At 36.1% G+C, this 144,179-nt stretch overlaps 3 protein-coding genes, 1 non-coding gene and 1 pseudogene across 9 annotated transcripts in view; 2 read left to right on the forward strand and 3 right to left on the reverse strand.

The window, feature by feature from the left end:
* Positions 1-38,282: 38,282 nt before the first annotated feature.
* Positions 38,283-59,855, forward strand: GYPA (glycophorin A (MNS blood group)). The gene is made up of 7 exons (XM_039876057.1): positions 38,283-38,980; positions 40,519-40,601; positions 51,044-51,148; positions 53,217-53,258; positions 54,722-54,807; positions 56,279-56,357; positions 58,635-59,855. Exons 1-7 carry the CDS (start codon positions 38,889-38,891, stop codon positions 58,640-58,642), a joined length of 495 nt encoding a protein of 164 aa, XP_039731991.1. The 5' UTR covers positions 38,283-38,888; the 3' UTR covers positions 58,643-59,855.
* On the reverse strand, positions 43,664-43,794 carry LOC120613681 (small nucleolar RNA SNORA18). The gene has a single exon (XR_005655755.1). It is a non-coding gene; the product is annotated as a small nucleolar RNA SNORA18 (small nucleolar RNA).
* A 6,154-nt stretch (positions 59,856-66,009) lies between the features above and the next one.
* SMARCA5 (SNF2 related chromatin remodeling ATPase 5) lies at positions 66,010-101,802 on the reverse strand. Its single transcript, XM_039876058.1, is given in 25 exon segments — positions 66,010-67,277; positions 68,019-68,126; positions 70,127-70,339; positions 70,727-70,845; positions 71,438-71,570; positions 72,307-72,429; positions 72,616-72,729; positions 73,045-73,155; positions 73,984-74,103; positions 74,306-74,454; positions 77,414-77,546; positions 78,972-79,124; positions 79,211-79,332; positions 80,918-81,144; positions 82,987-83,096; positions 86,216-86,284; positions 87,611-87,742; positions 87,836-87,900; positions 87,903-87,990; positions 89,604-89,783; positions 90,567-90,667; positions 91,477-91,577; positions 93,478-93,644; positions 98,064-98,138; positions 101,452-101,802. Coding segments are annotated over 25 exon segments (3,153 nt in total). The 5' UTR covers positions 101,626-101,802; the 3' UTR covers positions 66,010-67,211.
* A 13,221-nt stretch (positions 101,803-115,023) lies between these two features.
* The window catches only part of GAB1 (GRB2 associated binding protein 1), a 109,847-nt gene continuing 80,691 nt past the window's right edge, over positions 115,024-144,179 (reverse strand). For 3 of the 6 annotated variants that reach the window (XM_039876059.1, XM_039876064.1, XM_039876060.1), the window contains exons 3-12: positions 140,426-140,651; positions 139,981-140,061; positions 135,986-136,587; positions 134,646-134,731; positions 134,158-134,461; positions 125,682-125,771; positions 123,895-123,988; positions 122,952-123,075; positions 120,831-120,953; positions 115,024-118,783 (exon numbers count right to left, since the gene is read on the reverse strand). In XM_039876059.1, the coding sequence (XP_039731993.1) occupies positions 118,625-118,783; positions 120,831-120,953; positions 122,952-123,075; positions 123,895-123,988; positions 125,682-125,771; positions 134,158-134,461; positions 134,646-134,731; positions 135,986-136,587; positions 139,981-140,061; positions 140,426-140,651 (1,889 nt within the window). In that variant the 3' untranslated portion in view covers positions 115,024-118,624. The remainder of the gene's footprint in view (positions 118,784-120,830; positions 120,954-122,951; positions 123,076-123,894; positions 123,989-125,681; positions 125,772-134,157; positions 134,462-134,645; positions 134,732-135,985; positions 136,588-139,980; positions 140,062-140,425; positions 140,652-144,179) is intronic. The other 3 variants (XM_039876062.1, XM_039876061.1, XM_039876063.1) reach the window with 3 other exon arrangements.
* LOC120613516 (uncharacterized) lies at positions 143,886-144,004 on the forward strand (annotated as a pseudogene).

Consider the following 144,179-nt stretch of genomic DNA (forward strand, 5'->3'; position numbering starts at 1 on the left):
TTGAAAGAGGAGTCAGTCAGAGATTAAAATGCCAGTTTTATGCAATCGCTAGATTAAAAGACATGGCTTAGATATGTAGCCAATTTTTGTTGTTGTTTTGTTTGTTTTTGCTTTATTTATTTATGCTTTAACCATGCCTGCCCATACCACTCTGAACCTACCAGGCTTTGTGAAAATACAGATCCACAATACCTAGTATTGTTGCATTGAATTGTTCAGATAAGGGAAGAAAAGAGAGGAAATCTCCAGTACATCCAGCTTTTTAATAGACTTGCCTTCCCAATTAAGAAATGTTGACTAATAGATGCCATACACCAATCAAAGACAGGAATGGAAAAGGAGAAGCGTGCAGCCTAGTGAGATAAGGTGGCATGGAGAACAACACTCTGTATCCTCTAAAGGAAGTGTCATTTGGATACCCACAATGGCCCATGTGGAAACACACATATGGTGATCTTAGAGCTTCCTCGAGAGTACGCGTTTCATCTACCAAGTAACCGGCATGCCGTGTGTCGTAGGCTTTGCTTCCTTCATGTCGATGCCCATCACCTGAACATGCTTACATCCAATACAGTACTTCTCAAGTCCACGAAACACATCGGCTTGAAAGAACTGTGCTTATAAAACTCTTCTTTCAGACGACCAGTTCCGATATTATAAAAGTGACACGATTTAATTCCTGCTAAATCTTCGTTTATCAGAACAATAACTTTTTTTTTAACAGAAAGGGATTTTTTTTAAGTATTTCGAAAGTTAAGTCTTTTACCTGATTCTTAGAGACTGCTTAATATTCCTTGCAACAAATGCAATATAAAATTGCCATAAAAGGGGGAAGGGTCAGATGAAAATACCTGGGAAATATCAGAACAAATATTGAACGAAAGAAAATCATGGGGAAAATCCAGTCTTCACCTTTCGTAATTAACAGTAAAGCTAATGATGGCTGAAGATGCTCTATTGCTGTATCCATGCAAGAAAACACAAACCAAGCAAAATGTTTTTTCTATGGAATTTATGAATAAACTAAAAGAATTTATAGTGGTGTCCCTTAAATTCCATGAGCAAAATTCCAACCCTGAAAACACATCCTAGCGATCATTATCTCTGAGGCTAACAACATATTCAAGTTCCCCAAATTACTAATAACAATGCTTAGATTACACTTGATAGTTATACCTTTTCTTTTTCTGGCTACGTCCCAAGGCAACCTATGTACACCGCGAAGATTATTTTTGTTAAAAGACTAGAAGAAAGCGCATGCTTGGATGCCTAAATATAATCGAGGAAAAATGCTAGGGTAAATCTCCAAACCAATAAAAATTGTGATTATGGTTGAGAATCCGTTCCTAGGATATTTTCCTGCCTTTTGAATTTCAACACTCGGAAATATAATCCCTGTATTTCAAGCCTGCCATTGTTCATTGATGAAAAAAAAAGATTTCATAAATCTGTGTTTATTAACCACATCGTGTTTAAACAAAAAACTTTCCATATACATAAACACCCAAAGTGTTGTTTTTTGCTGGTAATGGCTGATGTGTGTTGCTCTCACTACCCCTTTTAATACCCCTAGTGAGTATCTCACAGAGCAAATTTATGCTAGTGGGGGTTTTACAGCTGCTAGATCATCTAGTTAATAAATAGGAGTCAAAGGTGATGAGCAAAAGTGTTTTACTTAAACCGTTTTTGAAGAATACTTTGTGTGTAGACTGAGAGGTATTTTCTGGGTGCTTTATCTTGATTTTAATGCAGGCTGCCTGCCGCATGGAGCGTTGGGTAACTGAGGGGCGACTGTAGGCCCAGTTCTGTCATTTGTGGTGGGCGTGCCCTGGGATCAGGACGTGACGCAGGTGCCAGTGCTGCTTCTTCACCGACCTTCTGAAGACTGACCTCGTCTGCATTTTCTCAGCATGCATGCACAAAATTTCAATCTGAGCTCTAGTAATTAAATATTATACCTTGCCCTGGTTTCCAATCAATCAAAAACTCTATTCACTCCCACCAGGTACCCTACATTTGGCTCAGTTCTGAAGGAGATTTGAAAACCCTTTCAAACACAGCCCCTGACTTAAAATCTACAATCAGTTTTGGGGGGAAAATTCATACATAAATGAAATAGAGTGCAATAGAATTGCTATGCTTCTGTGCATACTTTATTGATATTAATATTAATTGCTTAAACTTATCAAGTAGGTTTGATGGGTTTTGTACTAAGTGCCTTACATACCGTATTATTTAATCCTCATACCAACCCTCAAAGATAGGCTTTATTATCATCCCCTTTTATAGGTGAGCAACTGAGATGCCGTACAAACAATTCTGCCTGAAGACATTCCAATAATAAACACAAAGCAAAGACCAGAACCTAAGCTTCCCCAAGTGCTCTGCTCACACCCTCAGCTACTTGGGGATGGGTCCTAGGTAAGCAATAGCAAAAGAGATTTCATGTTTCAGATTCAAGGTCAAAGCTCATCTTCAGCTGGGAGAGGCAAGGTCAGGGCCAGGCCAATGTCAATCTAGGAACAGTTCTGAGCTGTTGGGTTTGAAAGACCTAACTCCTGAGAAGCCAACACTGAGTCTGCCAGAGGAGTGAGTTGGCCCTTGGACGTGTGCAAAGGAGAGAGAGAGGTCAGGAGCAGGCAGGGTCTGACACATCAAGCCTCTCTTCTCAGCTCCCCAGTTGCGGAAGCAACAGGCCAGTGAATCCTGATGTTGTCCGCACAAGAACCTAACAGGCTGAGAGTTCACTCAGCAAATGGAATAGAGGGCTGTTGTAATCCTGCGTGACAGCCATGTGAGACCAAACTATATCTCGACTGTATAGTGGATATAAAATGTATTCTGCAAGAAAAATGTAAAATTAAGGCTTTTCATATATGGTATGATCTCTTTATTATAACCAAAAGTTTTTCAGGTTAGGAAATAGGCAGTCACAAGGCCCAGTAAAGCGAACCATCTTCACAAACTGCTCTAGAGGAAATTGCACCGGTCTGTGAGCCAGTTTCCTTCTTCTTTATCCTCACTGACCTGAGAACATCAAAAACTTTCCTTGTTCTCTTTTATGCTGCATTAGAAGCATTCCGATGGCCAAAGGATTAAATGCTTTTTATGTCGCAATCTCCTCTCTTTTCTCCAAACTTGCCTTTAGAAAACTATAGCCGACTTTTCCAAGTAACATTCTCATCACTCTGAGGCTTTCACTTATTATATAATGCAAAATTAGTAAGATCATTTAGACTAATGCATTTAATCCACTAATCCAAGTTATGCTCCTCTGAGCATGTTTAGGGTTGGAGAAGATATTTGTTCATTGCAAGGGATTATTCCTTGTATCTAGTGCTTGCTTGTAGGCTGTGCTTCAGAGATGCCGAGGCAGGTGGGGTTCCTGGGGTAAGCCTACCTAAATGCTAGAAAGACGTAGTGGGAGCTCCAGAGTCAAAGGTGCTTATCTGTGGGTGGCACTGACAGTGGAAGCCCTTTCATTAGACTCAGCCAGATTTGCCGCTACATTCTGGGAAGCAGTAGAGGAGAAAGAGAGAGTCCCAGCCTAGGACTCAAGGGGCACGCAGGCCATTCCCAGCCTACTGACTCAATATTTGACTGGGGACAAGTGGCTTAACTGTACTCAGATTCCTCAACCCTAAAGTCAGATGAAAATAGCAATTAACGTGTTCTAGTGCCTTAGGCATCCTGTCACTTAAGTTAGTCTATTTCTGACCTAGAGAAGTGAAGTGACTTGTCCAAGGTCGAAAGTTCCTTAATTCCCGGGCAGGGGGCAGTTCTTAGGATTCCTGTCTTGCGGGCTGGTGCTCTGTTCACTGAGCTGCCAGTCCTGGTTGGAGGAAAAGTTTTGAAGCAATTTAAGTGTGTTTTTGCTGAGTATTCAACTCAGCATGTTATGAAAACATAAATCAATGTTTCTTTTTGAGGCAAATGTTAAAAATATATAAATAAGCTGCTTCAGGATTGAAAGTAAGCTTCATAAACTTGAATTTCATCCTTGTTTAGAATCTGACTCAGCCTAGATTTTATTTAAACTCCTGTTTGAGCTCAAAAAAAGTGACTCCCAAATATTAGCCTCTCAACACTTGTGCTTCGCACTGGCCAAAAGGTCCTGGGATTTCAGAGATCCATTCGGCTCCGAATATACAAAAGCTCACATTAAGTTTCCAAAGACCATTTGTCCATTTGTATGTAAACCTTCTTGTAAGTCCGAGTTCATAAATTTCAGCGTGTAGCCATCGATGTATTTCCACTAAATAGGATTGTGAATCTATCTTTCGTATCTTTAAAACCAAGCATATTTTTTTCTTCTTTGCTGATATACGATCTAGTGGGCATCATTTTCCAAGAGTCTAGTGTTGTCTATCTTGACAGTCTGTTGGGAAGATTATTTCTCCTCTTGGTAATTTCTACAAGCCGACAGGCAGCCCCTTGGCCACTCTGCTGTCTATGCTGGCTGCCTTGTCCCTTACCTGGAGGTTGAGTAGACTCTCATCAGCAGCACTCTCAATATACTTAGTCTTTCAGTCCTTGAACCAATGCCTGGCTATATGGTGAATTAATATTGGGCTCATAGGCTCTCACCATTGATCCTGGTCCTTTGGCTCCACACTTCAAGTTTTTCATTTTTTTTCTCTGCAGTGAATATGATTGATTGCATCTACTCCCCACTTCTTCCTCCATGACAGAATCCTAATTGTCTTTAGGTATTCACTGCCATATCACGCAGCCAAGTGTCTTCCAGGAAGCGAACACTTTGCCTCACCTCTGCCACCTCAGTTTCAAGAATGAGATTATTATATTTAAATGCTCCAATTGCTGTGACTGATTCAGAAATAGACATGGACATAAAGCACAAAAGATGCATCAACAAACAAAGCCACTGCATTATAGGCCAACGGATAGCTCAAAAATCAAAAATTAAACACTCGCGTAATGACGAACAATATCTGTGTTGATCAATAGTAACACAATATTCCTCTGGAGAGGCTTTTGTACCTGATGTGAAAGGTCCTAAGAGGACTCTACATAGTGTTCTTAGCCTGTCAGTGAGCTTTGATTGGAATTTAGAGGATTTTTTTTCCTTGAGTAACTCAACTTTGCTCATATAGGCTTTTATCTCTTATCTGTGAAGTGAAGAAAATAAACGGCTGAACTGCTCGGTCATATATGGTATAAGATAAGCAAGAGGGATTGCACTATAGACTCTGATATACCTTCAAGGGTAGAGGTCTTATACCTTAAAATTGCTGGAATATTTCCAGGATATTGGTCCATTAAATTGGGGAGAAAAAGTGGAAAATTTTTTAATTGTAGAAAATTTTTAAAAATAATAAAGAGAGAGAGAGAGTCCCATAGAAAGAGCCCATTTCAAATAAGAATAATGATATTGGTTAGCAAAATTATCGGAGAAGAACAACGATATTTTTATTTTATTTTTTGTTTTGTTGTATGTTTAGTGGAATAACATTTACATGTTAACTACGTAAAATAAAATGCCATTTTTTTTTTTAAATAATATTAGCTGCCCTCTGCCACACACACACACATTATTACTTTGGTTCTCCACCCCTTCAGGTAGTTAGGTTTATCTGTAGAATTTTTTACTTCGGGGAAGAAATGTGACAACAAAAGTCAGAGTGTTCTTTGTGCCTCTTTCTGGCTTTTGAGTTTCAAAACATTCAGGATCTCAGTGAATGGCAGGGACTCATGGTGTGGATAAAATATTTTGGAGAAGACATCATGAGTCAGAGCAAATATCCCTCATCCCTTTTTCCTACCCCACCCTGGGACTCAGACTACTGACAAGCAAAATCCTCAAGTTGAAAGAGAAAACAAACATGACAGATAAGCTATAAGAGAAAGTTGGGTGGTTTTAAAACATAGCTCTAAAATTTTTTTGACACTCCTCTCATTGAGAGGTATGGGTTTATGTCCCCTCATCTTGAATCTGTGCGGCAGAAGTGCCTTGTATGATTCTAAGGCTGGGCCATAAAAGGTAATGCAGCTTCCACCGTATTTCTAGAACATGAGCTCTTGGTGCCAGGAACTGCCATGTAATAATTCTGATTACCCTGAGGCCACCATGCTCTGAGAAAGCCCAGCCACAGAGAGAGGCCACAGCAGGTGCTCCAGTCAGTAGCCCTGGGCTTCCCCTCTTTCCAGCCTGGTTTCAGACATGTGAATGAATAAGCCTTCAGATCATTCCAGCCCATAATCATTGAGTCCTCCAGGGGAGGACCAGATGTCATGGAGCAGAGTCAGTATACCTGCTGTGCCCTGTCTAAGTTCTTGACCCACCAAATTCTACAACAAAAGATTACTTAAGCTCCTAAATTTCAAGCTAATTTATTTAGAAGCAATTGTCATTGGAATAGAGGAGATTCTTTACAGAGGATAAATTTTGCCAATTCATCTGTAGAGTCTGGAGGCAAAGGAGACTTGTGTCCATCTCTAGGGTAGAGCCCAAGAAGATAAAAGTCCCAGTGAAGAAACACTGTAGTACTTCTGGGCATAAAGGGCCAGAGATAGGCTCACAGGGTTGCCCTGTTCTCTGTGACACAGGCTCCCTACAGTGACCCCTATGTATCCCAAAGTAGTCTGGAGGTAAGAGAGAGAACTACAAATCTTTCAGAGCCTGTGAATTGTCCCATAGGTTGTCTGGGTACCTTTGTACTAGATCAGCCCTGAAAAGTTTATACACAACTGTCAAGTAAAGAGGTAGCCCTAAAATCATTGATCAATTTTTGTCATGCCTATAAATGAAGGTGTACAACAGAAAACAAGTTGAATTATAGTAAAATTCGCTCCAAAGTAGCAGAATATACATTCTTCTCAAGTGTCCATCAAACATTTTCATATGTTAGGCCACAAAACAAGTCTCAATAAATTTAAGAGGTTGAAATCATATCAAGTATGTCTTCTTTGACCATAATAATATGAAACTAGAAATCAACTACAAGAGAAAAAACTGGAAAATATGCAAAAATGTGGAGGCTAAGGAACATACCACTAAAAACTGAATGGGTTATCAATGAGATCAAGAAAGAAAACAAAAGATACCTAGAGACAAATGAAAATGAAAACACAATAACTCAAAATCTATGGAACACAGCAAAAATGGCCCTAACGGGGAAATTCATAGCAATACAGGCTTACCTTAAGAAACAAGAAAAATCTCAAATAAACAATCTAAACTTACACTTAGAAGAACTTGAAAAAACAGCAAACAAAAGAGAGTAGAAGAAAAGAAATAATAAAGATCAGAGCAGAAACAAACAAAATAGAGTCTAGAAAAACAATACAAAAAATCAATGAAACCAAGAATTAACTGGTTCTTTGAAAGGATAAACAAAATTGATAAATCTGAGTCAAGAAGAAACAGAAACTTGGAACCAATCAATTACCACCAATGAAATTGAATCAGTAATTAAAAAACTTCCAAAAAACAAAAGTCCTGTACTGGATGGCTTCATAGGTGAATTTTACTAAACATTCAAAGAAGAATTAACACCTATTCTTCTCAAACCATTCTAAAAAATTCAAAGGGAGGGAAGCCTTTCCAACTCTTTTTATGAAGCCACCACTACCCTGATTTCAAAACCAGACAAAGACAGTACAAAAAAAGAAAATTATAGGCCAAAATCCCTGATGAACATTGATGCAAATATCCTCAACAAAATAACAGCAAACTGAATTAGCAATATATATTAAAAATATTATATACCATGATCAAGTTGATTTATTCCTAAGATGCAAGGTTGGTCTATATCCACAAATCAATTAATGCAATATAACACATTAACAAAAAAAGAAAGATAAAAATCATATAATTATATCAATAGATACAGAAAAGCATTTGACAAAATCCAGCATTCATTTATGATAAAAACTCTCAGCAAAGTGGAAATAGAGGGAACATGCCTCAACATAATAAAGGCCATATATGGCAAACCTACAGCTAACATTACACTCAATGGGGAAAGGCTAAAAATGTTTTCCTTAAGATCAGGAACAAGACAAGGATGCCCACTTTCATCATTTCTATTCGACATAGTGTTGGAAGTCCTAGCTACAGCAATCAAACAAGAAAGAGAAACAAAAGCATCCAAATTGGAAAGGAAGAAGTAAAACTGTCATTATTTGCAGATTACATGATACTATATATAGAAAACCCTAAAGATGCCACAAAAAAAAACTATTAGAACTGATCAATTAATTCAGTAATGTAGCAAGATACAAAATTAATATCCAGAAGTCGGTTGCATCTTTATACACCAATGATGAACTATCGGAAAGAGAAATTAAGAAAACAATCCCATTTATAATTGCATCAAAAATAATAAAATATCTAGGAATCAAATTAACCAAAGAGGTAAAAGACCTGTTCTTGGAAAATTATAAGTCATCAAAAAAAGAAATTGAAGAAGATACAATAAATGGAAGCATATACCATGCTCATGGGTAAGAAGAATCAGCATCATTAAAATGGCCATACTACCCAAAGCAATCTATAGATTCAATGCAATCCCTATCAAAACACCAAAGACATTTTTCAGAGAACTGGAACAAATAATCTGAAAATGTGTATGGAACCATAAAAGATCCCAAATAGCCATGGCAATCCTAAGAAAGAAGAACAAAATTGGAGGTATCACACTACCCGATATCAAACTATACTACAAAGCTATAGTAATCAAAACAGCATGGTACTGACATAAAAAAACAGACACATAGATTAATGGAACAGAATAGAGAGGTCAGAAATAAATCCACACCTATATGGTCATTTAATCTACAACAAAGAAAGCAAAAATATACAATGGGGTAGACAGTCTTTTCAACAAATGGTATATTAGGAAAACTGGACAGACACATGCAAAAAAATGAAACTGGACCACCTTCTTACATCATATACAAGAATAAACTCAAAATAAATTAAAGACTTAAACGTAAGGCCCAAAACCATAAAAATTCTAGAAGAAAATATTAGCAGCAAATTCACTGATATTGCTATTAGTAAATTTTTTTCTGATGTAGCTCCTTGAACAAGAGAAACAACAAAATAAATAAATAAACAAATGGGACTACATCAAACTAAAAGTTTTTCACAGCAAAGGAAACCATCAACAAAACAAAAGACAACCTACTGAATGGGAGAAGATATTTGCCTACCATACATCTGACAAGGGGTTAATATCCAAAATTTATAAAGAACTCATACAACTCAACAACAACAAAACAAAACAAAACAAAACAAAACAAAACAAAAACCAAGCAGTCCAATTTAAAAATGGAGAGAACACCTGAATAGATATTTCTCCAAAGAGGACATACAGGTCAATAGATATATGAAAAGGTGGTCAAGGTCACTAATCATCAGAGAAACGCAAATTAAAACTGCAATGAGATATCATCTCACACCTGTCAGATTGGCTATTGTCAATAAATCAAAAACAACAAGTGTTGGTTAAGATGTGGAAAAGGGAAACTTCGTACACCGTTGGTGGGATTGACACTCTGGAAAACAGTCTGGAGGTTCCTCAAAAAATTAAACATAGAACTACCTTTTGACCTAGCAATTGCACTTCTGAGTATTTATCCAAAGAAAACCAAAACACTAGTTCATAAAGATCTATGTATCCCCAAGTTCACAGCAGCGCTATTCTTCACAGCCAAGATACCAAAGCAATCTAAATTCCCATTAATATATGATTGGATAAAGAAATTATAGTACATATACACAAGGAATATTATTAGCTATTAAAAAAATAAAATCTTACCATTTGCAATGACATGGATGGACCTAGAGAGTATTACGCTGAATGAAGTAAGTCAGACGGAGGAAGATAAATACCACATGATTTCATTTATATGCAGAATCTAAGGAACAAAAGAAATAAACAAACTAAACAAAAACAGACTCACAGATACGGAGAACAAACTGGTGCTTGCCAGAGGGGAGGGAGTTGGGGGGATGGGCGAAAAAGGTAAAGGGATGAAGAAGTACAAATTAGTAGTTACAAAAGAGTCCCAGGGATTTAGAGTACAGCAGAGGATATATGGTCAATATTATTGTAATGGTTGTGTATATTGCCGCTGTCACCAGTTGTGGTTTGGTCACCAACATTATGAGCACCCCCATAAAGTCTATTCAGTGATCCAACATTGTCAACTTAAATTTCGAACTCCTTGGCATAAACTTTTATCACCACCTTTCCCTGCTTACACGTGCAGCTCATCTCATAATACTCTTGGTTAAAAACCCCAGTACCGTTAAACAATTTCCACTCCCACACAGACCATATCCTTTCTGACTTCCATGATTTTTCCTGTGCTATGATTTCCCCTGTCTAGAATGTCCTTCCTCCTGTCCCACAGCTGTATTGTGTGCTCCTTGTGCTCCTAATAAAATTTTACTTATCTATCAAGACCCAGCACCAAAATTACCTCAGTTGTGAAAGTTCTGTCATTATGCCCAGGGCAGGCAGAATTAGGCATTCCCTTTCTAGTGCCCCTATAGCATTGACTTCATGCTTCAGTTCTAACACTCCCCACAGAGTGTTGAAATTATTTATTTATATGCCTTTCTTAGAATTCTGAGCTCCTTAAAAGCAATTCATTCATCAAGCGTTGCGTGGGGATCGTTAAAATACTAGCTCCCAGTGAGTCATGCCTCTCCATACCCGTGCCCTCATGTGGTTCTCCCACATTGATTCTAAGCTTGGCTATGCAATTTGTTTGGGGCAATAGAATACTGGTAAATGTGATACATACAGAGGCTTTAAAAATGCATATGAAGTGGAGCTTGCCTTTCCTCTTGAAGCGGTCCAGGATAGCATGCTGGAAACGTGGCTCAGCAAATAGCCAGCACCGGCTGCCAGATTTGCAAGAGAGGCCATTTTGTACTGGCCAGCTTCCAGCTGACTTGCAAACCAACCATATACGAATGATTGAGGCTAACCAGTGACTCTAGAAGAGATGAGCCATCCCAGCTGTGCTCTGTCCAAGTTGCCAACACATGGAATGGTTTTTGTCCTAAGCCCCTAAGTTTTAGGGTTGTTTCTTACAAAGCAAAACTGATAACAGTTAACTAACTGTTTTAAGAAGCAGTTAGAGCATCTTAGTGGCTTAACACAATGAATTTATTTCTCGTTTAAGTCACAGTCTGATGTAGATTGATGGCGATGGAAAGACTGTTCTACCCAGCCATTAAGTCTCCTGTCTCCTTAGGACTCCTCTCTCTCTTCTAGGTTCTTTTAGTCATCTTTGTTTATGTGGTAGATGGTTAAAGAGAGAAAGGAAAGAATCATATATGGGATATATTCACGGGAAGGTCTGAAGGAGGAACATAACACTTCCACCTTCATTTTATTGACCGGAACATGGAAAAGAAAACTGGAGAATGCAGTCTAGCTGTGTGCCCTGAAAAAAAAAAAAAAAAAAAGGAGAACACAACGATTGGAGGGGTTAATGGGCAATGCCGCAGGCAAAAACATTTCATGCCACTCTGTATCTTTCTCAGTACCTAGCGCAATACCTGGCTTAATATAAATACTTCATAAATATTTGTGGGATAAATGAATGAAAGACTCAGGGATGCTGCAGTACCTAATGTAGGATCAGATCTGAGAATTATGCATGAAGGAACATTTGTCTCATCCAGGCTCATCTTCTCCTAAATCTCTGAAGAACTGATTTTGATAGAGCACTTAACCAACTTAAAAACCAAGGCAAGAAACAGAGGCCGATGTTTCACTGTGGCTCACTTCCTGATGCTGATGATAACATGATAGCTTTTTCTTCTCCTGAAATTTGTAAGAATATCAAATTTAAAAGAAAAAATTGAAAGTATATTTTCAGTTAAGTCTCTGCTTCCCCAAGTCTTTATGTATGTGTATACACACATATATATGTACCATTCGTATAAGTTACCAATTAGCAAACAAACTTAAGCACTTTTATGTGAAATATGTAACAACTAATATAATTAGAAAATGTTATACAGTATGAGTTTTCGCTGCTGTAATGCAGACGCTCCAGGCCAGGAACCTGCAGCTGGGATATTTTTTGGATATTCCGAAAAAAGCACCAGGAGGACCAGAGGAAGGAGACATGCCATTTATTACTCACAATGCAGGAAAGCTCCGATGGCTTTCAGTCGGAGCTGCAAAAACCTCACCTAGCCAAGAGTGAGCAACGTTTTACACACACAGAGGGAGGGGTTATCTCACTGGGGGAGCAGCCGATGGGAGCAAAATGTGCTGCTTGGTTACAGGAGCAGATAACATCGAAGGGAGCAGGCGCTTCGGAAAGCCCTTTGCGTACTGCATTCCTTGGCTGCTGGCCCGGCAGACATCAGTCTTATGAGTACGTGGAGGGGCTGTGTTCTGAGTTAACCCACAACTGTGTGATACCGTATAATCACACCAAATTGAAAAATCAAAGACTTGGGTTCTAGTCTTCATTCTGCTATTAATCATTTCAATTTATCTGGCTTTAATGCCTTCAGTTCCCCACCAGCTGTAAAAGTCTAGAATTCTTTAATTCTCTATCATAACATATATATTAGAGTTATCCTTTATTTTTCTCTACCTACTAGTCAAATCAAATAAATATAGGTCAAGCTTCTTTAACCAAACTTCAAGGAATGTCCCTTTTTTGTTTTATTTTACCCGAGAACTGAGAACGTGAGTAAACAGACTGTAAGATGTAATCTCTGAATACCGAGCATTCAGGTAGACAAGATTAATGGGTCCCAGGCAGCATTTAACAGATAATTAGGGCAGCCCTCAGTCAGGGGGTAAGAAATGAGGGGATAATGGGTGGCCTTCCTTTGTTCCCCAATATCATCTTCAATGTTTGCCAATTATGATTCATCAATTTATTTTAAGGTGTGATATTTCCAAAATTCTATTTCAAAGTACATAGAAGAAGGTTTGAATTAATCCTTATCACCCCGGCCCGACAGTATTTTTAGATTATCAAGTCACTAGCAGGGGCTTCAGAGAAAGGGATGGCAAGGAGAAAGGTTGAAGTAAGGAGGAGTGATGGGAACCTGCCTCAGAAGTCAGAGTCCCGAAGGGCCATCGAAGAACAGAAGGAAGATACTGGGCACCAAAGCAATGGTGCCAGGACGCGCATGCTCCTGGCCATGCCAACCTTCAGGGGAAATCAAACAGTAAGGACCACTGCGTCAAGCAGAAGGACCACACAAACCACAGCCAAGCTGACTGGGCAAGCAGAAGGCAGACAATTCTCAGTTGTCTGGGCTGGGAATGAAGCAGCGTGGAACAGAGAACAGAGGGGAAACAGAGAGTGGCACCGAGTGTGAGTGGGGTTGGTTAGACTTACTCATTGATGCACTTGTCCCTTAGTGCGTAGCCTAGGCTTTTTTTTTTTTTTTTTTTTCAGTATTTCCCTTAAATTGTTTTAGGGATTGCTCTCTCGACTTAATTTTAGACTATAGCTGTGATATTAACTTGGCAATTCAGTGAGCAAAAAGTAACCCAAATAATTCAAGGAAAAGAATAATTTACAGCATGGATATGTGATTAGTATACAGTTTTACCTTTGCTTGGCTATCTTGATGTTAGAGACAGCGATCAATCACTCCTAGAAACATCTGTTACTGGGAACTGTTTTGATGATACTAGTATCATCCTGAAATGAGAGTCCATCCCTTGTCTCCTCACTACTCAGTTCCTTTTCAAAAGAACTCTACAGAACAGATTAAATACATTGTTCTTCTATAATTCTCTGGTAACTCTAACGGAGTCAGGGTAAATTTGAAGAGAAAAAATGCAAACCAGCCTGAGGCAGCACTGCCCAATTTGATCAAAACGAAATGCGACCATCGTGGGTTCGAGTTTGGTGGTCCAAAACATTGGAATGTTTCAAAGACATCTAAAATGCAACGGCAGTGTTGTTTTATTTGGTTTGGGGTTTGCTATCCCTTTATGTTAAACAGGAGTTTGGAAAAATTACACAAAAGACTAACTGTCTATTTGGATGCCTACATACGAAATAGCCAGTGTTACTGATAAAGAAAAACATCAAATACACATGCACAAAGCCTCCATTCACCTACCTCATGAGCTTAAAAGAAGCTGAGGATGAATCTCATCCAACCTTTATTTAGCATCCTACCTCACAGCAGCAACTCTCTCTGAGGACCCAGATTCTGAGCCTTAGAACTGCACATAAAACGTTCACCTGCATCCTCCTCAGTTACCCATGAAGTAGCTGTGTTGAATCCTTCGTGCATCAAGGTTAACTCTCCTTGAGGCTGGACCAAGAGTTGAATTAAATGCCACTCAGGCCTTAAGAAAGATGCAGGAACTAAACGCTGTCTTGGAACCCTGGAGAAATATTACACTATGATCAGGTTTGGAGGAACGGAAGTTCAGCTCAGAATCCAGAGCGGCAAATTATACCTTTGCGATTCGCCAAAGCGTCTTCTTCTAATAGACTATTTTAAAACGTTTTATTTTGTTTGTTTAGCCCAGATAGCAAAATGCAGTCTTGTCAGTCAAGACAGACTTCAAACTGCCTGCGCCCGTTAGAAACGTTTCATTAATAACATGTGTTTACCATTGAGAGAACTAGACTTCGTGTGCTAAGATTTTGTTTGTCAGTCATTCATTGGAACCCCACTGTTAATAGCATACAATGGTTTGTGGTCATGCCACAATTTAACCCAGGTTTAAAAATACAAACTAGAGCCCTGGTGGTCTAGAAGGAACAGGGAGCGAGTGAAGGTATTGGCTCAACCTGCTTTGTGGGCTGGTGGCTTGGAATGCTTTACAAACTAATCAAATTTATTGACTATGATCCTGAGGGGGGAAAAAATCACATGCTGGGGTGTGCATCCTGGTTTGACTGCAGTTTGGTGAGGTTCTGAATGTCAGAAGGGAGAAGCAAGGCAACTATTTGGCATTCCTTCCCCCAAAGACAAATTAAAAACAGATATCACAGAATATGAGATTTTTTTTTTCAACAGTCTAATAAGAAAAAGAGATTTTCCTCTATAGATTTAATTCTACTGAATGGTAAGGATAAGTAAACAGAATTCATATTGCTCTGGGATAAATAGGCAATGAAAATTCTATTAATTCAGTAGTTTGAGCAGCAAATGTTCTACATTGAGCCCAGGAAAAAGAATCAGTTTTTCATGTGATATCAGTTGACCTTCACAGGGCTGTCTGAAGATTAGTCGGGATTAAACACTGCTAGTTATATATGCACTTACAGTAAATACATAACCAGAAAATATATATAACCAGAAAATTTTTACCTTTTGCACAGATCTGTGCGTAAAGTGTTCATTTAAAATACAACAAAACACAGCTATCTACAGTAATGGATAGAAAATGCCTGTGTGTTTATTAAGCAACCTCAGTTATGCAGAAGCATACTGAACCATAAATGGTTGCTATATGTTTATAAAATCTCATAGTCATGAAAATAACACCATGATCCCAAACATTTGTGAAATCTTATATCACATGTGCTTTAAAACAATTTTCCAGTTGCTTACAATGTATGCTTTTAAAAATATGTGTATTTCAAAATGAAACAAGAGCACATTTAAAGAAAATTGAATCCATAAAAAAATTATGGTAGGCTGCCCTTAAGTTATCTCTATACACATACCTAGAAGAGAGATTTGGTACTTCAAAACTTTTAATGGTTTGAGTTTGTTTTTCTTTCTTTTTATCACATTGAAAAAAAAAAAAGAAAACATATCCAGAGAGAAGAGTTTACTACTAAAAGATCTATTTTCCAAGTTCCAAGGAGTGAGAAAATGAAGAATGAGAAGCATTATCTGTTAAAGTCATACTTAACATTTTCAGAAGTTAAACTTGATCTTCACTTAGTTCACAAGTATAAATTGTGCATGTGCTATAATACACAGCAACCCTAGGAACAAGGACAGCCATAAAGGCGGATAAAACTACATCTACCTGTGAGGAGCTGATGATTTAGCAAAGTGCAGAAACACCTGATGGTGTTTCTTCAATGTCTGAAAGAGTGATCATTCGATCTCTTATTTATACCCATATATGATTCTTGGAGGTATTTTCTATGACACTTTCCTTTGTTTATTCGTTTTGACTAGGGCTTTCCGTTCAACAAAATTTTCTATAATTAACTATGATGGAAACATAAAAAGGGCACAAATAGCATTTAGGGTATTCCCCTTTCTCCGGGGAATAATACAGACAGCAATAGACAATGAATCTGAGGTCTGCGGAAGGTGAAAGGGCTGAATGATCTTTGACATTCAGACTAAAGGAACAACTTCGAGAAACTGTGCCCTCTGCTTAAACTCTGACCAGACCATAACAGAGCCAGCTTTAATCCTAACTTCTAGCTGGTCCACTATAAAACAGCATTTTGAAGTTGTAAAATGTTTAATAATATGACAAGAATTTATTTTGTTTTATGAGGAAAATAATCATTTCACCAAATCACTTTAGAGCCAAGACTTTTTAAAATATGCCTTATTTATGAGATTTCACATAGTAAATTCCATTTTCCAGGGAATATGCCCATTCATTCATGTTATTGCACAGAGAGCTGTAATCTGCTTTGTTTATTTGTTTTTTCCTACATGAATCTTATGATGGACATAAATCAATTCTAGGCATTAAAATAATACTTTAATACTATAATACTATCTCATGTCCTGATTTTCTTTAACTAAAAATATCATCGATTAGAAAATCTTACGACTGACGGCCTAAAGAATCTTACAGGTAAATTTTGAACTTGAAATAGCACCTTTCACTGCCATCCTCACTGTGCTATAGAAAACTGAAATTCATTTTCTGAGTTATTATTTTCAGAAGACTAACGGTTTCTTGAAGGAGTCTGTGGCTAGTATCAACTTGACAGTAAAAACCACACAGTGCCCTCTCTGTTTCAACCACCTTTGCTAAGATTTTCACACTATTTAAATCTTCGGATGGGAATCCTTTGAAGACAGTACAATTTCAAAAATATCCCCATTCTTCCTATGACTCCTAGGGGCAACTGTTGCTTTTCCAACATGATTATTGGAAAGAGTAATTGGCAAAAAGACGTTAAGTGACATCTGGAAGTTTGATACACAGCCCAACAGTGCTGGGAATCCCAACTCCTATTTATGGAATCACATCGCCGCTTTTTAAATCTTAGTATAGTATTGTTCTTGCTTTTTAGTTTCCCTAATTAAAATTTAAAACTTTTGTTCATCAAAAGACAACATTAAGAGAGTAAAAAAGCAACTCTCTAAGTGGAAAAAGGTATTTAAATATATATATGTCACAAAGGACTATTAGCTAAGGTGTATAAAGAACTCCTACAAATCAATAAGTTAAAACACTTGAACAAGTACTTTATAAAAGAAGACATCCAAATGGCCAATAAACATATGGAAATATTCTCAAATTTATTTTAAAATGCAAATTAAACCACAATGTAATACTGCTAAATACTCACCAGACTAAAACAATAAAGATAAAAATTTCCAAATATTGGCAAAGACATGAAGTAACTCACATCTTTATACACTGCAGGTAGTAGTATGAATTAGATATAACCACTCTCTAAAACTGTTCAGCAGTATCAATAAATTCTTCTTTAGATATATATTTTTTTTAACAAAAAAAAAAAATTCTTGAATTTATCAAAGACAACCAGAATGTTCATAGCAGCACTATCTGTAATAGCCCCAAACCAAACTGGATACTATCCAGATGTCTGTCTATCAGTGGTAGAATATATAAATAAATTGTGGAGTATTTACTCAGTGGAATTTTATACAGCAGTGAGAATGAATGGTCTACAAGTATATGCAACCAAAGGGTAAATCTTGCAAAAAATATTCAGTAAAAGAAGTCCAACACAAAAGAGTACCTACAGTATGACTCTATTTGTATAAATTGCATAAAGGGACGTCACAAAGTTCTGCTGTTAGAAGTCAAGATAGTGGCTCATCTTAGGACTGGAAAGGAACGTGGAGGGTTTCTAGGGTGTTTGTTATGTTTGTTTTTGATCTAGGTGTTAGTTCCACAAGTCTGTTTAGTTAGGAAAAATTTAAGATGTACACTTAAGATAAATATACATTTCGACATATGTATTTTATATGAATAAGAAGTTTTAAAAATAGCTTTGTCTGTTCAGTTCATATCGCTTAGGAAAGCCTTTGTGATATAGCTTTTATATGATCAAATGATCATAAAAGATGAGTTTGATAGCTGACAAAATCAAACATATTGATTTCCAGTTCATTTCTTCTCTAACCAGCTTCCTTCTTTCCTTCCTTCCTTTTCTCCCTCCCTCCTTTCCCCTCCTCCCTTTCCTCTTTTCCTTCCTTCCTTCCTTCCTTCCTTCCTTCTTCCTTCCTTCTTCCTTCCTTCCTTCCTTCCTTCCTTTTTTCCTTCCTTCCGTCCTTCCTTCCCTCCTTCCTTCCTCCCTTTCCTCTATTTTATTTATTTACTTAGTGAAAGAGCACCATTGAACAAATTTTGCTTAATTCTGGGAAATGACACGGTACCAGCTTTCCCGTCTAGATTAGTGTAATTAGCCATTCATATACTAGTTGCTATTTCAAGCCAAGGAGGAAATGAAGGTTAATCCTTGAGATGAGGGATATGACAAAGAAGCAGCAGAGCTGGAATATAACCTTTTCTGCCTGTTTCTACAACCTGATAAGGAAACAAGGAGAACATCCTTGTCTCATAAAGAGCTCTTAACAACTTAACACAGAGAATCCACCAAATTAATGCTTTCTTTCTCAATGGACCTACTTAATCTTCACAAAGATGAGTAATAATTCCTTCCACTAAAAGGCAAGATATGAATATCAGAAAATTAATATGCTTTTTTTTTTCAAGGTAATAACAGAAATAGCAGTAAAATAGTTTGTGCAGAGCACCTACCACATTATCATTATGACCTGACAATCGAGTTCGGGGCGGGGCCCAGGGGTGGAGCTGGGGATGGGGGCCTCGGGCGGGGCGGAGCCAAGGCGGGGCCCATAATCCCAAACAGCCAAGTCCAGTGATCTCATTCACATTTCAGAGAAAGGCATTCATATGTCCTTAATTCCTGGAAGCACAAGACATAATATGAAGACCAGAGTCCGTTTGGCCTGATTCGAGATAAAGAGGAAGAGGATAGAATGATGATTTGTTCTAAAAAGAGATGCACAATGTCATCCACCCATCTGTGGACCCGTCCTTTATAATTCTTGGCATGTTTATACATTTAAGGATTTGACTGGGAGAAGCCAGAAGTTCATGGCTATAAACCACAGTTTGAAAGTTGGACTTCTAAGTAGGCCTTCTCCCATCTTTCTCTATGCGTGCTTTTTATTCATTCATTTAATTTTATCTCTGAGACAGGCTGTTGTCCTTTGGGGAAGTATTAGAGAAAAATGAGATAGGTGGAGTTGTTTTTTTCTTTTCTTCTCAGATGAACTTTTATAGATTCTCCTCTGCCTTGTGACTTGATCATGGCCAAGAAGTTTCTGCATCCATTGGCACACTGATTGGTTTGGTTTAGTACAAATACACAGCTAAAAGCCCTACTGTGCTCCTGTTGGAACAAATCTGTATTAGCCCTCGAACTGGAATCTGAATTACTTTGCGTGCATTGCTTTATATGCCATTTTGAGAGTACAGTGCCCCCTTCTTTTAGAATGTATTTATCAGTACTGTATATGCACATACTCCTAAATTTGTCTCTTTGACTTAGTCGATTGACAGTAATGTCCCCAGGCCATGTCTCCCTCTCTGGTAAGTCCTTAGCTCCCTGGAGCAGAAGTCAGAGCTTTCTATCTTCAGTGAAGCACCTCGTCACTCTCAAGAGTCCAATACACCACAGGTTATTGAACATTTAACTATTTATCTGCACTTGCAGTCACCTACACCCTGGAGGTCTGGTTGTAAATTCCTTTTTCACAGTGGCAATAGTTTTAGCATATGAGTAGCACTTTGAGAAACGTTTATAGAGTTCTTTTGACTAGATTTTATCATTGTCCATTCATTTTACTTGCTCGGTAAAATCAGGTTTTCTTTTTCCAATCTCCAGGTCTCCTGCATCTTCGACACCGAGAAATGTTTTAGTGATTTCGTTTTTAAAAACACTCACCAACCGAACGCATTGAATTGCAATCTCAGGACCTCGGTGAGACAAACGAAATATCCAAGAGTGTCACTGTAATGGGCGTATTGGGATATTGAAAATTTGAAAGAGTACAAGAATACTTCTCCTTTGTGACAGCAAGTGCCCATTGCCATCAAAAGAAGTGACGTTGTTATCTAGAGAACGGTTTATGTCACCATAGGATGGAAAGCCCTCCCTGGCTGCCTTCCTCCCTCTAGCCCTGAGATCTCCCTTTGAGCTTCGCCTCTTCTCTCAGCATCTTGCTTCGAGTAAATCCATGCAAAGAAGTTCTCAGGAACATCTGCACTCTCTCATGCGAGAAGACAAGCAGAGCGGATATCCTGCAGAAGGAAATGCCAGTACACATCAAAACAGCAGGAAAAATCTTTGTCAGGGTATCTGCAGACACTCCTCAGGACTAAGTAAGTCCACAAATAAGCCCCACTCCATGTAGTAAGCTATCGAAGCTCTGTAAAACTTCTGTATTGCTTTTCACATCTCCAAATACCAGCCTCTGGTGTGTTGAAGCAGGGCCTGGATTTCATGGTGCAAGTAAAAAATAAACATTTGCACCAACTTTTCTTTCCAAAAACATCTTCGAATTCCTCATGAATCTTGGACTGTAGTACAGTTGACTAAGAAAGCACTGTGCCTTGCACTTATTAAGTATTTAATAAAAATTTTCTAAAAATCAATGAATCTTGGTATTAGAAGTTTTTCCTTAATGATGCTCTAGCCCAGGCACATAGTACTTTTCATAAAGTGGGCAAACTAAAAGCAAAAACATCTTAGTGGTCATCAACATAAAATCCTAGATACTGCATTTGAAATGCAAGAAAATACTTACTGTAGAAAATATATTGGAGCTATTCAGTAAGAAATCAAAGTATAATCTCTTGATCTTGAGCTTAACTAATTGTACTAAATTAGAGTACTTCAATATTTCTTTTCAGTAAACAACATGAATTTTATTGGAACATCTTCCAGTTAATGTAAAAATAATTAATATTAAAATCTCAATGTATTTTCTGAGCTCTTTGAACATTTATGAAGTACATGATGAATAAAATACATGCTGATTATAAAAATGTTTTAAATATAAAAGACTATAAAGAAGAAAATAAAATAAACTGTAGTCCTGAAACAGAGATAACGTTAATATTTTTATGTCTCCACTTCGTATTTCTCTGCATTTTTTGAATAATTAAGGTCTCTCTATATTCTTTATTTTGCTCAGTTAATATTTTGTCCTCAGCATTGCGCTACTGTGGTTGCCAGTCTCCAAGGTGTCCTACCTCCTGGCCCTCACGCCTCTGCGTAGTCCCCTCCCACATTGTACCGGGATTGGTCTGTGTGGACAATAGCATGTGACAGAAGTGCCGAAATGTCATGTCTGGGATTAGGCTGTATACGACTGTAGCTTTCATATTGAGCTGATTCTCTCTCTCTCATCTCTCTCTCTGCGGAAAGCAAACTGCCATGTTGTTAGCAGCCTTATAACAGGGCCCACATGGTGAGGAACTAAAGCCTCCAGCCAACAGCCAATCAGTCTGCCAACGACCACATGCATGAGCTTGGAAATGACTTCTCCAGCTCCAGTGAGGCCTTGAGAAGACTGTAGACTTGGCCAACAACCTGACCGAAATCTCATGAGGCACCTTGAGCCAGAACCACTAGAAATTTAGATATCTGATGCTTCAAGCATGCAAGCACATTATCTTTTCCTCCATACTTGTTCTCTTTCTGCTCTTTCTCATCTCAGGGGATAGCTCCACCATCCACATAGTCTAGCAATTCAGAAACCTGAGAATCATCTTAGACTATCTCTCTACCTCACCCCTTAGATACAGTCTACCCCTTATCTTTACACCCCCTCTCCTTTTCGGCCCCATTGATACTACCTTACTGCAAACCTTGTTCGTCTTGCTCTATCTTTATTTTTAATCTTTTCTTTTCTTTATTTTTAATCTTTTCTTTAAAGTAGATGGCTCTACTTTACCATCATGAATTTGTTATTCTTGAAAGAATTAATGATAGCTTGATGTTATTCAGCTATAATCACTATTATCTTCTACTTTTATGACTGTTACTGAACAATACAATACTAATATTTTATGCACAAAAGACTATAACTATTTTTATATTTTTAAAAAAAAAAACTGGACCAATTATACCCCTAACTGTGGCAAGGCATAGGCTTAAATGACCATGTCAATGAATCGTCCAAGAGGATTTGGGAATTAAAGATGCAAATCTTGGCAGTGGCAGACGTCTGCCCCAAGGGAGAATCGTTTCTTCTTCCACCTCTCTCAGAGCATTTATTCTAGCTGGGTTTTGTTTTCCTTCCTTTAGGAATCCCCCACCCCACCCCTCCAGGTAGACATCACAATAAATTTGGCACAGGCTACAGGGCTAGGCAGCACCAGAGTACAGTATAGACAACGAGGAAAAATAACACATTGAAGATGATGTGTCGTTTTTTTCCATGTCTTTCAACAATCGCCTACGTGGGAATGTTTTAGTGCTCAGAGGAAGAAAGATGGTAGTTGTTCTAAATAATAAAATAAATTCTTTGTTAATTATTATAAAATTCTTCTTGGGGTAAAAAAAAAATGGATGCTGTCTTAAATTTGTCTTTGGATTATTTTGTAGAATTCTCAGAGCAATTCTGGGTCATCTATTTTATTGGCCGAAGTTATCAAAAAGAACTAAATGTAGATCAAATATAAGTTTAAATGAATTTTACAGATATTTACTGGAATGCAGCATTTTTAGTGTAGCTCCTCTAGCTGACTAGTATATAATAAAATAAAACATATTTTTAAATGATGCCTTCTCCAGAGCTAAAAACAAATATATGTTTTAAGTTCTATGAGCAAAAAGGCAATTTCCACAGCTAAACAGATGCATCTTCTAGGTTGAGGCTGTTTCTACTTAGTATAATGTAACTGTTATATGAAGAGACATTCAAAGAACATATTAAAATAAGATTCTCATTTTATTTGGTTCTTGTTATCTAAGCAGTCATTTTTCACTCTCAGATAAAATTAGCACAGAACATTCTTCAGGACAGACCCTGCATTCCTAACATATTTCCACAAAGGGCCCTTGGTTGGAGGCCCCTATCCTTACAGTAGAGTATTTTTTGGTGAGTATTGTATTAATAATATTATTCAAAGTCACACCTAATTAATTATTGGGTACAGGGTTAAAAGCTTTACATACATTTTTCTCATTTAATCCTTACACTAATGTTGCAAAATATTTATTGTTATCTCCAGCTTCTAGATGAAGAAATTGAAGCTCTTACTTTGAGCAAGTTGACCAAAGTCACAGAGTCAGGGGCAGTGACAGGCAGGGTGAACTCCAAAGCGAGTTCTCTAAATCTTGATGCTGTTTCTTCTCTTGTGGCTCGATGCCTAGTAATTCCATATCAGATTGACTTATGACCGTGATTCTTCTAAGATGTCTTTTAAGACTTTGAACAAGTCACTGCACTTTAGGACCCTGATTTATGAAGAAACATCCCCACAGACTACCAACTTAGATTTAACGAATTCCAATCACTTCCTGCTCACAGAAGAGGTCTGTATATATTCTGTGCTCTTACACATTCAGTTTCTATTTTTAGTGGTCCCTCAGAAGCACACAATACTAATTCTCCTGTAGCACTAAACCCTTGAGTGGCATTGGCTTTTGCCTGAATGGACTTACGACTTAGACCACGTGGTTTAAACGTTTCCTACACACACAGGAACTTTAGGAACAGCCTCCGGCTCCTCGGAAATGTAGCGTCGACCTCAAACAATCAACCTTTTCCAGACGTATTGGTGGTATTTATCTAATTATAGGTGTCAAAAAATGTGTCTTTCAAAATACACTACATTTGAAAATGATTTTCCATTTCTTTAAGAAATTAAGATCATATCCCGTATCAATCACCCACATGGTAGAGAATGTACACTGCCTCTATTTTCCTTCTTTCCTTTCTTCCTCTCGCCCGCTCCCATATATACTTTCTTACCTATTTTTGAAGAGTTTGATGTTCAGAAGAAGAAAGATGGTAGTCATTCCAAATAACAAAGTTAGTTCATTGTTAATTATTATATGATTTTCTTGGGAGGAAATGAATACTCTCTTGAATTTGGCTTTGGATTATCTGATAGAATTCCTATCTCAGGTCAAGATCATCTGTTTTATTGTCCGAAGTTCCCAAAAAGAACTAAGTGCATGTTAAAAATAATCGTAATAATGCCTGATATTTGATTAGCACTTTGTATTTCACAAAACACTTTCACAAATATCAAGTCATTTAATCCAATAACGATTTTCTGTGGAAGGAAACAAATGTGTATGAAACATTTATTACGAGCTAGACATGACGTCAGCGCTTTACATTCAGACTCTCCCTTAATCTTCCCAACAGTCCTTTGAGGCATATATTATCTTCATTTTACAGATAAGGAAATGAAGGTTCGAAGAGGTTAACTATCTTGTCCAGTATGACACCACGTTAGGATTCTAGCTGAGAGCATTGAAATCCACAGCCCAGTGCCTGCCCCATAGTGCTTCTGACACTCCAGTCCAGTCCAGTGGTCGCCGGTGCCATCCCAGAGAACACAGTCCAAGCCATGGGAGCATCTACCATACATCTCATTCTACAGTAACAATTTTCCTCTAGGAGAATTGGTAGAGAGATTTACCCATATTTATCTACATCACTATTATAGCTCTAAATTCTCTTAAGTTTCTTCCCTAAACTTCTCAATTATAGACAAGTGCATAAATTCCCTTCTGGCTTTCCTCCAGATGTTCATGGGAAGGAAAAGCACCTGTGCAGGAATGAGACCTCTTGTCTCCAGGTACATTAAGTTTTTATTCCTCTCTAAAACATGTCTCAAGCCCCTGGGTAACTCGACCATGTAAAGTTCTTATGTGCATCACTGTTCCAATAACTATATTAGATTGGTACTTTGACAGAATCAGACTTATCCAAAAGAAAATTTAGCTCTTCTAGATGTCCTGAAAGGTGACTCGGACTTTTTTCTACTTTGTGGAAGAGGATTGAAATAATAACATGAACTGCCCTGGGACATTCTGCTAATGACCCGGCATAACATAAATGTGTTGTTTTCTTTAATAGAAAGAAGTTCCACTTGACAGATTTCGACAAAGAAGGATGACTAGACGAGTGAGGTATCACAGAAAAGATAAGTGGTACCTGGGTGGGCTGAATGTTAAAATTTCTCAAAAAAGAAAATTTTCTTTCTTAATACTCTCTAAGACAAATTTTACAAACAAAACGTAACGGATTCTATTTTTGTGCCAAATGATAATTTCATATACAAATGCACATATACATATATATGTGTGTGGTTGCGTATATGTACTTTACTATTAAATGAAATCGCCTTTATGATAATAATAGAGCCATAAATCCAAAGCATAATAAAAGGGAAAGAAAATTAATGAGTGTTTGAGATAAGGGTCTGAATCACTTTGTAAATACAAATGTAAACCCAAGTTTCTAGTAGACTTTGCAATACCTAGTCTGTAAAATTTCATAAAAGAGCCAACTTTCACATATAAGATCGCCAATATTAGAATTCCTGGGCAAATATTTCCTTTAAATTAACAGCTATTTTGTGGTAATAGTTTTTAGAACATCATTAACAACCACCTGTAGTTTTGCATTTAACTGAACTTTTCACACAAACCACACAACAGGCTCCCAACAGCATGTTCTCCAATGTATCTCCTAAGATACAGCGGAAAATGTGACTTTTATTTACAACTTAATAAATAACTCAGTGATGTGAAGTGTTTTAAGTACAGCAATGTGCTACTTTAAACAAAGTAGTGAAAATATATAACTGACTGTGTCTAGTTGTTTTCAATTCTTTTAAGGTTTAGATTTCCTTTGCCCGCCTGTCTGATTTAACTTAAAAAAAAAAAACCTCACGGAAAGAGGGAACCTTGGACACTTCAAAGTTAACCAAGATCAAAGTCTAATAAAGTCCACCAAATAAGGAGCAAGGCTGAATGCAAAATGTGCCACATTGATATTGGCTTGAAGTCTCTTAGTTTATGGCTTATACCAAAGCCTTGACCTTGAATTCGTCAGGTATGGAAGCACTGGGAATTCTTACGGAAAAGAACAATTTGCTTAGTTTCTCAGGAAGGCAGATTCAAACATAGACTCATCTACCAGGTAACTCATATATCTATTGGTAATTGAAACACTGAAACTGTGAGTCTTTTTGCCTGTTGCGTCTTTGTCCACAATGTTTAACTCCTGACAAATACACACTTTCCATACGCTGCATTTTGTTTAATTATAGAAATCTCATTTTTAAATATGAATTACAGCTCTTTGAAAGGTGAGCATGCTAAGAACATTGAAATGAGTTATTATATCTTTCTTCCTCTGCTTGACGAACCCTTTGAAGTGAGACGGTTTCTTCGAATGTTTGTAGGATTCCAATCTAGCTTTTGAATCTTCCCTGCTTCTTTATAATTTTAGGATCTGGGGGATTTGGGTTTATGCTGAATTTTAAAAATGCAGAATTATTAACATGCGAAAAGGTAGTGTGGTCTGCTATTCAAAAGATGCGATGGGTGTTCTTGACTGTTCTGCTTCGTTGAAGCCCTCATACACCACACATGTTACCAGTAAAGGCACAACGTTTTTTCCTTGAAATGGTCCATGCTGTTTCATTTGAAACGGTGTGTGCTGCTGCTGGGTGTTCTGTGGTTCTGTCTCAACAACATTACTCAGAACTCACATTCAGCAGGTATCGGCCAATAAGCCCTTTGGTATCAGAGGAGGAAATAAATCACCTTCTCCAGAAACGCCCATCTGTTTTGAATAGTCCCATAGATAGACGGCTGTCTGTTTCAGGAAATATTTAATGTTAGAAAAAACTAGTCCGAACAGTTTGCTCCTTTTTAAGACTAAGCAGCAAGAGGTCTTCCAGTAAATGCTTCAAAACTGCATAACAGGGGAGGGCCAGAAACATCCCTCTGCGACTCAAAATAAAAACAACGGAAAAAAATTACTAATAATCTTTATGACTTTGGTGACCTCTAGTGACCAAAATTGAGAACAAACTTACTGGGATTTTTTTTTGTTTTTTGTTTTTTTTTTCTAGAAAGGAATCTTCCAAAGTCAGAAATTATATATTTGCTTTGATAAGTTTTCTACCCAGTCTTTAAATAAAATACAGTGACTGATTTTTTTATGAGTAAACAGCAATGTATTCTTATGGTAGAATGTTTAATATGTAAAGTATATTATTTGAAAGTAGATTATTTTTGGTTTTGCTTCATGTATGTGTGTACTGGTTCTCAACAAGACACAAAAGTGGATAATCATCCACCAAAGGATCACACAGAGTAGTTCACAGATAGTCACGGGGGTGGGGAGCACAGCATAGGGAATGTAGTCAGCAGTTGTAATGGCTAAGTGGAGAGCCAGGGGGAATGATAGAGTAATTGGGGGGTGGATCGTTTCATAAACTGTATAAATGTCTAACCAATATGCTATATACTTGAAACTAATAATAAAATAAAATGCTTTAAAAAAAGGATCACACAGGACATTTATTTTGCAACTTGTATTTTTTAACAATATATTGTGAATATCTTTTCATGTATTCTACCCCATTATTTTTACCGGCCACTTACTATTTCATTATTGTTTATTCAAACATGTCCCCATTATTGATTATTTAGGTGGTTTTAAATTTTTTTTCTTTTATCTTTGGAGCTAAGCCTTTAAACTCTTCCAGCATCGTGGCATTAAGATAAAGTCTTAGACATAAAATTTCTGGTTCAAAAGTGCAAAACGGAATGGCTTTTGATGCGTAGCATCAAATTGCAGAATAATTCTAAGAGAGAAATGGTCACGTAGACACATGTATAGTGTCATCCACAGGACGCATGTGGCAAGCCGGAAGCTGTGCCGTCTGTGTGCACAGCTACAGGCAAGCATTCCTTGAAGGGCCTGTGGCTGAAGAGGGAACGAAGAAGAACCACGAATGCTGTATGTGAACTGTATAATAGCCCTTGTTCATTAATCCAAGGCTATGCCCCTTGAAAAAAATAAATTTGTAGCGAGTCATCAGGGTCCAAGGAACCATTTTGTAAACACACACAGAAATATGGTTCCCACATCAGCAACAACCACTAACCTCATAAAGTACCCATTCACTAGCTATCAGCTGAAGGTTCTACGTGGAGAGTGTTTGCTGAAGACTTAATTTTATTTTATGGTTTTTGCATTCACAAAGAAAATACACAGTTCTCTTTTTCTTCTGTTTAAAGATAAATAATGCCCAGGTGAAGTTTGCAATATAAGGTTAGCAGGGAGAAGAGAACTTCTGGATATCTGTTTTCACAATTATCAAAGTAATGGTAGCACATTCTGAAATGCTTTCTGAATGTATACATTAAATTTCTTGGCTTTCTGAGTTTACACTGTTAAAGAGATGTACTGTATTCAGCAACTGCTCTGCACACACCCCCTCCCTCCCAGGGGGATGTATTAGAATATTGTGGGACCGTGTCATTTTTAAAAAACACATTCCTATATGCTTTGTTTCTTAATACCAAATACAGAAAGTAAAAATCAGTTGTATTCTGGGTTGATTAAAACTGAGAATGAGTGGAAAGAATGGGTGGCATGAGCTAAAAAGATTGAGAGACGCTGTCTCAGAACAATGTATGTATGCCAAGTCTTTGCTGTAGGAGCATCATTTAGTGAAGTTGAAGCATGTCTTACGAGGTCCAGCCACTCCTTTTTGCTCTCAAGCCACAGTCTCAAGGCCCTACTTGCCTCCCAATAACCACTGTGGCCTTTCCCCAGGATTATATAACAAAGGCAGAAGCAGTACCTCCAGAGAGACAGGGGCTCTCTAGATTGGCTCCTTAACCTTCTCCCAGTACAAAGATACAGATGCTTGGATTAGAAGATCCAGGCTGAATCTGTGCATCCTGGTCCTCGAGTGTGGCATTGATTCAGACTGAATTTCAAGCTACTTCTTTCTGATTATGTGTGCTTTCTACTGTATTAGTTACGATACAGTATGGTTGCCAGCAAAATAAATCAATGCTGGCTTATGGAAGCCAAAAATATTTTTTTTAAATAAGTAAGTAAATAAACAAACAAGCAAGCAAGCAAACAGAGTAGCTCGGGGGACCCAGGAAAAAGGTATTAAAGTGGAGTCTCTCCAGGGCCTGGTTAGGAAGCACCAACTCAACCCTCGTTCTGTGTTCAAGTCCCTCCACTCAAAACGTCATAGGTATCTATCTCTTCAACCCTGCTCACCCAAGGGAAAAGCCCTATATAGAACCAAACTCATTTTTCTTTACTGAATGGTACATGTTATCAAAGTGAGACATTTACTTTGCACTTTAATGTTCTCCCCAGATAAGTAATAATGTCAATTAGGTGTCTTCTTGACAGTCTTGTGTCTTTTTAAGGAATAACTTTTAGATAGTTTCTAAGTTCTAATTTATTACTAGCTATGGCATTTTGAAAAATCATTATAATCTATAAAATTTAAACAGATTAATCCCTAAATAGCTATTGAAGTATTAATTTACAGAAACCTGGTTTTTCTTTCTTAGGACATAGTATTTTCTATTACATTCTTTTAAACCATATCTACTATCAGTCACAATTTTTATTTTTCAGGCAGTGCATTAGAAACACCACCATATGACCTATTTATGAAATCATACCAGTTAATAGAAAGTGAGTCTAGTAACATAGAAATTAACCGAGTATTTGAAAATGCCTTCTTCCATCATTTCTTATTCTGAGAACTTCTGTCCTATACAAACAGACATCAAAACTTTCCAGTAATTTCTTCTTCTTCCCCTCTATGTTCAGGATCCGAGTGGAATGCCCAAATAAAAAGGATGCCGGCCTTCTGTACTGTCACATTCTATGAGGGAATAAAAACAACCCTGGCGATTTGGCTGAACCACATAAATGAGAAACAGATTTGTACAACGTGAGTTTGTTCCAAGCCACAGAAGGCCGGCAGTATCTTTTGGCATATTTTTAAGGCTAAAGGGTAATTGAATCCCTTCTCCGCTAGACAGATAGTTAAAAACCAGCAGGGTTTGTCTGGAAGAGATAGTGCAGGCTCACATCTCACTTATGGGGGTGTCACAGCAGGACTAAAGGGCGTATTAGGTTGTGCTAAACGTCCCCACATGATTAGCCATGCAGAGAGGGGCCTTTAGTCATTTGGAGCCAAACGATCTGCAGTGACTTTATAGAGTGCAGTCACCACACTCTTTACTCCTGTCATGGAGACTTGTAAAGCTGCCTCTCTTGGTCCCTGGCCAGTTCAGCTCAGCCTCAGCGTTTGCTCCGTTCTGTTAATGATCCCCTAATTAGACATATCAAGGCCTGTCCTAATTAAGACTCTTTTGGTTACAAGTACCCCAAACCACTTCAAAATAGCTTCACAGAACGAGAGAATTTAATGGAAGGGCACTGGGCTATCTCATAGACTCCAGGCCTCAGAAAGGGTGGGAACCCAGGCAGTTTAGTAGAACTCGGGAAATTTGTGTTGATATTACCCAAGAACTCCATCATTAATACAGTTTAACTTCTAACTTTCGGTTATCTGTATTTCTCAATAAAATGTTCCCCAGAGGGGAATCAGATGTGCTCGAGTTGTATCAGGTATCTATGTATGAGCTAATGAGCCATGGTCAAAATTAGTGGTCACATAACAAAATATATGTCTACTGTTGGCCCACTTCTGAAGGGGAGGGAGGTACTCCAAGAAAAAGAGTAAATTCGGGGCTAAAATCATCCTTTTGTAAGGCTCCAGCTCCATGCTACAGGAACCTAGAACATAGTTGAGACGACATGGCCTAGGTCACTGTCATGTCTCTCGTTCCCAAGGCTAGACTTAGAGATACTTTGGGGCTAGACCATGCAGCCTTAAGACACTACAAACTGGCCCTTGTCTCCTGTCCATCACTACTTCCATTCTCTCCGTGTAAGGGCTGGTGACTGCCACATCTTTATTTCCGGTCTAGATTCCTCTTCGGAGTACCAAACCAATCATCCATCCTCCTGCTTGACTTTTCCATTAGGGTCTTCCAGACAAATCTAAAATTTAACATATCCAAGTGATACTCATGATCTTCTCTCACAAACCTAGTTTGCCTCCAGAATTTGCTATCTCCATAAATAAGACCATACTATACCCAGCCATGTAAGCTGGAAAGTTTAGAAGCAACCAGTTTCTTTGGGGCAGTTTTTCAGTTTTTAAGGAATTAGAAGACTGTCACTAAAAATGACCCTCGGCTCATTGATATTTAAAACATGATACAAATTCGGCATTTTGGAGAAAAGGGTGGGACTATCAATAGGAAAATCCTGTGAATTAGCATCATAATCATGGGAAAACATAAGAGGTAATAGGGACAGAATCACGTAGAAGGTGACTCTTCTTTTTCCCTGGGGAAATCTGCCTGTTTGTCAGTTTATTCCATGGGGACATTAATGGATTGTAAGCAGAAGGACACTTTCGAAGGGAAAACAACCGTCAGCGTGTTGAGTGGTTAATCAGGGCCGGCGTAACCGATGAGGAACTGAAGGAGCCACAACCTCGAAGCCTGTTGACTCCCACCAGCCACACTTGCTGAGTTCTAGAGTGGCACAGTAGCCTGGGGAGCTAAGTTGGAAAAAAACAGAACAAAACCCCTCAGAGAGAACAGGCCTGCAAAAAACCAAGGCACTAAAGCTGCATTGATGGATAACTAACAGGTTAAGGTCAATGTCCTGAATAAAAAAAAAAAAAAAAAAATTATTAGTCATGCAAAGAGGTAGGGAAACGTGGCAAATCTTCGATATTTTCAAAAATAAAAGCTGATGCTTGTACAACAATATGAATGCACTTAATTATGCCATTCAGGTGTAAACTTAAAAATTATTAAAATGGTAAATTTTACGTTGTGCCTATTTTACCATAATATAAATAAATAAAAGTTGAACTACAGATTTCTAGATATTGGAATCAGCAGACAAGGACATTACAATTACTGATTAGTATGTTCAAGAAATCAGAATAAAAGGTACATAGATCGAATGAAAATAAGTAGAATTTCGACTGTGAATTGGAACCTATGAAATGAATTAAATGTGCATTCTGAATGAAAAATGCAATATCAGAATCAAAGAACTCATGATATAAGTTTAACAGCAGACTAGACACAGCCGTTTAGCGGTAGGATTATTGGAGATCACTAGACAGTATACAAAGAGAAGCAAAAGAGGAAAAAAAGAAATGGGAAAAGACCCATATATGTGAGTAATAACTAAAGAGTCTAATGTCTGCAAAATTGAAACTCCAGAGGGAGAGAGAGAAATATTTGAAAATATTTTTAAAAATAATGGTAAGATATTCCAGAATTGCTAAACTTATCAATGCAGAAATTTAAGAAGCTCAGATCCCAAAGAAAATTACATGCATACAGATGTATCATAATCAAACTCCTGAAAATCTAAGACAAAGAGGAAATCTTTAAGCAGCCAGAGGACAAAACAAAAACAAAAACAAAAAACCACGACCTTCAATGAAGGAACAATTAGTTGGGAAAAGACAGTCTTCAATACAGGTTGCCGAATCAGTTGGATAACCACAGTAATATGAAAGAAAAATCTACTTATCCATGCAAAACCAACCTGGCTGAGTCTCTCAGACTTTATGTCAAGGGAGAAAAATCCAGACACGTAAGAATTCATAATGTGTCATTCAATTTCTATGAAGTTCAAGAACAGACCAGACTAATCAACAGTCTTTGAAATCAGAGTAGTGGTTACCTCGATGCAGAATAGGTATTGACTAGGCAGGGACAAGAGAGAAATTACTGGGAGAGTTAAAAATATTCTATATCTTGATTCGAGTGGGGTTTACACACACACACACACACACACACACACACACACACACGCATGTGTATGTATGTGTATGTGTGCATGTGTATAACTGATTTATCAAATTGCACAGTTAAAATCTCTATGACATCTCAATAAAAAAATGTAAGAAATTACTGTATATTTGTATATTTGTCCTTTACTTATACCTATTTAAATTTGTTTTGCAAACTGAATGCAGAAAGGAGCTAGGCAGAAAGTATAAATGAATATGGCCGATTGTATTGTTCTCAATTATTCATTGCCCTTATTGTAGTGTTTTATATATTCTCACTACGTCCATATGACTTGAATGACTTCTCTTTGGAGGAAGTATACTTCCTTGCCCCACTGGTGTCAGGGTGGCCTGTGATTTGCTTTGGCCAACAGAATGTGAACAAAAATGACATATACCACGTCTGAGCAGAAGCATTAAAAGCCAATGCCTCATGTGGCCATTTTTCTTTTCCTTCTATAAGAACGGCATATTCCAAATGGGGGCTGCCCCATCAGCTTGGATTCTGGAACCTGTAGCCATCACAGACAATGTCGTTTGAGAAGGAAGTCAGCCAATGTTGGTGTAAGACACTGAGAGTTTGAGGTTTTATTAAAGTGCAATGTAAGCTGACGGCTGCAAACATCAGGTGGAAGAATTGGCTTACTCAAGAAAGCCCACCTGTCCCAAGGGACAGCCAGTCTTCAGCTCCAGGGATCTATGTGCAAATGCAAGCTCACGCTTGGCAGGTCTTTGTGTTGTTTAAGAGGAACCAGGTTTTTAATTAAATCCCTCTTGATTTTTAATTTATATATACTTCCTCTTAAATGTGGGCAACTAAATCAATATGTTTTAAAAACACTTAGGGCAAAATTATGGTGATCTTGAACAAGTGTTTCAGTAAGAGTATAAAGAAGGTTGGGGAAACACCTGAAAGGGAAATTTGTCCTATGGTGTCTATTTTTTTCTATTGCGTCTTCCGTTTTCACAGTTTTTCTTCCATTATGCAGATTTGCCACTAGAGGTCACTATAGAGTTCTGCTCCCACACACCCAGTGTTTAATGCCGGATCTACCTTGAGAACCTTACAGGTTTTGAGTAAATTATGCCTGAAACATTGCTGGAGGCAGAAATGACAAAACTGAAACTGTCCTTCGGGCACGTCATGAGAAGGCAGGATTCTTTGGAAAAAACAATAATGCTGGGATAAACAGAAGACAGCAGGAAAAAAGAAAAACCAAATATGAGATGGATAGATGCCATGAAAGGAGCCCTAGGCTTGAGTCTATAGGTGCTGAGCAGGGCTCTGGAGAGAGGACATTGTGGGCATCACTCATCATAGTCTCACCAGGAGTCAGAGCCGACTCAATGACATGTAACGACACCAATGATCAGGCCAGGTAGTATCAACAAATCTGCCTGAAGGAGGCTCCAAACTCATACTTGACCCAAGGTCAGTGCCTGCTCCTCCCATTATAAAGACCTGACTCATCCATCCAGGTGACCAAGAGTGAAGAGGCCCATTCTTTTCCTGTGGCCTCATGTTCACATAGGTGGCTACCTATGTCATCTGGTTGCCAGCAATGATGACAATTTACTGATTGTCACTCAGCCTCTGTAGGGTGTTCTGCAAGATGCTGAAAAGAGAACGGGACCTACAAATACAAGGAAAAGGATCATGCAGGACAACACATGAACCAGTGTGTGTAAGTGCTACAGAAATTCCAAGAATGATTAATGAAGTGATTCTCTAGAAAAGCAAGAGGTCACATGAAGAACAGAGTTCTCAGAGGCCAATCAGTCCAGGCAGAAGAAGGGATGAAAGCTGGATTTTAGGCTGTTTTTCATTTTCTCCTTCCTGCCTTAGTAAAGTCTGAATCTTGGGGTATCCTGAAGCTAAGATGTGGCATTGGATATATACCAAGATCAGCCTCTGCTCCCCCTCCCACGACTGCCTAAGAGAAGTTGCTTTCCTCTACATTATAAAATTCATTTGTCATTTATTGACTTGACAAATATGTATTGTCAACTGTGCCCCAAGCACTCAGTGGTAAATAAGACAGCCACAGGTGCGACGGGCCCTCTTAGACATTATAGTCCAGTGGAGACACAAAGATGTCCTCTGATTGCAGTGCAGTGTGACAAGTCCTATGAGTATAAGTCCCCTGACGAAGACAGGAAGTCAAGGAAGGCTTCCTGGAGGAAGTGCTATTTAATCGAGACCCTAAGCAGAATGGAACTAGGCCATGTAAGAAGAGAATAAGTGTGTTTCAGGCAGAGATAACACAGCCCAAAAGAAAAAAAAATCGAAAAAGAATCAAATAGGGTTTTATTTTGTATATGCAGTTTTGGATCTCGCTGTTTTACATTTACCTTTTTTTACCCTAAGTCTCCATATCAGTGACTATTCTTGAAAACGTGACTCCCAAACTTCATTGGGAGTCCAATGACTAATTTATTTACCTTCTTTCAAAAGGAAATAGCATTTTTAAGGCTCATGTGAATCACTCTCCCCTTATCAATATAAAATCATGTGAAATCTTTCTTAATTAATTATATTAATATCCACAAAATCTCCTTCGTTTGACTACCTGTTGAGAGCAATTTCTGCGACCTAACCTGATATTCACTCACAAGGTATAAAATATTGGTCTACGAAATACTGGTTAAATGTAACTATTTGTAAATTTCGCTGCAATTGTTTTGAATGAATTGCCTTCGGTTTTGAATGAATTGCCTCCGGGATTCTGGGGCCTTAAGATTCTTGCATCATCCTCAGAGTCCCCCTCTGTGTCCTTCAGTTTTAATCTCTCCCAAGTCTGCATCTCAGCTCCCCCATCTCTGCCTCCACCATCCCTCAAGCACCGGTCCCCTATTCCCCCCCCCCATTTCTGCAAGCCCTTGAAGATATTAGCTATATTTATATACATCTTTTCCCCACTAAATGACATTTTTTTCTGTGGCCCAGTTTCCTGACATCCCACACATCCCTTCGTACACTTTTTTTTTTTAAACCATATTTTTGGGTACAAAATTAGATATATTTGACAAATTGCTGACTTAGCAAATTGGTTTTCTTTCACAAACACCTTTCACAAACAACTCCTATACGAAGTAAGACAATTTAGGTGGAGAACCCAGTCACCTTCTTTTGAGCTGTTTCACATCTAACTCATGTCGTTTTCTGTTTTGTCTCCCTTTGAAACCGGTCTTCCTCAGAACGTCATAGCCCTCATGTCATCCCACTTTCCGACAAGGGTTTTCGTTTGTTTTTGTTTTTGAGTGTTCATATTTATTGTCTTGGCATTAACTCATTTTAGAGAGAAACGACTCTCCGGTTCTGCAGCTGTGTGGGCAGCTCTCAGTTTAAACTCTATATTCTGAATTAGAGATTTCTCGTGTCTCACGTATTCTTCCATTGCTGTATGACTTGTCATGAGTTTGAGAGTTTTTTCAAACCTCAGAGTACTCAAATAGTCATTAAAGTTCTCAGTTACATTTATTTCACATGTAAGAAGTCACTTCCATTCTGGCACCCAGGGATCTTCACATTAAACATGAAAGGTTTTTAACCCCAGAGCAGCCACAGCAGCCTGGCTCAGGTCCTGGCCTCAGGCCTTCACAGTTGAGCTCTTGTATGTCTAGTTACCAGGCTGCTACCTTGCAGCGCCCACTTAATTAATGCAAAGTAAATTTAACATGTAGCTGCCAGTTTCTTGAAATGAAGATTTTACTTAACACTTTCACACTCCCAATTAAACAGATGTCCATATATCTTTATTGACAGGTGTTTAACAACTTTGCATAATTCAAAATGCCACCCAGGCCTATCAACTGCGAAGGCCTCGGGAAGGTGGGCCTGAAAGATAGCGGGCAGGCTGGGGCGCAGACTGTCACTTGCAGTCCGCCCTGGTGGCTTTCTTGCACTGACTTGTGAGCCAGCTCATGATTTCAGGATGTACGAAAAAGTAATAATTGGAGTACTATTGTTAGGTAAGTGGAATTTTTTTTTTTTTAGCTTGATACTGTTGTATGGGACATGAGATTATAGATTAAAATATAAACTACCCCCATTTCTTTAGTTCTACCTTACTTAAATGAATAAATAAATGAGCAGTATATCAGATCCCAGTCTGCTAGATGGATTTTACTGGGACTCAGCTGCCAAGGTAGAGGAAATGGCAGCAGAGAGCTGGTGATCGTGGCTGGGTCACAGCTTTCCAGTATTGCTAAAATGAAAAGGATTTTATCAAATAGTATGAGAACTATTTCTGGATGAATAAATTTGTTGCTTTGTTTGTGTTTAAATGAAGTTAACTTCTAAATTAAAGAGTCATAAATGAGGGTGATGGTGGATATACCGTCCTTGGTTTGTAAAAAAAATTTCCAGAAAATTATAATTTCTTCCTTCTCCTGTCGGAAAGGTACAAGCCACAAGCATGAACTCTGAAACCATGGAGGATATGTCTGTCTCTCTGTGGGTCCATTACTGAGGTGTGAGACAGGAAAAAGAAAAAATAACTCTGTTGGTTGAGGTGTTATGTGGTTTAGGGATCTAAATCTAAACCAATTCATAAATAAAAAATAATAATAATGTAGAGATATTCTTAAGTTGTATTAAATTACCATTATTTTTGGTCTCTTCCTAAGGATGCTATGGTAAACATCTTCTCAAAATGCAGTGTTTATGTGTTAGAAATTCTAGTGCCCAGCACATAAATAAGAAGAGGCAGTCATTTGAAACGTATTTAGCCCATCAGATATTCAGATATTTGCTATAACTCACATCAGAGCCAAGTGCCAGGGACCTCCTGGGTGCTCTGTAGATGACGGAGAAGAGATCCAGTGTTTGCCAAGATACCTTAGGGCATTAGGGCGTAAAATAGTGCACCAGCATGAGGGACAAAGAAAACTGGGTTCAACTCTGGTTCCACCTGTGACAGGCTGGGGAACAACAAAATCAAGTGACTTACCTCTCTTTGCCTCAATGTCCTCATCCACGAAATGTAGACAATCTTGGTCCCTGCCTCATGGTAATGAGGATGAAACAAAGTAATTAATGTAATGTACTCACTCCAGTGCCTGGCACGTGGTAAAGTATTAAATAAGTATTTAACTCTAATGATAATTATAGACTAGGGAACAAACTTGCGTATGCAATGGTGATTTCTGAAAAGGCGGGAAGAAGAGAAAAATTGCAAAAAACCAGAAGACCGAAAAGCCTCTCTAACTTTTTTCAAGTAGCAAACTATGAAAACATTTAGCTTGAAGAAAAAATAAAAAACAGAGTAGGTGGTGCAATGTTTAACTATATTCAAATATTTGTAGAGTTTTACACAGAAGAGAGAAGAGGTATTCTTTGTATTGCCTCAGGGGCAGACTGTGGTTACTCAATCAAAATAGACACATTATCCTTTGGGGGAGCGGGGAGGAACAAGAGCTGGAAAATCTTTGTGCATCTTCGAGCTGCACAAAATTTGGAAAGAATTCCTGGAAAAGAAATAAATTCTTCACGTCTACACCGGCTCAAGCAGGTAGTGGATTAAGGCCTTAAATGACACTTCATGAGGAGGTCATCGAGGACTTATGACTCTGAAGGCTCCCCTGGCATTCGTGGCCAATGCTGTCGTCATCTTTGCATCTTCTGAAGCCCTTCAAAGAAACTCTCTTGATGTGACGACTTTATAGAGTCACAGAAATGTATGGAAACAAGGTTGCTCCCCTTTATTCATTAGCTGAAGAGGGGAAGAAGATGAGGAAGAGTATGAAGAACATTAAATATTGTTGGCTATGGCAAAAAGAAGGGATCGTTTTGCTTTCTCCAGTAATCTTAAGGCTAAAGCCACTATCTCTAATTTCAGATGTCATCTGCCATATGGAAAGTAAGTTTTTTGTAAATAATTTGATACCCGGTCATTCACTCATCTGTTCATTCAGGACTTCTGTCAGGTTCTGAACACCGAGGCCAGCACAGTGAAGCTAACCAGTGTCCGTGGATGGGACATTCAGTTTCTGTAAGGGCGGGAGGGAGCCCAGACAGTTAGCAAAACGAGTCAATTATTAAAGTAACTGATAGTGAAAAATAAGACAAAGAGAATCAAACCAGGTAAAGTGATTATCATAACCTAGGGGCTGTTTTAGGAAAGGGTAGCAGGACGTTTTTCTCTAGGAAGTGACATTTATGCTGAGAGTCGAGCAATGAGAAGAAGCCAGCCTTGCAAATTCTAGGGGAAGGACATCGAAGAGGGGAAAGACAGGGGCAAAAGTTCTGAAACAGGAGAGAAATTAGTGCTTAAGGAATAGCCAAAATTTTTATTTGAAAAATCGGATTCTGAAAGTAAGAATTTAAGAATATAGTATTCTATCACTTCAACTAAGAAATTATGTCAAAAACCAATACCTTCTAAAGTTTCCTGATTTTAATTTGAAAAATCATGCAAAATTTTCATTTTAGGTCATAATATATTTATTTAATTGGAATATTCAAATGGACAGGTATTATTGTGTCTATTTTATTCATCAATGTCTCCCCAGAATCTAGCACAGTTCCTGACATGCAGTGGGATATTCATGGAATCGGCAAGGAAGAAAGGAAGGGAGAGAGGGAGGAAGAGGAAAAAAAGAATATTTTTTCATTTGATTAGGCAAAATGAGAAATCTTTGTAGGTAGAGCGTTACACTACCTACTAAGATGTAGGTAGTGCATCTTACTATATACACCTGCAGGCTCACTAGCTTGAAATGCACACACTTAGAATGACACAAAGAAACAAGGCATCTACTTTTTCTCCAGTGACCCAAAAAAGGAATCTTTCTGTCCATTTAAGTTACAGAAAGAGTTCTGAGCTGGGTTTCAGGGACCACAAGACTATATACATTTCTTAAAAGTAAAACTTGGGTCTTCATTTCTGTATCCCACACATTGCTAGGCGCATAGTAGGCACCCAAGAAATAATAGTTACGGAGATGACAACCAGAACTTTGCTGCCAACTATTTAACTGTGCAAAACCAATTAGCACCCCCGTGGGCCTCAGTTTCCTGTGCCTATTAAATAAAACACAGAATAGATGATATCTAAAATCCCTTTCATCTCTAAACTTCAATGAGCCCTCAAAGGTCAGCCTAAAATGAGCTAGAAACTAATTCTCAAACCTATAAATCTCTTGAGCTCAGTGTGAAATTGGGTTTTTGGAAAGCAATGGACACTCCACTATGAATTACTTTGAAGGAATCCTAAGGGACAGAAAAGAATGGACGGTATCTCAAAATTAGCTTACACTAACTCTAAATAGTGAAATTGAATTTAACATACTTGTGATAAATTTATTTTTACTTTGGTTTCTAGAGGATTATTGAAAACATCTATGAACCTATTTAGGAAGCACATTTTAAGCAATTTCCCCCAACTTGTCTTTATAGGTTGTATTTCTACAACAACTGTGGAATCCTCGGATACTACCCAAAGCTCTCAGTGAGTGCGAGCTCTAAAAATGAAACACTGGGTACGTTATTAACCAAAGCAAATGAGTAATAGATTTCCAGCCATTATTATCAGATCCATATATTTAATAAGTACCTATTTGTTTGGTTTTTATGATAAATGAACTAAATTAAAACTAAAGCTAAAATACTGAAAAAAAAATCTCAGGGTTATCTCTGGGCACGGGGATTGCAGGTAACTTTTTTTTCTGCTTTTTAATATTTTCTAAATTTTCTGCAAAGAGAATCATAACTTGTAATCAGAAAAAGTTTAAAAAATTTTTACTAGTAAACTGAACAAACACAATCCGTTTTCTAAGACGTCATTATCATTAAGCAATGCTGACAAATGTGAACAGAGGAAAACCAAGATAGCATTAATTTCATCATGGCTTATTACTACTCAAACAAAATGGGTTACAACATATGTTGAAACATATTTCAGGGATCTGGTAGAGAAAGAGCAATAATTGACTGTGAACATATGAAATAACCCATCATTCATAATTAGCCCATTTTCTGTTTTTGTATAGCTTGTTTCTGTTATGATACCCACGTTTCCAACGACCACACTGCAATAGCTAAGAGTATCAGAAAAGTGGTCCCATATAGAAATTCAGGACATTTCATTCACTGAGAGACTTCTATCACATCGTGGAAGTCGGGCAGTGCTCTGGGCTATCCCTGTCTCAAAAAGTAAATGACTCCCAGAATTGTAAGCCCCGACTCATAAGACATCGGAGCTCTTCTCTCAGTCCCCTAGCATCGTGCCAAGCCCCACTGCACAGTGCAGGAGAGGTCTGAGCCTCAGTACATGAAGAGCCCAGTCTCTTTTGAGAGTTTAGATCATTTTCCAATTCAGCAATTTGCTCTGAAGACCCAAAGTCAAAGGTCTGGCTTTCTCTCCGAGGTGTGTATAAGCCTACAGAGGTGTTCTTATATTTAATCATTTAATTAGGTAGAACAAGAGAAACAAACTTGCTTGACTCAGGGAAGAGAAGCTTAGATTCCTGGGAGTACCTGGGGGGAAGAAGTCAAGTTAAAGGTTTTCTGCTGAACTGTATTTCTTCCAATCCAATTTGAAAATGAGACCTCCTTATAGGTAACATTAAGCCTGTGTATTCTTAACTTCCTGTGATCTTAACTTGTTAATAGTCCTCAACCGTTTCCAAACAGGTAGCAATGACAGGTCTTCCATGTTACCTTTGTACCACCTATGTATGACCTTAGCTACTGGGAATCCAATGATACAAAAAACTTATCCAGTGAGAGAAAATGAGTTCTCTACTTTGCAAAAACCACGTGTGAAGAGAAAAGAAGGTTGGACTTATATTGTATTTGTTTAATAGGGTCAAGGCATATCTTTTAAGTTTCCACATATTTATTAAAGAAAAACGAGAATTTGATGCTATTAATAGTTCTTATCGAATACGTTCCACATACCGGGCACTATGCCAAGTCCTTTGCATAGATTATTTCATTTTATTCTGACAAGAACAATATGGAGTAGGTATAATGTCCATTGTACAGACAAAGAACAGAAGTTCAAAAAGGCCTAAAAACTTGCCTAAAATCAGCGAGCAGCGAAGCTGAGTGCAAAGCAAGGGGATTTGTCTGTTGCTCATCCTTAAGCAATGCGTTTTACTTCCTTCCCCAAGAGAGGAAAACAGTTCATTTCCTACTTTGCTCTCCAGAAATCAGTACTGTTGACATTTTGGGGCAAATCTTCCAGATTTTTTTCTCGATATGTTTATAAATAGATACTTAAAAATTGCTCTATAGTATTCTGAATCCTGTCTTTTCCTCACTCAAAGAGCATCTTTTTCCGTGTTAGTAAACACACTTGTAAAACATGTTAATGGCTTCACAATATTACATCGGATGCATAAACCATGGTTTACTTAGCCCGTGCCATGCTTTTGAATATTTAGGTTGTTCTTACTTTATACTCTTTTTAACAATGCCATGATGGACATCCTTGTAGACTCATCTTTCCATGTCAGAGTATGCACATTATAAAGGTTTTGATGAATATTGCCAAATTTACTTCTCCATCATAAATTTTGAGAGTATCTGCTTCAGCACCCTCTTGCCAAATTGTGTGCCAAAAGTCTTTTTTATTTTTGCCAATAGGACAAGTGAAAGATACAGTATATTTATGTTTTAATTTTTTTATTTCCTTGATTACCAGTGAAGGTCATTTCTCTATGTTATTTTTTTTTTAACAGCTTTACTGAGATGTAATTCGCATGCAATAGAATTCACTCATCTCAAGTGGAGGATTCAAGGCAGGAATTAGGGTGAAGCAAGTGAGGAACTCGCCTCAGGCCCAAAATTTAAGAGGCAACACAAACCTTAGTCATGAAAATAGATATTATATTGTAATGCAATACTTTAAAAATTCTAAATTAATTTCAAAAAGACCGACGTGAATAAAATATTAAAAATCTAAATATAGCTGGGATCCATCAGAATCAGGATTAGGGCGACAGGCGTGAAGTGAGGCGAGCCAGCGCCAGGTCTGGTTCTGGATTCTGGTGGGGAGTCGGGGAAGGAAAACTCATCTTAATCCACTCAGCAGCTGAGCCGAGTGGCAACTAGGATTCAGTCTCTTTTTTTTCTTTCCTACAAAAAGTACAAATGTTTTATTATGTGTACCATAGGCACAATTATTTTAAAAAATTTTTATTTAAGGAAGTTGCCATGTTGTGATTCCTTCCACTGTCTTAGTTCTTCCTGAGTCTTCGTCCCTTTTAAAAATAAGTTTTGCTTAATCCAGTTGTCACGTCAGACCACAGTTCTTTTAGTTAGGTTTCTTTGATCTCCACTTGAATACGGACATACTTCAAAAACTCCCCATCTGTAGTCGCTGGTACCCAACTCCTTCCGTTTATTTGAGGGACATGATTAGGATCCCAGTAAGTGGATCTGCCTAGTTCTCAATTTCAGACACCCTCTGAACATGATTAAGTTCAAATCATATCCACTCCTAAGCTATCACACCCTGGAATAGTACAGGATCACTGGTCTACATCAATATCTAAAATTTAAAAAAATTAACTATTACATCTTTCATAGTTTTGGCAGCTGTCATGTAGTTCCTTCCCACAGATTTAACACATAGTTCTGTGAGTGAAGGAAGGCACGTATTTAATCTATGAGGCATTTCCAGCAATGTAGGTCTACAGAAAAAGCCCCATCGGGATAGACCCCAACGGATTTGGTCTTTTTAAAGGGTGGCCATTGTTTAGGGAGTAGTCTTTTGGAGGACCCTGACAACAACTTGCTGTTTGCTGTAGCCCCTCCTCCTCAGTGGGCCCTGAACCCCATTTGTTGTTCCCCTAGTTCTGTGAGACCACCAAAATCTCTGATAAGCTTGACAGTCTCTCAGGCCCCACGTGCAAAATAGACAAATGAAAGCTAGTGGCCGATGTCACGCTCACCTCTCCACATTCCCATTCCCCTCCTCGCCCCAAGCACCCTTGTCCTGGTAGCCTCTGAAACCCTCGCTAGAGGCTTCAGATTTGCTCTGCTTTTCTACTTGTTCTGAACAGGAAGCTTGGTTTGCAAAAAGCTAGTCTGCCCTGGCTGGAAGCCAGAAATCTTATCTCTTCAGATGAGTTGTAGAATCCTTTGGAAAAGTTATCCAGCATACAGCGTCAAAATATTCCCAGTGTTACTTGGTTAGAATAGAATTAAATGAATAAGATTAGCTCGCAGAAAATAAAACATTTTATAGTAGTAAATCTTTGAATAGGGAATATTTCATATTTTTTCATTGAGTCGTATCATCTTTAATGTCTTCCAAAGAGTTTGAAACAAATCCTGAAAAAAATTACTGTAGTAAATGTCAGATAAATTTATTATATTTTATTTTTTAAGAGGGATTTTACATATCTCGTTATCTTAATTAAAACGTGTTTCATTATATTTTAAAACTGTTTATTGGTGGCCTAAGACAGATCTATTGTTTTATGTATAATCATTTTATAAGCGACATCATTAACCTTTATTTTAATACAATAGTTGGTCTTTCTTTCAGTTTCCAAATTAGGCAATCATATTCCCTACAAAAATGATCATTTTGTTTCTTTGCTTGAAATAAATATTTATAGCCACTCCTTTACTTATCATATTGCATTTGTGAGAACTTATAAAACAATATTATATAATGATCATGATCACAGTCATTCCTGTCTTGAGTCTGTCTATATTAGTGTCACACCATTAATTATGATGTCTGCTGTTTTCAGTAAATAATCCTTATCATGTTAAGAAATTTCCCACTGGTCCTGAACTAAGGGATTTAATCAAGAAAAAATATTGAATTCTATAAAATACTTTTTCTGCATCACAGTTGAAACTTTGGATGTTGACTGCTATAGCTTAATGATTTGAAAATAAATTTCCTAACAGTTACGAGAGATGATATCTGTTATACCAATTCTAACAGGAACGCTTCTTAAACTTTTGGGTTTTTTTTTCTTTAGGAATGCCTGTTAATCTTATTAGTTTCTCTTGATATCATTGTGTTTTTATTCTTCAATATGTCGAAGGGAAGATTTATATCAATGAGTACTGTAATATTTCATTGTTTCTATCCTGGTATAAATCACTTGGCTATCATAGAATATTCTTTTAGTATTGTGCTGCATTTACTATTTTGTTTTAAGATCTTTATATCTATATTTGTTACACATAAAAGTTTTCTGCAATTTATTTGTGTATACAGATGAGCCTCTGCTATCGAAAACCTAAATAAATTTTTGCCCATTTTATTCAAAAATAATTTATTAATCACTACTATATGCGAGTTGTAAGTATGGAAGATATTTAGAAGTAGCTGTCTATTCCAATTGCACTAGAAGAGGGTTTTTTTATTAACAAGAATAGGTGAAAGAATATGATAAATTGTTTTATCGTATTTCTTTTCTCCAAATTTTCATTTTGAAAAATTTTAAGCACATGGAAAAAAAATCAAAGAAAACTTAAACAAATTTTCAAATAGTATCTTCCTTGATTTAATAGTTGTGAATAATTTGCCATATTTGCTTTATCTATTAGTATATAAATACATATACTTTTCTTGTATCATTTGACAGTAAAGTACAGACATCATGACACTAAAGATTTTAACATGCATCTTCTAATAAAAAGGACGATTTCCTAAATAACCACAATTATTTTTAACATCTAGCAATATTAATAATAATCTCATATAATAAAAATTTGCCTCTTGGTACAGATCTCAGAAACATCTTGTCAAGCAATTCAGCGATGTCACTTAAAAATGAGTGTATGGGAATGTGGGGAACACATGACAAAGTTTTCCCTCGTTGATTTATTACCCAAAAGAAGTATACGTCAATCACTTGTGATTGCAAGGCAGATATTTTTCAGATTTTTTCAGTGTTTATTTGTTGTTTTCTTGATCTATCACAATTGGAGAAAACTATTAAATTTTCTTGCTGCTATTCTGCTAATTTCTTCTTTGGGTTTATATTTCCTGTTGCTACATTATTGGCATATAATGGTCCATATTTACTTAAGAATCATTGTGTAACATATCCTTTAACAATATAAATTAGTCTTCTATGTCTTTTTAAATGCCTTTTCCTTTAATTCTACTTTGTCTAATATCAGAGTTATAGTTTCTGTTTTTGTTTATTTTAATCTGTTTAATATTCTTTTGCATTTTTTTTACACGTTTTACATTCTTATGTTTTATTTGAGTTCCTTGTGATCTAGTATATACTTGCTGGGTTTTTATGTTTTCTTGTTTATTTTTACTCAATCTAGAGTCCTTTGTCTTTAATACAGAAATTTAATCCATATGCATATCTGAATTCACGACTGACTTTTAGTATCTTTTTTATTATCTCTATCCCATACTTTATTAAATGATTTTTTATTTCTAATCTTTTGATGCTATAGTTTATTTACCCTTATCCTCTTATACGTTTTAAAGGTGGATAGGACACTTGTAATTATCCATTGGCTAACTTTACGTTTTTAAAAACATACTCTCTCAGAACTCCCAAACGATTTTAATGGTTTAACACACATAGAAACTTTAACTGTTTTTATGGACCCAATACAAGCTGAATAAGATTTTTCTGGGCTGGAGCCAATTAGCCAACAGCTCATAGGTGCCTGGAATGGATCTCAGATACATCATGGACTCTTGACTCCCCCAGCTCTCTGGAGACCAGGTACTCAGATAGGGTATATAACCAGGTGTATCAACCTCAAGATATAGTCAAGTCTCATTAAGACATAGTGAATTACACTGCAACTCATTGTGCAAAGAGACGGACACATAAACTCATATGTATGAAATAAAATTTCGCAAAAGAAAAACCGTCTTTACCATGTGTGGTGCAGTTCGATGTACTCTCTTCTATTTCACACAATTTAATTTTTTAATGTCAGCGACGACCCAGTGAACTGATTTCATGCCCTTTAAGGCAGGAATTAATTCTCTTGACTGCATTGTGGAATCATCTGAGGGGCTCTAAAAAGTACGATGATTGAGTTCCACAACCAGAGATTCTAATTGCACGAACGCAGGGGCCAGGAACCTATAGCCTGTGGGCCAAACTCAGGCCACTGTCTGGTTTTGTACAGCTTGCAAGTTAAGAACGGTTTTTACAGTTTTAAGTGCTTTTTAAAAAATCGAAAGAAAAATATTTTGCAACATGTAAATATTATATGAGATTAAAACTTTAATGTCCATAATTCATTCTTAAAACACAGTTATACTCATTCATTTATGTTTTGGTTTACCTATTGTCTATGGCTGCTTTTGCTCGTAGACAGAGTAAAAGGGTTGTAAGAGAGACTGACCATGTGGCCCACAAAGCCAAAAATATTTATTCTTTATCCCTTTACAGAAAAAGTTTACCAACTCTTGCACTAAGGGATCCCAACCTGCAATTCAAAAACTCATTTGTAGACTGAGGATTTTCAAGCTAAGTTTCTGTGGAGTTCCTTAAAGCTGCCCTCAGTAGGCTGTGGACTTGGGGTTTGAGAGTCCAGGCCTGTAACCCCATTTTCCACCAGAGCTGTTCCACCATGTTTCACACACCAAGGAGCCTTCTCTTGAAAGTGCCTACAGTGAAACCCACTGGAGGAGGAAAAGAAGTTTTCTCAGTCAAAACTACAAGAAATACCAACATCGAATGTGGCAAATTGTATATGTTGTTATTTCTCAAGCAAACCAGGCTCATAGCGAATTGTTTTCTGAAGCTGTTCTAGTTCTAGATAAAGGTGACATAAGAATCTCGTGTTGGACACCCGGCGCGCTAACTGCACTCATTAACAGGCTGTGCCTTTCTTTAAGAGCTATTGACTGGAGAGTTCAAACAAAACATTCACAGCACTACTAGGCTCAAATGTTATCATGCCAAGTACTTAACCCTTTAGAAATTTCAGTTGCTCTAAATCTTAATTGGCTACTTTGGCTTACTAAAACCCTTCCAAAATGGAAAAAAAAAAAAATGAGTGACAACAGACAGATGGACATCTGGCTATATTATTACACCTTGACACAGACTGAATTTGTCAAGCCTTTTGTTCAAGAGCAAAACTAAATAATTCCTTTAAAATATTGCTTCATGGCAATAGACTTCTCCAAACATCATTCAGAATAGGCAAGCTCCCCATTTGTATGTTCGTTCCATATAAAACAGCAAGGTTTAGCAGAAAAAGCATTGATTAAAAATCAGTGGATGTAAGTTTTTGTTCCAGTTTTACCACAAATAAGCTGGGCAGAACTTCCACATAGAAATTTATCGATCTGTTTTCATGGTCATCGCAATGGTGAAACACTCTAACACTTAGAATATTTAGTTTTCTGACCTGGAAACTATTTAAGGCATTTAGTATGCCAGCTGTACTCTGGTAAGAGTTTGTTTTTGGAAGATAAGACTTCTATCGACTGTAAGTCAGGAAGGAACTGAAACCAAGCCAGCAGCTGTATAAGCTGACTTTATCATTTCATGACAGGAGCTCAGCTACTGGAAGTTTCAGCTTCGAGCAAACCTAAAGGGTATTTGTCCACCATTGCATTTCACCGTTATTCTTTCTTATAACATTCCACGTTAGAAGTGGCGACTGTTGGGGAAAGCCAGGTGGTTTTGCGGATAGAGCATAGAAGAGAATGTTAGGAGGCTGGACCTCCATTCCCAGTTGTATCTACTGTGTTCTGGACACATAGGTCTCCCCACTTTCTTGGTTCAATGGGAACAGTGGCAGGGGTCCTCTAATGCTCCCTCCCCAACACACAGACATCTCAGGCCGGTAGAGTTCTCCTGAGCAACTGTGAGGTCAGGGCAGTGAGAATAAGAGACAAAAGAGGTGAATGTTCTGGAACAATTCAGGTGTTATGCAAGTGTAAATTGTGAGATGATAAAACCATGTAAATTTGGAATATTTCTGACTTGGGACTGTGGAAAGCATTTTGTGTGCAGGGCGTAGTGTAGCCTTGTAAGGGTTTGCTTTTGCAAGATAAGACTTTCATCAAATGCAAGGCAGGAGGGAACAAAACCAAGCAAATTTGGAATATTTCTGACTTTGAATATTTAACATTAGAATATTCATTCATTCATTCATTCTACCCTTCTAAAACCTAAAATTATGGGATTCAGTTCAGGTAGCAAATATGTACTTTACACAAAGCACTGAAGCAAATGTCATTTCAGTGTCTGGAGACTGAAAAAAATGTTTTAATTAAGAGTGTGAGGCCTGGCTAAATCCATTCTCCTATTTTATTTTACGCTAATTTGCCACTGGATCTTTAAACCCTTGTCAGTCAGAGCAGTTTGCCAGCCTTTGCCCGCTCGTTGCCCCCTCGTCTCCACGTGAACGCGCACACCCTCTCCTGTCTCCGTATTTTAGCCCCTGCTTTTTCTCTACCTTCATTCTTTCCCTTCCACATTTCCACCTAAAACTCAACCCACCCTTCAAGATTCAGCCCATGCTCCATGGCAAGGTCTTCAAAGTGAGCTTTTCAGAGCCCAGTAACACCAGGGAAACGTGTAGTGTTGGCCCAAAGCCCATCTGTTGCTACGAAGCCAGATGCTGGACCTATCTTTCAGAATACTTCAAGGTTAATATGCCACTCTTGCAGAAAGAGGCTGCATTTTTCAGGTAAAGTCTGGATGTGCTCTTGTTGGAGGAGGGGAAGAGAGTAAGAAAATGACCCTCATGTTGATATTTCTAGAGCAGAAAATAATTCTCTTAGTGTCTCTAGCAAGAGGACACTGAGGGCTAAGAAATACAAGCAGTACAATAAATTGGTGTGAAATGATTATCAAAACAAAGACTGTATAATTATTATTAAAATTCTAGAGCTTGGGATGTGTGAGAGTCTCAAGAAATTTAATTGTCTTTTTTGTGTTTGGTGCATCCCGATGTTCACCAATTAATAAGTTACAACAGCAAAGAAACCTTGCTGATGAGATCTCAACCAGGCAGAGAACTGGGAGAGGGGAATAATATTGGAGTCAGCAGAATGAGATCTGTCCTTACCAGCTGTGTTAATCTGGGTTAATTATTTAATATTTATGTAAAGTAAAGAAGTTGGATTAGACATTCCAAGTGACCCTGTAATGTAAAATGGAAAAGTACATTCTGAATTAAATAGGACAATATTTAAATTGACCTTTAATCTGAAAACACCGCAAACAGACTTGTTAAAAGCTGATTCAGCTACAGAAATCTAGAGGCCTGGAGTACAAGAGAAAAAGGGGAAAAAAAGAAAGAGAGAAAAAGAAAAAGCAGGCAAGACACTCTTCTTATAATCCAGTCCCTAAGAGGGTTAGGCAAACTTGTTGTTTAACGGTTGCAAATTTACTTGGTTGCTTTCTACCTAATTGATCCAACTGAAGAGTCTACTGTAAAAAGCTCTGTTTAAATTAAATCCACTTAGTCACAGAAAATTTGCAACTTTGCATAACTAAGTACGTCCACAGATGTCTATTAGCTGATTAGGGCCTGAGGATCCTGGGAGAGCCAGATAGACGTGCAGGCTGCTCTATCAAGTGCAGCGTTACCACATTCTTGGTGGGCACTGGGAGTACATACTGTGGAGCTCTCGTTTCCTTACCTTGAGATCTGAAAGTAGCTGAAGCATCTGAGGATGTATAAAGAAAGAAAAGAAGTATGAGTGAGGAAACTTAGAATCGATTCTCCTTCTATCAGGGTAGAAAAAATTTGAATTTAAGAGTGTCTCTGTTAGTTTTAATTTTTACCGAGAAAGTCGGATTGTATCTGGGAGATGAGAGAGGGAGGCACGGAACATGTTCTCAAGACAATGTCCCCAAGTTATGTAAAATGCCAGGCAGAGGCAGCCTCAGGAGTGGCCGCTGGGGAAGATGTGGGACAAGTTTGTCTTTTGTGATATGCTCTGTGGCCTACTCAGTCACCTCCTTCTTGATTCTGTCTCACCTTCTGTTTTATACAGATGAGGCGACCGCACAGAGCAAAACACCAGCCATTCACACTGCTGAAAATGAACTGGAAGAAGAGTTAACTACTAGAAGCCAAGTCCACACAGAACGGGGAACAGGTTTGTCCATATATTAAAATAGCTGCTCTGGAGTTATTGGTATGATGCAACTCTATTTAATAGGACCTGTCCCTTTGATGAAACTGTGACAAAGACTGAGAAATAGGAACTAAGGAGACACAGTCCCTATTGCAGAAGAATTCTCACCTCTGGAATATCTCACAGAAATTATACTGTAGATTAAAGAAATTAAAGCAGTTTAGTAAAGTACAGAAAGGGTGAATGTGACCGTGAAATCGTGGGCCAGATACTGGGAGCCGAAAGTGCAGGGGCGAGGAGGGCCTGCAGGGGCGGTGAATCCAAGTGGGGCTCGGCTGTCCCAGGGGCTGAGCCTGAGTGAATCTCCCCAAACGGGGCCCACAATACTGATCTCACAGTGTTTCTCTAAAGACGAGCTAAGAAGATGTATGTAAAATTGCTTGGCTGGGAGCCTGACACATCGCAAGTGCCTAATAAATGAGAACTGTAAACCTAGCTGAGAGCGGAGATAAAGGTGGTCAGGCGGCAGTCACTCCTTGGTTATTTCTCTAGGGAGAAAATGACTTTATAAGAGCAAGCGGAAGTAAAACGAAAGAGGTTCTCTTGTAGGTGGGGTTTTAGCTGGATACTCCAGAATTTAGAATAAAGCCTCGAAGAAGACTTAGAGTGGCTACAGGATCATTAGCTAATAGAAACATTGAGAAAATGCAGTGAAATACATGGAAACGACACATTTTAAAAGAGGCCAAGGGAGGAAAATAGGACTAGTGCTTGGAACTAATGATTAGGCTTCTGGGTCCAATTAAACAATTTCATTTTCAAAGTGATTTCGAGGTGAAGCCAACATGATGGTGTCAATCCAGAAAGTATTTAAGGCCCAACTACAGACACACGCACAGTTTTATATGCCATAAATCCTACAAATAATGGCTAGCATGGTAGGGCATCATGCTAAGAGTTTTCATGCATTATCTGATTTGATTCTCATAGGAACCCAAAGAGATAGAAATTATCATCTTCACTTGCCCAAGAGAATACTAAAATGCAGAGAAATTAAGTAGCTTGTCCAAGGCCGCCCAACTAGGAAGAGGCTAAAACTCCATCTGTCCTATTCCAGAGCTCACACACCAACCACAGCTATCAACAGCCACAACGAAGAGGAAGACAAGCCCAAATCAACCTTTATAAATAACTGCTACGGAATGACCAAACACAACCGAGTCCTTGACTATGTGACACATGATCGTGCAATGTGTTATTTGTAATAATTAAATTCAAGAAAATCGTGTGGCTGTAGCAGTAAGAGGTTTTCAGGACATAAAATGGCATTTGGAGAGAGAAGAAAAAAGAAACGTAAAATGCAGACTGATGGGGGAGGTTGGCTCTGGCAGAGCATTAAGGTTGCTGCAGTAGAAACTTCGGGTAAAGAATTTAGGGGGACTGTTGATGACAGCTCAGATGAGACACAAGAAGGATTTGGATTCAGCAGGTGGCGGTAGCATAAACCTGGAAATTGATAGCAACACAGTCTCTTTGGGGTTGGCCTGAAGTTGATTTTGGGTGTTGGCTCAATGTGTCTCCTTTCTGCTTACCATTTCTACATTTTAAAAAAAAATGTACTGTCTATAGCCATGCGGCCCCAACGTGTCTGATCTCGTTTGATCTTGGAAGCTAAGCAGGGTCAGGCCTGGTTGGTACTTGTATGGGAGACCACCTTGGAATACCAGGTGCTGTAGGCATTAAAAAAAAAAAATGTACTGCTTCTTGTAGAAGTCAATAGGGGTTTCTTCCAATATTTTCTCATACTCTTCCCTTCAGTTAATGAGATGGTTTGCTAATTTCTGACCATGAAAACTTGTTGGGTAGTTGAAAGTAGGTATCAGAATATCTAGTGTTAATTCTGTGTTAATTACTGGTGTTGATTCTGACATATTACCTCATCAATTTTACTAGTTAACTGTTAAAAGTTGAGCAATAGCTCCTTAAACACAGTTAAGAAAAAGAAACCCACTGTGTAATCGAATTCAAAATGGTATTTTTTAGACATGACCTATGTATTCTGACTTATTTTGAAATTTCATCTTTTTAGGAACAAGAGGGCAGCAATTTGCCCACACTTTCTCACAACCAGGTATGTTAATATTTGGCATGGAATGACAATCATTTCATTATAAATTATGCCTAAAAAGTGTCGATTTTAAAGACAAAACAGTATGTTAATAACTTTAGTCACACAACTTTGTAAAGGCAAAAAAAATACTCTTTTTAGTTGAAACAGGCATTTCTTTTCTTGAACATTTTGGAAATAGCAGTACATAACTTGATGATAATTTTTTTTGTTAGATTTTTTTTAGCTTTCTAACCAATCATGGTTACTTAAGAAAAGTCTGTTAAGAGTTTTTAAAACATTTGAACTTCTCTTATCCCTCCTGTAAAGAATGTAAGAAACTTAAAATCATCTAATTATTTGCTATCACTTCAAAAATAAATATAGACCATTCACGTCTCAATCCTAATTCATTTTTGGCCCTATGCTACCACTTGGGGGCTCTCTTCCCAGCCCTTTATAACTGGGTACCTCGCTTTCCCCTTTAGGAGCTGCTGTAGACCTGACTTGAGTTCATATATGTGCCTATTTCTGCATTTCTAAGCTTTCCTTCACACTTGGCCTGTATCCATACTACTTCACACAAGAAAAAAACAATAGATTGTAGAACCGAATCACTAGCTCATAAATTAAAGCTACGTGGACAGGAAGGCTAGGCAATACCAATGAGAGAAAAAGTTATTTTGAGTTTTTATCAATAACGAGATTTTTAAATATAAATTAGCCAAATAAATAAGCCGTTTTACCTGTATGTCTTGCCTTCAATTTTATTCATTTGGAAGCATTACAAATACTATGAATATGCAACAGCACCTCTAACTTAAAGTTTGTTTTATTCTCAACACGTAAAAGATTTGAAAAATACTTTTAGTGATTATACTACAGTATATGCATAGGGATACTGTGGAAGGAAGAGAAGCTTAGAACATAGGTGACCTGAATTATGGTTATAATTACTTCTAACTAGTTGTCTCACCTACGATAGGTAACTTAAACTCATTAGACTTCTCATTTGTAAACTGCTTATACCAGTTTCCTTCCAAACTTCTGATTCTATGAGCTGCCCAATACCGTTTTGTACATCAAGACAATATTTTCTCTCATCACTTTGAAACTATGAAGGACTCTATGGTTTTTCCCATATTGGGGTAACCTAGCTGTCATCCAAAATTAAGCCTGTGAGGCTCTGTAAAGAACACTGAACTTGGAGATGGAACCCTCAGATCTTGGTTCTGTCAGTTGTGTGACCTTGAACCAAAAATTTTACTACTCAGAGTTTCAGTTTGTCACATGGTTACCGTGAAAACCTCATTTTTAAAAAGATAAAATATAGTAAAGTATATTATTAATATAATAAAAGTAGATTAATTTCTTTCTATAAAAAGGCAAAGTGATATTACTCTGATTTTACCTGTTTTATTTTTCAATTGACATGTGGTAGTTTATTTCACACTTTTGTAATTTTCTGCTCTCTTTTTCTCCCAAAGTAATAATAGTCATTATTTTTGGTGTGATGGCTGGTATCATTGGAACTATACTCCTTGTTTCTTATGGCATTGGCCGCCTGCAAAAGGTGAGAATCCAGTTTTTAATTTTACTGTAAATACTGGTGTGAACATCACGAGGAGGGTTTATTCCTTTGGGTTCAATTAAATTCAGAGAAACAAAATTGCATAAAACTTCACCTTTTTCAACTGAACACAGAGACGTCACTGAGTTACTCAAGCAGAAATTTTCTTTGTGCATTTACCCTATAAAGGAATCCCCAAATATAAACCTATCCCTATTTCCCAATGAAAGAGCCTCCAAAGCTTTCATCTAACTTGATTTAACATCTTTTGATGTCTATAGATGAAATAGTCAATAATGATAATGTTTAGTTTATTTAATCTGAGTATGAAAAATATTTAAAATAACATGATATATTTACATATATATAAATCACTTTTTTCATTCTCGTATTTCCTGAAACAAATATTTCAAACTTCGCCCATGAATTTTCCAGCACGAGTGATTTTTTTCATCACTAAAGCTCATTTTAAGTCCATAGGACAGGGCTTCCCCGAAGCATATAACTTGACTATAACCTTCCATTTAACGTGTTTCAGACATAACATTTGTGCATGTATTTATAACGCTGTAATTGGAACTGTAATCTGAGATCATGGAGAGTGCAATCTCAAAAGAGCAGGACAGTTGAGTTTTTTATTCCTCTTCTTCTTGATCTCTCTTTGTGATCTCCATGTCACTATGTAGATATTCTTTTAAAAAGGCCCGTTTAGAGAAGTAACAACATTAAAATGGTGGGGCTATAACCAGATTGATGGCAACTCTACATTAAATTCCTTTTCTTTTTCTTTTTTTTCTATCTCCATTAGGTGACTTACATAATCATCTAAACCTACAATCAATTATTATTACTCTATATAAATGGATCTTCTCTAAATAATACTTTCTTACTAAAAGTAAAGTAATGAAAAGCATTTGCTCTAATTCGAGTGATTCTGTAAGGACTTGAATGAAAGATGATTTCTCTTGTCTGTAGTATAAATATTGAGGAAAAATTATCTCCTTTTGTTTGGACATATATGACAAACTGAGATGTCTTCTCTCTTGATGGATAATCTAAAGTCTGAAAAAGTCGATGAAATACTTAGTTGACAAAATTCAGAGAAAATCTTCCATATGGATGTAAAAGAATTTGGTCATGGTCCATATGACTAAGAGATATTACTTCTTTTTGAAAAACATTTCCATGTTAGCTTTTATGATAGTAGGGAAATATGACAGAGTCAATGTTTGGGGTAGTAATTCATCTATGGAAATGACAAATACTATTTAGAAATACAAATACAAGTTTATATCAAGTTTGTAATTATCTATGAAACAATGACTTCTCTCAAAAAAAGAACTCCACAAAGTGAATTTTAACCGATGAGAACCAACTTTAGCTAAAAAAATTTTTCAGTCTGAGGCATTTTTCTATATAGTGTCTTAAGTTAATAAAATTGCGACATTAATATTTTTCTGGGTTTTGTTTATAGAAAACTTTACTTCAGGAACAACCTCCATTTTCAAACGATGAAGGCCCTCCTTTAAGTTCTGTAGAAACAGGAAATCCAGGTCGGTGTCAATATCCTTATTGCCTTTTGTCTTTTGGGAAGGGAAATAAATGATTGAGTTTCTTCTTTCTGAGCTGGGAGGGCTGTGCTCAATTAAGATTCATTTATATTCTATTTTATCAATGCTATCTCTGTAACATTTTTTTAAAAAAATGTCTGCAGCATAATGAATTCTCTCAGGCATAAAGTATCCTTAACAAAAAAAACGGGAGACCAATAACTGCAAGTAAAGCAAAAACTAAGTTCTTTTGTGTACTTATTTTCCAAACTGCAAAGTTGTTTAAAGGAGACCCTACAATAGGTATAATTTAATAGCCCCAGATCTGGACCACACCTGGATTTGAATCTATAATCCCACACTTGTAACCTTGGGCAAGGTACTCATATGGAGATAATGATAGCTGACATGGAGAGACTTCAATCTGGACATAATGATAGTGTCAGTCTCATAGAGTTTCATGAGGATTAAATGAGCTACGAATATACATCTAAAACAGTTCTTGGTCCTAGTGAGTGCTGGAGGCTATTAACTAGTATCTACAGTGCAGGCTCCATTCCTAAATGACTTCCTCCGAACAACTGGCTGGTCACCTGGCCCCTTGTTTTCATTTCCATTTCCAGCTGCTAAGTAAATGCACAACATGCGAAGGACTGCCTGTATATTTTGTTTGTCGGAAACAGTATTGACTCAGGCAATGTTTTTTAAAAAGAAAGTTCAGCCTTAAAAAGTGGCAGATTTTTACATTAAAAAACATCCAGATGTTTGTACTCCCTTATGGCAAAAAATAAAAAATAAAAAAAATAACCTGTAATCTTGAACAATGCTGGGGCCTCTGAGAGAGGTCCATAAGAGCTGATAAATGCTTATTGTGGGCTGGGCACTGCACTCACATTAAATATATCAATATGAGTCTCTGTCCTCTAGAAGTCGAGTGTCTAGTGGGGAAAGAGAGCGGGGTCATTGCAGTGATGTGTTTTAAAGCGGCAGAGGAGACAGCCTCTAAAAGAGACTGGAGCAGGTAGAAAAGGGTTCTGGAGACGGAATCACCTGAGACAGTGTTTAAAGGAGAATCGGATATTCTCAGGGCAAGGCATTTGGGCAGCATGACCAAAGGCGTGGAAGAAGACAGAGCGTGGTGTGCCCAAGGAGTCATGTACATCTCCACATCAATAAGCTTAACGCTTTGGTTCTCTCCTCCTGTCTCAAATATATGTCAAGGCAGTGGAAAGTCAGATGAACCAAATTTTAGGCTTTTTTAATTTCATCACATGTGACCAAATGAAGTTATTAAATGTGACTTAATAAGTTAGTGAAATGGGTTTTAAAATCTGATCCCACCTGACAAGAAACGTTAGAAAACACGTAAGATTATTTAAAAATGGTTTCAGTTCTATACTTATGGAATACTGCTCTGAAGTCATTTTATAAACCAAAGGCAATGAGAGGTTAGAGTGATGGCGCCATCTCACCAAGAACTGGAGATGTTAGGGTATAATGCATGAACTGCTTTAACCTTCTTGAACTTGCACATGATTTATTTTGGGTGGGTAATGATAATAAGTGAATCTGCATCAGCTGCCCATGGTAGTGGCCACATGTGACTCCCCAATCCACTTCTCATGGGATAATGCTTGGGATGCACAGTTCTTATGATAATCCAAAAGAAAGAAAACTGTGGGAAAGCTCTTTTCCACAAGAGCGAAGACTCTTCTCATCCCTTTCACACACTCTCCCACACTAACTTCAATCCAACCTTCCAACTGAAAAAGATGGAACCTTGGATTTGATGGAGGAGACCAGTCCAGTCTCCTGCCACTTCCACATCCTAGAACCAGAGAGGAATTCAATAGAGAGTTTCTGTACAGACTTCTTGTTCACGTCCAAGAAAAAAAAGTTATTCCCGAGAGAGATTACAGACTAGAGAGCTTGCCTTAACTTCGAAACACGCACATATATAATTCAACTCACTCACCACTACATTCTGCCCCTACACAAGTTGTTTGTCAGTTTCTATTCTGTGTAGAAAGCAGGAACAAGGCAATTATGTTTGTTTCTTACTAGAAGCTTTTAGAGCAGATTTGCTAAGAAATTCTATATCTCTACACATAACTCTGATAGTCTGAATGAAAATTCATTTCCTAACAATTATATGCAAGGACAACTCTGTAAGAATGTAAAATTCTGAAATGTATTTTATTCATTAATTTCCCATTGTATTTAAATATAACTATGTCTCATACTATTGTTTTATTTTTTTTCTCTATAATCCTTCTACAGAAATGTAATCAATGAGAATTTGCTCATCAAGCCAAATTTTGGAAGAACTAAAAGACACAAGACTTCAGTCAAGTGAAAAATTAACATGTAAATTGGACACACAAATCAATTGTATACCTTCCTAAATTGTACAACTTCAGGATGAAAATTTCATCATGATGAGTCCAGTGACTCAATGACGGAAAATGTCTCTACTCGTTAATATATCAAAATAAAGAACAAATATTTCCTTTCATGCTTGCTTTTCTGTGTTAGGATAATTTTTAGAATTGATTTGGAATTCTGATCCAAAACTTCAGTAGGCATCAGCTGTAGCTCTTTAAGACTGATTTATTCTATGCTATTATATTTTAATGATCATGCTATTAAATGAAAGGCTTTTCATGGGATAGAGGAAATTTAAGTTCTCTTCTCATACTAAACTTCTGAGTCTATTTCCATTGTTTTAAATCACTTTAGGAGACTCTGAAATCCTATCATTTCCTTCATTGCTGAACAAGCAAAATATGGCATTAGATTAATGATAGTGATATTTGTCATACTAATAAAGTTTGTACTTAGAAATGCCTTGCATACATACATACATACATACATACACATATGTACATATTCATAGATATATAAAATACACTCATATTCATCCTTGAATGCATAAATCAATAGAAAAATTTTTCGCTTTAAAAAAAGTGAGGTGTTACATATGTATAAATGGCTCATTTGAAATAATTTGTCTGACAGCAGAGCATTAACTCCTTCAGGCCACTGACTGATGCTTTGTGTTCCACTGGAAGAGTTACTTAGGTAAATGCTCAGAGGATCCTGAGAAAGAAAAACAATCAATGACTTTCCCTTGCAAAAGAAACTTAACTCTGTAAGTGCAACATGTCAGGATGTGCAAACTTGACATGCAGGTGAATGTTTGAATAGTTGACCATTGAATTCTTTTTTAGTGTTCTCATTTAAATTCTTTAATCCATCTAGTTCTGGTTTCTTTTATTAATGAAGCTTTGGAAATTGGTTTAAATAATCTAAAAGAAATTTCTAGATATGAGACTAAGGCTTCGTGACTATATAGCTTTCATTCATTTATATTCAAACTTAAAAAGCAGTATAAAAAAAGAAGTACCTTCTTGTGATATTCTGTTTCCACATTAATACAAATTTATATTCTTTCCCTTGTGTGATAATTAAATGAATAATATTGTGTACATATTTGGGCCTGGCGACTTAAATTTATTTTTTAATAAATTAAAACATTTAAATCTTAACCTACTTGTATATTCAGAGTGTTCTTATACTGAATCGACTATTTAAAATAAAGAATAAAAACAGCACGTTTCTGTTGGTGTATATATTTTTAAAGTAGTTTTAATAGTATTATTGGGTTAATTTAAGAAAATGAATGACCCAAGCACCAAGGCAATTTTAAATGTACTTTTTTCAGTAAAAATAAATTGTTGAATCAAAAGAGAACAAGAGGCTAACCTTATCTCTAACGATTTACAAAGCAAAGATAGTAAGAGATTGTGCCATCTAGATCAGAGCAAGAGAATTCAGAGAATAATTAAAGAATTGCTTTAACCTCCTCGAACTTTTGCAGTTAATTTATTTGTACTTCTCTCTATGGACTTTTCACATTTAAATTTAATGTTTATGGGAAGAAATGACCTTTACTCTTTTCATATTTTTATTATTAAATCCGCGTAAGATTACAATAAAGAAATCTTACTAATGAAGCCATCATGACCCCTATATATAGTCTGTACTGAATTTCTTAAAATTGGGACTGGAGTAGGGGATGGGAATGAGGCTGATTAGCAAATTTTATATTTCAGGCCTTGGGTGTTTGCTCGTGGAAGTATGAGCGAAAGGTCTAAACCTGAGAGGCATTGTGAAGGGAGAATAGAGGGAGCCAAGAAGTGACATGGTGAAAGGGGGCTTTTAGTGATGTTGATTGAATAACTGAGTAAGAGCCTCTGGTTTATTCTAAGCACTTATCTTATCAAATAAGAGCCAAATGTCATTTGGCAAAAATCAACACAAAATTCTACCCAATATCATGCACAGGCCTGTGTCATTTGTATTGCCTAACAGTGACCAGAATAGCAATGGGGTCCACCCAGCTTTTGACAGAGGAACAATAGAAGAACCAATTCCATAGAATAAATTGTCAAGGACACAGGGGGCCTATCTTAACGTTTTCTTTGTTGTAGCCTATGGGTCTTGTTCACTCAATATAATCATTATATTGATAAAATTATTAATGTAGCAAAAACATCTCTTAATGAAAATAGATAAGGCATCCCCAAAGGGCAGGCAGGGAAGGCTCTAGGGAGGCACTAAATAACAAACTAAGAACGCTTCAATCTCCCACGCCTACCTTCTCCTCTGTCCCCGTGTGAACAGGGGTGCTTGTCACAATTGTCAGACTTGACAGATCCCACAGTCTTGAGGAGACAAAGACAAAACACGAAAAAAATCACGTCAAACAGTCCCATGCCACGACTTTGACCCTAGGAAGTGTGGAGAGATAAAATCAGTTGGAATTCTGTTCATATTTCTGTTTTTGGAAGAACTTTTCAAAGTGCAAAGCCAAGTGCATAGAGAACAATGGACGCTTCTACATCCTGGGCAGGAGTCTTCATGGTTCTTGCCCATCAGATTCTCTCACTGCTATGGACAAATGACTGATGTGTGTTTCTGCTGAATCCTCCAAATCTCCAAGTTTTCTAAGTCTGTACCCCAAGTGGTTAGTACTAATTCTCAGAATTATCATGAGAAATGAAACCCAATACTATTTCTGATTTAAAATACAGTAGAAGCATCATCTATGAGTGTGCCACCATTGGCCATGTGACCTTCTATAGTAAAAGAAAACAAGTCAATATGAATTATACACCAGAATATCACTTTGGGTACTAGACTTTGAAAGTCCCTCATTTCTTCAGGATGAGTAATCTATTTACTAAAAAAATAAAACCTTGAGAGAGTGATGCCATCACCTATTTCAATAACTTGTATAGTATTTCACAATTTTACTAGCAAATTCTAGGAAAAACCTATATTAGGCATGTAATATATTGGCTGCTTTTGACAAAATCTGGAAAATGTCACCATTATGTCTTTATGATTTTTTCATTCTTCTGAAACATTTGCAATCATTAGCTTTGCATCTAAAAAGAGAAAGCGTAGATGCCAAAATCATGAGCACACTTTAGCACACAGATCTCATCTGATCTGACTTTTCCCTTATGGTCAACATGACATCAGACTTACATATTTTCTTTCAGGTTCATTGATGTGTGCTTATGTAATAGTGGTCTTGGTTCAAACTTGAGGTGACTCACTTGCAACATTGCGAAAGTGTCCCTAGGTACAGGAGCAGATGGATATGTTCTCAGATGTAACCCAGAACATTAGGAATATATGGCCACTTGGCTCATTTGCCCTCCCTACTTTACAGGTTCAACATCCTGATATGTGATGCTTGTTCTTTTGTTAACAATCTGGTGTATGGCCAGTAGTATACTACAACTACCTGAGGGAGTAACAGGGAATAACAAACAGGAAATATTGCTGCTCCCCATGGGCTATGTGTCTGGTCGATGAGATATGTTGAGGCCAGTTTCATGGAACCTATTTAATGGTGATTCTTAAAATCAGAAGTTTATGGTTTAGTCAAGGAGAAACTGATGGACCATTCGCTTTTTAATAATAAGACTAGAGTTTAAAAGTTAATACCAAATGTCTCATGTCATCTTCTAGGATAGAGCACAGCCAGAGACTCAAGTTAGAATATTTGACAGTGTGGATACTGATGCTCGATAAGCCCACCTCCTGTGGTGAAGCAGCCAGGATCTGATAGCCTGTCCTCTGCTGCGCTCTTTCAGGTACACGTCCAACTCACATTTTAACAATACCCTCAGTTCCCTGCTCCATACCACTACTCATGCTTTGTAAACTGCCTCAAAGCAGATTTTACTTCTAAAATGGCAACTGAAAGAGAGTGGTATATCTATACAATTTATATCAAGAGAAAATGCAAACAGAGTATTTGGAAAAAGGAGCTTAGACTATCATCAGCCCATACACCCTCCTTTGCCGGGGGCCAAACCTCGAAATGAAGAACAGCCAATTCTGAGTTCCTGGCTTTATCTCAAGACACAAGTGCTGGTAAATACAGGGGCACTAGTATTCAACATATCACCCTGAAACGTTCTAAAAAATCCACCTTCACTCCGGACTTGCTCCCAGGTAGCAAGGCTCATAGAAATTGTAAGTATGGATCCTCAAAGCAGCAAGCACCATGTGCATTTTGGGAAGTGCATTTGGTGTCTTATTCCTGAGCTGCATCATATCACTGTCTTCCTTTCTATCAGACTTAATGTCTGTATCTCAGATGAGAAAAATGATCCATCTGTAAGCAATGTTAACAGCAACTAAACAGTAACTCCCTTATACAGTTATGCAGAAGTCTAAACTATCTGCTGAAGTTTGAAGGGCTTTCTCTGCCAAGTTTAAAATTTGAGAGTAAGAAAGAGCAAGTCACGGTCAAAAGTTCTGTAACATTTATTCTATTTAAAAGGAAACAACCAACAGGCATATTGAGATGTACTGACAGGGTGCATCAGAACGTCTGAAGAATTACCTGAGTGCTTAGGACATAAATTACAGAGCCCCACCCACAGAGATTCTGATCCCATAGATTGTAGCATGATCTGAGAATTTGTTTTTAACAAGCTCCCAGGTGCTGTCACTGCTGCTGGTCCTCAGATCACATATTGGAGGAACTCTTGGGATGTAGTGACTTAAATGATACTATAGCAGGTCTTCGAATAACGTCGTTTCATTTGTTTTAACACTGATGGGATGTTTTTACCAATTAGCCCATGGTAAATTGGGTTCATTATGTCACAGACTTAAACGAGGACTTACACTATATTAAAACTCACTAGAGAAACCCCTGGTAAACTATCTGCATATCCAAAATTCAAGATAAAAACATTTTCTTTGAAATACTATCGGTCTGCCTCATAAAAAAGAAAAAAAATTCACGTTATCCTGAAGTTACATAAATCTGAAGATACCTGCTAAACAGCTATTAAGGTTTCATTTTATTTTGCTTTGACAAAATGTGTTTAAAACAGTGCTTTTCACATTTTTGTGTGCATATGACTCACCTTTGGGGACCTTATTAAATGCTGATTCAAATTCAGCAAGTCTGGCATAAGGCCTTAGATTCTGCATTTGTAACAAGCACCCAGGGGGAGGGTTTTAGGGCATATAGCTAAAGGCCCAGAGATTACTGTGGTATATCAATTTTCAAAATACATCAGACTCAGGGTGACATTTCTCAAGTGAAACTTGCAGTGCTGAGTGATGCCTGAGACATAAGCAGAAAACGAAGTGGTTTCAGGAAAGACTAAGAGAGGTGCAGATGGTGAGGACATCGGGACGCTTCTGCGGTAGTTTCACCAGGTCAGTGACTGCCTAATCGTGAGCAGACTCTCAACCTTGGCTGCACAAAAAGGAACGTGTGGCCTATGCACTAGCATTTTGAATAAATATACACTGAAAATAGGTTACACCATTTTTCAGAGCTGTTCCTTCCTAAAAATAGCCATAGGAATCAGGACAACTGTGCTCTACGTCTGAAAGCAAGTGTAGTATTCTGCACCTGATTCAACTTTTTCTTCCTTTTTCATCTTGAGACTGTCCGCTGAATTAATATTCTCACAGAAACACTGAAGAGGAAATGGTGTTGTGTTAAGGGCTGCAGGGCATCTCAGAAATGGGACTTATAATTTTCCTTTAAAGTGTTGCTACACGTGAACCTATCTACCACTCAAAAGATGTGCAGGTCTGTTAAAAAAAAAATACATATGATGTTTTAAAAATCACATAAATATTATAAAGTATAAATTCTATTTGAGAAAAATATTTGAAACCTATCACCAAATTGGTAGGGTAATTGGTGTTGTTAAATACGAAAATAGTAACCAGTTTATTACTTTTTGCTATCATCCATCACACTTAAGATACCAAGTATCCCCCAAGACCAACGTTTAGAGGTCCTTATAAATGCAACTTTCCTAAATTAGGACTGTTTTGTTCAGATTTCCTAATACAACCGTTAACTCGTAATGAGCATGTGTAAACTCTGCTATAAAACCAAGCACACTTCAAGTCTACTATATGAATGCGAAGTGTCCTAAATTATAAAAGTTTGCTATTGGAAAAATCTCCACTTTTTTCTCTCCAAGGTTTTTATGTAAATATTTAAGTAATGTGGAAGTTGAAAGTAATGATTACATTTTATTAGTTCTACCTTGACCTCAATAGAATATAATCTTCCTAAGAACATTCAAAGCCTCATTCGATTATGAAACATTCTGGATAACAGACTACTGTAATCTGCTCACATGTGTGAATGTCCAGGCTCTTCTGGGTTGGACTCAGGCACCATCCCATGATTAAAGCAGGCTTCCTCTCCTCAGCTAGAAATTGAGGAAATCGAATGGAAATTCAGTTCCAATTTTTAGTCTATCTTCTCCAACATAATTCTTTTTTACAACAGTTGGTTTGAGCCATTTTTCCTTCTGTTAACAGTGTAAATAAAAACTTGGCTTTACTTCGTTCTCAATAAACATGCAGTGGCCGAGGGGCTTAATTGATCTGTGAAATGTTGTCTCATGCATTGGCTGAACTGAAATGCTAAATTTGATGTTTCTTTCATGCCTTTTAAAAGTGTTTCCCTTTGTTTCTTTTACATTTGAGTCTTCACACTCTCAAGGGCTGGCAATATACTTCATTTTGCATTTCCACTCTCTACCTCTTTCAACTCCCCCACCTCCCATACAGTATTAGGCTGCTTTTCTTCCTCTTGAAAACATTACTTTTTTGGGGGTGACCTCTGTTTTCTTCAGCCTTATATTTTTCCAATTATTTCTTCCAAAATAAGGTCGCCACTCTGAACGATAGCTTTCATGGGAAAAAACAAACAAACAAACAAACAAAAAAAACCCTTTCCTCAAAATTTGCATAACATTAGATCCATGACTTATTTTAAGAATCCAAGGTAGTAAAGAAATCAATTTGGGGGGAGTACAAAATAAATCCAAATTACTTTACAATTTGTAATAAACTTTGTTTTGACATTGACAGCAACAATTCCACATTTTGGAAAAGTGAGCATTATTAGCATTACTATAGAAATCATCACTATAAATAAAAATCTCAATTATGTGTGGGCAGATAAACACAACCGATAAAAATTTTAGGGAAAGAAATCTAAGGAAAAAAAAACACCATCCCAAGGAAAAAAGTGAAAATCAAATGACAAAAGAAAATTAAAGAAATGGAAAGAAAAGACCACTTAAGGATTATAAAAGTTATATTTATTCACGATGCTACATTTATTGCATTCCCTTAGAAAAATGGAGAACTGTTTCTGTACCCAATTTGCACATATAAAACTTTATACAAATTATGTGTAGCACATAAAGGCCTCTGGTACAGCGAAGATCCTGCCACTGCAATCTGGGTAATCCTGCTCCAGGGTCTCCAGTTTATCAAGTCTGTCCACAGAAAATAAAAACTGGAATAAAAGTCTCGCTGCTCACATTTAAAAATTATTTTAAAATATAATAAAATAAAATTTTCAATTACTCTAAAACTCAAAAACGGTAAACTGGAAGGGGATACATTTTGTTACCAATTTCTCGTGAACAGTATGACAAATTCACACATTATTTTGGTTGGATCTTTTTAAAAAACAACAAAACAAAAAATCACCTTAGTTTTGACATTATCTTTCTAAATTGTGGCTGCTTCGGAAGGTAATTTGTCAAAATTTTTACCAAACAATTAAAAAAAATAATATTCCTCTTACAAAATGGTACAATAACACCTTAAGGAACCAGAAAGTACTAAATGTCTTTGGCTATACAACTAAAAGGCCATTCTTCCAACAGAATAGGGCATATTCACCTCAGAACCAACTTTATAGAAACAGTGTAACAGAAATATGCATAGAACTTAATGATAATTTATCTTGCCTTTCCCCCCCATTCTACCCATATAAGCAAGGAGAATGCAATTTACATAATCTTTCCAGATGAGACTCAATAGCACTACGAAGATGATACCCAAATTTCTGCAAAGGCAAAGTGAATTAAAACAATCACACAACTAAGTGAAAACTGAAGGGACAAATGTCATTTGCAATTTTTTTTCTTATTTGCTTGTTTTTAAGCCTTACGAATGTAGAAATTATAGCTAATAAACAATAACCACAATCTTCACATATGGAACTACAATAGAAAAATAAATCAAATGAAACATTTATTAATAAATGAAGCCTATTTTATTATTTCAAGTGTTAATGATAAAAAAATTTCAGCACAGCTGTTGCATTTAAAAAAGTGAAACTACATACTATGTTTCTAGCTCAGTAAACAGATGAACCTGATGTCTTTGAATGACATAACAATTGAGCATTGTACAGTACATCTTATGAAGACCCGTAAATTAAAGAACTACTGGTTTAAAGTTAGTGATTATGAAACAAATATGTATTCATAGTTTCAGCTTCTTTTTTCTTCCTCGACCATCAGGTGCTCCATCCATTTTACGTTTCTGTGTCTATAAACAAACAGAAGGATTCCTTTTCATCAGAAAACTAACATTAACATCAAGTACACTGACAGACATAAGACAGCATTTAAGTGCTATGTGCTACATATTACAGGTATTACATTTTCTTATCCAGAATAATTTTATCAATTCATATTACTAACACTATGAAAAATTTTAATGCTAATAATGAAATAAATCACAATTAGCAGAAGTAAATCTGTATACCTAATAAATGTGTAACATGCCCTCTTACCAAAAGAAAGTCGTAATAAGAAGTTCTTTGTGGTTACAAAAACACCAGATATTATCCAGAAACATTCATTTATTCATGATTTTACAAATTAAAGAATAAGATGGCTTTTTTATCTTAAAACTTTTGCTTTTACATTGCTAAATTATTATTAGGACAATAAATCAAAGCCAGAAGTTAATCGTAAAAGTTGTAAAGCCACTGTTTTCCTAATAATACTTTAAATATTCTAAAATTATAACTTGTATTCCCGTAAGGTCAAATGTAGGCCCTTGGCACTCACAAGACACACTTCCCCAGATTTTCACAAATCCTCACATTATGGACTATCATCATAAATGTGATTTTCCCCATACAATGCAATCAAGTTTAATTTATACTTTAAGTGGCCCCAAGCTACATTATTTTAAAAAAGAAAACAAAAACCTAACATGTCAATGATGGTCAAGTCATGTTCAAATTCTTAAGAAAATATTTACATATTTGTGAATACTTACTGAAGGCTTTGGTCCTCTTTTCTTTTTCTCTGCCTTCTCCTTTTCTTCTAGTTCCATGTTTTCTCTTTCAATCAAGGTTATTAAAGTGTTACACCTCCTCTGGAGCTCCTGAGTTGTAAACATAAATTTACAGGGTAAACCTGTATTTTCTACCTATAAGTTTTCATGATTACAATTTTAAAACAAAGGTATGTTTTAATAATGTACTACAAAATCACTTACACACCCCCAACAGATAAAATTTTAAAAAGCAAAAGGAACTGATTTTCATATACAATCCATGCTCTGAGGATAAAACATGTATTTGTAAATATCTTTATTTCATTAAGCCATACCATTGTGTTTTCTTCATAATCTTTCTTTCACTTAAGAATTAAACCAGTGAAAATCAACATCTCATAATACATGCAACACTGCTACTTGGTGGCTATGCCTGAAAACTGTCATTTATATCCAAATTTAAGAATAGTAATAGCTTGTATATGAGGGTCAAAATCAACTAGAACTAACATTAATAAGAGGTGTACATAATCTTTCCCTTAAAAGCATTATCAGTAGAATTATGATTACACAACGTACCAGGTTACCTTTCCTAATTCTGAAAAACGGCCATGGCAGTCTATGTTGAGTTCCACCTCATCCCTCTCTAGTAATCTAAACCTCCAGAAAACTGATAGCACAGTGCAGCAGTAGTAGATAACCCTGAAGAAAACACGGCTGACTACTGGCTACCCTCCTCACTTGTTTTTTTTCTTGTAATAACTGATACTACTAAACAATCGCAACAAAATTATTAAAAACACTACTTGACAGAACACACCATACAAGGTTTAGAAATATATGACTAGTCTACAGAGATAGAAGGTGGTATACTGTATTTCCCTTAAGAGGCACACTGAGACACACACGCCAGAATGTGTTACAGATGTGCTGAAGTATGAAACCTCCTGGCTCTTAGGCAAGGATTATGCTTCAATTATTTATCACAAAGGGCCATTCATCCATGTTATCATTTTTTATGTGTGCCTTAACCGGAACCATGTTAGGAAGTAACACATACTTTTAGACCATGGTATGGTACTGGTAAATCAGTGTGACATTCTGCATCTTTATTTCACTTAGTGCAAACTCATTCTTATTGATATAAGTTATTTCTGCTTAAAAACACATCAGGTAGGGCTTTCAGCAAGTCATTCTGTCTTTCCTTTAACTACATATTTATAGTGTATTTGTAGTCCGACATTTCCTAAACTAGGGTTTCAGAACAGTAGCCCCGCTGGGTGTTTACTGGAAAAGGAAAAATCCTTCAGTGGCCAAACATAAAAAAAGACTGCACACTGTCCTGCATCCTGAAGAGTGATGATGTCTTTTAAATACACTGAAGGAAACCCTATTATAAGGATGATTAAACTGTGTTAACCCAAGATATCCCAAATTTGAGACTACAGAACTTTTGGGATATTATCATCACCCTGCAGAACACAAAATAAGATTAAAAGGTCAGGTAAGATATGTAAGGAAAAGACCAATTTGCCAAAGCTAAACTTTTCTGATTTCTAATTTTAGGTTATTAGAAACAATTTCCAACAGAAACAGCCAAATATTGAGAATAAAAAAGAAAACCCAGCATTTAAATCAGTACGAATAGGGTGTTTTACTACATTATGCTATCTACAAATAATCCGGACTCAGCATTATTATGGGCAGATGTTAGTTACAAAACCAAAGTCTGAACAGGGAAAATTTTAAATAGTAATCATCACATTCAGAAGGTGAAACTGATGGTGACAGTTCCTCCTGACAACATGATTAAACTAGACCTACTACATACATAGTGATGTTAAAGGTTATGTGATATTAAAGGATGGGCGTAATAAAGTTAAGTTACCTATGATATTAGGTTTTTAAGTGTGGATGTGGACTGTTTTCTAAGGAACTGATTTAACATACGATACTAACAATATCATAACAAAAATTTTCTTCAAAGATATAATGGAACCACAATCTTCTCTTAGTAATAAGTTACTTTAGTTAAGAACATTAAAGAATATACATACTTACTCCAAACCATCTGCTGCTACATTACACACAGAGGCCCAAACACTCACCATTGCAGTTCTGGACTTAAGAAACCAGTCAAATCTGAATTGAGGAGAGTTGCGAATACACTGTCGCAATTCATCATAAACATTTTCTTTGTCGAATCCAAGCTTGTGAAGCATACAGATCAGAAAACGGTCCTCTTCCTCAGTATAGTTTTTTCCTTTGTTAGTACCATATGATATCCTCAGTTGATGAAAAGGTGCTTTGTACCGTCCAATCTAAAAATCAGATATTTTATCATACAAAATATAAATCCTATATAATCTGTATTTCAAACTCAACTTTAGTAAATTTAGCTATATTTATTTTGAATCAGAATTTTCTACCCATAGCCTCTCAACTGCATTATATCACCTATGTCCTGAAAGAATTTTTTGGTCTTTATTCTAAAGAAACACAGACCCAGACTTTCTGATACTATGTGGAAAAAGCTATCTTAGTGTCTCTAACCCAGTTATATCAACCGAAATACTGAGAAAAATTTTGATAATACCTATAACATTTGAATTTCTTTGAAGAAAACTTCAATCATTCTTTTCTTTTTTAAGTTATTTTAACGCTCGTATTATTTTATTAACTACCATATTTATTAATATGCAAAGTACCTTCGTATCAAGTGCTTTTTTGATACTAATTCTTCTTTGAATTCTTGCCTCTCCCCTTTCAATCTGAGCCATAATCTTCTCTATGTCCTGGAGCTCATTGCATCTTTCCCAGAACACAGCTGTAAAAGAGTAAAAAGTTGGACAGATGGGATGGGTGGAGGAAGGGAGAGAAATATAAAAAAACTTGTCATATTTTATTTGGTGAGAATTAAGATGTTTCCAGATCTCCCACATCTAATACTACAAAGTAAATAGGTCACTTATAATTTGTTTCCTTAACTGTAAAAAAAAAAAAGAGAGAGAGATGAACTAGGTAATTTCTCTTCCAACTCTTAAATTTCTGCTATTCTGTGATTCTAAGCAGACTCATCACAATACAACTACACATATTCACTTGACAATCCAACTGACTCCAGGAAACTGGCACGTCATACTTGAAATGTCATGGATAGAGGCTAAATAATAAAAATGAAAGCACAATTATTCAATAACCTATTTATAATTTCTTGCCTATAGCTACTCAGGGTAAAAAAATTAAACAAGTATGCCTCTTAGCTCAGTTTTTAAGAAACAGGACAAAACAAGGCACTAAACTGTGGCAAAATTTAGCTTATCAAAACGTCAATTCAGAGTAAGAAAATCTGAACTTTCTGGCAGCTCTCCAAAAGCCTGAGAACATTCTTATACCTATTAAAGTAAGAAAAGAATTACCTGAGTATTCAATGACTTCTTCTGGAGTTTTTCCTTCCACTTCTCTTGCTATATTTTCAATATCATCACGACCCCACTTCTCATTAGCTTTGATAAACTGGTTAAAATCTCTCTTATTCCAATTGGTAAATCCCTTCAAATCAATAGAAACAATATTTAAACACAGAATAATCAACTTAGAAAAGATACTGTTACACTTTACCAATGCTTCTATTACAGAAAATAATTTTTGACTGCTCGTTTATTTTTTAATTACATTCACTTAAAATGGTAACTTTTCATGTACATAAATACATATGTTTACATCATACACTGCTTATTTACCCAATTAAATCTGAGGGGAAGAGACTTAAGGAATGCTTCAAGAAAAGGTGACATTTTTGCTGAGCTTTGAAAGATTAGTAGGAGTTTGATAGAAAGAATGAACATTGGTTAAAGAGTGGGAAAATGGAAGGAAAAGATGAAGCTTTAATTATAGGTTAAGGCCAGACTCTGAAAAGCCTTTATTGAATCCTAAAGAATAGGTTACACAAAAAAAAAATACCAAGCAGAGATGTATAACTGAGAATTACGACTCAGAAGAAATGCGGACGAATCAAAGTAAAGGAAAGGAAAGATGGGAACACTAAAAGGCGATCAATAGGACACCCACTCTACCAAGGCTGGTGGTGCAAATCTAATCTTCTCAACTACCTTAACTAGTGACAGTCCAAACGTAGCATTTACCCATATGCCCATGTTTTACCATCTACAATTATTTCATTTTGAAAGCAAAAACCTATACTTCTTTGTATTCCCCAACACAACCTGACACAGTGCCTTACAAAATAAATTATTAAATTTTGTGTTGATGGAAGGCTACACTTTACCTGTGTTAGAAGCTTCTCTTTTTCTTCTAACTCTTCATCATTAAGGGGTTCCGCTTCATCAATTTTAAGCTGTTCTTCTTTTTGTGCCTGTGCTGCATTTGGTAGGTCAGGATTTCGAGGCACCTAAAAAAATATTTTGCTATGTCACTGTAAATTTTAGAAAATACGTGGTAGATTAAATTTTTAACCAACTAAATGACTTATCGCAAATTTAATCCAACAGGACAGAAAACAAACCAGTATCTTGCATTTATTTATTAAGTTAAAAACAAACCAGATTAGTTATAAACGAAGTGTTATTTCTAGTACCTTGTACCCAATAGTTTTTCTGTAATACAGAATTTCTTTTTCCAATAATTCAAATAAACGCGGAGGAAAGAACTGAAAATCCTGAACATTGGGTTGTTTTGGAGGTCGAGGAGCCTAAGAAAAATAAAAAATAGTATTGTCCATAAAAAAGAAACTATTTTGCTTTAAATCTATGTCTAATCATCTTTATTTCATAAACCATGACAGACAATTAATTCTCCAACTGAAAGTATCTTTCAATAAAACTGAAATAACAATCAAAATTTTAAATGCATAGATTCAAAATTAACTTTCAGAAAACTTAATTAAAAACTGAATGAGGTACATTATAAATCACACAATATGTAATTCTCAGTTTTTACTGTAAGAATATAAGAAAAATAACTTACATTTTCAGTATCTCCTGAAATTTTTGTGCTGTCAACTCACCTTGGGTGCTTTAGGTTCACTGACACGAAGAGCTTCCCTGAAATAGGCATCGACGGCATAGTTGGCTTTTCTTTCTCGTTTAGGTGGTTCGATCCACTCTGTGAATGCAATCTAGCATGTGGGAAAGAATTCAAGTCACCAACTGTTACTACACACAGCTGCAATCTTACATGGATGCAATTCACATCATTAAGACTGTTTTAAATGGAAAAATGATAAAAAAAATCCTGGACTATAAGCTCTGTGAGGACTGGGGCTATGCTATTTAAGTACTGTAATTAACACACAGGACAGTGTCTAGTGAATAGTACAGACAGTGAGTAAATATTTCTTGACCAAATTATAATTCTGCTGGGTAAAAAAAAATGCTATAGAATATATGCTACAACCCAAATTAAGAGAAAAATGTAAATATATATTTAGCCTAGAAAAATATTCAAAGGATATACATGTCTAAATGTTAACAAGGCAAACACTAAGTGGAATTATTTTTTCTTCTACCCTGGAGATATTTTCTAATTTCTCTATATAATCCCAAGTACTGCTTACAAAGTTAAGAATTTTTTCTCTTTATTACCAGCCAACTGTGCAGTTAAAAAAAATTTGAGTAAGGTTGTGACAATTTTTTGCCAATAATTTTTATTTTCAAATATCTGTAATTACTATATTTGCCTCCCACAAAATATTTCACTATCATATTTTTTATAATGTTATAGTGAATAGTATACAGTAAGCTTCATTACATAAACCTTTAAAATATTTTGGAGCTTACAAACTGAAAATTTGGCCTTAAATTTAACATAAAAATGAAAATAATTTAGATGTGAATAAAGAGAAATGACTGTTGAGACAAACTTACAAGGCACTACACCTAACATTTAAAATTCCAAGTTTCAAGTAAAAAAAAAAGCCTTCAACTAACCAAAATCTCTAAATTACCTTTTGTTTTTCTCTATAATCTTCTCCCTCAAAGTTATAAACACTCGACTCTGTGTCCATTGTGAAGTTTCTAAGTGAGCTTTCACCCATCTTGGAGAGCTTTTCATTCATCTCTGCTGTCTGGGGAACAAAAAAAAGTACCTATTAGATTAAGAATTAAAAAAGCATGAGAACTATAGCCAAATGAATTACGCTTTACAGGATACAAAAGTTTCTTTTCATGGAAATAGGATTATCTATAATATATATAACAAATATTTCCTTGGTAGTGGTTTAAAATATTTTATAGGTTAAAAATACTATCATCTGATTTACATCTCACCTTCTTTGCACCTCTTTCCAAAATACCATCAATATCCTCATCGGTAATCTCACTTTCTTTTGAAGCAAAAACATGTGTTGCCCCATGTCTAATCATTTGAAGCATTTCATCTTTGCCAATTTTGTTCAGATTCTGATCCACAAGTCTTCCTGAAAAAAGAGTATGTTATATGTTAACTGAATAAACTTTATTTTATTGGAAACTTGGCATTTTAAATGTTAGATTTAACGCCATGTCAATTTGCCTCAAACATCCATCAGCTGCTTATTCACGTCTGATAATTTTCATTTTTATGTAAAATTTAAAGCCAAATTTTTAGTTGGTAAGCTTTCAAATATTTCTAAACCTTGTTATGTGTTATGTAATATAGTCTGTTGTACACTGTCTCAATACAATACATATGGGGCAAATAACAGTAATTTGGGTTATGTTAAAATCAAAATTATTAATTTTTTTTTTAAGTATCAACAGGTGAGAGCATTAACACAAGAAGTTTCTGGTAAGCAGAAATATTAATACTAATACTCTCAAATCAGCCTTTTTTATTTAGAAAGGTGAAGTACAAAAAACCCTTCATAATGCCAGATTTTATGTAAGGACTGAAATATACAGTATCGATTTCTGAAAACTTCTTAATCTTAAGAACTGAAACTGTTGAAAGCTTATTTTGATCACAGAAAAAAAAAAAAATCAACATCCAAAAAGTAATTAAGATGTTCAACTGGCAGGAATTTTGCCAACTCTATAACCTGTGTTTTCGAAAATAGAGTCATCAAAACAAAATACTGCACAGAATTGTTTTCACTCTCAAAGGCCATTCACATATACTTATATAAAGCTTCCACTTTTGTATTTCGACCAACTTGTAATGAACTGATAAAGACTCATGTAGTTTTCTATAACTTCAACAGCTACTTGTGTCATGGTTTTGAATGCCTAATAGAACACTCAACCAAATTTCTGTGACTTTTAAAGTTAAGATACACAGTAGCCCTTCCTTACATGAGAGGATACATTCCAAGATCCCATTACTGAACCCTACATATGCCATATTTTTTCCTATACAAACATACCTATGATAAAGTTTAATTTATAAATAAGGTGCAGTAAAAGACTAGCTACAATAGCTAATAAAAAAAGAGAACAATCAGTTATGTGAACGTGGTCTCTCTCTGATAACTAAAACAGCTAAGTGACTAACGGACAGGTAGTATTTATAGCGTGGATACACCAAAGAAATGAATCACGTCATAGGTGGAACAAAGTGAGAGATGCTATGAGATGTAATCATCTGTATCGTGAACAGCATGCCACTGACAAGTTATGAATTGTTTATTTCTGGAATTTTCCATTTAATATTTTCAGACTGAAGTTAAAAGTGGTAACTGTAACCATGGAAAAAGCAAAACTGTGGATAAGGGGGGACTACTGTATCAACATTTTTCTTTGGACTGAAAGCTACTTCACTGCTATCAAAATGTCCTTAGGTTTACGGAGATTACTTCTCTGTTGAACATGGAGGGAGCTTTTCATAGAGTGCTTCTGCGTGTTCTTATATTTTTAATTATTTCTCATTCCGTTAAGACTGTAACACAGAAATATGCATCCAAGGTTTGCAGTTTGACTACTGTATCTATAAATAGGATTAACAAAGCTACTAGAAAATTTGCTCCATTAAAAAAAAAAGTTGAAAAACAGATTTCTAAGTTGACTATAAAGGAATATTTTTTTAATCTTTAAAAAACGTGTTTCATAGATAAGAATAATTGAGAACAAGAACCATGTGGCAGTTGTTTTCTAAATGCATGGATGAATGAATGCAAGGGGGAAAAAACCAGCTAGTCATTACATAACCCATGAGACATCTCATTGTAAGTCCCCAGAAACTTTCCTACCTAAATACTTCACCCTAATAGTTTATATAGTTCTTGATCTCAAGTTACTTTCTAACTGTATTAACAGTAGACAAATGACTTGCTTCTACCTCTGATTCCAACATCAAGCTGGCATGAAGAATAAAAGAGATGATGAGTATAAAGCACATAGCACACTGCTTGGCACAAAGCAAGCACTCAATGTTAAGCTATTAACAAAAACAACTAACAATAAGCAATCATTTACTGCCCTCAAGTATTCAGACATGTGGTTAACACTATGGCTGGCATTATAGGACACCACAGAAGTGTACATTCCCTTACTTACATGGAAATTAGAGATGGTAGGCAAAACCAAGACATGTACGGGAAATAATCAGCGAACAATGATAACAGTATATCTCCCAGCTTTATAGACAGATAAAAAGTAGATGTTCATGATACAATATGAGAAGAAAAGGAACTAATGTGTGCTTGAAGTTATTGAGGATTTTTTTTTTCCCCCTTTCGGCATTTTGAATCCATCACCAACTATACTGTAAGCTTCATGAAAACATAAATATCTTCCTTAAAATCTGATTTGAAGTGAGAACTTGAAGTTCCTTTCAATTAATCCAAAATAAAATCCCATTTCCATTCTCCAATCCTAATTACACCAATATTTATTCTATGTCTCCTGTTTCCTAAATTATAAACTCGTTGAAAGTAAGAACACGTTAGTTTCATTCACCACTGAATTCTCAGCACTACGAATAATGTCTTGCATCTGCTGGGTGCTCAATACACAGCTGCAGACCAGATAAAAAATATAATCAGTCTCCTTGAGTTTCTTTTATATTTCTTCAGTATCCTTCAGAGTAATCAATAGAGTGCTTAGTACACGTAAATCATAATAAAGTTCTATTTAATATGCATCATGCTGAATGCTAGGTATTTTATGTACATTATCCTCTTTAATTCTTAAAAATCCTAAATTGCAGTTACCTTTATTCCCATTTAATAAATGAAAAAAACAGGCTCAGACGGTAAAAAGAATTGCTAACTGCAGTCACTGTTCAAGCTTCCTGAGCTCAAACCCATCCTTGTAAACAAAACTAAAAGCTTACTATCTCTCTAGAATACAAATATTGTTGGCTGTTAGCTTGATTCAAAAGACATAAAGCTTCTCCTTAAAATCCAAGAAAAAAACATGCATCAGTCTAAATTGGTAAATTTTTAAGGCTTGAAGGCTCACCTTGTTGGATGACTATTGAATCCAGTCTGAGTTTCATCTCAGCACGTTCCACTATTCTTTCTTCTACAGTGTTATCAGTTATAAAGCGGAACACTCTGACCGTCTTGGTTTGTCCAATTCTATGTGCTCGGTCCTAGGAGAATTACCATATTATTTTGAATAAAGTTAAAAATTTACATAAATAACATCTGAATGTGTATAATGAGAAACAAAATGTAAATATTCTCAAGTACAAGACTTTTAAAACTATGTAACAAAACAACTATACCATCTGTTTTTAAACAGATTCATAGTATGTTAATATTTCTTAAATTCTCAATTTCAATCAAATTAGTCATCTCACAAAGAAATCTTTTAGGAGGTATGGAACACATCATGGCTGCTGAATCTGTGAGAAACTATCAAATTAATTTTACTAGATTATGTAAAATATACGTGTTATATCTCTAGACACGAAAAAATTAGTTTTTAAGTCTGATAATTTTTTTTAAATTTTTTCTTAGGTTCAAATTCAAAATGTTTTTCTACCTAAATCAAATCTAAATTTTCATTGTTATTAGGAAAGTGACACAAATAAATGAACTTCACAAACAATATAACAATCCCAGTCTTTTAAGTATTACCAATTAATTACATACAAGTAGTCAAATTAATTTGAATTCTATTTTCTGTTTAACAAGTTTGCAAATCACATTCCTGCAAAACATGCCTATTTCTAATTGACCAACTTTCCCTAGCCACCCTTACAAAACGTACAGGATGAAAAGTGACCAACACCAGAATTGCAGTAGTTGGTTTTATGGCCACTAATACCATGGGTCAAGTCATTAGCAGTATCAAACTTAAGAATTTTTAAGTTTTCATATTAATCTACAGATCATAAATTTTCTTAAAAAAAAAATCTTTCTGATCTGGTCAAGGTACTTCCCACTCACAGGTGTAAATTTCAAGTATCTAATGTGGCAGGCAGGTTAGCATCTAACCAAATCCGTTTCCCTACCATCAGTCACGATTTCTTATTCAGTTATGCTATGTGATTAGTTCTGGACAATGAATGTGGGGCACTTTCAGCTCTGACCCATAAAAAAATTTCATAGGTAATCTTCAGGTCTCTCTAATCCTCCTGATGTCACCAGAATGCAGAAGATAGAGAACTCCAAGGTCCTAAGATATGGCAAAGCTGTAAGCTGCAACTACAGATGGTCCCAGACGTACGATAGTTTGACTTGGGATTTTTCGACTTTATGATGGTGCAAAGCAATATTCACTTAGTAGAAATAGGCTACGCTAAACTATAATACTGGGTTGGTTAAATGCATTTTCGACTTAGGATATTTTAAATCTATGATAAGGTTACATCCCGAGAACGTAACCCCACTTAAGTCAAAGAGCATCTATACTGATTTAGATGGAAGACCACCTGCAAATACTGACCTTGAACTACTAGGTCAGAGAAAAACAAAATCCTACTGGGTTAAGTCACTGACATTTGTAGACTGTTTCTTTGCTTGCTCTAATTAAAAAAATCTGTAAGCACAAAATATATGTTATCTCTTACCATAGCCTGGAGATCTACTTGGGGATTCCAATCTGAATCATACAAAATAACTACATCAGCAGTAGCAAGATTGATGCCAAGACCACCAGCACGTGTGCTTAACATGAACACAAACTTCGTGCTATTTGGTTCGTTATACGCATTGATGGACTCCTACAGACATATAAAATAAAACAAATGTCAGACAATTATTTTATCCGGTGTATTTTTTTCATCTCCCCTCCCTGGGTTTTACTCACTTGTCTCTCATCATGGGGTGTCTGCCCATCCAACCTACAGTACTCGTAATTTCTCCACATGCAATAATCTTCCAAAATGTCCAATACCCTTGTCATCTGACTGAAGATTAGTACTCGTGAACCTGTTGGTAAATATAATAATAGCAGGTTATTGTAAGGTTCAAAAGTAAAAAAAATAATCCTTTAAAAATTTAAGGCGAACCGAAACTAACACTAATCGATTGCTCCTTAATTCCAAGTTACCTAGTTGGATACGAGAAAAAACTATAAATTATCATCTAGTCAGTCGTTCCTTACATTTTTCCCACGATGGTACAAATAGAACAGGGTAATATTTCTATGCGACACTAAGTTAGAAAAGAGTGTCTGAGTCTGATTTGGGAGGTCTTGCCATCCCAAGGCTGAGAAAATCATCATCTTTTTATCACAGATACGTTTAAAAATAACCTACCATTGCAACTCTTCCACATGCAGGGACCTGCCGCACATGCCCCAACACTCACCCAATAACCTGGTCTTAATCTAGTCTAATAGGTCTTCTGAAGACCCAGTCCTGAGCAAAGGACTTAAGTGTGTGCCTCACATCTTCACTGATCATCCTGCACTCATCTGCCATGATTCAAATTATGCAACTGCTTTGTTTCTCAGCCAACTGCACAATGCCTTCAGTAGAATTTATGAAGACAAAGGGATTATTTTTAAAATAATGGTTATGAAATTATCTTGTCTTAGAAGCTAGGCTCTTAATTTGCTTTTGTCCCACCTTCTGTAGCCCCAAAAGCATAAGGACATTCAATAGTCTCGATTTTGCCTGCAGAGTTTATTACAGCTTTCATTATTATCTGAGTATGCCTACCAAGTTCTTGCCACACCTATCAATTCAATTCCTTTACTTAGCTTTCAAGGAAAGCATTTTAGAAAATTTATTTCTATAAAAAGGTATTTAAAAAAAAAACCAATTCACTAACAATTTTTACAACGTTTTTGATAGGGGATTCATCTACTGGTATAATTGTCATTCCTATCAAAATATAATGAGAAACACAAATGGAGAAATTGAAACCTGACTATATACTTCATATTACAGAATAATTTATGTATGAAATGCCTTGATGTCTGGGATTTGCTTCAAAATAATCTTGGAGGAGGCAAGCAGGTACACTATAGATAAAAACAAGTTTTGATCTGGCTTCATGCTAAGTTTGCTCAAAATTCGTGTTATTTAATTACACCTATACACACACCAGACAGACTCGTTTTCATATAAAAAGTCAACATGTTGCAAGTAAAACTGCTTTGGATCTAAGCACATAATATTTAATAAAATAATTAAAAAACACCACCACAAACACAACACCACTGTGTACCGAAAGATCTGAGGCCTGTGTATGGGTTGAAGAGCATTCCTGGCACTTTATAACAAGTTGGTATTTCTGGGAAAGCATATAAAAAATGAGAACTTTCCTCCCAAATCCAGGGAGTAAGGTTGCCTCAAATACTGATCACTTTCTTAAAGTTTTAAGGCCTAAAATTGGAGGTTGGGGCGAGGGGGAGGTGAAGCTTAAATAATGGGTAGAAGTTAGAAATACCTCACACTTCACCTTTAGGAAATGCTAGAGTTGTCTTTTCAAAGTGAAGTACTGTTTAACACTGCAATTTTTAAAAAGTTTTCTTAATTTTTCAATTTGATACTAGTAACCCAGATACCTTGTTCCTTTAATTTAGGAAGTAGCTTGTCTAACACCACCATTTTGCCACTATTGGTAACTAGATGCATATCTGTTGTATAAGGTGGACCAGGTTCAGCTCCATCGAAGAGATATGGGTGATTACAGCACTTCCTCAACTGCATCAAGATGTTCAACAACCTCATTTTGTCCATCTTTCCTGCAGAGTTTAGTATATCTATATCCTTCATTAATATCCGAGTATACCTATTGAGAAGAAAAATAAATTAAGAGGGCTCAAATGTTTCCTATCCAGTCCCTGTCACTTTACATGCTCAATCCCCTTCCCCATCTCAAACCCAAAATACCTGTAAGAAACAACCCATTAACTCCTAAAGTGTGGTTAGGAATTTACCATACATAATTTCTTTCTTTTTTCTGTTTTTCTTTATGGCCTACAGTGTTCTAATGTTTACATTTAAGCTTTAGGCCTTGAGGCCCAAAATAGTATAAATTCGTCTCCTTGGCATGAATTAAACACAACAGTACGATACCACATTTTAAAGTAATTAAGCACAACTTAAATCATAAGTTTTAAACATAATTTTAAACATAATTTCTCAAAAGAAGAGTGTCACTACTTAGTTACTATTCAATGTAGCTAGTATAGTGTTTGGGTAAAAACACTCATCTGAGGAGGAAGAATCATGAGAGGTAAGGCATGATGATGAGAATAACATGAACACAACATGACTTAAATATAAGTAAAAATTCAAAGGGGAGTGGGGGTTATAGGAGCAATGAAGCTACAGCCACAGGCTAGATTCTAAAAAGCCTTGAAAACACACTAAAAATTTAGATATTGCCCTGCAGGAAAGAGCAATCTGTCTAAATAACAAAGTTTTAGAACTCTGAATCCTCTGAACAAAGTAATTTAAATAAGCTAAGCAAACTATGCTTAACAACTCCAATTATGGGATACAAAATATTTTTCAAGGCAGACCTTCCATCACAATTGATATAAAGTTTATCAGTATTTTTAACTAAAAAAGATCTGTCTTCTCTTAGCACTGACTCCTGTCTTAGTTCTGTATTTTAGAGCCATACAAGATAAGCCTAGCATCTTTGCTACCCTATAAAAGCCTTTCAAAGGTTTTGAGGACATTTAGGATGTTCTACCTTCTATTCTATGGTGGTTTCTCTTTCCCTGAAACACACCCATTTCCTGACATTACATTCTTTCAGTACGCTTCCCAACAACTCCAGTCCCTTGCAAATACTTTATCAACATTAAGTACAGAATTGGATCTACTTGAGATGTGGCATAAGCAATAAAGAACAGGATGGCTATTTATTTCCTGCTTTTAAACACGACATTTAAATTAATAATGTGCTAAGATTCCAGTATCTTTTTCTGCAGCTACTTGACATTGTTGGTTCATGCTGAGATTTCTATTGCCAAAACAAATAAACAAAACCCCTAAGTCATAGGTTTCCAGCCTTTTGGATTTCCTATACCAATAAAACTTAGGAAGGGGAAAAAAAAAAAGAAGAAAATTACAAGTCTTTCAAAGTTATTTTGTCCTATATAGGTATTTAAAAATAGCTACCTTGTATTATCACCATCATTTCCCAAAAGAACATTTTATCCTAAAATAAAACATAAATGTAACTTTATGGGATAAAAGCAAGCACTGAATTTTTCTATCTGTATAGTCTCCAACTTTATCAGACTAGCCGCAATCTATTATCTAGAATTTATGACCTACCAAATTAATCATGTGCCACGTCTATGCAACCAAAGCTTCCTTAAAACAAACAAACAAACAAACAAACAAACAAAACACCTCAAGCAGAGGGCTTTATATTGTATCCCTGTTTATTTAAATCCCAAGTTTAATTTTTGGATTCATAAAATTCCCATCCTGATTCTAATATCTAATAATTTCAAGACTTTGTATCAAATTTGATTAGCAAGCTCTATGTTATATGACCAGAAAACTCTTCAGGCTGAGTTCAATCCAGCAAACAGCAATTCCTGGAAGACACAAATTAGGAAAACAAAATACAAATGAAAGTTAGTTAAGAATCAGTAGTGATAGCACATACCACTCCCTTTGCATTTTGCTGAGACCCACATAGATTTTCACTTCCTTTTTCGGAGGCAAACTCTTTTCAACATCAGCCTTAATTCGACGAAGTAAGAATGGACGCAAAACCTTAAAAGACAAGGAAAAAAAAGGAGATGACCTTTTCTACAACTTAAGTATTTAATTTCAGGATCTCAAACCTGTCTACTACATACATAGAAAAGAAATTTATCTGCTTGAATATCAAGTGATTTTTAGGACTTCTCCTTTCCAAATATGTAATTCATTAGAGAGTTTCTCAAAGGTAATACAAGATCATTATTTATTCAATATACATGAATATATCTTGCTATACTGACATAAAAGACTAAAAATAGTATATTTTTACGATATTTTCAACATTCACTGCTTTTCAGTTTTAAAACTAGTTACTTGCATATAGGATTATCTAACATTACTTAAGAAACAGCAAGGTTCACATGAAGATGTCTTTATGATTAAAAAAATTTTAAGTTTATCATCCTTTTTAAAGTATATAAATCATGAGTATGCAGTTCAATAAATTTTAATCAAGTAAACATACCTGTATAACCATTATCTCAATAAGCAGAATACCCTAGAAATCCTTTTTGTACCCTTCACAATAACTATCCCCCCTTTAATCCCAGAGGGTAAGCAATATTCTTACTTATTAGCATCATAGATTAGTTTTGCCTATTATTTTTTAACTTTATATACAGACTGATATCTAGTTCATTTTATTCAATGTTACGTTCGTAGACATTTCCATGGTGTACATAGCAATTCATTTTCATAAAATAAACTGTAAAATGTAAAACTACAGATACCTTATTTTTATTTGTATCTTCCTTTCTTCTATTTATACTGGCTTATAAATACACTATTATTACAAAACAAATTAAAAACGATGAGAAAACTAATCAGCAACACTTCTTTAATACCATGTAAGGAAGCTGGTATAGCTCTAGTCGACAGCCAGCACCAACTGCCAGACACGTAAAGACCTTCAGCCCTGCTAGCTCTCTTCTAGAATTGTCAAGGCAAATGCAGCTAATCCAGGTAAAACCAGCAAAACACTCCACTCAGCCAACCCATAAATGTGGAGTTATTAAAACATATGCTATTAAGTTTTTTTTTTGGAGAGGGGGAAGAGGCATGGCGGGGGCTATTTTGCAGCAATAGATAACTGATACATCGAGTAAGAATTATCGCGTTCCTAAGTATATCCATGCTGATTCTGAATAGCCTTTCATTGCAAGACCACAGAAAGTATCATAGACATTTCGGAGTAAAGACAAAGAAAGTAGAAATGTCGCTACCAGACCTCTTCTCCTGGATTTGATAAGCATCTCCATACTACTCTCTGAACAAAATAAACAGAGATGCTAAAATTGGTTGATTTGGTTGTGTGAGTTCTCTCAGTTTGTTTTACCTACACATACCTATTATGTTAGTAAAGCAAAGTGTACATATATACTCCACAATCCTTCAAATAAGTAAATCTAAACTGAGTGCTACATGCTTGAATGCCATCTAATTTGAAACAAAGGTGCCTAGGGGATTATCACCTTCAAAAAGTTAATAAAATAAATTCTACTACACAAGAATTTTAAAGTACATAATTAATTTATATAGAAAGAAATATCTGACCATTCTTATATCTCATTTTTCCCCCATTCAAATATCCACTATGAGCCAAGCGTTGTGCTAGGGACGCAAAGATAAATATAAGTTGTATACCTGAAACTAATAACATTGTATGTTAACTATATTTTAATTTAAAAAGATAAATGTAAGACGTATTTCTAGCCTTTGTGTTTACAATGCAGCAGAGAAAACACCTGTAAATGAATCATTTCCATACACTGCATGAAGGCCTATAATGTTAGTTCTAAAATTACTCAAGATGGAATGAATATACAGGAGTCCCTCAACTGTCCTAAAAAAACTTAATAGCATATGTTTTAATAACTCCACATTTATGGGTTGGCTGAGTGGAGTGTTTTGCTGGTTTTACCTTAGTCTTGGTATTCAGTAGAGAAAGTGACTTCACCAGTAAGTCTTAGAGGTTAAGTATCAATAAAGTAGGCAGAAAACATGATACTGAGATGTAGCAAAAAAGATATGCGAAAACATGATACTGAGATGTAGCAAGAAAGATATGCGAAGACTGGAATCTGCACACTGTTTACAGAAAACTGACAGTGGAGTCAGCAACTGTAGCAAATTAAAGCTTGACATAAGTGAAATGATTAGAGAAATGTTAGAGTTAGATCAAGCAGGGGACGGGGGGATCTGCCCTCCCACGGAACATCTGTAATGCCTATGGCATCTCTGGTCGTCACAAATGGGGGCATCCAGTGCGTAGAAGTGTCGGGATGCTGTAAACAGAAAAACCCCCAAAGAATTATTCAGACTGAAATGTCAATAAAAGTTGAGAAATACTCAGTTAGGTCCTAAAAGGCCTTATATGCCTCACTTACAAGGTCTGGCTTTATCCTGCTGGCCAGGAATTCTTAATCTGAGGGTCTGTTAGACAAATTTCTCTACCAACCAACCTTTACTTGTGAATCTTCATAGGAAGGAAAAAAAAGCTACAGTCACAGCAAAAACTTAGCAACTCTGCTCACAATGTACTATTAGCATTTGCTTACAGTCATTGGATTTAACAACAGATGAAGCGTTAGCCTTTCGGAATGGAATCTGTTAGAGTCTTGGATGGAATGTAAATGAAATAAGCTTTGAACACCTGTGTTAATCCTATGCAACTCTTCCGTCCCCCACTATACTTTTTTTTAACCCTGAGAGATTACTATCCCCCCTCATTAAATCAAGATTGCAAGGTAGGGCGAGGGTGAAGTGGGTAAAGGGGATCAAATATATGGCAGCTGAAGGAAACTGGACTTTGGATGGTAATCACACAATAAAATACATAGATGTCATATTATAATGTACACTTGAAAATTATATAATTGTATTAACCAATGTTACCCCAATAAACTTAATTAAAAAAAAAAAAAAAAGATTGCATCCTAGGTTAAAGTTAAAACTGCCATACATCACTCCCTCCTTGGCATTATAAGATCAAACAGTTAAGTGTCAGGATTCAAACAGATCTGATTCTAAAAGCCACTGTGCTTGTTTTGTTAACAAAAAGTAATCTACAAATTTAAAAAAATCTCTATCATTATTTCCATTAGAAATATACCCTATTCCAAAATACTTACCATATGAAGCCTCTCAACTAGCTTTTGATCCCCAAGGCAATTGTTTGTATCAAACCAAGAATCAAAGTCCTACATTAACGAATGAAAAATATATTAAGATCAGAGATAATATTAACTATGAACACCCTATTATGCTAGAATTCTCTAGAATTCTTTAAAATTTGAGTTGTGAACAACAAAAATCATTTAGTTTAATCCATTTTTCACATGTGTATCATTGTAAGCAATTAATTTTATAACTAGTTTGAGAATATTACTTATTTTTCTCAAAAACATCAAGATGGCAATTTTCAGTGAAAACAGTAGAAAACAGGTTTTATAGAAATAAAAAAAGCTTAAAAATTAAAATCACTTTATAGTTTATCTAAGACCACTCAGACTACTCAAATATAAGGGTTTTCAAAGCAATGCCAATTTCCACTAAACTTACTAAAAGTGAAATTGAAATTACTAGTATTTAATTAGTATTTGGATTGGATTTGAACAAGAATAGTTTTCCTTGCCTCTTGACCATATTATATATGTATTTGCTTTGTTAGTAAACGTAATCTTAGAATTCATTGTGTTAACTGAAACAAAGCTTTAACATAGTAGTAAACAAACAAAAGTGTAACTAGAGTAAGAAGTTATCTCAAAAACAAAATATCAAAATACATAAATGTAAAACTAAAGCTTTCTGAGACTGATTATATGATCCTTAACATATCAAACCCAAATTAACACCTAAGAACTTGGTTGAATAAATGTAGTAATGTAGAGCTCTTCAAAGACACACAAAGTCTCTCTCTCCCCCTCTCCTTCCCCACTTCCCTTCCTCTCTCTAATAGCAGAGACTGTGACATACATTTTCAGTTCCAAGGTACGACTAACAGTTCAAACAGTTAATTAAGCATTTCTATCACTGCAAATAATTTATAGAGGTGAAGATTAGGTTCTATGTTTGTTGGACCATAAAAAATGGCTAGATAGATTTGGTCAAATTTGAAGGCCATCATGGGGAGAGGTTATCTTTGGGGTCTAAAACACAGGTTATGTGAAATACACAAATTCACGTGGGAAAAACCCTGAGCAGCACCTAGGAACATCAGCAGTCTACCTAGAGCCACTGAAACAAACTCAGGCCAACATGATTATCAAACAGGAATGCAAATCTATGATATTCCAAAGACAGGAAACAATGATTTACAAAATGAGATTAAATTTAAAAGGCAAAAACTCTCGATGCATAAATAACTTAGGTTACACCAGGCTAACTATGCAAAAGCATGAAAAATCAGTCATTATCTTAAGCAGTGCTGAAAAGCAGGCCAGGCCAATTCCATTACAAAAATGTATAGCATTAAATAAACACATTATTATTATTAGTCCAACCAAAGAACAATTAGAAATACTTACATCAGCTGAATTAAAGACATCTGGTAACAAAAAATTAAGAAGTGACCAGAGCTCATGCAAATTGTTTTGAAGAGGTGTTCCAGTTAATAATAGTCGATTTGTAGTCTTGAATTCTCTCACTATTTCTGACAACTGAAAGAACCAAATTCATCATTAGTATATTCTGAATGTTTCTGAAATTCTAAATAAAGTACAAATAATGTTCACATTTAAATATCAAATTACCTTAGATTTTTCATTTTTGATCCTGTGAGCTTCATCGATAACTAAGTATCTCCAATTAAATTTTTGAAAACAGACTTCTCTTTAATAAGCATTTCATAAGATGTTACACATACATCCCACTCTCCTGGTAATAAAACATCTCTGACAAAAGCAGCCTATGTAGCAAGAGAAAAAATACATTATGCAAAACATAAACTATACATTAAATCTGTATCTGATACATAATAGGTGGGGATATTAAAAAGGGCTGAATTTAGCAATATTATGGCAAGCATCTAGAACCAGCTTTCCTATCACTAAAGTAACTTCATTTAAGTGTCAGAACCATTTAGTAAAAAAATAATCGAAAAATTAATCAGTGTAAAATTCAACGAACTAACTTAGAATGTTTTTCTTCTTCCATTCCACTAGGTCCTGAAATTCTCAGGAGACAGGTATGGGCAAAGGAGAGGGCAGTTTCTGACATAATGTAAGAGAACTGAAGGATAGTTTGCAGTAAGCATTTTCATGCCTTTCATGTTTATGGATGTATTAAGGCACTACTATTATTATTCTCATTTTTCAGATGAGGAAAATGAAACAAACAGTTTGGTTAAACAACTGGGCTGTAAAACATAAAAAGGAACTTGGTAACTTAACATATACTCAAAGCTATCAATAAAGGAAGAAAAAATCTACAATCGGCACTGAGCGCTGAATGTAGGGAAAACAAAATTAAGCACATATTTCAATATAGTTTGAGTAAATTTTTAAATCTGAGCTTTATATTCTTAATATTCTTTTCCACTTCTTCTTCTAAAAAGATATGTCAATTGATGAACATTTTATTTCGATAGTTATCATACCAACTTACCAAATTACTATGAATGAATTCATCTTGAACCCATTTCTCATTTGCCTCAAGAATACTTGCTGGCAGAATTCTGCTTGTGGCTGCAGTGTTTACCGCGAGATAACTCACAGATTATAGTCCTAACCTTACTCCCAAAGTTTGCCATGAAATATCTCGCTTTTATTATTTTCACATCACTCTAGTATATCAAGTCTTTGTAAATAAATGACATCATTCTATTTTTAGCATTGTTTTCAGTAGTGGTATTTCCATTTACAAAATATAGTAATTCTTGATCAATGAAAATGTCAAATATCAGAAAATGTAGCATTCCTACACATATTAACAATGCTAACAGTTGTTAGCCAAAAATTCATTTGATGAATCCAATTTATGTTTCTGTTACATTAGAATTAGAAATAAGTTGTTTAGAAATAACTCCAAGAACAGTTTTTATATTTTATTGACACATTGAAAACCAGTCAGATTTGCTTCAGCCTCAAGGAACGTATTTATGTAAAATTAAATTAATCCTGGTAGTGAGCTGTATTTTTTTTTGAAATGGGTTAAAAACTGTTCTGTGACTATTATCATTACATACATCGATCTAAAAATCTGGTTCCTTAAATTACCAACCACCTCGCACATGTGACTTCTTTTAAAAACAAGAAAATGCTTGTAGAATGAGAACACAGCCTCTGACTTTATATACAGCCACTCCCAAAAGCAGAGAAACAACTATAGCTCTCTACAGTCTACAACTCCTCTTCCCTAGTATGATTGGTAACTACCAAGATAACATTACATTTGTAAATTAATATTTGTAAAGACCAAGTTTATTATAGGACTCCTGTTCTTTTATTCCTCCTTTAGCTATGCCCACACCACCAAACCTAAATTCAAATTATTTTAATACCAAAAATACTAGACACTTACTCTTTGTTCTTTATCTCCTATCAAACAAACAGATCTAAGTGTTGGTACCCATCTCTTGAATTCACTCATCCAGTTGTGTAATGTAGACTTAGGAACCAAAACCATATGAGGACCAGGAATGTTTCTATAGTGTTTCATGTACCCAAGAAGAGAAATTGTTTGAAGAGTCTTTCCCAGGCCCTGAAAGATTTCAGAATAACCACAAAACAATGAAAAACAAATATAAAGCAGACTTCCATATTCATACTTCCTGTCATATACAGGAACACTTGAAAGAAAAGCTGTGTTTCTAACAGCTAACAAATGGCAAGAACTTGATATGTGTCAAGTTTATGAGTACTATGTCATTTAATCTTACAAGTTTATGAAGGAGGTACAATCTTACCAACCCCCATAAGGCCCAGAACTTTAAATGACTTTTCCAAGGTCACTCAGCAGAGCTAGATTTGAAATCCATTTCTTCTGACTCCATTCCATACTTTCTCCAAGCAATTAAGTGTTTTAACACTAGAGCTATATGGAAACATTTTTCAACATTTACTACGTAACTTGTTAAGTATAAAACAAGAGATTAAAACATCTTCTGAGACAACTGTACAAACTAACATCCTAGAAAAAATATAATAAATATTATGATAAATTAAAGTCAATGATCTCTCCTGTTTTTTATAGAAATGAGAATAACCAAATCATTGTATTATAAAAGTCAACCAAAAGCATGTTTCTCCAAATATATTTTTTAAATGTATTGCTTTTACAGATAATTCCTTAGAATTGAAATACAGATCTCGCTTATGAAGCTAAAGTATAGCTCCTTATGCCAGTTTGACAATTAGTTTGTTAACAGTTCTAGATTGTAATCAGCAAAAGTATATGTTATCTCGTCTAAACTTTTACAAATTTAATGGTATAAAATATTTTAAATTACAAAATATGACCTTTTAAACAACTACAAACACATACCATTTCATCTGCAAGGATACCATTGATGCCATTCTCATATAAAGAAATGAGCCAATTTAATCCTCGGACCTGATAATCTCTTAATTTACCCCATTTTACATCTAAGAACAAAAGAAAAAACACATGTACATTTTAAAGACAAGAAACACAGGTAGGCTGTACCTTTCATCTGATACTCAGAGGCTTAACTTGGGGCTACACATGTTTACTCTGACTACTTTCTTTACTAGGTGTAAGAATGGGAATTTTGTAAGTCACTAAAGATAATTAAATAACAAATCCAAATAGCATGTGCTGCATTGACCTTCATAATTTTTTTTCTCACAACCACTGAGATCATAAACTAACTAGTTTATGATCACACAAACTAGTTACCAAGTGAGAAAGAGGAAAAAGGTCAGGGCAAAAAAATGGTAGGCTTCAGTAAAGACAAATGGAAATTTCTGTGCCACCAAATAATCAAGATTATATATAGGTAAAACTTAAACCTGGTTACCTATATTTTCTTTTGGAAAAACATCAGTAAAAAATACATTTCAGAAAAAAAAATTAAAGAAAATCGATATAAAATCAGGAGATGAATAAGCAAAAGTTTTCACAAAGTGCCTTTTTTTACACATTGGTTTTCGTATCTGGGGCAAATATAAGGAAAAAACTATTCCTAGTTTTACCTATAAATTCAGACAATAAACACAATGGCATTTTATATCCCTTTGAAATATAGCACCACTATCTCTAATATACCATAATTTCCATTAAAAAATCTGCAGTTTATTTTATAATCAATAAATTTCAAAAGATTACTAAAAATTTCCTTTATAAGTTATAACCAAGACAAATCTAAAACAATAACCAAAGGATATCTCGAAAGGGGATTTTTCTAAAAGTCAAGTAAGTATGTACAACATACATGATGGAGAGTCTTCAAATCGAGTGCAAACGTTGGTTGCTTTGGAGCTTTCTGTTAACAGTTCTTCATCCTCCTCTTGCTCTGTTCTACGGTGTCGGTAGCTGTCAAGGTTAAAATAAAATCAAGTGATGAGTTTTGGCTTTAACTTTAACCACCTGCTACTATTTTGAAGTAATAATCAAGTTGGCTAAGTAGAACCTCACAATGGTAATTTTTAACAGCAATCTAAATTAAAACTAAAAAAGTAAAGAGTAGATATTATTAGTATATTTAAACCTGAAATGTTTTAGATGGTTTTCTAAAACATATTTAGAATAGTACCTTAAATTAACTAGAACCTGATAACTTTAAATATGATATTTTCAAGGAAATACATAGCCATAAAAATCTCATAATTTGTATTTCAAAGTTAACTTTTTAAGTATTTTTGCTGGGGAAAAAAAAGTTCCAGAAATCACTTTTTTAAAACGATAATTTTCACCAAAAGCTGCAGAATATACAGAACAGACACTTAGGAGCTTAAGCAATGACTCTGAACCAGAGATTCATCAGAATTACTCAAAGTTTTTTAAATACATAAGCCCAGACTCTATATGCCAAGAGAGTCAGATACATCTCCTTAAACACTAATTTTCTGAAGTTTTAATACTGCCAAATTTCTTAATCTTTACAGGGTTCAGGTTAGTAAAACTATTTAACCCCCCAATTCTGAGGCATCCAATTTTATGCCTTTATACTTTCAATAAATGTTTTCATCTAAATTAGAAAATTTAATAATAAATTAGCAGATTATGCCACTCTTGAGATCTCTAAATTTAATTTATAGCTTCATTCCCAGCAAAGGTAAAGAAGAAATCCATTCCAAGACTTCTTTTCTGCAGTAACACTAATAAGGAGATCGAGCTGAACAATTTATATTTACTACAGAATACCTTTTTCATCTTATAGGATCTCAACAGAAGTGTTTTTCATGACATTCTATACTGACTACTCATTACAATACCCCCTATAATAGTTCACATTTCCAGAGGATGACACTTATGCCATTTAAAAAGCTGCACAAACTTCTCAAGACTGAAACAATTTAAATATATCTGAAGTTCAAAACTCTCTCTTAAGAAGTTTCTTAAGTATTAAAGCAATAGTACCTTGGTAACATACAATAGATAAGGAAAAAGATATACGGAATGAGTGGAATACCCAAATAAAATTGGCATTATGCTTATGCTTTCTGATTATAAGCCCTTTGAGACAGAGATCATACTTGTAGTAAATTTAACATCGTTGATAACAGTGTAATTTTTTTTAGACAACCTTGAGTATTTTCATTACTGATCACATTTCATTTGTCATGAGATTGCCCTAAATCTATTATTACGAATTAAACAACTTAGTTACCCAACTAGCACAAAAATTCTAAAAAAGAATTTATAAATTCAACATTTAAGAGTTATTTTACACATTCTGAACAACCACTTAAAGGTGACATACAACTTAACACTTCAATTTACATAAAGACAACTAAGTAACAAACAAAAATTTAAACAAATTGCTGTGTCATAAATCAGCGCCACATTCCACTCAGTAGCATAGACCTAAGATAAATGTTAACACCCTCAATGCAGGTATGTACTGTGGGAGACTGGAGCATACCTCAAGCCAGGGCTAAATTCAAGCTTGGATTATTCTAATTACTTCTATGTAATGTTAACAAGGCCACTCAACCTCTGCATTTGTTTCCTCTCAAAAGAATGGCCTGACATCTGAATTCCCTACTCAATATAGTTGTTGCAGTCCACAAACTATAAAATGCTATAGAAGATAGAACATTAAGCATATTTTTATTTACTTATACCTTTATGACTACATCCTGCCCAAACCAACTGGGTCAAATAAATAACAGCACTAAAAAAATTTTTTTTAATGAAATAATTTTATGATTCTAATAAAGATTATGAAAACTAAATTTGGTTCAACTATGAAGTATAAACTATTACTCACTCGCCAACTGATAGCAAGTTCTGTTTCTCATCCTTTTTTATTCGTGGGCGCCCTGGTTTCATCTTCAAAGGTGAGGTTGGAGTCTTCTGAGCAGCTGGCTGGATGAAATGTGCAAAAAGCTCTGTCTGCTTCAATAAATACTCAAATCTATTTGCTCGATCAGTTTGCTGCAAAAAATTTTAAGACCCATTTTATCGGAATGTTGACATAACTACAGAAATCAAAGTTTTAATATGCCTCCATACAACTGAACGCAGGAGTAAAAAGGAACAAACTATCGATACATGCAACAATTTAGATGTTTCAGAAACATTATGCTACATAAAAGAAGCCAATCACAAAAAGACTACATACGGTATGATTCTACTTATATGAAATTCTACAAGTGATAGAAAGCAGATCTGAAGTGGCAAAGGGCAGGAGCAAACTTTTTGGGGATGATGGAACTGTTCTATGTCATAACTGTGGTGGTAATGGTGGTTAAATAACTGCATGTATGTGCCAAAACTCATTAAATTACAAACTTAAAATTGTTGTATATAAATTATACTTTATAATAGAGTTAAAAATATATATATACAAAAAAGACATGCACAATACAAGCAAATTGAGAAATGGGGGAAAATGCATTGGTCATTGTTAGGTTGTGTCAAATTTTAAAAAGGTATCAAGCTCGAAAAACATTTATGAAGTTTATGAATTATTCATTAACTCAATGCAGTTCTTAACAATATTTCTTCCTTTCATATCTAACATCATCTTCAATGTTTAGTCTTATAATCACACCAAGAGAATTTAAGAATTTGAACTAAAATTTAAGATCCCTGAGATCAAGTTTTTTCTTAAAAATAAACAAGGAAATCTAAAGCCTTTACAAAACAGACTTTTTACAGACACACTAGTAGTTTGGTTTAAAAAAGAAGAAATAAGACAAGAGCTCAACGAACAGAGAAACCAGTTATTCAACATCTCTGCCTATAAATGTTTAAAACGTCGGCTTTAGAATTAGACATTTTATCTAGTAAAACAAATACCAGAGGTATCCAAACATCACACTGATATAAAAAGCTATGTATTTTTAAAGAAAAACACAATTTTAAAAAATCACACCAATATAAAAACTGAAGACCAATTTGCTATTAGAAAGGCACATGGTAACATTATTTCATTAGGTCAAAAGTGACTCATGGAAGCAGCCCAACGTACGCCATTAACAGGCTGTTAGCATGGTTCTCCCCAGTAATGAGCTACAGATCAGTTACAGTTGTCTGTTTTTGCATATTATAAACTATTTTAATGTATTAAACTAAGATGCATACATGTGTATGTATGTGTGTATGTACGTGTAAGTTACATTTCTTAATTCATATACGAAAAAAAAAGCCAAGAACATGCAACTAGACATTGGGGCCGAAAAAAACTACTCGGTTATTGGAATTGTTTGGGATCAAGATAAATATACTCTGGAAATAAATGCAGATAGGTCAGAGTCTAGACGTTTTAAGATAACAGCTATTTTACATTATTCAAATCATTCAATAAGTATTCTTCACTTCTCTCACAACATTATCTTCTCAAATAGCTGTTCAATTCACAAATACTTTTGTGTTTATCAGAAAAGGCACTCTATGAAGTTTTCATTATAGTACAATATTAAAAATAAACATAATAAGTAAATTATGTAAGATGTCAGAAGGCGATCAATGCTCAAAGGTAAAATAAAGCAAGGGAAGATGGGAAGTGGGAGTGGCACTGAAATTTTAACCAAGATAATCAGACAATCCTAACAGAAGTGATGTTTCTACAAAAAAACGGGAGGGGTCCCTCTTCTCAGATCTTATTAGCACACCTCTCTAATGCTCAAAAACCTTTAATGGCTCTAGATGTCTTGAGGTAATATTTTTTCAAAGTGTGACTGATGACCCATCAGATCAAAAATATCCAAGGATCCTTATAGTATCTTCCATATGGTCAAGTTTGAGAACTACTGTCTTAAGAAATTAAGTATAAATTTCACTAGGTATTCTACACAAGAGTGAATGATTTAAAAATTCTCTCCCACTACTCATTCTTTCAAGTATCGGTAGGGTTCCAAAGTAGTTGCAAAGAACCAAGGAATTCAGAACATTTACAGAATAAACTTTCAGAGTAGTATTGCAGCAAAGGTTAAGGGGAAAAACAGGTGAAGATCTTGTTGCTTGAGAGAATGAGATAGTTACAATAAAAATGTCTTGAAGTATTGAAGAAAACAGGTGAAGGGAGAAAAACAGATTCTAAAGAGCAGAAACAATAAGATCAGGAACCTGAAAGAAATGAATTAAAAAAATCAACAGGTAGGACAAGTTGCTTTCTCTGGGGCAGGAGGAAATGACACAGGACAGCAGAGGCCACGTATGCTTGGAAATAGAGAGGAAATAAAGTGAAGTCAGGCCTGCAATTCTTTGTGGAGGAAGACTGAAAAGGACGGTGCTGGCAGAAATGGAAGAGAAAGTTTAAATCAGAGTAGTAAAGTTTTAGAATGGCTAAGAGGGATTGCTGAGTAATAAATATTGAAAGAGAGTAAAAACTCACAAATTTATTCAGGTACAATCAGCACAATTATTTCATTTTCTCAAATAGTACTCAGCATCCTGGGCTGAAGAACAAAGAGTGGGATAGGTTTCGAGATTCACCTATAAAGGAACTAGCAGATGATAGGGGATCTTGCTTAGAAGAAAACTGTTAAGTGAAGATCATGTTGCTGAAAAAAGAAATAAAACCAGATTGAAAAACTTGAAAAAAATGAGGAAAGATTTGCAATAAGGCCACCATGAATATGAAAAGCACTGTTTTAAAAAAAAGAAAACCTCTGAAAACCTCCAATATATAATCAGATTTATGTCATAAATATTACTGTGCAAAAAATATGGAGATTTCTGGAAGAGTCCAGATCAGAAGAAAGGAGGCAAATAAAAGAAATCAACAAAATAATTCATGCACAATAGAAGAATACTAAAGTAGGATGATGGGGAAAAGATAAGAGAAATATTTATGAGATTAATAAACTTGCAAGACTACTAAAACTTATGAGGTACTGTAGACAGCTTGCGTATATCTTAAGAGGAACTTTCATTCATTGAGATGACACTAAGTAGATATGTGGGAGATAATGAATTCAGTTTTGGATATTACTAAACAGAGGTACAAAGGGACTTAAACGTCCAAAAAGCAAATGAAAATATAATAGTTGGAAGCATCTGGGTTACAGACAAATATTCAGAAGTATTCAGTTTGAAGACAGCAGATATAAACCAATAAGGATCAAAATGTCTCAGAATATGCAGAAAATAACGAAGGACAAGGGAATAATCAAGTAAAGAGGATTTCCTCAAGAAAAAAGGGGTCTTTCAAGGCAAGTAAAAATTTTTCAAGAGTGGTCAACAATGTCAAACTCAAGTGAGATCAAGGAGAATGAAACTAAAATTAAGCCACAGAACTGGTGATTAGACTCGCTAGCAGTGTTTACAGCAGAACCAAAATTGTGAAGGGTAAAAGGAATGAATGAAAAAGAAGAGCTGGCGAATATGTTTTTCTTTAAATAAGTTTGACAGCAGATAAAGGAGATGGGACAGTTATAGATACACATATAAAATGTACTAGAAATCATATATAATAAATCATTTTCATTTTACATAGTTACATGTATTATGCACACTATATAAGTGTACATAAAATAAGTATATGGGGAGTTTTAGTATTCTTAAGCTATTATGAAATTCTAAACTATTTAATAATCTTGAAGAGAATGTCAAAGGACAAGGAGAAAGTAAGTTTCAAAAAAAAACATGTTTGTTAAAGTCTACTATGTGTCAAATATTGGTCTGAGAGCTGAAGACAAAAAGATTAAGATAGCGTTCCTACCCTTTAAGGAGCATGCCATATTGTGCTGTGTGGTGGTGCTGTTATTTAACACATATTTTTTCAACTTTTTAAAATTTCAAAATGAGTTTAATCCATATAAAGCACTTACAACAGGGCTTGGTACACAGTAAGCACTCACTGTTAGCTGTTATTATTACTGAATCTGAATTTAAATTTAAAGCTCTTTTTAAGTACAAGTTAAGGCATGGTACAAAAAAGTTTCCTTGAAGATATGAAATGTGAGTTGGATCTTTAAGGATTCAAGTATAACATCATGTTCTCTTTTGTAAAAATCCCATGCATACTGTAAGAATGCTATGGGCAAGGAGCATATGTTTCTTTCTTTGTAACCAGGAGTATACATGTTAGACATGCAGAATAAGCACATTGTGAGCAACTACTTCTCTAGTCTTTAATTCATCTCACTAATGCTAGATCTTGAAACAAAGGAGATATTAACATAATCCATAACATTACATAACGCTATGTGAATTATGTGAATTCAATACTTCTGTATTTGCTTGTCATAGCCAAATAATATATAAAATGTACAGTATCCCATGTTACACATATTTCTATTGGATATCTGTGCCTCAATTATAAAAATTAAACATAGAAGTTTGGTACATTTGATCATCTAACAAAAAGTTATCATTATAGACTCTATTCATATACCCAGAACATACCATTTTTTCTTCATAGGTAGGATCTGGTTCTTGGATTTCTTTTTGCTTTCCAGGAGATGCATCATCAAATACTTCCTGGTAAAAGGGAAACATCATGGATTGTTCTTCAGAAATAGTCAACACACCATAATTTGACAGATTTCTGCCCAAAACACATTCCAATATATTCTCATCCCAAACTTCCTAGATATTTAAATGGCTATCATCTAACCTCATAGGAAACTTTGATGAAATGAAATACCAAAATGATAGACCCTAATTAACCCAAATATGTGAACTGTATGGCTACTGCCAAGATTAAAACTAAGATTATCTACCTAAAGATTATCATCCTAAAACAATTACTTTCAATTTGTTTCTTTTTCTAATCAGTGAAAACTATGAAATCAAATAGTATAAAATGTGAATAAAATGTTCCCTTTTAATCATAAAACTGCAGTATTTACTGTGCCACTACACAAATATATACCTGGAAAATATTATTATTAGTCACCCTGATTTCCACCTTCTGGAATATTACAAAAAAATTATCAAGTAGCCTAAGTTGAACACAATCATTCCTAAATTAGTAACAATGTGCCATTCTTGCAAATTTATGTACCTGGACATTAAAAATACCACAAAACACACACATGCAAGCAAACAGCAATAACTTCTACACTACAAAGGTCCAATCACCCGTTTAAAAAAACAACATAAGAACAGTTAGTAAAAACATAATTTTCATTAATGATATACAAATCTGTGTTTGGTAATACATACTATAATAAAGCTATCAGTGATTAAAAAGTTAGAGGGAGGAGCTGGTATAGTACTAGAATTAAGATGTCAAATCATCTAAATTCAAGTCTGGCTTCACTGCTAAGACCTTTAGGCAACTGTGTAACCTTAAAATCATCACAAATCTCTGGCCTCCACAAGTAAAACTGACAAAAGTCACCTACCTAGCATACTTCACCAAATGGTAGTATAATACCATAAAAATCAAATATGCCTTAAAAAAAAAAAAAAAAATGAAGTGTGCTTTCCAAAATCAGTCATTGTTTCTTTCACAGTTTAAAAAAAAAAGACTCCAGGACTTGAGTTCATACAATTATTGTTATAGAGCATGCTTATCTATCAGTAGTCTATTGGCATATACTGTACCTATCAGACTGATCAATAGTGAGAGATGAGGATGAAGCCAGGCTCCATCCACATTGCCAAAAAGATCATTAACAACCACAAAGAAAACAAGACTGCTCCCTGACCTATAAGTACTAAGCAAAAAGGAAAAATTAACTGAATACGTAGGGAAAGTTGGCTAATATTTCTGGGAAGGTGAGCTCTGTCAGAAAAAATCATGAATGCAAGGTTTCATGTATTTCCTGATTTTGGAAAAAGCTACCTTAAATTCTACTTTCAAACAAGCAAACAGCATTAATATTTTTTTCCAACTGTAAAACAAATTGTCAGATACTATTATGCATGTATGCTCAAACCTAGTTTTTAACCAGTAAACCTCAATGATTTCTGACTTCAGTTAAGAAAAATTAAAAAGACTAAAGGTACATTTATTTTAAAAGACACAAAAAAATCACGCTATGTGAAAATAAAAACTAAAACTAGTCAGTGACAAGCGACTGATGAAGTTACTGACAGTCCTATACTGAAAATGTAAAAATAACTAAGTCTTCAATAAATTTGTTAACCATCTTTTTTGGAAGATTATGACAGGGCAAGATATGTTGGAAAAGGGTCAGTTTTGGAGCCAGAACACTCAATTTCCTCAGCTGGCAAATAAAAATATCACTGATTTCATATGGTACTTGTTATCACATCGATATTCATACTTAAACTAAAATTTAAAAATAGCAACTGAAGGCCAAAATATTTAGTTAGGCTTTACTCTGCTTTCTGATATTTAAGTAGGATCGCTAACAAGACATTGGCTGTTACTACTAAATTTGAATGACAGACCCTTTTGAGAAGCTAATGAAAAACTGAGAACATCACTTTGCTGCACATTTAGACACAATTTCAGTGTAACAGATTTTCAAACTCCCTTAAACCATGGAGCACGAATCCAAGTTAAAGTTCTCTGGTAATCCAAAAGAACCATTTAAAACCTTAAGGAAAAAAACCATGTAACAATAGGTAGGAATTCGAAACAAATCTCAAATTACTGAAAACTACAGAATATCAATGCCCTATTCCACTAAAACCTTCCTCGCCACTTACGGTTCTTTAAAAAACATTATAACAACATACTGCTACTTCACCCTAGATCAGACCTTTGGTGACCAAACAGAACTACTGCGCCAAATGCTTCCCTGGTAAACTGCGCTACCATTTCCTTATTGTGTTAACTCCGCATAAAGGTTCATTTTCTAAAGCAGTGTCTTGACTCTGTCTATCCGAGAATGAAAAAAAATCCCAGAAATCGCTGGGCTGCGACTATAAAATATCTCAAAACAGATCTAAGGCCAGGAATAAAATTTAGAAGCAGCAAGCAATCACTTCCTTCCCATACATCGCAAAACCTTAGAGCACGCCCAAGAGACCCGCCTGGCAGCTCCCCAATCTTTCTAACTCCCGAGTACTGTCACCACCCCCTGACCAACCCCGGCACCAAAGGCAGGCTCGGCGTCGAGCGGTACCAATTTTTAGAAAAAGGCCAAGGCCCCAAAAGAGGAACTGCGCTGGACTGAAAGCCAACCAACCACCCCTGACTTACTAATTCATTCAGCAACCCATCCATCCCCCTCCTCCAAATTATATGGGGGTCCAAGACAGCTGCTGCTTCCTTCCCTATGGAACAGTGCCTGGGAGGGGCCTCCTCTCCCTTCACTCGAGCAGCTGCGCCCCGTTTATCCCCACTGCGCACTCGGCCATCCAGCTCTCGCCATTGTTTTCTGCACAGACCAGACACCGCCCCCGCAAGGACCGGGATGAAGAGAAGGGGAACCAAGTCCTAGGACGCTCTGCTTTAAATGCTTTCTCCACCCAATCGTCTGTCTCTCACTCCTAGGGGGCATCTCCCACGCCTTTCTCTTAAGTTTAGTGGAAACTACAACCTTGATTCAGAGAGAGAAGAGGGAATTATGGGAGTCTAGGAAAAAAATCGGGTAGGTTTCTCTTGGCCTCAGTAATCAAGAACATCTGTTTATTAAGAGCGCTCAAAGATCTGGCAAGATTCGCTAAAAATGTTAAGTGCCAGAAACCCATAGTCAGCCTGGGCAGGTTAAAGCACAGGACACAAGAATGAGAACATCCTTCCAGGTCCAGGGGGCCTGCGGCCAATTTGAGAGGTGAAGTACGGCTCTGCGTCCCATCACTGAAATGCAGGCGGGGGAGGCAGCTCCTTCTCCCCACTGCGCCCCCTCTCCGTGCCAAAAGCCACCCTTACCTCCATCTCGGAGTCCGCGGGAACAGCGCCCGCCGCAGAGGAGGCCGCCTGGGCCGCGATGCCCTCGGGGCCGCCTTTGTTGTTGTTGCTCCCGCTGCTGGCGGCCGAGGCTGCGGGCTTGGAAGGCGCGCTCTCGGGAGGCGGGGGTGGCGGAGGCTCGGCCGCGGACGACATGTTCCGTCTGCGTCACCCGCAGCTGCCAGAGGCCAGGCGCGGCAGGGATGAGGCCTAGGCCTGGGTGGCTACGTCGCAATGAGCTGATGGACGAACAAGAGGGCCCCCCAATGCCCCCTGCGCAGCGGATGTGCGACGAGCCTGGACCGGGCCCAGCAACCTCCCCCTCTCGACGTCCTCCTCTTCCGCGGGGCTCGGGTTCGACCGGTGCTTACCTCACGGCGGGAATCACGTCGACGAGTGGGCGGGGCCACCCGGGTCACCGAGGTCAGGAAAGGCGGGCTGATTTACTGGAGGGCGGAGGGTCAGGGGAAGGGGAAAAGAAACCGAAAGGAAGACCGACGCGAGGAAATAGCTTCGCCGCCTCGTCTACCTCTGGTCGACAGCCTCTACCTCGCCAGCATCCAGGACAACTACCTACGCCACCGACTTTCAACCCTCGCGAGATTGATAGTTGGCTAATTGACAAGGTTCCGAGTGCGCATGCGCATTCTCCACGCCTTAGCCTAAGCCACGCCCCCTCAGGATGTCCCGCGGGCTCTATTGCGACGAGTGCGCGGGGTCTTGATGGAGAGCTTAGACCCTTAAGTTTGGGCTTCGGCGCCCGTGGCACGACGCGAGCTCAATCTCATACGCGTTCGTAACGGCTCTGTCTTCAGCCGCGGTGTCTTCTTGGCCTGGCCGGGGTGGGCGTCGTTCGCTGAAAACTTGCCCAGGTTTTGCGCCGCCTACTGAAATTTGGAGGACTGTGGTAGCCTTAACACTTCTACCGCTTCTGAACAGGCGTGACGCCACAGCGTTGACGACGTTATGGTTATTTCGAGTGACGTCTCAGTTTTTTGTTATCAAAGTAGAAGTGCCCATCAGTGTGATTTAAAAAAAAAAATTCACATGTTAGTTATAGCAATAATTTCTGAATACCGTACAGAGTTAGAAGATATTTCCTCTAAATTTATATGCTAAAAATTGTGTGCACGCTACCATGTAAAGTGAGAAAAATGAATGATATATAAGGAAGAGAGGCTGTAGGTTGTATCTTTTCCTTAATCATCAAATGTTAAAATGTACATTCCCCTTAAAGTGTTAACAGATAATCAGCCCCAATTAGTTGCATAATCTTAGGCTTTCTTCAACACGGACTTAGCCTTGAGCATCCATCTACTACAGAATTGAAGTATATTGTATTTAATGTGATTACAGATCTGCATACTACAGTAAATTATCAGCCCTGCACAGGTTTTTATTAATCTTTGTATTCCCATGTTCAGTATTCTATCACTGTTAAACAGGAGGCACACTTTTCGAGAGTTAAGGTTTGAGCTAACCAGTTGATTATGTAGAATTTCAAACAAAAAGGATCTCCTTTGAATACATAGCCTAAAAAATTTTTAATCAAATGATAATTTTTAATTGAGGTAATTTTGAATTAATGGGCTGTCTTCCATCCCATTAGAAATGCTATTTCTGAGGGCATAAAGAATATGAAAAGATAAATACTTAAGTGATGATCATCATAGTCTTCGCATTATAATTACAGAAATCTAGGAACAGGCTGAATCCAACATGGAAAGTATGATTTTAAAATTATTGACACCCACAAAATGAAAAACTATTAATGTAGAACGATGTTCATTATGTAGTGTTAACTGAAAGGAATTTTAATAGTTCAAAAAGATGGATAAAAGTTTGGGAGAATATTCATAAAAGTATTGAAAGTGATTGTTACTGGTGTATATTTCCTAATTCTTTTATGCTTGTTACATATATTTTTAAATGAATTTGTATGTTATTGAGAGTTTTATTTTTAATATTAAAAAATGTACTTTCACCCAGAAAAAGATTGTGCGGAAGGATAAAAAAGTAGTGTGTAGGTGGTATCTGATACATAGACGTTCAACAAATACTTGTCAAATAAATATTTAATATGCACATTGTTAAGTAGAAAGAATATAGCATTTATTTGTGTTCAGAATGTTTCTTTACTCTGTTTTACAATGATATGTAGATCTCTTGAGTCCTAGTTTGGAATCCTTAAAGTTATACTTAAGTATATAAGCGCAAAATTCTTAAGTATGACTAGTATATAAAGAAAGCAATAAATAGCAAGAAAAACAATAAATAAAATTGCCTCCAAAATGGCAATTGTCTTTTAACATGTGCATTTTTACTGTGAGTTTCTCTTATAAAAGCTGTATAAGACTCTTAATGGGGAAAACTATTGAGGAAAGATACTAGAAGAAAGGAAGAAGAGGAGACATGTTTGAATTCACTAAACTAATATCAGGGACAGAGAAACAGATTTGGAGCATGGCCTAGAGCAGAGAGGAAGTGGAGAGGGGCTACAGAAAAGACTGAATGCCTGGAAACTGAGCTATAGGGAATTAGTTGAGCTAGGCAAACATAGTACTTACATGGTGGCCAAATCACAAAACCTGCTTTTCTTCAAAGACTAATAAGCTAAAACCGACAGCTAGTTCTGGAATCGATATCATAATATAGGATTAATACAGTAAGAGAGTAGGCTGGGGAGTTAGGCAAGCCTAGTTTACAGAGCAGGCTTCAGAACTGAGTACCTGCGCAAATGCAGATAAGTTATGTAACTATTTAAAATCAGTTTTCTCACCTTTTTATTATTACAGGTATACCTTGGAGGTAGCGTGGATTCAGTTCCAGATGACCGCAATAAAGTGAATACCACAATAAAGTGAGTCACGTGACTTTTTGAGTTTCCCTATGCACATTAAAGTTATATTTACACTATACTGTAGTCTATTAAGTGTGCAATAAATGGCATTATATCTAAAAATAATGTACATACCTTAATTAAAATTTTTTATTGCTAAAATAATGCTAACCATCTTCTAAGCCTTCAGCAAGTTATAATCTTTTTGCTTGTGGAGGGTCTTACCTCGATGTTGATGGCCGCTGACTGATGAAAGTGGTGGTTGCTGAAGGTTGGATGGCTCTGGCAATATCTTAAAATAAGACAACAATGAAGTTTGCCTTATCAACTGAGTCTTCCTTTCTCTAAAGAGTTCTCTGTCACATGCAATGCTGTTTGATAGCATTTTACTCACAGTTAAACTTCCAAAATTGTAGTCAATCCTCTCAAATCCCGCTGCTGCTTTACGAGCTAAGTTTATTTACCATAACAAATATAATAATGAAAAAGTTTGAAATATTGTGAGAATTACCAAAATGTGACACAGAGACACAAAGTGAGCAAATACTGTTAGAAAAATGGCACCAATAGACTTGCTCGACACAGGGTTGCCACAAACCCTCAGTTTGTTAAAAATGCAGTATCTGTAGAGAGCAATCAAGGGAAATGCAATGAAACAGGGCATAGCCGTGTGTTATCCCAGCCTCAGAGTGCCTTCGTTCAAAATGATTGAAATTAAGAAGGTGGAAAAGATATACCTCAAATGTTATTCAGAAGAAAGCAGGAGTGGCTATATCATTATCAGATAAAGTATACTTCAAAGCAAAGAAAATGACAAAGAGGAACATTATGTCAATTCACCAAGAAAACATAATTCAAAATGTGTAGGCACCAAACAACAGAGCAAAATATGTGAAGACTGAAATGAGAAAAAAAAAAAATCCACAATTATAGGTGAAAACTACAACATTTCTCAGTAATTGATAGAACAACTAGGTAGAAAACCAGCAAGGATATAGAAGAACTCAACACTAACAACGACCAACAGATTCTAATTGGCGTTTACAGAACACTCCACAAAACAATAGGATACTCTTTTAAAGAATCCACCAAAAATATACCAAGATAGACCATGAAACAAACCTCAACAAATTTAAAAGAATTGAAATCACACAGTGTGTGGGGCCTTCAGCCACGGTGGAATCAAGCTAGAAATTACTAACCAAAAGTTGCAAGGAATGTCTCCAAACTAAGGACACACTTTTAAATAATGAATGGGTCAAAGAGGAGGTCTCAAGACAAAGAGTACACTGAATTCAATGAAAATACAGTATATCAAAATATATGGAACACGGCTAACTCTAACTCGGGATTGAGAAGGAAATTGTAGCACTGAATGCTTATATTTAAAAGGCGGGGGGAGGGGGAAGAGTCTCCAATCCAAGCTTCCATCTTAGAAACCCAGGAAAAGAACAAAATAAACCCAAAATAAGCAGAAAGAAGGAATTAAGGTAAGAGCAGAGATCAACGAAATTGAAAACAGAAAAACATAGAAAAAGTAAAATGAAAGCGAGAACTGCTATTTGAAATGGCAAAACGGACAAACTTCTGAGAAAACTGACAAACAAAGAAGACACAAATAACCAGTACAGCAATGAAACAGGACCTATCAGTGCAGACCCTGAAAACGCTGAAAGGATAAGGGAATACTAAAAACAACAATTTGACAAAAATGAAATAGACCACACACGCGACCATAACTCAGATAATATAAAATAGATAATTTGAATAGCGCTACGACTACTTAGGAAATTAAATTCATAACTTAAAACTCCCCAGTGGAGAAGAGGGGAAAATGGTGAGCCATGGGAGAGCGAGAGGAAGTGACCACTGAATGAGAAGGAGTGACTAGGAGTCACTAGAATATAGTGACAAGAAGGGTGTTATATGATGCTCCCAGATGGCTAGGGTTTGGGGATGATGAGGAAGAACTTGTCTGAAGCAGTGTTAAAGAGGAAGGGCCTGGGGTGTGACAGGAAATAGTTCCACTTGAAAGAGTTGGGGAGATGGTACCCTCAGGGGAGGCCACATTGCATCAAAGCAAATTGGGTGTAAAGTTGAGATGAAGTTTTTCAGAGAGTCAGAGGAAAGTCTTGGGAAAGGGAAAGGCGGGGGAAGGGGGAGACTGTGAGCTAATGGGATGATCCTTTTGGATTTAGAGAAGCGAAGATGATAGATGACAGGATTTCAGGTTAAGTTTGGGGTGACTGGGGATATGAGGAGCCATCAGGTGCAGTGGCTGCTACTGTGGCTGGAGTGGTGTTGGTGTTGGGCAAGGTGCAGTCCTGAGAACAATTCCTTCCTCCTATTCTAAGTCTTTATCATTTCAGCTCAGAAGGCTTTTGTCTTTACAACTGTGAAAGGAAAATGATTGAATGTTTATAGCAGCATCCATGATAGTCAAAGGGTAGAAATGATCCAAATGTCCATCAACTGACAATTAAAATGTGGCACATCCCTACAATGGAATATTATTCTGCTATAAAAAGGAATGAAGTGCTGATAAAAGCTACAGCATGGATGAACTTTGTACATATTAAACTAAGTGAGAGAAGAAGGTTACAAAAGACCACATGATGTATGATTCCCTTTATATTTAATGTCTAGAAAAGGTAAATCTATAGAAACGAAAGTAGACGAGTGGTTGCCTAGGGCTGAGAGTAGAGTTGGGGTTATCAGTAATGACTGCTAATGAGTACAGGATTTCTTTTTGGGGTGATGAAAATATTCTAAAATATGTTGTGATAATAGTCGCTCAACTCTGAAGATACTAAAAACCATTGAGTTGTACACTTTAAGTGGGGAAATTGTATGGTATGTGAATTATATGTAAATAGAAAAGAAAGACAATAACTCCTGTTCTGATCAAACGAAATATGGATGTAAGAATTCTTTGGAGACCGAAAAGCACCAAGCATGTATGAGATCAATGAGACAAGTGTGGCGACACCTTCTTTGAGAACTTAAAGAAAAGGGCTAATATTTGGGGGCTGGTCACATCCAAATAATTAAAGGTGTGGTGACAGACCACATGACTTCAAGGAACTTTTGCAATTGTATTTCCATGAAAGAATACTCACATACATTTATTCCACTTTTTGTAAGGATTTGCCTTGCAGGTTCAGTTTTATGCACAAGAGGGCGCTGTCACTAAATAACAAAGGTTCATAGCTGCTGGAAATATGCAAATATAACCTCAAGAAAAAAAAAGTACTCTCAAAAATAACTGAATTTACAAGTCCCATTAATATATATAAATTGATATATAAAAATTTGCTTATGAATGCACAATATCTGGAAGGACAAACAACATGGACATGGGTGAGAGGGATACTTTTTATTGTATATTATACATATGCTTTTTATGTTTTGAGCTATGTGATTTTTGTTGTTTATTCAAAATGTTATATAGAAAAAGTACCTTGTAAGGAAAATGATTTTGTGTTATTTAGACTAATATATGAATTTGATTAAAAAGATGTGGAGAATATATGCAAAATACAAAGAGATGACTTAATTAACAATCCTTTAAAATGTTTTTTAAATGATTGTTAATTCATATAGCTTTTAAAAAAATTATTTTAATGAACTCAAGGATTTTCTCATGTATTACTTATTCTTACCATTCTGTTCTCTTTCCCTTCTCCCCCCTTCCCTCCCTCCCTTCTTGCTGCCTTCCTTTTTTCCCCTTATCTTTCTAGGTATAGGAAAGGTCATTTAATTGTTTAATTATTTTTTAATTTTCTACTATCATACTCTTCAATAGAAAGGTTGAATGAATATTCCAATAAGTACTCACCACCTTGACAACAGTTATTAATATTTTGCTTTATTTTTTTAAACCTGTTTCTGTATATGTGTGTTGTGATGATTTATTTCAGATTTTTTTGATTTTTTTTTTCAGATGCTCTAACTCTACATATTTCAGCATGCATCTATTTGGTGAAAGGTATTCAACTATATTGCCATAATACTGTTATTACGCCTGAGAAAATTAAGAATAATTCAATGTAATTTATTATCTATTATCTAGTCCATTTAAAATTTTCTATTTGTGCCTAAAATGTCTTATATAGTTCCCCCTCTCCCCTTACACATAGTGTTGTGGTTATGTCTCTTTATTCTCTTCTGTTCTAGAACATTCCTTCTTTTTTTATTTTTTAATGACTGACTTTTTATAGAGACTGGGCAAGTTGTCTTATATGGATTGTTCTGTATTTTGTCCAATTGCTTCCTAATATTATCATTTAAATTATTCTTCTGTCCTCTGGAAGTTAGATTCAGGTTAAAATTTTTTGACAATAGTTTATTTTTAACATTTTTATATGAAATAAAACATATAAAAGTGTACGAGACAAAAATACACAGCACAATGAATTATTACAAAAGAAACACGCTTTTATAACCTTTATAACACAACTTTATAAGGAGAATTAATAGAACATTACCTGTACCCCAGAAATCCCTCATGTACCCCTTCATCACTATTTACTCCTCCCTCCCCATCCAACGTGCTTGCTATTCTTGCTTTTATGAAAATTGATTTCTTGCTTTATTATTTTACCATGTAAGCATGCATTAAATGCCATGATTTAGTTTTCTTTGTTTTTGAACTTTATGAGTAAAACCATACGTTAAGCATTCTTTCGTGTCTAGCTTCTTTTAGTCAACATTGTGAGAACATCTGTGTTCAGGTGAATAGCTATAGTTTTTTCATTTACATACTTAATTGTAAGAGTATACATTATCTTCTATTGTTAATAGGCATTTGGGTTATTCTGCATGTTTGGTTTTCATAAATAATGCTACCATAAATATTCTTGTGTATGTGTTTTCATAAACATGAGCATCCATATCAGTTTGGCCTGTACTTGGGACTATAACTATTGGGCCATAGAGTATGCATGTGTGCAACTTCCGCAAAAAATGACAATCTTTCAAAGTAGTTGTAACAGTTTGAACTCCCACCACCATTGTATGAGAATAACTGTTACTATACATCCTTGTCAATACTTGGTATTGGGAGTCTTTTAAATTTTAAGCATTCTGGTGGATGTACAGTAAGATGACATTGTGGTTTTAATTTGCATTTCCTCATTACTAGGAAGATTGAACCATTTTATATGTTTGAGACTTTTAATGTGCTTTTGTGAAAATTCTGTTCATTTCTGTCTTCCGGCTCTAAATATATTTAGGTTATAAACCCTTTGTCAGTTACATGGGTTGTAAGTATAACCCACAGTGCGTTTTGCCTTTGACTCTCTTAATGGTGTCTATTGATGAGCAGATGTTCTTAATCTTAATGTAATTGAATCTATCAATACTTTTTTGACTAATTCTTTTGTCTTCTTTAAGAAATCTTCTCTTACTCCAAATCATGATAAAGTTATCCTGTTGTTAACTTTGTTATAGTTTTGCTTTCACAATGTCAATCACAGGTTACTGAGATTGATATTCATTTGTGAAGTGAGCTAGAAGTCAATGTTCTTTTATTTATATGGATTTCCAGTTTGTCCACAATTTATTAAAAATAATATTATTTTTCCACTGCTCTGTAGAGCTGCCTTGTCATAAATCAAGTGTTTATACGTGTGCTGTTCTGTTTCTGTTCTTTCGTGAGTTTCATTGATGTATTTTTAGTTCCTTGTACCAATATTACACTGCATTAATTGCTGTCTTTATAACAAATCACAAATTTTGTGTGGTACATCTTTGATAGCTTTTTTTCAAGAGTATTTGCCTATTCCTGGTCCTTCACGCTTCTATAAATATTTAAGAATCAGTTTCTACAGTTTATTAAAAAATAAAAATATCCTGAGATTTTAAATAAGATTGCATTGAAGTTAATGATAAATTTGGGGAAAAGCCTGATTTCTTTATAGTACTGACTTACTCAATGCACGCACACTGCATATTCCTCCCTTCATTTTGGTTTTATTTATTCTTAACAATGTTTTACAAAAGAGGTTGTGCACATTCTATCCTAAATGTATTACTGAGTATTTGGTATTATTGATACTGTCACAATCTCCATCTTTTAAAAACATTTCATATTTGATTTTTTTGTTGTGGGTACAGAAAAATACAATTAACTTTTCACTGGCTGCGTCCCTCAGTACAATAATGAATACAAGTGGTAATAGTAGACATAATAGTTTTATTTTAGGTTTCCAAGAGAAAGTTGTCTATATTTCACCATTAAGTGAAGTTTGTTGATAGACCTTTAAAATAGATCTTCTTTGTAACAAACTTTCCTTTTTACTTCATCTTGCTGAGTTTTGCCTTTTAAATTATGCACAGATGTTGACATTTACCACCAATTTTCAGCACCAGTTGAGATGATCATGTAATTTTTTCCCTTTTTTTTTTTGATTTAGCATATTACCTTGCACTCCTAAACTTGTATAAGATTGGCATTATTTCTTAAATGTTTGGTAGAATTCACTAATTTTATCTGAGCCCAAAGTTTTCTTTGTGAAAATGTGTTTATAAAATTCATTTTAATTGATATGGGACGATTCAAATTTCCTTTTATTTTTTGTTTGTTTTTTTCCTAACAATTTGTTCATTTGATATAATTTTCAAATTTATTGGCCTAAGATTGTCCATATCTTTTTCCTAATTTTAATCTCTACAATATCTGTGGTGATATCCTGCTATGTTAATTCTGATACATGCAAACATAGAATTATACTACATTTAGTTATATAGCTTTAATTTTTACACAGCAGATCTTGAAAAATGATTCATGACATCACATATTCTTTTATCGCAACATTTAGAACTTTTTTTATGTAGTGAAACATGTTTTTCAAATAAAATCTTAGTTATCTTCTAATGTAGAAAGAGAACAAGTGAAGATTCCCTAATTAAAGCAAAATGGAGACTGGATCTCCCAAATACTTGGTCTCTCTTTTGTTTTAGAGGTCTCTCCTGCTTGAAAATTATTGTTCTGTGTTATAAATGACTACATACACATGTATGTACGATCTAACTAACCCTCCATTGTTAGATACGCTTCTAGCTCCTTGGAGATCAATTTTTGTGCACACCTTTGATTAATGCTTTAGGGCTAATTCCTTGAAATGCAATTGCTGGGTTCAAAGTTAAGTACAGTTTCAAGACTTTGAAATTGTATCGATCGAGTGCTGTTTAAAAAAGTCGTACCGCTGCTGCCAGTGGTAGGATATGACAGGGTTCTAGAACCCCCACACCTGTACCGTTAGATATTATCACCGAGTATTTTAAATATTTAAAAGAATTTTATGCAGTCTTTAAAGATGACAATTAGGATCTTTAACACCTGGGAAAATATGACAGTAGTCGAAGCAAAAGGCAGACTACAACTGCACATTCAATCAAAGATAGGGAAGTGACAGTCTTGTGGGCATTTTTCCTCTTTGTCCCCCAATTTTTTTCATTACAGTTTTATAATATGAGTAAAGAAAAAAATTATTCCAGAACGCAAGAGGATTGGCCTGAGTTAATTTTGAACAGATTTAAGCCACTCTAATCATTTTAAACAAAAAGAAATTTAAGATAGGAAAGTGCTTTACAATCTCTGATGTGAAAGGCCTTTAGAAATGATTTTCAGGACAATGCCACAGAACTGCCAGACAAGGGAACAGTCAGGAATCCGAATTCAGGAAACCACCACCCCAATGGCTGAATCCAGGATCCTGTGCTCCTAGTACCACGAGGTGCAGAACACACCACCTCATCTCTCAACACTCGACTCTGTCTTTGTGATAACTGGCCTCTGAGGTGCTCCCAGTGACCCTTCCTGGTTATTCGTGTCCTTGTGTGTCTGCTTCCACAACGAATCAGGAATGGACTATATGACCCATCGATTAGAACTCACCAGACAGGACGTGTGTGGCTTCTAAGCGTAGGTCCTAAGAGGCATTGTAGCCTCTACCGGGCCTCTGGGATCACTAGCTTTGGGGGAAGCCAGATACCACGCTGTGAGGATATTTGAGCAGCTCTGTGAAGAAACCCACGTGAGAGGCTCACAGGCTTCCTGCCCGTCTACGGCCATGTGAGGGAACCGCAGTGGAAACAGACCCTTCGGTCCCAAGATGAGCAGTCTCAGTTGATTTGACTGTCATTTTGTTAGGGTTCTGAGCCAGGGCTGCCCTGCCAAGACACTTCTGAATATCTGACCATGGAAACTGTGAGAATAGCTGACTCTTTTTTTTTTTTAAAGCTGTTACATTTTGTTATATAGCATAACTAGTACAATATTTATAATCTTCCACCCAATACACAGCTCTCCATAGTCTGCCTCTTTTCTTCTCCTTTTTACACTCCTCTTTTCATAAAACAACTAAACTAATAGCAAACTAATAAATAAATAGTTAATATTATTCTTTCCTTTTTTACTCTTGCCAGTCCTCCAAAGTCCAGCTCAATCTTCATCTCTATGAAGCTTTTCTTGACTAGGATACTTTGGCAGTTTTTCCTTTGGTAGTTCATCATTGGTACCTTGGAAGTAATTATTTACTGTCCCATATCATTTGTCATTATTTCACACATACTAATTTGTGAGGATAAAGATAATGTAAGTTTCTTCTGTTTCTCACAGCACGTAGAGTAATGCCACACATGTAGAATCTACTTCAGTGAAATCAGTTCATTTTTAATAGGCCATCATCCACTCAAATAAAAACCTGAGAAAACAGTACTTTCTTCTTAATCTGAATTCTAGAATTATTTCTTTGTCCAACGATTGGAATAAGCAACCTCCAGACTCATCGTTTTTACAGTTGATGAAAAAATACTTTTAGAGGTATATAGGATATGTTTTACATACAAAAGGGAAATTTAAAACAGAAATAATTAAATAATACAACCCAAGTGGTAGCAAATGAAATTCTATTCTCTGTAGCATATTATGCCCCATCCAGCAAGAACCCAATAACCTTTCTGTTCCTCTTAGCATGCTGTTCCCCTCATCAGAGATGCCAATTTAATGGTTCCCGAAAGACAAAAGAGTTATGGCCACCGGAAGTGGAAACACGTTTTATTGTTAGTATATGGCTTCAGAAAGTCATCAACACTTTAATTTTAGAAGAGAAAAAAATTTTGGCATAGAGACTGCCAATACATTCAAATTAAACCTTAAAAATATTGCTTGGTATAAGTGTAAGAGGCATTCAGATTAATGAATTAATACCTGTATCAGTCAGGTTTCTTCAGAGAAACAGATCAATAAGATTGATCCATCTATCCATCCACCCACCCATCCATCCATCCATCCATTGGAGAGATTTATTTTAAGGAATTGGCTCATACAGTTGTGGAGGTTGGCGAGTTTGCAGTTTGTAGGCAGGATTCTACATTACAGCCTGAAGGCAGAATTCTTTCTTCTGTGAGAAACCTCAGTTTTTACTCTTAAGGCCTTCAGCCTTGATTGGATGAGGCCTCTCTACATTGTGGAGGATGATCTGCTTTACTCAAAGTTGATGAAGTATAAATGTTAATCACATCTACAGAAAGCTCCACAGCAGCATCTAGACCAGTGTTGGAACTACCACACGGGCACTGTCGCCCAGGCACTACGGCCTCACTAAGTTGATACATTAACCATCAAAATTCCTTATTTGAGAAAGTGGGTTATTTTGAGGGATTTGATTTCTTTTCTGTACCACTATGTATCTTATAGGTTGAGTATTCAAAATGTTCTGAGCATCATTTGTCACAAAATCAGAGACACGTTATACTGAGAGTTAATCACCAACGTAATCCTTAGTAGTAGTAATAAAATCTTGTCTAATGAAGTATAGGAATACATCTTAGAAACTTGATTTTCTATAGGTGTTCACTTATTTTATTAAGAAAATTTTTTGTAACCTTAAAATGGGGATTCTAAGGGAGGAGCGTTACCCATCACAACAGTTAATAAAATGCCTCCCCTCACTGACTCAGCTTTTAAACACGCAATAACACATTCACAAAACTGCCAAGTTATTCTCCATAAAACTCCAAACAAAACTATAATTCAAAAGGTGTTTATCAGAGAAAGAAGGTTCTTTTTCCAAAGAAGTTATATGTAAATATCCAGAAATTTCACCATTTACAGGATGACAGGAAGACAGATGAGGAGAGAATGATCCCAGAGAAGATAACCTTGCTCTCCCCAAACTTCCCAAATATGATTTAATGAGTCAGAGCTATAAAACTCTGGACCGGGTAGGTCAAAGGCGTGACTTAGAGTAATTCTTGGGGTTTTATGATGTACTAAAGGTGTTTGAAAACTCTCGTAGAAATGAAAAAGCCCAGCTGCTTATTTTCCATCATGTTTTATCTATAAAAAATATATTTTCTGATGGTAAAGGTTGCATGTGTATCCTTATTTGTTGACCTTTTTACTCAACAAAAAGGCTGGTAGCACTGGCTAGAGGGGAGGAAAAACAAGGACACAGGCACATGGCAACAGTCTTAGAAGCTTTTCCTATTTAGTTAGAGAGTGACTATTGTCTATTAGCATAGTTTAGTGGCATCTTTGTTGCAGAAAATGAGTGACCCTAGAGAAGGAGGACTGGAACGTATAGTTAATGACAGGATTGGATTTTTGATTTAAAGACTCTAAGACGGGTTGAAAATATAAATTTATATGTCTTTACTGGTTCACAACCTCAGTGTCCAAATTGACTATTTAAGGTCTGGAAAGCAAATTGTTTGAAAAGTTTTATTTGGCAGCAGAAAATATCTACAATTAGATCTTTACAAAAGAAGATGTGAAAAAGGGGCGAAATAAATTATACATAAGATTTTGCTGTTGAAATTTGGGGTAATTATCAACAATTGATTTGGGATACAAGAGCTCACACAAAGCCATGTGTTTTTATGTAAAGGAAGCAGAAGCTAAATTGTTGAAACTCATAATAGACATTATACTGAACCTAAAAAAAGATAAGTCTATGTAAGAGAAGACAAACTAAATTATTTCAAGCTGTAGTAATACATAAACATATTTAGTTAGACTAAAATCAATTATCTCCACAACCTGACAATTGATTTTTCATCTTAGCAAGTCCATGATGTCTACAATATTCATCTAACCATGGCTTTTTATCTCATAGTTTTCAGTATTTTAAATTATATACAGAGTAACATGTATCAGATGTATTGACAATAATTCTTATCCAGGGATATGTCTCTTTCTCTGCGTATCCACTTGATTTGGTCATATATATAATCTCTGTCATGGACCTAATTACTTATCTTAAGATGGAGGAAAAGACCTATCAGAATGACCCAATAATAAGAATATGAGGCAGCGGGGTGGAGGTGTGTGTGGTGGTGGTGGTGGCGTCTATTGTTCTAAAATTCCAAAGACTTTGCATTTATTCAAAATACTAATACCAGTATTTTTAATGGGCCAAATAAAGAGGCACTAAAAGTATTTGGGAGGATTTTAACATTTAACAAAATATAAAAAAATGCAGATTTCACTAAAGGGAGAAAGCAGATGACCTCCCACTAGCAGAAAAACACTGGTGTTCACTTTCCAGTTCAAATGCATTTACGAAGATTGTGACCCCCATTAATTAAATATAAAGAGTCCAGGAGAAATTATGACTTACGACCTTAATGTATAAGTATAGCAGTATTTCTATATCAAATTAAATTTAGTCTATGATTAGATATAGTGCTATATATACACATACACACTCATAGTACCTTTATGGACTTCTCTAAAATGCTCATAGTAGCTTATATGGTACTGGTAGAAATAAAGATGAAAATGTATAGAGTGTATATAAAAACCACCTTTTATAGCTTACTGATACCCTCTGTGGGTTAAATAGCTTATATTATTCAAGTGTGAATTTTGATTTTTGAACACAGAACTGTACTTTGGTATTCAAACCTTCATAAAATTTTACAGCTTTTCAAATAAGGAATAAAAAGTAGAGATCAAATAGGTAGGAGAAAAAGGCTTCTGATTTGTAACATAACTGTCACGTGGTTAACCAGTGGTTTTTCAACTCAGGGCTGGCCAAAACTCAGCTTCGTGGAGGTGATTAGGGAATATTTCTACACATCAGAGTGCTGCAGACATTCAAAAATGGTGAGGAGAAATTATACTAGAAGTTTCAAGATTGTTTTAGACTCTTCTAATAGGCAGCTTTAAAAAAGATTTCTATTTTTTGAATTAACAATATATTCATTGTGTTTGTTCTAAATCTCAAAATATGTTCATCTTCCATGTAACACAATTTAGTATTCTCACATACCAACTGTGCTGTATGTTTTGAATGTTTAGGCCGTTTCAATGATTTTAGATTTTATTTTGTGTTTTCATTATAAAACAGCTTGTGCACGCGAAACTCAAACAATCTTTTTTATTTAAAAATCCACCTCAAAATTCACTTCTGGGTTTTAGTTTTTGTTTAAAAAGAAGCAAACATTTAAAAGCATCAAGCGTTACTAGTCTACAAGTCATTTTGTTATGAATGTTTTTCGTTTGCTAATTGGGGAAATAAACCCATTACACTGATTAGGCACAGTACTATGGCCAAGAGGCCAGAAGTCAGGGCACATGTGTGTACTCAGGCAACAGTTAGAGGTCTGAATGGAGGGAGTCATGCCTCAGCTGTGGGCACTCCTATCTTTGTGCCCCTCCAAAACTATTAATAAATCTCAAATCAACACATCAAGGATTGTATGTCACTTAGTTACGCAAACGAACAAACAATTATACCTGCTTTCTAAATTATGTAGCAAAGCCAAGACAGAAAAATATAATTGTAGCCTCACTAAAATTTGTGGTCTCGATATCCCCATGTCACAGCAGAGACTGTATGTCGTTTAAACAAACAAACACACAACTATATCTGCTTTCTAAAATATATAGCAAAGCCAAGACAGATAAATGTAATTGTAGCCTCACTAAAATTTGTGGTCTCAATATCCATGTCACAGGACCATGTTATAGGTGACTTCAGAAATCTGGTTTCAGAAATCTGGTTGGCAGAGATCCATGATGGTAAGATTTCACATTATAGCAAGGCTCCAATATTTCTTGAATTGGGGCAGTGAATATAAATCACAGTACAAAATCCTTAATTCTTTTACAGGAAAAGCAACAGGTGCTACATATGTGAATCATTTATATAACATCTATTTTTTTAAAAAAATGCAGATATAAAATATTAATTGCATAAGGATTTAAATATAAGGCCAAGGAGAATATTAAGTGAAATTAAAAAAATCACAGAAAGGGCACTATGGTGTCAAACATAGAATTTCCTTCTTAGAGTAATAAATCTGACTTACTGTCTAATTAAAAATCACAGTATGTTGCTATAACTAACAGTGAATGTTAACTGTTTCATTAATTCCAAATTGGAAACCAAATATTAGACTAACATGAACACAACTAAAGTTCACTGTCTAAACCTGATCAGTGTATTAGCACATCAGTGCTGGGTACGTACCTGATTAGTTAAATAAACTACATTTTGCAAATAATGTCAAGTTTAATAACATGTTAACACGTGTGAGAGCACATCATCACCTCATGCCATCAGTGATTTACAGGCTTGATTGTGTAATTATTCTGCCTTTCCAAGGTACAAGATCCTACCCTGAAGAATCTTTACTCAATGAACTGAGAACACTGTAATTAACAAAATATAACAAAGTTCCAACACTGAGAACTAACTGTACGTGAACCAGAGAACTATGTCTGAATACCAGTACATACATTATCCTTAGCATTCTTGAAGGCAACGAATGAGTCCAACTATACTCTGTAGTTTAACGATTACCACCTGAAGTTTCAGGAAGACAGGTAAATTGTGAACCTACTTCTCATCTTAATGTTAGACTGTGATTTAAAGAGCAATTTCCAAACCTAAAAGTAGCTTAGTTAACTTAGTATTGTTATATAGAGTAGTGTGAGGAAAACGAGAACTCCTAAAGGAATTATGGTAAGGTACACATCTGGGAATACCCCAACCAACGTTTTAAATGAAAAAGTGCATAAATACAGTAATACTAGAAGTGTGTTAACTATGAAACAAAATGTTTTTTCTGAGAGTTAAACACTACTACTTCCCCACATTATTTACATGTTACAAATCATTCGGATACCACAAAGCACCATTGACAGCCTCGACTGCTTGATTATGTCTGAAAGGCCCTTTGACTTCAACTCTACTCAGTTGAGGGTCTACCTAGAGTAGAAATGTCAAGTCATCTTCGGTCAAACGGCATTTATCTTTGCGATTCAGTTCTCTCCTATTCAGACACAGTGGAGGAATATTTTCATTTCACACTCTTGGTTGGTGTTTCAGATTCTGTGGACTGTCTCCCATCTGTCCACGCCTCCCGGGTGCTCTTCAGAGCTAGGGTCTTCTGTTGGTCAACCACAACATAATCCACTCTCTCATCTGCTACACTGCTTCCTGAGCCACTGCTCTTTTGCTAAAAAAGAAGCAAATAAAAAATTCAGTCTTAAAACACAGACACACGTGTACTATGCATAACTCTTGAAATTCTATTGGGTCATGAAAAAAATAACATAACCTCGATTTAACAATATCATCTCTCTCCTAACTGTACACTGTTTTTCCTTAAATTTAAAATTATTATATATAAGAATTCAAACTAATGCTCCTACCACAGATGAAATTCTTATAAAGCAGGAATAGCAGATACTTGGTTCATATTAAGACACACTCAACTTGCTTCTCCCTTTAGCCTTTAGCTGAGGCTTAACTTTGTCAAGTCCTGAGAACACGTAGCTTACTTTCAGAGCTAAGAAATGTTTTTTGAAAAGCAGTATTTCAAGAATGGCAAGTTACATAGGTTGACAGGCCCTCTTACTCCTGAAATACGACTAGATACTAGCTAACTTAAAACAAATATAATCATCAGCGCATGCTGGGCTCACTAGAAAGTAAGGGACATACCCAAGGTGAGAGGGGTTAGAAGGAGCAGGGAGCTGCTACGCGGTAAAGGCAGCGCCGTTGGCAGAACCAATGTCAATCTCAGCACTGAGCCGGGAGGCCCTGGGGTGGGGAGGGCGTGCTGGACCCGAGACTGCTCTGTTAAGTGAGGGACCCCTGAAGGGCACGAAAGTGGTTCTAGGGTGGCGGCACTGCCTGCTTCCTAGCAGAAGCAAATGCAAATCCTTTCTGAAGAAAATTTACGTCTGCAGGATTCCCACAGACAAAGTGAATTCGTAATAAAAATGTATATAACATACAGGCAACAAGCCATCAAGAGTGTGAGTTAGCTAAAACAATAAGTGCTGATTCAGACCTCCAAGGAGTTGAGATGTTGAAATTATTGCATGAACTGTATAAAATATATATGTGTAAAAATGTTTAACAAAATTAAAAAATAAAACTAAGTAAAAGGTAAAATAAGAAAAGAATAAGAAGCTATTCAAATCAGCTAAGCGTACTTTTTAAAAAAAAAACAAGCAGAACTTCATTTTAGAAATAAAATTAAATTAAAAAATAGAACGAGAAGTTCTAACTAATGTCTAATCAGAAACCTCAAAGAAGAGAATAAAAAGAATAGTGGAAAAGCAATATTCAGAAAGATAATGATGGACTTGTCCAGAATTGATAGAAAATCCAAATCCAGAAATAAAAACAGTACGACTTCTACTAAGCAGGATAAATAAAAAGAAATCTATGCCTAGAAGTCTAGACACATTATAGTAAGCCTCAGAATACCAAAGATACAGAAAAGATACCATCGACCAGACAGAAAAGACAGATTACCTATAAAGTAATTACAATGAGATTGACAACAAACTTTTCAACAGGAATAATGTGAGCCAGATGATAGCAAACAGTGCCATGAAGTGCTGAGAGAATGAGAGAAACTTACTGTCAATCAAGAATTGTGAACTCAGACTCTTTTCCAAGAATGAAGGCAAAATAGACATTCCAGTTAAGCAAAGCTGCAAGAATTTACCATTAACATACCTCCACTGAAGGAACTTTTGAAGGATGTACTTTAGAAGGGAAAAAAAGGCTTAGAGAAGGAAGGTCTGAGATACAAGAAGGAATAATAAAAAGAGAAGTTGGCAAACATACAAGAAATGTAAATAAACATTGTATAATAAGAATTCTAATACTACTACTGTCTAATTCGGGTTTAACTATAAGAAAAAATGAAAATTTTGGACAAAAATAGCACAAAAGACAGAAGGGGAGTAATTTGAGCTAACACTGGAAAGACAGTGAAGAGGATGATTAACTTTAAAAGTGAAGTAAGCATTTCAATGGTAACCACTAAAAGAATAGAAAGTGTATAACTTCCAAAACATCAGAAAGGAAAAAAAATAATTTATTAGTCTTCATAACTTTGTTACTTGAGATTTATGAAACAGCATTAGGTAATAGACTTTACTAAATTTAAATTAAACATATTCATAAAATTCCCCCAAAGGAGATAGAATTCTTCAGGGTTAAAATGTGAGCTAATTGTTTTTCTGGAATGAGGTTTCACTTACCTTACGTGGTGGTGTAGACTTCCCAGAATCTAAATCTAGATCTAGGTATTCCACTTGTTTGTCTCCTTTGGGCTTGATCATCGGGCTGCTTCCTCCATCAAGACTGTTACTGCCAAAAAGATTCTGAAAGTAAAAATACAACAAAATCAACTGCCAAACATTCATGAGACATATTGCGTATCTCCCTTGTCATCTACTAAAGCCTAAATATTTATTTCAAGGGGATATAACTTAAAGAAATGTCTGCTTAGAAAACTAAATAACCTTTTAGGATTGGGAAAAATAAGTAATGTTTAAAGCACTGATTAAAACTTCATTTAGAGCAAGCAAAACTAGTTTCAAAAGTCAAACTTCGTTCAAACTGAGACTGGGTCACCAAGTCACAGTTAGTTATGACAGCTCAGCCTGAACATTACGAAAATGACATCTGCACTCGATTACATTTTTAGACGACAGGATCCTTACTCTTCTTGCTTTAAAATTCAATATTTTAAAAAGTTCCATATTTTATTTAAAGACCTTTGTACTGCAATTAGTTTAGAACAAGTATGCTAACTAAGGTATGAATAATGACTCTTTTGGCAAGTATATTTTGTCTCGGCGATCTGGAATTTTTACCACTTAATTTCCTCTGTCTCCTATTGTCCTTACTCCTTCTGTCCTAATAATAATTGTATAATAGAAGAAAGACCCTCTTAAAAAATATAAAGAAAAATGGAAGAGAATGAACAGCAATTTTTGCTCAGGTCAAGTAGAGTAAACTCAGGGAAAAGACAATTGCTAGCAAAATGGTGTTTATTCCCTCATTGGTAAGTAGGGCTGCTGATAACCCCATTTTCGTGAATTAGAAAAAACATGCTCTTTCCTCTGGCGACACAGCTCCGTGCCAGGGTTCCCGGCTCGCTGGACGGAACCTGGTCTGGACTGCAAGTTCTCACGCATGTAGTGTGAGTGCACTACCTACTGTATGCAGAATGTTTATGTAATAAACGACCTACACAACTAAATGTGATGGCCCTATGTAGGCACAGACTTTTTACCCAATTAATCAACGACTACTAATAAAACATTAAAAAAATATTGACGATAACATGTAGGGCATAAAAAATGAATGCAAGTTTTGGTGTTCACTTAGTACAAGCAGCCATTCCCCTGCTGCCTTTCTTTTGAAGAGACTGAATTTTTTTCTCCAAATGACTCCATATTTTATTCTCACGTGAAAAATCAAGCAGGTGCGTCTATGAAAAATTTTTTGTATTTGAATGTGATCAGTAAAAGAACGCATAGCTGGAATTCCCCTCATTGGAAACGCCTAGAAGTGTTCGCAGTATTGCAAGGCTATGAAAGGAACCCACGAGTTCATGAGGTTCACATTAAATCTCAATAACTTGGTCCTGAAGAGAATTTCTCAGAATTGCTAGTTAAACTGTTTTCGAATTGTTACTAGAACTGGTAATTTTTTCTTCTCTAAGTATTATTAAAATTTATGTCCCTACAAGGAAGTCTATTTGATTTTGATCTAATCTCAACTGGGAACAGCCTGTCTCACTGTTCTAGCTAGTGTTTTCTCAAAACAGTTTAGAAAAACCCTAAGATTCTAGGAGTTATGATGAGTCTTCTGTGAAGTAAACAACAAAAAAACCCCAACAAAAACAGAGTAGTGCTTTGTTTTTCTAATATTCTATTAAAATATGTAAAATTATTGAACATATTTTTGTTTTTGTTATGTAAGAATATTTGTCCATACTAATGACGTACTGTCACTCGAATTTCAGAAGTCACATTAAGGGTTCACTTCATGAATGCCTGACTTTGGGTCTTTGTATAAATAAAGAGGAAGCATTCAGTATAAGGTATTTTCTTGGATAGTTTCAAAAAATCAAGTACATCTTAAAAGAAATAAAACTGGAAAACTTTTATGACTTTTAACTAATCTATATCTATTGTATAGATATTGATATGAAACTTTGATCCTTCATTGGTTTCAGATGCTCTGATATAATTTTTAAAAAGTATTTAGAAAAGGTGTCTTTTATTCTTTTTTCCTCAAGTAGATAAAGAACGATGTAAGGGTAAGATTGACAGACTGGAAGAAAGAGAGAAGATAAAGGATTTACATACCGAGTCTTCACTCGACAGGTTTGGGTTCATGGGAACGTAATTTTCTTCACTGTCATGTGAGTCACTGCTGGACGTCGTGCTGTGCACTGAGTCCGGCCGGGGCGACAAGGGGAACCTGGAGGAGCTGATTATAGAAATGATCATGGCAAACATGGAGCCTGGCAAAAATTTCTGAAATCTCTTCCAAAATAAAGAGGAGTGACGGTTTACATTCTTTCAGAAATACTCATTTAAGTTTACAATCATTTATAGTACACATTATTATAATACAATTTATTGTACACATTCAAATGCACAACCAATATTTATAGATGTACTGAAAAAGTATATTTTTGGGCATCAAATTACGTACATAGAACAAAAAAAAGTATTGCTAGTGATTTGGGGGATAAGTAGAAAGTCACAGATATAAAATAAAGATTTAAGAATTCCTAATGAAAAAATCTAGCTATATCTACACATGAAACGTGAACACATAATTCAACACAGGTTTGTAACTTCATGTTAATTTTTCTATATACATTTACATAAATCTTGAGTACATAATCCCCACAAGAAACTATCATGTTTTCCAGATCAGTAGTTCTTAGAAATTTCTAGCCTCACGAACCCTCTTAAAAATTATTGAGAACCCCCAGGACCTTTTGTTTATATGGCTTATATCTATTGATATTTACTGTATTACAAATAGTAGAAAAAAATTTTAAACACAAGAGTATACAAATACAACGATATCATCAAATACTATGTGTCTCTGGAAAATTCCAGTGCACACTTATGAGAGAAGAAAAAAGCAAATGGCATTCGTATCTTAATGAAAAAAGTTTTGACTTCAAGAACTCCAAAAAAGGGGGGCTCCCCACACCATCCTTTGGGAACGACTGTTCTAAATACTTTCCATTATAATGAACAACCAAGCAACATATTTGAAACAAAGACTTACTCTCGAGCAAAACTCCTGGTGATGGGAGATCTAACTGGGGCTTGTAATTCTTCCCATTCTGGCAAAGGTTTTATTTCTAAAGGTGCTGGCTTGGCTGAAATAAAAGAGAGAAAAAGAGATTTTAGTACATAGAAATTTGGAAAGCAAACAAGATCCTCTCTATCTCCATTGATATGTTATAGCCAGAACACACTTAAGACCAGCTAGTTTCACAGATAAAACGAACTTCATGGATATTATGTGATTTGCCCAAGGTCTAAATAATTAGACCTAAAAAAACCCACGCAGCTAAATAATTAGTGGCACAAGCTAAATGAGATAATGTTTCATGATTACTGACTTAAAGCCTAAAGCTCTATTACGTGTTGCTTCATAATTTAACCTTTTACAGGTATAAACTAAATATTTTATGAATACAAGCTAAATGAGAATAAGAAAGTAATGAGACCCAATTCCTTTACAGTTACTTGATTGATACTTTTCATTATTTCCTTTTTTTTAACTAATTTTATCTTAAAATATGGAGATTTAATCTTCTATGTAAAAATGTTCCAATTTTTTAATATTGAAGCATCAGTTTTACAACTATACATAGAAAATAATGTATAGAAAGTATTAAGTACAAAATTTTGCTACAACCAAAAACCAAAAAAAAAAAAGAATTAATGACCAAATCTAAATCAATTTATGCCCAGTCTGGAAACAAATAAAGCAATAATGACATCTTTAGACTCAAATTAAGCTTTGAGACAAGGCCATAATTAAATAATTACCTCGAATTTCTATCTTAATTTAATCAACATTATCCTTTACCAAATTAAGTTAAAATAAATTCTAATGTTCTTATTAGCTTTATAAGTGGTCTTTGCTTATCTACTTCATTATTATAGGAGACAATTACTATGAAAGTACACACCACAGGGCTCTGAGCCTTTCCTTAACATCAAGACTGAAACATTTTTCGGAAATTAATGAAATGAGCAAAGAATATTATTTGTTAATATTAATTATATTTTAGGAGACTATTTAAACATACTAGGTAAATGTTTTAGTTACATTTCATTCTGCCACTCTAAAAAATCTTTTTCATTTTTCCAGTTTCCTTCTTCCAGTCTTTGTCCATATATGTGTACTTTTAATCAACTATGCTGTAATTACCATCAAACTATAAAATAGTTGGTCATTTTAAAGGACTATGGTAATTCACTAGGGCTTACAACTAAGTATTTTTGTCAACTCAAATATAAAAACTCAAAGTGACTTTCTAAAGACAAGACTGATTTAAGTTCACGTTAAAATAATTTTGCTCATCTATACACATTAAATGGACATGTACAGAATATTGTGCTGACTGAAAGTGTTTCTTTATGTTTAGAGTCTAGCTGTCAAATTCTAACTCATGGCATAAAATAATTAATCCATGGAAATTAGTTTGAATTCTCCCAGAACATAATACGTACATTATATATAAATATAGGAGACAACTAAAATTCACAGGCAGCTCACAAGCTTAATGAAAACAATACACTAATGTCTATAGGGTTAAAAGAATAATGCAGAAGGACACGACTGAATATCACATATCAAATATTTAACATGCTGCTGTGAATGGCATAACAAGTAGACTCGCTGTGTATTATGGGAAGCATTCACTTTAGAAATAACGTGCCGGGAAACTTTATTTACAACAGCAAGACTATTTAAGGCTCTTCTGTACTTTTTAAGAAAAAACATCACAAAATAAATTTCCCAAAGCCCCATCCAGCATGCGGTGCTAAAGTACATACCCTTTCTTCTTGTAGCAAAGTCACCTATGGTTTGTGAATCAGTTCGCTCTAAACCATGGGGTTTGGGTCTTAAAATTTTAGGACTTTGACCTAATTGGTAAAAAGAAGACTCTCTTAATGTTATTTTTTAATTGGAAAAGTGGATTCTGTAAAAAAAGCAACAGAGCCTCGAGCAGAAATGTTACATCTCAAAAGCATAAACAAAAGTTTGTTTGCGGAGACCATTTCAATTTTGCTACGTATCATACATGCTTAGTACACGGGAAAGGAGGAAGCTGCATGCAACGATGTGATAAGCAAAGTGTTATAAAAGATGGTAGGGTTTTAGTGGGATCATCCGCTTGGTTAGTTCTTATCTCGATTTGGAGGACACAGGGAAAACACATGCTATGTTAGTTCTTCCAACATGCCTTAGAAAACTGGATCAAATAAAAAAAAAATTAATTCCTCAATCAGACTGCAAGTGCATCTTTTCTTTGAAGTTTGGTGTCTCATAAGAAGGTATCAAGATCTACCTCCTTTCTTAATATTACTTTCTTAATTTAGTGGAGGTATTTTAAAAACCTTAATCTGCCTATTCCTTCACCTCATGACCAGAACGCTTCCAGAGAAAGAGGTGGATGCTACAGTGCTCACTAATCCAGAATCAAAATGAGGAATGTTTGTTTCCTCTGGATACCTACTCAGTGGCTGTCTGGTGACATCATTTTCACAGATTAGATGTCTAGATTCTGGAACTGCTTGTTACCTAGCTTCAATTTAAGTATTTGAAAGCATAAATTCATTTGTCATCATTTTCTCTTTATTTAATCTCTGGCACATACAAATACTGCTGAAAAACCTCATGAAAAGTAGTGGTGAACACCCAGCAGTGGGCCTTGTACTTTTTCCCATAGGAAGCCTGATGCCAGAGCAGTAACATCATTTGAATAAGTAATTTAAGTTACTCTAATCTCGATGGCACCAAATTTTCTTTTTTCTTGGCAGTTACAAAGCCGTGTTGACATCGATTAGATGGCAAAATAAGAATTTGCTGATATCTAGCATCTTACCTACCGAAATCTAAGTTTCTTAAAATGTGATTACCTAGATTATAAAATATGAAAATTCTCTAATTAACCCATTTTCTACATTAGGCAATCAATATATTGAGTTAATTCAGAAATGAGGCAGCCCTACTTTAAAATGTGAGTGCTAAAACTTTGGGACGTGATCCTTCCCCTAATATTGACCTATCCAGGGCCCAGGCTGTCAGGACACTTTTGTCAAACAAAGGAGGATGTCAGCTTTTAAACTCCCCCAAATAGTGTACTTCCCTTCAAAAAAAGTTAAGAGGCAGAGGGCAAGCTTTACTGTAGAAAAGTACATTTATTTTAGAGCTGTAAGGCCTCCCCACCCACCCCCCGCCCAAATCCATCTTCTTCATTTTATGGATGAGACACCCCTGGAGAACAAAAGAGGTTAGGTGACTGTGCTCAGGTAGCAACATTAATCAGAGACTAAATTAAGGCATCCGCTAGCCTCCCCGCCTGCAGGTGCCACACCCCTGTGCTATCCCGCTTTGCTGAAGCTCTCTAGACCAGTGGAAAATGGAGAATCTTATGAAATCAGTGTAGAGTTCAGTTCTGAACTCCTCAGTTCAGTTCGAGATCTTACATCTACTTGCACACCACAGATGGTGGACACGTGAGTGATGTGATGTGATGTTTAATAACCACAAATTGCTTTTAGATCAACTTTGGGTTTGTTGACACTTCCTCAGTGTGTCTTCCTTCCTCTTCTTTTTCTAAAAGACTCCACTTCCGTTAGCTCTTAGCTTCCATCAGTTTTTTACTATGGTCATCTACCAGTGCTAACTCTGTATCTCAGCTTTTTGCCCTTGGCACCTTATCTATATCTGTGGTTAAATACTCAAGTCAAGTGACTGCTGAATCTACCTAGTTATGATCTAGTTCCATACTTCAGTTGTCTGATAGGTCACCTCCAATTATCCTTCCATCACTTGACACTGAACTCATCTCTCCTCCAAACCAACGCCATCTCTCAAGTACTCTCGAGGTACTCCTTGCTTTTAATAGAAAAATATTGTATTGAGTGAGATTTTCAAGTGCATTTATAAAATTTACAAGTATTTTCTATTCCATCCAAAGCTTAAGGTCGATTTTAGAATAAAAGTCACAATGTGGAAACACTGAGCTGAATTGTACTGAGTCCCTGAGGCATTTTGGTAGCTTTATTTCTTGATATCTTTCCATACTCAATTCAACATTTGTGTTCTGGACAGAAATCAAAGTCATACTCAAATGGTAGCTGAGTATTACTTGTGAGGAGAAAAAGGGAAAAAAGAAGTCTAAGGTGTAAGTACGTTTGTCTTAGCTGTCTTCTCTACTGCCTGTAGGCAAATACTAGAGTGTTTTTCTGACTGTTAAAGAAAAATGTGAAAAGAGTAAGAAATAATACTAAAGTAAAGGCAAAAATGAACCAACCTTGGAGATATACTGATTCTCAAATTCTGAGAGGAAACAAAGGAACTCATTTGCACCTCAACTTTTAAATCCAAGGCAGTTACAACTTGGCTTTAGTTAGACTAGGTTTCAACAAAGAAAGCAACTTTTTTTTTTTTTCATTTAGCAAAGAACACTGACTATTGGTGAAATTCCTATTGTGCTTTAACCCTTAAGGGTTAAAACTATCTTGTCCAGGACTATCAATCTGGATCATGTGATCTACTCCTTAATTTGGAGTACAGTTTGACAAATCTTAATCTCTGGTTCAGATCTTTCCCCTGAAGACCTAATCTACATATCTACAAAACCACCCACAAGGATGTTTTACAGACGTTCGCACTACATGTTCAAAACGGAATCCATCTTCTTGGGCTCACCACAAAGCTGCTCTACTTTCTATACTACCAGTTCCCATAGCAGATCTCTTAGGAGTCATTTTAGATTCCACTTTCTTTCTCGTCTCCCTCTATCAATTTTACTGTATATTTATGACATTATAATAGTTTGTTTTCATTCACCCAAGAAAATAAAAAATCCTCAAGTATGACGTCCTTCCTTCCTCCCTTGAGTAACATGCACTTCACGTACCTGGTTTTTCTGGAAGTGGTGAGCTCACACTGTATCACTAAATAAATGACTTCCACCTATACCCCCAAGTGCTCTCGAAAGTTCCAAAAATCACTGTGAGTCCCTGAGTTGAGGGGGCAACTGAGAGCCAGGAAAAGGACTCTTATAATGCCTTTTCATGGTTTCTAAACCAAGGCTCTAAGAACCCTAGATTTGGAAAACTGGGCAAAGGGCTCTCGGAGGAAGGTGCTCAAAAAAGTGTGTTTGTGTTTTTTTTTTAACATTTTGCATTTAAAAATACAATTGTTTTCTATCGCATCCTTAAATCTTAGAATGAGCTTTCTAGAGGCCAACCTGATAATAGTACCTGCCTACATGAAAACCTTTTAAGAGTGTACTAAAATAAAGCTCAAGCACATTAGCGTGGATCATAATCCCCTCAAGATCAGGCACCTGTAAGGCATTTGGCATTCGCTCCTCCATGCATACCTCCCTCCCTCCCACCCACGACTCTGAGCCCACCCCACATCCCCTCTTTTTAAAGGATCTGGGTATGCTGTTTATTCTGACTAGAAGTTCCTCTGCCATCCACTCCTCCTCTACCACCATTTAAATGCCACTCACCGACTCAGACTTTCCTCAGGGGAGCTTAGCTAATGATGCCAAGAGCTTACCTCAACCACAGCCCATTCTGTGCTAATTATGATAATGTGTTTACTTTTCTACCTCCTCCACTAGACAGTGTAGCCACCTTTTCTTCCTTGTGTTTGGAGACACAAGACCTACCAGAGGATATATCCCGTAATTGGTAGGCACTTAAATCTGTGATGAACTGCAGTTCTCTTAAAGCTGGTGGTGTTTAATCTGATCAATGTCATAATTTTTTGTCCTTGAAGAGGAAAAAAAGAGCACCTGAATGTTGTTTCAAAAGTCAGTCATCCCAAAGATGGTCAAGGCAGGCATACGAGGTTGTTTCAAACAGGCAGATGCAGTTCTTTTTGAAAAGTCCATATGCTATGAATTATTATTTTAATAGGTACTGCCTACACATTTAACTCAAAGTGGAAAATTTACTTTCCATATTATTATAGGTTTAACTTAGCCTAAATTATTTATTCTTCTGAAGTTTTACTACCATTTGATACCACTTCCAGCTAGAGTATGTTCCCATTTCCATAGGCATCTCGACATTCAAGAAAGAAGAAAAAGAATTCACAACATTACTATCCTCTGCTAATTCTAAAAGCTCATCAAGGTAGCATACTGAAAAACTTTCACACTTGTTTTAAAGGTCTCATTGTATACAGAAGAATACAGTAATTCTAATTATTATTATTATTATTGGAAGATCAATTATTATTGGAAGATCAAAGAATATTTAGGAAAAAAAGAAAACTCACAAACAAAGGCTATGCTGTAAAAATGCACCCCATATTCACGTCCTTTAAACTGTTACACCAAACCAAAAATCTGACTTGAGATTCAAACTTTAACGCTTATTTGTTAAAACCTACTTATATTTACTGATATCAATCATCCATCTTCTAAATATTTATTATAGTAAAAAAAATCATTTTAAGAAAGCACATTCAAAAATTTCTTTAGAGGAGCTCTCTAAAAAATGTTTAGAGCAATTAATAACACTGTCTCCAAAAAAGACCCACCGAGGGAAGTTCCTCACGCTTGATCTTCTGGATGCTTCCCACACCGAAGTGAAGACCCGGAGATTGAAGACACTTTAACGAAACTAATGTACAAAAACACCAGCAGTAACCTTGCACTGCATTTTAAAAATCAATACTAAGTAGAGGCCAGAAGGACTGCAGAAGGCCATGAATGGACAAAGCCAAACAAGACAAAATATAAAGACAGCATTCAAGGCTCAAACAGCTGCTACATCATGTTAGAAGGTGACTGGGCGGGGGAAGGGGGTCTAGCTAAGTTTGGTGATTAAATATGGTAGATTTATGTAATGACTGACTCTAAGAGAAGCCATGACATATATCTTACAGAAATTTCCCAAACTTTACAAAATTGCTTCTCCATTAAAATAGAGAAGTTTCAATGAAAGCAATCAAAATGCAATTTATGCTGAATTTCCAATGACTCATCTGTTTTCCTAATATTTAATATAACACATGTATGTTTTTCTCCTCTAGTCGTATACACATAACTTGGTTCAAAACAAATACTATCATTACAGAAATAGTGTGGGTGAAAATATAGCCACCACAAGTTGGGTGATGGACAAAGGATCCATGAAAATACAGTAAACATAAGTGTTTAAAATATCTACATATTTCTGCAGCTTCAATTACTCAGAAGTATTCAAAAAACTCATCTGTACTACTAACTACAGCAGCTGACATCTATAATTGGGGGTAAAAACAAGACTAGAATGTCACTCATTTACTGTAGACCCTTCCAAGGAATACACTCCAGAAACTGGCTCTCCGGGATGCTGAACTAGTTATCCTGGGCTCTGAAACAAATCAAGCCATACTTGATAGAATCAGGTTTGCTTATATGAGGTTTAGTTAATAAGGGATTCCAGAATATCAGACTGAGTCATGTATCTGATGTCACGAAATAAGAACTTTAAAAGACTCAACTGATGCTACGCATAATGAGAAGACTTTCATGACCAAATAAGACATTTGTTTTACAGTTTAAGTTTTTAAGGATAAACTTTGATTCAAGATTTGAATTTGGGTTTTCAAATGTGTTCTTCTTCAATAGTTATAACTTTCTAAAGTGGGTTGTCAAAATTTTCCCTGTAATATTACTTTCTCATGCCTCCTCTCTCACATCGTATTTACTGGAAAAGTAGAATAGTATTAAAGAAAAGTAAAAACGTTTTTTTTCTTATTGCTATGATTTTAGTAACCTCTTTACTGTTTTGCTAAACTCGTTCTCTGTGATTTTGCCAAAAACTATGCGCTTATTTTATTCTGGGTGCTTTCTCGGTTCACTTTGTATCCAAAAGAGATACCAAATAAATAATCTGGCCAATGAATCAGGACTGTCTCTCTTCCTACTTTGTTCTGTACTACTGTAAAGTTACTTTAGGGCAGTTACACAATCTCTTATGTACTAGAATGTATAGAACTTTCACTATACACATAGGGAGGTATAATCATACATATATGTAATATAAATGACCTTTGATATACATGCCGTATTATTATGATATATACATATTATGATATGGGGTACATGAGCTCTGTCAGACCTAGATGACACTAAAAGCATATCATTACGATCTTTAAATTTTTTTAACATATAAATAAGAATCTTTTCTGATTCTGCGCTTACCACATAGAATCATTAACTGTGAAATATACTAGGGATTTCCAAAAAGCCTAAAGGGGAGAAGGAGCCAGCAGGGAAGCAAGGTATGTAGACTCAGAGCGTGTACCCTTACTCAAACCATAGGACCTCCCCATTTATGGGGCACTTTAGGTTATAAAACTGTTACACTTGAGTTAAAAAGTAGAGATTTGCTGCGAACATGCCGTAATTACAGAAAAATAAGAAAAGAACCAGGTTAGCTTTAAAATGAATATTTCAATATTCATGATGCTTGCATCTTAATCCTTCAGCTATCTGCGAACTCGATTACAAATCTATACCTGTCCAAACATACTTTCACTTATTGTATGTAAAGAAGAAAATGACTAATAATGTCTAAATAGATTGAAAGACAAATGGGGACAAAGAGTTAACAGAGTAAAATTTCCCAAATAAAAAGCCAGTGATGCTCAAACCCTTTCTAAGATAATTATCCTGAATACAGCCCTGCTGTTGGGGCTGTCTGGGTGGCCGTGGATGTCACACATGACCATCTTTCCAGCTGTTGGACCGAAAGCGGGCACTTGACCCAACAGCAGCCAATCTAGGGGCTGGCCTACGAACCATCGTGCGGTCTGGTGTGAAAAGGCAAATGAGACAAATCGAATTCTCTCTGAGCAATCTGAGATAGTAAATAGTGAATGAGGCAATTAACAGGCAAGGGCATGTAAAAAGGAGCCATGAGTGAGGCCACAGAGGGGCATTGTCCCCAAGGCTCCGGGAAAGCAGAAGCCAGGTAAAGGAGAACAAGCAGAGCAGAAGAAAACAAGAGACTGTGAGAGAGAACACAGCAGATGCAAAGGCTTCCAACATGCACAGAGCAGGACAAAGTGACAGTCCCCTATGAGTGCTTCAGTTCCCAATCACTTTCTTCTTTCAGCATAGAGGTGTCCTTACTTAAAAGCAAAACGAAACAAAACTAATTTTCTTAAGATACTCTGAGTGAATCTGTCTGTTCTCCACAGCTGGAACTTAATTAGAATTAATGTTAATGATCTAAGCTCAGGTTAATGAGAAATTTACAGAAACATTACATGCTCTTAGAAAGCTATATACAAAAAGAAAAGCTATATACAGTACATGAGATTTTTCAAATGTGCCGAATACCGTAGAAATCATGTCACTCATCGCACAGCCGATATACTAACTTATTTGGTTGTCAAGATTAAATCACACTAAGAATGTTGCAACACACCTAGCTGTTTGGGTTTTAACCACTCAAACCCAAATTTTTACAACTTGGGTATGTATCACCAATTTGGCTGAAAATTCTCTTTTACAATGAGTTCTTAACCAACCATGCTACCTTAGAATTTCATGTTACTTATAAAGGCCAGTCTGAAAGAATCAACTACAAGCATTTACTTATAACCCAGCAAAGGAAGAAACATTTTTAAGAAGCTGTTATATGGGCAGAATGGAAAGATTATACAAGCCACCTCACTGTTCCTAAAGAGCAATGTCAGGTGCATTAATAATCTCAAGTCTGCCTTAGTATTATGTACTCCAGAGAAGAGGTTACAGCATTGAGCCAGAGACCCTATCTAGTTTATGGAAGTGTTTGCTTTGGTCTGCAAGGTTTTGTTTTGTTTTGTTTTGTTTTTAAATTAGTTAAATTAGCTGATAGAACTTAAAAATCAAAAGATAATACACACAAGATCTGAAATTTCTGGCTTCTTTTGATACACGGGTCCGTATTATTTTCACACAAGTCAACAAAGGACAGTGGTCAAGGAGCAGTTAATTACTCCGTTTAGACACGGGACACGGCATTCTGGTTTCTGCCAATTCTCTCCTGCTGCCTGCCAATCCTTGTATTTTAGTTTGTAACCTCTGCTCTAGAGATAGGAGACTTAAAAATCTCACCTGAGCATCAACATATGATGTAATAATTAATCTATAAATGGCAATGCCACTTAAAAAGTTAACAACTAAGGTGATATGAAATACTTTAGAATTTCTAGTCCCAATTCTGTTTTGGATTTAATGACAGTTAAATGTAGATGTAAACTGGCGACCCTGACCCTTTTCCTATGCCATGCTCTCCTTACCTTTTCTGTCTGGCTTGAGGTTCCTATCCACCGGGGGCGGTTCACAGTCTGCGACAGGAACTGGCCTTCTGGGAGGGGTCTTCGGGCTGGACCTGAAGCCCATATGAGCAGGAGGAGGAACCTGCATTCCAAATGAAGAGAAATCGAAGGTCCCTGGGGTCATTGGCACGTAATTGGCTTCCTGAATTGGTTCCGTAAAACTGCTGGAATGTTGTCGCGGCGGAGAGTTGGGATTCATCGGGACGTAATTTTCATCCAGTTCTTCACTCGATACACTTCCTACTGTCAACACGTTTTTTATTTTCTAAAACACACACATAGCTCTTTTAATAAGCAGCGATTGTCAAACAGGAAAACTTAATTATGGCACACCTACTCATATGAATCTGAAAGGGATTTTATTTCATGATCTCATTTCATCTCAGGGAACTAAGCGTGAAGATTTTGACAATGAAATATTCAATCATGTCGAGGTCAATTATACTTACAAAGTGGTTATGGAAGCCTTCAAGTGAACTACATCTAGCACTTGGAAATGTTCGTGGAATATCATAGCAGTCTTGAGAATTAGCATCTAAAATAAAACACAAACTATCAACATTTCTTCCCATCTTTGCCAGTTCTTGGGGGTAATCAGGAATGGCCTCTTCTCTCTCTCTCTCTCTCTCTCTCTCTCTCTCTCTCTCTCTCTCAACACACACACACAGGCAAGCATGCACACAGAGATTTTAAAAAGGATACTCACAGAATAGCATCCTGAATTGGCACATTAAACTACTAGAGAATGCAGACTCTCACTCATATGCTAATCACTACCAATACTTGATCATGACAGTGAGTGAACGCTGAAGCCTAGGATGAGATGGGTTATCTAAAAATGGAGAAAAGATACACTTCTATTTTCATATCTTTTGTACCATCTTGGATCTAACTTGTAGCTCACTAACTTATAACCAGATTATACGAATACTTCGAGAAGGGAGTTATAAATTGGTATTGAATGGCTAAATAAGGACTATCCACGACACACTCAATTTTCTTTAAGTCAGCTGAATAACTCTACCTCAAAACAGAGAAACGCTAGCACATTGTTTTTAGGTTGTGTGCATTTTACACTTTGGTTTTCTATTTTTAGAACTTTAAGAGTCTGAGTATAACCCAGACTCAAGTTTTCTCCTTTCAAGGTGTGTAACTTTTGTCAAGCTCTAGGAGACAATGTAGGGATAAGTGAAGTATCTAGAAATATGGGGGGTAGGGAGAAGATTCAGAGCTTTAAAAACAAGTAACACTGAACAAACAAAATGAATGACTCGACTGGAACTGATTATCACCTGTCAGACACAACATGTAAGTTGCTTATCTAGGAAGGAAGGAAATGGAGCCTAATAGATGTGACACAGAAGGGGCCATAATGGCACACAAATACAGGAAAGAGTATGACTCGGAGAGGCTTTGTGGCTGGCCCATTTCCTGCTCCTCTGCCCCATTAGAGGGTCTACCCACCCAGGATGCAGACAGAGGGGGAGAGAGGGCTGCATGCTTCCAGAGGCAGGAAGGTATTACGAGGGCCACGCTTCACCAGGGAGGACCAACTCCAACTCTTTCTCCCTCCCAGCAGAACACGCACGCAGACACACGCCACATGCACAAACACCCTCCCAGGAATCTACTGAGACTATGATATCTTCACTGCATGAGCGGTAACTGCAGGGCTGGAGAAACAAAGGACTATCCTTTAACCTCATCCCATGCTTAAAAGAACAAATATTCAGAAAAACAGACTTTCTAGCATGAACCTCTATTAGAGTAGAAGCTAAGGAGAGCTGACCTTTCCGCAGTTTGTTTAAATCCACAGTGGAAATGGTATTACTGCGTGAGGGCGGCACCCCTGCGGAAGGGGTACAGTAACTGCCGTCAGTGTCTGAGGCCGTGCGTGTGATGCCACATGTTTCCACAGGAGATCGGTCATGAGCTGGATGTGGTTTCGGAGGCCGCGGTGGCGGGATATCTGGAATAGTGTCTAGCTTTGACGTCTGTCCCAAGGTTCCTTCGGGAAATGTCCGTGGAATCTGATAAGTATTACTAGGTGTTGGAGGAATGTCATAACTAATAGATATATGCCTCATCTGAGTCTCTACACTCGATGTCCCAGATGGGGTATTGAAAACGTAGAGTTCTCCATCTGCTTCGGTACCCGATGGAGATACCTTTGGTAAAACATCCTGGGAATAACTCCTGGGCAGGTTATAAAGACTGGAGTCTACAGAAACAGACGCAGCGCGAGACGGCAGAGAGTCATACATCATCTGCTGCTGGAAGAAGCCATTCACTGCGTGTTTGCTCTGGGAGGAAGCGGGATTTTTATGAGAAGGGACGTTATCATTGCAGTCTGTTTCAGAAGAGGTGGCTTTTGTAGAATCGGCGTGTGCTCTAAATAAAAATTGTTAATGACAGAAAATAAAACATAGTGAAGACATAAGACTACATTTAAGGAAATATATCTATAGCTTAGCAATCAAAATCCATGGCTTTTTCTGTTAGATTTTTTTGTGTGTGACCCATAAAATTTAAAGCACGAATGTTCCTCGTTTTTATGATTATACACCGGATAACAAAACCGCCACCACAAAACCACCAAAAGCATTCTCCCTAATTCCTGTCCTGGACTTGCCCACACCCCCTACTCTGCCATTTAGATCCACACATAAAACCACAATCCCTAAAGTACTGGAATTAGAAAGGTACAAAACTCAGAGAAAGGGAAATGATTAAGGTATAGAAACCCAGAAAGGCATTTCTTCGGAAGAGCATGCAAAAACCTCATGCCAGCACAATTTCTCCAGGTTACTCACTGCTCTAGCCCACCTGTGGCAAATTTGTTGTTCTGTAAAACTAAAAGTCTAATGATCACCTGGTACTGAATAAATTCAATGTGATCTACAAGGAGGTGGCAACTTGAAAAATTTTGTATATCGACCTTTCTACTAATCTTTTTTAACAAGCATTTAGCCAATCCTTGCAAAGAGAATCAAAACATGATCCACAGAGTTAGTCAACCCCAAATAATAATTAACCTTGAGGCACCTCATTAGAGTATATTTTATGCTTTGGGTACATTTTCAGTCTCTGCTTTTTGTGGTATCACAAAATTTGAGAATAAGCCAAAATGAAGCTAACACTACCGGCACACTCACATTTCCTTAATGCTAAACAAGGTGCCCGAACTCCCTATGCATGTTGTTCAAAGTCCCGTAGGAACTTAAATGTAACATAAAAAAAATAACTCGTGACCATTTTTTTAAGGGCTTATCTCCCCTGATTTCTAAGTAATGCTGTCTATCGCATTTATTCATTGGAACTCTCCCTGCTCTGGGATCAGAGAACCCATATAGCGATCCGATTTTCCTTCTCCTTCACTGATCATTGTTTCATTGACTGGCTCCTTCTTCCTGTCTCTCTGCCTGAGAATGGCCAATAGAATTTAGTCTTCTCCTTCCTGACGACATACACCATTAAAAAAAATCCTCCTTCCTCACACTGTCACCTTCCACTGAATGCTGACAACTCCCATCTTCTCATGAAACTCTGAGTCCCATATTTTCAAACTGTTCAAATATCTTTTTCCTCGCTTATCCCAGTATTATCTCGCTCATGTGTACCAAACCGAACTCAACTTACTTCTCAAATTGACTGCTCTTTCCGACCTGCCATTAAAAGAAATGTCTTTATCCAGGTTCTTTAAGCTCAAAACCCAATGAGCTTTGATTCATTCTTTTCAATCTCCACCATCACTCTGGCCCAAAGTCCTTCCCCCTAACCAAGTATCCGTTCCCCTGCCCTATTCCTACTATTACCACCTCTAGCGGACTTCTTTCCTCTTTCTCCCTCTCACAATCTATCCATGAGGCCATATTGCTATACTGCTATAAGATCAATATTTTCAAAATGTGGTTTTCATATCACTTACGTACTCAGAGAAACACCTGTTTAGGGTCCCTCCAGGTTGTGGAAACTACAAAAAGCCCACAAACTGTTCTACTTGGCCTTGAGGCTACTAATAACCTGGCTCCTAACTTAATGTCCTAACTTAAGTCCTCCAATTTCCCAAATCAAACCTTTACTCCGAGCAGGATCTCCTCATTCTCTTCTACTCATCGCTCTCTTTCTCACCTCTCCTTTCCTTCGAGCTATTTTTATGAAAATTACTAACGATAGTTTCCTTTTCTTTCACTGAACAGGTGTAGTTCAAATCTTACTCCTCTCAGTGTAGAAATTTCCTACATAGCTATACATATTCTAAAATGTCCGTGTCATTTAATTTAAACATGTGAGTTACAAGATGCTAGAAAAACAATGAGGAATAAACTCCCCACCCCTGACGAGCTTATAGTTTAGAGGAGAACGAATAAAAATATCAATCTATTTCCAATTCTGTGTCAAAACAGAGATGGAGGCAGAACCAGGGTGCTGTGAAAACCCAGAGAGGCATTTAATCCGGCCTGGGCGTTTGGGGGAGTGTTCCCCAGAGGAGCATATGTCTGAGCTTAGGCTCGCAGGACAAATAAGAGTTTGCAAGGCGATTCTCATCTTGCCTCCATCTACAAACACTTCATGCTTGCATGTTTTGGCTTCTTTACAGGCTTTACTTGTAAACTCTGAAGGTTGACTGTATCTGTGGGGACTGTAGCTTATGTAATTAGTTTATACTTTCATAGCACCTAGCAAAATAGTGGATACATCACAAATATTTGTTATTTAACTGCCATTTTTACAAGAAAATAGATATAAAATATATCTGAGCATAATTTCTACTATGACAGGAAGGTTGTGATACCAGTGAGATCAATGTGAGACACTATATAAAAAGAAATGTACCGAAACTCTCACTTTGCTGCTGGCTTTTAAAAAGTTGATACTGAAAAATAATTATGAATCTCCAAAAATAAAATCTTAGTTAGTGGCATAGGTAACAATGTTGCGAGTGTGTAATTTTTAAATACTCACAGCAAACAAGCAAAATCAAGTTAGAATTTGGTATTATTAACTAGTGTTGATTTATAAAATTTTGTTTTTTGCTCTTACAGGTAAAATCCCATTACAATGAATATATAGAAATCCATCTTTTAATATTTGTGAGCTGTTTCCATTATCTCTGGGAATGATTCACAGAAACTAATACGTGGATCTTAACAAATCTTATATACAATTTTTTGAAAAAGGTGCTTTGTATGTTCCTAGCATAGTAAGTTACCTTTTAGGTAAAATTTTTTTGTTATAAAAATAATGCTTAATATCAAATAATCTTGCTAAAAAAATCTTTCATATCTACTATGCTATTCTCCCCCACAGTTATACTGCAAATTAAGATAATAAATATACCTAGTATCATTAGTTGCCACAGCTGTTAATGGCAGAGACAGGCTTTCTATCACTATTTTCTGGCTCCAACTCTCACCATTACCTCAAGACTTCCAATTACTCAATATCACGTTAAAATACCTTAGAGGAAGAGAGGTGTCTTGGAGCAGGCATGGAGATGACAGGAAAGCAGGGATTTGTGAAAAGTTTTCCATTATCTCTGCTCTAGCACTAAAATCCATACACTTCTTTCTACTTAAAAATGTATAAAGTCAAGGCTTGAGGTAAACTCAGCTTCATTGGTAGATATGAAAATTCCAAAGTTTCACAGCTTTTAGCAATATATTTGATTTCAACAAATTTCACTAAAGCCCAATTTGTATTTTCCATAGAATTTACTATATTGGGATTTTACCTGTACGATTAATTTCTCACACAGATCCAAAGCAACCACAACACACTCACTGCAATGGAATCGTTTTGCTTTCAAAATCTTCTAGTAGTAGGTATTCCTCTCCTTCTTCAGAAACAAAAGATGACCCTTGGCTGGTTTATAATCACATAAGAAATGGAGCAAGATCACCATTTATAAATCAGTGAAATCTGTTAAGCAAGTTAATACTGTGAGTCTGTAACAAGGGCTACGAAACAGGAGACAGGTTTCCAAAAGAGCCTTTTATTACAAGTGTTCTTTGCCCAAAAGATGCTAGAGAATGTGTTTCTTCAATAAAACCTCCCGAATATCAGAAATCATTAGTGGAGGAATATAAACCTTATTATAAGCCTAAATAGATGTTTTTTTTAAGCTTTCCAATCAGGGTTAAAAAAAGTTTAAAGGTATGATTCCTAAATGTACACACACGCACGTGTAGACACGCACACGCACACACATGGGCATATGTGTGTTTACCTGGTGGGTTCAGGCTTCTTGCTTTGACAGTTGATTAGCAAGAGGTAGTCTTGAGGATCCTCCTGGATGCCAAGAGTTTCCAGATGTGGTGGAAGGTTAATCAGCTGATATGGAGGCGGTGGAGCCACAGATGATGAATCCGCCTGGGCGGATGATGGCACGGTATTTATGGCCATAGGTAAATCCGCTGGTGCTTGTGAGGAGCTGCCGGGGGGCTTCATGGGATCTGCAACGCCAAAGTGTAACTATCACTCTCTGTCCTCTTTTAAGAACTATTTTCTTAAAGCTACTTGAAAGTTTGGAGATAAACTGTTTAAACGCATGACCACAGGAGAAACCACGACCTTGTCAGTTAAAATGAGTGCGATCTCAATGGCAACATTTATGCAGGAAATAATAGGTTCTTGTCAAAGAGATCTGAAGAGGAGGGCTTCTGCATCCAGGGGCTCTAAAACACCCATGGTTAACCTTGCCTTGAACGGTCTCTAGTTTTGAGGTTCCTGGGAAAGAAGATGCTCTATAATCTTAGCACGAGAGGCAGATTTTTTTCCCGTGATGATTTACTGCCTCTCAGCCAAGCCGGCCTTCCAAGGGGACCCACAGAATCCCACGGCACCTTAAGGCCTGTGGTGCCGAGTATGAGGGTCAGCTCTTGACCCCGTCTTTATCCTGCTGTTTGTTCTTTTCTTTCTACTTCTCAGCTACTAGGGAGAAATATTTCTTCTTCTGAGATTCACATTTTTTTAAGGCACCACCTCTTCTCTCAGCTCACTTGCCCTTTATTGGGTTTCTGCAGTATTTTCATGCAAAAGGGGTCAGCAAATAAAGAAGTAATTTATTAAGTACTTAACTATGTTCTGAGAAGGCATTTGAAAATAGCTAAATTGTGTGGGACCAAAGAATTTGAAATGAGTTGAAAACCTAAGAGTAAAATCCCACGGTAGTCACTGACACAACCAAGTAAAAATTTAAGGGTCCAGAAGAAAAAGTATCTGTTAGTCTGGTTAGGAAAACATGGCTCTAAATCCAGTAAAAGGTAAATTCTCATAAAAGAATAAACAAATTTATTTATTGTCTGTTTATATTAGACCATATTAATACTATTAATGTAATAATTCGTATTCTCTTCATTATATTAATATGCTCTACCAAGTAAAATCAAATGCAAGTCATCTACCTGTTAATTCACCAGGGAGTAGCTACGTGTCAGCTCTGTCTCCTCTAGATACACTATAGAATACGTCTACATGCTTTGGATCATGTCTTCATGAATTCAACTTTAATATTCATATGTTACTGCAGCAAAGTTTCCATAGCTCATTTTATAATTTCTTCCCAGATACAGAAACTTGTATCCCAATTGTAAAGCTTGAACAACACATAATATGGCTACACATGACAGTTTATCTTTAATTGTGGGTCCCCAGAACAAACGAAAAGGACCATACTCCTATGCTTCACTGTGCCTTACATGTGGTAGATGCTCAAAGTGTTTCAATCACCCAGCAGAAAGTCACTTAGCACTTTCTCTATGTCAGGTTGAGAGATTACAGCAATGGGCACACTTCCAAATCTGCAAGACCCACTCACCTGTATACACAGTTTGAAATTTGCTCACAAAAAGAAATTTGTGAGGCCTAATAAATGCTAATTAACTTTTTAAACTTCTTTCGGTTGGAGAATTTTGTCTGAGTGAACAGAAGCTGAGCTAATTTCCATTTTATCTCTGTTACGTTGCATGCAATGTCAAACCTTCATACAAGCTTATCTCACAAAATCTAACACTTTACGGCAGGAGTTAATTAACTCTTTTCTTATTTATGAAAGGTGAGAACAGAAAATGGTAAGAATAAAAAAATGCATTTTTGGACATTTTTACAACATAATGCCATAATTTCAGTGGGAACTCATAAATACCTCATCATGTCTAATAGATATTGATTTTAAATAGTTATATAATAAACGCTATGAAATATTTTATTGCTTTGATTGAGTTGCAAATATACAAAGACTGATTTAAGGGGATTTAAAACGCCATAGATGAATCAGTGACTCAGAGTAAATCCTTGAGATTTGCTAAACTTAAGATAAACCATGAAAACTATTTACCTTTAAAGAAGAGCTTAAGAAAAATCCATACATTGAGGAGAAAAAGAGCAGAGGGATTAAAATGCAGTTACTGTGTCCTACAGGCTGTACTCATAAGTATATTTTATATACTTCTCCAGTTCAAGTTCTAGTTCTGACCAAAACAAAATGAAATTAAACACTGGAAATACATCACTTTATAAAACAGTATGAATTCTAATTTTCCACTGTAACTCCTAGAAAAACTTTTCCAGGTGGATGTTTTTATAGATACACTTTTCCTTTAATTTTTTTTTTCTAAATTTGATGGCTATACACTAAGTAAACTGAGTGATTCGTCTTAAGTGGGGGAAAAAAATCACCCAGCCAGGCAATCACGTTTGTCTGACCTTGTTTTCTTAACACAATGGGACTGTCTCATTTTTAATCTTCCATTTCTCCCAGCCATGAACGATGAATGTTTTTACCCTCTTTATAGCTACAAAATTCTCTCCGTTTTCTAAAGAAAGGACTGGGATTATTTTTTAAAGCCTTCTTTAAAACATATATACCTTGTTCACAGTATGGGAAGACTTACGTATATAGTTGATCCTTGAACAGCATGGGGTTAGAACTGTGGAGGTCCACTTACATGTGGATTTTTTTTCAATAAATATATATTGGCCCTCTGTATTCCCACATTCAACCCAGAGTGGATCAAAAACAGTATTTTTCCATCTGGATGCGGAGGGCCGATTTACACATTGTTCTACACTATTTTAACGAGGAACTTTTACATGAGGTCCTGGAACCAATCCCCGGCAGATACCAAGGGACAATTGAGTTTTTGAGGAGTCAAAAGTTATACTTGAATTTTCGACCGCCCCTAACCCTCCACATTGTTCAGGGGTCAACTTGGCAAGAACTGGTAATGGAGAGAAACTTCCATTATGTTCACTGGCAAGGGCATGAAAGAAAAGGCTTTGGAACATCTGTGAAAAGCAAACCCAACCATTCCAAACAACACGATGTACAAAGGTCTTTAAAAGGGAAAGGACACTGTTCTACCACTTTGGCTCAGATAATGCACTATTTTCAAAGTTTTAGCCTTTGGGATTATTTTACTCATGTTAATTTGACTAGATGCTCAGTTCTGCATATTTTAATGCAAGCGTTGCAGTGTGTCTAAATATTCTCTAACATAAAATTTCTGGTCAAAGTTAGCCAGTCATCTGAAGAAGGACACTTTTCTTCACCTTACAAAAAACATGCGATTTGCCCCTATTCTATGCCACAGGTAGCTCAGGGGACCATGTTTGTTGTTTTCTGCCTCACTTGGGCTTCTAAATTACTGCTCTTTCTAAGTAATGTTTTCATCAAGTTTCTGAGAACGGTCTACGGCCATGCCACCCTGAATGTGCCCAATCTCGTCTGATCTTGGAAGCTAAGCAGGACTGGGCCTGGTTAGTACTTGAATGGGAGACCACCTAGGCAGACTAGGTGCTATAGACGTAAAAAAAAAAAACCTAAAACAAAAAACAACAAGTTTCTGAGAATGAAAACATCAGTTTAGGGTTTGCTTATGTATGTGAAATTATTTCCTAACTTTTAATTCAGAAGGCATGAAGAGTAAATTAGCATCCATTAAAGGGCTAATAAAGCTGCTGGAGCAAACTACTAATTGAGT

Source organism: Pteropus medius, unplaced genomic scaffold (assembly GCF_902729225.1).
Source record: "Pteropus medius unplaced genomic scaffold, Ma_sr-lr_union100, whole genome shotgun sequence".
In the NCBI taxonomy this organism is placed as follows: Eukaryota; Metazoa; Chordata; class Mammalia; order Chiroptera; family Pteropodidae; genus Pteropus; species Pteropus medius.

Coding starts and splice junctions, on each gene's coding strand:
- GYPA (XM_039876057.1), top strand. CDS start 38,889: ATGGCAAAAAGAAGGGATCGTTTTGCTTTCTCCAGTAATCTTAAGGCT. Junction 51,149..53,216: donor CCACACAGAACGGGGAACAG/GTTTGTCCATAT, acceptor TCATCTTTTTAG/GAACAAGAGGGCAGCAATTT. Junction 53,259..54,721: donor CCACACTTTCTCACAACCAG/GTATGTTAATAT, acceptor TTTCTCCCAAAG/TAATAATAGTCATTATTTTT.